Source organism: Diprion similis, chromosome 4 (genome assembly GCF_021155765.1).
Source record: "Diprion similis isolate iyDipSimi1 chromosome 4, iyDipSimi1.1, whole genome shotgun sequence".
NCBI classification, from domain to species: Eukaryota; Metazoa; Arthropoda; class Insecta; order Hymenoptera; family Diprionidae; genus Diprion; species Diprion similis.
Window position 1 is genome coordinate 13,925,980 of NC_060108.1, and position 119,533 is coordinate 14,045,512.

Below are 119,533 nucleotides of genomic sequence, written 5' to 3' on the forward strand. Positions count from 1 at the left end.
ACCTATATCTTCCAGTGTCTCGATTTTTACAGACATTCCAGTAGTTTATGAGCACGCTGGTTTTACACTTTACTCAATTTATTTTCCCTTATTCTTATCCTCAATAGCAATCGGTACAAGAGCAGGATACATGCATACAGGGAGTGAAGACGTGGAGATATATATACAAGTGATATGCATGTACGCGTGTACACATACAACAAAGATTGAGGTACTATCGACATGATACGATTTATTTTTCCATGAGTTGCAAAAAGTTATTATTATAACCATGCGATACAAAACTGGTCAAGTTTAATTATCAATGTAATTGAATACCTAGATTTAGAAATTTCGATACGGTCAGGTTTCCAAACTTATGAATATAATGAATCAACTGTTTATAATTAGGCGTTGCTTAGGTGGGCCTCTTTCACGTATTACATTAAGACTGCCGACCTTGCAGCGTCCAATAATCGACATTGCCATTCGAGGTGCGCCGTGTTAGGTACTTAAAAACAAGTAACTTAACATACTGCAGCCTCGTCACGAATGTCGATAGAACAACAATAGTTGAAATGGTTCAAGCTGCATGTTCAGTGCTAAACACACGCTAGAGCATCTCAATAACACTTATACCGATGCATCCTCGCAGCTCTAGCTCACAGCTCCAGACCATCGTATCGCAGCAGTCGTCGGGGTCAAGATGATTACCAAACGCTGACCGCGGGGTGAGCGTAAGCCGAGTAAGCCAGTGCCGGGGCTGCGGCCAAGGTGTGGACGACCGGAGCTGCGTGGTGGACGACGCTGTGTCCGTAGCTGGAGACGGACTTCTCAGAAATGAGGGCCGAGTGTGGGGCGACGGGAACGGCGGCGGCGTATCTGACTGCGGGGACAGCGGCGGCGTACGAAAGGACAGGTGCTGTTCCATGGACCACCGAGTTTCCGTGGGACTCGATCGTCTTTTCGGAGACGAGGTGAGCCTGGGGCACGGCGTGGACGGCGTGGACGGCGTGGACGGCGGGGACGGCGGGGACGGCGGCTACCAAGGGGGCGGCTGCGGCGTATGCGACGGCAGGTACCGCGGCATGAACCACCGGTGCGGAGCTGTGCACCACCGTGTTTCCATGAGACTCCACCGTCTTCTCGGAGACGAGACTACCGACGACTGCCGGACTGACGACCAGCGCGTGGTGAGCACTCGGCCTGGCGAAGGCGACGGCTACGAAAGCGGACAAGACGACCTGCGAGGAAGGGAGAAGTGAATTAGAGATTAGAGGTACGGAGGGGAGGCTTTAGGTGCAACTTGGAGTATTAAATGTGAGAAATTCACCGAGCAGAGTGAGCTCTAGTTTCTCTGTATAATGTGTGATAAATGAGGATGCGGGAAAAAGAGGGGACGAACACTTACCAGCTTGAACATGTTGATTTGGATTTGTTTGGGCGTTTGGTTTAAGTTTAACCTGAGACTGATCTGCTCCGTAGAGCTCTCGCGACGTTTATATAGGAGCGCGTCGTCGTCCGGGACCGAGACCTTCGACGACGAGTTCGCCAACTCGGGCTGGGTTTACACGCCGTACATTATCGCTTGCCGCCTTCTAACCGCGGGCACCTCTTTCTTCCTAGGTGATATAAGGCACCTAGGAAGCAGTCGCCGATTATCTATGATTCTTGGTATTCGGCGTGCACCTGTGACGTCAAATATTTATTTATACCACAGTCCCTCCGGCTGTCGCTGAAAGCATATAAGAATTAATTAATAGACGGTAACTTGTAACGAATTGATTAATTCGTAGCGTCGAAGATTGTTGATTGAAGCAAAAATTTTATTAAGGCATGTGTAGTAGAATAATTTACAAATAATCGTATCATGAATCTTCTTTAATTCGAAATATTCAATGTCCTTTGGAATTGAATAATTCTGCCCCGTTTCTGCCGCAATGATGCAGCTTATCGAGTTTCTACATATAATTGCATCCGAAGGTATTCCGCGAGTCAATGCACCTGTACTAAATTTAAAATTTACCTGTGATAAAATTTGAAAAATTAAATTCAATGATGCTGTTTCGAGTACGATACAGTTTTTTAATAGCTATCAAGAAATTGCTAGACACTGATTCAAGCGTGACGTTGACCCGCATGTTGTATTGTTCGTTTATAGGTATGTAGAGGCTGCGATCCCTCGCGTTGATAAAATCTCAACAGAGATTATTGTACGTGAGATAGCAGATTGGTTCAGACAATCAGCTGTTTGCTCACGATCGGGCGTAATTCGAGCTCCGCGTTGTAGCGTCAGGATCGTGATTTTTTTTCTTATGTATAACAGTATCCTTTACAATATATTATTGAAATTTTTATCCGCATCGTTGCGCGTTCGACGAAAGTACGAGTTACGTAAAATACAGTCACTGTTACGCCAGCTATATTTCTAAAATTCTCCAACTACCCACAGTGCATTGGGCAATGCGGATGAAAGCTGGTCACATTTCCTCGAACGTTACGATTAAATCGTCGCTTTAACTCGGCCCTACGACCTGTCAGGTTCTTAAGGTTCACGTAGTTAGGAATTTAGATCGGTATACTCACTTCCGTACATGAATACGGATGTGCTTTGTAAATATATAAACAAACCATAAAGTATTAGACTTTAGTCATTCAAAAAATAAGTTCTAAACTTTTATTTATCATTTTCGGTTGGCTAAGATCCAAAGAAATACAATTTAGGAAAACGAGCGCACTTTGTAAGCTTGTAATTTCACACCTCCGTTGAACTGAACCTCAGATATTATCTCACCTTCCTAATTAATTAATGTATGGCATATTTATTATTAGCAAATTCGTGAGCATACGAATACGATACTTGTTGATTACGTTGCCATTCTCATTAAGCGATTTGCAGCTCAGATAAGGCACCTTTTCAAACACGCAGCGTGGAGGGGTGGTGAGGGGGGAGGGGGGGGGGGGTTAATGGTATAATATACGCACTGATACGCAATAATAATTTCCGTACGTTCGTAATTATTTGAATTCTTGCGTCATATGTGGCTCAAGGTGTTTACTAAAATCTAGCGTGCAACACATAAGACTTTCCTAAAATCGCGGAAAACTGGACACAAAAGTTGAAAGGCTTGATTAAAGTATTTCAAAGTTCTACAGGAACACGTAGAGAAGCGATTTTTCAGAAATTCAACCTTTTTACAAGATTTACGCGACGGTATGCTTGAGCACAAGTATTTGTGAACAATGAATTTCTGGACTATCATTTTAAGCGCCCGTTAAATTTGCATACGAGATAAAGTTTCCAACATCCGCATAATGAATCACGAATCACGGTCATTGATTTCATTTTATGCCGGTATATTAATAAAAACAGTAAATCACATTTCAATCGCATGAAATTAATTTCGATTGTCATTCAGCCCCATCAGCATGGGTGGAAGGTGTAAGATAATTGACAAGAAGAAACCCGTCTGCAAAAGTGAAATAGTCGGAATGATTGAACAAACTGGTGCTCTTGGTATGGTGGCAGTAAATCGACACACCAGACTGTCCTTGAAGTGCGATCTAAGGTCCGGGAGCAAGTCAAGGTCTTCGAAGAATGTGTTTCTTTTTGTTTACTGGATACGTTTTTATTTCCTGGTCATCGAATTTTCATAATGTTGTAAAATTCCGGCTAGTGTAAAAATAGTGAGGGCTTAACGTGTACTTCAATTTTTGATCAGTTTTATTAAAGGGATCTCCAACCTCCATTTCTAGCTATATGAAGTATCAGTGTCACATATTTGAAAGAAACTATCAAAAATCAGTTTGATCGGGGCTGACTTTTTTAAAAATTATGTATGCTTTTCATCACAATGTTCAACTCTGGCGATAGCGTCAAATTGTGTGTATAGTGAATGTCACGTACATTTTAGATTTGTAATCTTCCCCTGAAAAAAGATATTTTAGAGTGAAAAGTTTTTTTTCCCTTTTTTGTAAAACATACATCAAACATGCTAAAAATCGATATAAAAATCTGAACAATTTCTACGTGTTCTAAATTTTATTTCAAATAAACAGTCGTATGGCTTTAAGATATTTCGTTTTATTCGTTGCAAATAGAATTAAAAAGGGTTGAGACAATTGTGCAATTTCTAATTTTTTGATAGTTCAATTCTATGCAAAAAATATCACCTAGATCAAATCTTTCAAATATGTGACCCTCTTACTTCATATAGCTTTAACTGAAGGTTGGGGACTGCCTTAATCAAACTGATCGAAAATTGGCGTACACATTAAGCCCTCATTATTTTTACACGAACCGAAATTGTACAACATTATGAACATTCGACAATCGAGAAATAATATAAAGCAGCAAAGTGTACAAGATGGGTAAAAAGTAAAAAAATAAATAAGTATACCATCTGTGAAGTTGGCTCAGCGATCAATCGTGGTATATTCTTAACTGTTGACATATAGCTTATCTATGATCTATGAGCAAAGTGTTTGTCTTTCAAGAATAAGCACCAGCTTTAGAACAGATATTAGAACTCTCAGCATCTTCGACCGACGACAGCCAGACCCAAACGTGACTTTTGTCTCTGGATAGAGAAAGTCCCTCAAAGTACGTTCCAAATCCAGCTGAACAACATTAGAATAACATTGTGCGTCGCAGCTTAGAAAATTTGTCTTAGTCTCTAAGTCGTATGCTGAATAACCTCAGAGAGTAATTTTGCATCTCCGAGTGAGGAGAATAACAAAACAAATCCCCAAGAACGAACCTGGGTCTAAGGAAAGATTCTTATTATACGAAACAGGTGAAATAAGGTAACCCATATACACAAGGATATTGTTCATATTGCTCATTCGTTTTTGCAAAAATGTATTTATTGATCATCAGATGATTTGGCTACATCGCCGATTGGTCTTTCCACTCGTACAAATTACATTCTCACTTTCGTCCAGGTCTTCAATGGATGTAGGCTGCTCCGTACCCGGCGTAGGCCAGGGGGGCGGATTGGACGTAGGCGGGGGCGGCGTAGGCTGCGACCGGAGAGTGAGCGTAGCCGATGGGGGCGGCCTTCACGTAAGCGGCTGGAGCAGCGGCCACGATGGGGTGAGAATAGGCAATGGGGGCTGGGGCGGCGGCGATGATCGGGCTCTTCACGGATACCTTATAGGTGTTGGCGTAGCTGGTGGCGACGGGTACTGAGTGAGGGATGGCGTAGGGGGCGGCCAGAAGGCCTCCAGGAGCGGCAGAAGCGACGGCCACGAGGGCGGCGAGGACGACGAACTTGAACATCTTGGCGAAGAGAGTGGATGTCGGTTTCGACTTGGAGTATTTAGTATCGACGCTGTGGATCGAGTGCCTTCTCGTTCAAATTCACGGAGCTTTTATACCGGCGAGAGAAGGCTTTTCGCCGCCCCTCCTGCGCCTCTTGGTCTTCGCTCGATTGGTGCTGAACGCACCCGAGGTGAACCTTTAAGTCCTGGAACAGCTTTGAACTCGATGTACGTACCTACGCAGCAGAGCCAAGGCTTTTCAGCCCGGTTTCATTGTTCGACCGCGCCACGAATGGCAATAAGGAAGTCAAAGAACGCGAACTTACGAGCGAAAAGGGACGAGAGGGAGAGGCAGGGCTCGTCGACGATGCAATTAGCAGTGTGACTCCCTGCGTCGACGCATCTGACCTTTGTTAAGGGTGTATGAATAGGTATAAAAGTGAGCCTGAAGCATCGGTTGAAATATAGCTATGAACATGGCTTGTGACAATTAATTGACGCATTTTTGATTATCGCCTAATTTCGTTCGGCGAATCAGCCTCAAAGAGAGCGTTTGCCGATGTGCCTGCATCGGTTGAGTGATCTTCGTTCACCTTCGGTAGGTAAATTCCCAAATAAAAGATCACTCTGTTTAGTAGACTGATTTTGGAACTTGCAAAAGCAGCAATTTATCTTCTACACACAGAACGCCAAATTCTGTTGCATCACTGAAATCCGTGGATATCTGGGCATTGAAACGCGTTCACCTATACGAGCCGACGAGGAGCATGGTTGAGTAACTTGGGCTGCGTAATCGGGTTGTTAATTTCTGGTTGAAGCGTTCGGAACAATAACTCGTCCGTAACGGTGTTGACTACTATCTTTGAGCTTATACACTGTACACTGTACGAGGCTGTCAATTGGGGGTCGACGTGGCTCAATCTTGGGAAAGCGCATGTCGTACAATGCAGGATTATGTAGAGTATATGCCTATGTAACGCATGTGTATCGTTAATCAGCTGCCGTGCGTGAGGTGAGACTGCGCTCTCTATTTTCTCCTTGATGTTTCAGCCATCCTTGAATTTTTGTGAAAACTGATTTTTGCTTCTACTTTTTTGTCTATTTTATTTTTTTACGTAAGGACGTCGCTGGCATGCATCGCAACTTGATTCTACATGATGTACAACAACAATTGATGACACGTATAATTCGGTGACGGGATTTGTTTCTTGTACTCTATGTGTTACTGTGCGTTGAGAGTGTCGTTGCGCGTTGTCACTCCGCACGTGCGATGAATTATATGCTCAAAGATTGCGCGATTTCAATGTGAACGATTTCAACGATTATCGGAAGACAGGGAATGTGCTAATGGCACATTTTATGCGATTACCTGACCGGGAGTAAAGAAATTTCTCCTTTATATATTATTATTCACTTCGCGATCATCGAGGTACCTGATCATATTTTGAATAATGAACTTTTTCATATTACCGAATGAAATTAGGAAAAAAATTCGTTTGACAAGTGGTTCCCGGCATCATCATTTTTTTTAGAATGATGACAGTAAATGAAAAATAATTTTTCATTCTGAAAATTCTATCGATTATATTTCGTGGTAAAAACTTACTTTGGTAACAATTGATTACGAATCATAACTGTAGTTTTTCATCATCATCAAAATCTGTGGATTCGATATCACTGATTATAAAGAATAGATTGTAATGAATAAAAATTTTAAAATGCGATTGACGACGGGCTTACCGGAAATGCGACCGATACACTGAGACTGATAAGGTAAAGACTATACTCTGGACGAAGGTCATACCTACTTCGACTATCTCAAAGTGAATGTGAAGCCCTCCACGGTACATGTATACCTACTACATCAACGGCAACACCTGCTTGCATGTAAATCAGCGAACAGTTCTGTTTTTGAATCGTTACAGTGGTTGATGATAATTTATTGAAAGTGGGTAAACACATCAGAGCAAAAAAATACAAAAAAAAACAAATTGATAAATAAGAAACATAAATATAATGACAATCTCCTATCTGGCGAACGATGTATGTAATGTTTTGAAGCCCCAATCGCCTTGAGTAAACGCGTCGTATAATTGACTCGGTGATTCTGTATGTATGTATATATATATTTATATATAAGCACTGTACATACCCGCATTAACTTTACGCAGACCGTGTAGATCAAGAAACGAGATCAAAACTTGGCCACCTTGGCTTTGCCCGCGAGTCAATGTGCCAATTCACGCAGGCACACACGCCCAGTCTGCACTTAAGTCTACCGTAAATACAGAGCGGTAAGCAGACTCGGACCTCGTCTATGGTTGGATAATTAGAATTTCAACACGGCTCATCTGCTTTTCCTTTTTGCGTCCTTTATCGTTAGACCTCAAACCATGAAGCAACGATTTGATGTCTTCGGTTGAATTGATATGAGAATCCAAGTTCTGTAAACTTAGAAAGAAGTTTAATAATTGTTTCTTTTCACTCGTTGATATTCATGCTACGAATTTTTCTGACCGTTACCTTTGTATTATTGTAACGTTTTTTTAGTAACGCGGAACTTTTTGAGGTCAGATAAATACGCAACTCATTTCTGGTACCACGATTTTTATCATCGTATACAAGACTCGAATTTGCACGTTCATACGACAGCTTGACACACTGAATGTCCATTATCGGTATGTATCTCATTTCTCTTACTCCTGTAGCTAATAAAAGTATGTCTCCAAAATACCTATCCGAAGTTACAGATCCAAGCAACTTGTAAATGTGATTTTACGATCATGGCTAGTAGCCAAAATTTCTACTGAAAAATTAGATTAATATTCAAGGAAGGGAATAAGTTAAATATTTTTCGACTAAAAACTTAGGTTTGGGTTAAAAAATTACCAAACAAGGCTATCGAAAAATGATTCCGCTTTTGGTTATTTCTTCATTACTTTTGATCTTAAAAAATCACATGATTTCTCATCTTTGGTGATAATTTGGACTCAAGGTGTTGATGCCGAAGAGTGAATACAGAGGATTTTGTTTTATCTTGGTTGAGGTTTTCTTTGCTCGTTAATCTATTCCACATGTTTTTCGGTGTTCGTGTCAAGTCTTATTATAGTAAGTATAGTAACCGTACAGTAATCAAACTTATATCTCACTCGTGTTTATAATGTTTATTTCAGTACCATGTATCAGAGTTATACAAGATAATGAGTATTATTATACATATAGATGAAAACAATGTAATTCGTCTAAAAATTTACCTAGATAAGACAAGAGACAGTTTCTCGTGCATTAATGTCTGTGAAAGACAAGACAATCCTTATTTTCATCTACATAAAATAGAAGTTAATAAAAATAAGATATTCTTAATATGATGAGAAACACAGAATCTTAGATTCCACAAAATAGTAAAAAATTTTTGCTGCTGCAAATAACGTAAGACTTGGTGGAATCAACTAAATAACGCACGTATTTTGTAGTCAAGTCTAGTCCGAGCAACAAAATACTCCGATCATTTTTCTCAAGATTACGAAAAGTTTCTTCAAGAAAGAATTTTTTTTATTGAATTATGTATTTCTACAAAATTATATCTGAGTCCTAATTCAGCATAAGTAATTAAACTCATTTTTATCGTACAAAAGATGATGATCAACAACAGATTTATCTTGATAAAGATGAAGGATGAAATTTACTCGCACGTTATCTTTAAATGGTAGAAGATCACGTTAATTCACATGAGATTATTGACTTGGATGACATTATCTAGATAATTTCCAACATTGCACATCTATTGTATTATATGTACACGGAGTAGGTAGTATTCACAATAATAAACATATTGTTTCAAATAGACGGATATATGGATCGTGGGCTACAGCTGTCACCGGGTAGGCGTGAAATTGACTGATCATTGTAAAGAAACGTTGTATAAATTTCATAAGTGTGAATGTGCACGTCCGTGTAATAGCGAGATGATGTAAAAAACTGAATGATTCGCGGTAAACAGGATCGAACGCCGTCCAGCTGTCCCTTGATTACTATTATCCGGTTCACCTCTTTCGCGAAAATGTCCTTGAGTGTCGAATCCAGGTGGAGCCAAAGCCTTATAGGTATAACTTTTAATCGTCTATAGATCAGCAGATAAAAACGGAAACAGAACCGATCGCAAGTCGAAGCGTAAGTTTTTCCTTCTTTTTTTCCATTACCGCTGGTCTGGCATCAATGCCATGAATCACAGCCCAGGTGAGTGGCCATTGCATGATATGCATGTATGGCACCGATTCGAACTAATAACCTATCGACTTATCTTCTCAGAGATTGCCGTATTCTCGCTCACCTCCACAATAAACACGAACGGGTTACTCTGAGTGCAGGTCGGAGATAGCCACACCTTTGGTACTTGGCTCTTATATGCATACACATGCTCAACTTTTGCCAACGCGAACTGGCTCTGATCGAAAACGAGATTTACGAGGGCCTGCAACGCATGCAGTCTTTTGACAGCATGCAGTCCAATCGTCCGATCTGTAATGCTAAAGGCTTACCAATTCACTTTCGTAATTATCGCGAGCTTAACAGTGCTCTTAAACCGACAGTCTGACCCTCGTATCTGTCATCAGTTCCGGTAAATCAAGATCACCGATCCGGCGCAGACTCTAAGAAGCCTAACTTAATTTTTAATTGAATTTTTAATATTCCGCAGAAGACATGGATCAATCAGGCCCAAACATCTGATATTTGTTCACTTCCGGTGGGGTACTTAAGATAACTAATGAATCATTGAGAAATCAGAGACAGCCTATTACGTTAAAGAAATTTGCATTTTATTTCACATTACATCGGATGGTCATTAATTTCGTTTACTTTGGATTTCATCGCGGTTGTCGCAGGTGTCATGTCGTTCTGTTAATTACACGTATGTGCAGGACGACTAGCGTATATAACTATATACAATTCATGCATAGGTTGAGCGATCCGTTATTAATGACTTAGTGGACGTATCCGCCGTGGCCGTATCCGTATCCACCGTATCCGTAACCAAGACCGTGTCCGTACCCTGCGGAATATCCGTATCCCAGTCCGTGTCCATAGGCGAGGGCGGGGGCGGCGACGACCTTAGCTAAGGGGGCTGCGCCGTAAGAGACCTGCGGAAAAGGAATGAAAAGTGACGAGTAAGAAATTGAAGTCTCTATATAATCCTCCACTCGAAATTTCACGCCCAATCAATCACCTTGTAGGTATTCGCGTAGCTGGTGGCCACTGGGGCGTGAGCAGCTACGGCAACCGGGACGGAGTGAGCGGCGTAGCTTACGACGGGGGCGGCATGAGCAGCGTAGCTCACTGCTGGAGCGGCGTAGCTCACGGCTGGGGCTGCGACGGCGACGCCGTGACCGAGAGAGCCGTATCCATAGCCTGCGTAGGAGGGGATGATTCCGGCGGAAGCGCAGGCCAGAGTGGCGACGAGGAGTACCTGCGCGGCAAGTTCGGGGGATGAAATTTTTGCAGAATTTTACACTTACAATTAGATCATTTTATTTCTATCTCGATAGGGAAAAATTATTCGATAACATAGGTGTCGTTGAGATAACTGGTTGAATATGCTTGAATGTCCTTAGAATTTATACAAGACGATTTGGTACGAGTAATTATTTAGTGTAATTATAGTTGGCGATACGGAATTTTTTCTTATCATTGCAACATTAGATCTGTTTGTTTTTTTTTTTACTGTACTTTTTTCGGTTAATTGAGAACTTTTAATGTCAATTAGATCTTGAACTAACATGAAATTATTCGAAGATTTGAAAGTAAATGTGGCACTAATAGCACGAGTCATCATGATCACGAAGAATAGTAAGGTGTACTGGATATTCTGTTTTAGGCTACAAAATTTATTTCATTTTGTACTCGTTACTATATTTTTCGCTTATGGTGACGAACGAAAATAGTTAAGGTACATTAATCAGAACAATAGAAATTTCCGTCAGTGTATCTGGGCGATTCAGTCTTTTCCATGTGGATTGGAAATTTGGAGTTTTTTATGGACTGACGCGTGGAATATTTGAAAATCAGTCTAATGTCGATTAAAAATTATAGTAGACTGTAAATGCGAATGAAAAATTATGAGACACTTATTTCCGTCAATGTCGTGCGTATTGCCTCACTTGGTGACTTCAAGTTTGTCGATAACTTTCGCGTAAATGAAAATATATTTATTGTTTTTGAGAGACGCTTCATTGTTAACATGAGATTCAAAATTATTCCCGCTACAGAGAGATAAATTGCGAAATTACATATCTGATTGCAAATCTTGAAAAGGAATCATTGACTATAAGTTTTTTCTTTACATCTTGCAATTCAGACGTGCGATTTGAAATTCCGCACATGGATTTGAGTTGAAATGTATAATTTGCAAAGTTACTCACTGTCCTGAATTCATAACTTCGGACGATTTATGATTATAAAAAAAACCTTCAATTTATTTATATACGAAGTGATAAACTGTTTCCCGGATATCGCGGTGCAGGATCAAAAATGCAAAATCGTTGGATGGACGAGGTGGCAGGTTTAAGCGTGAAACTTACCAGCTTGAACATGTTGTGGTAGTGTGTGTTGACTTGGTCTTGTGCTGCGGCTAGAAGAGTGCTGCTGACTGTGTGGATGTAGGCAAAACGCGCCCTCTTATATAGCTGAATAACTCTTACCCACGGCAGGAGAATGGTCAGGAGAGTTGGCGAAGAATGGAGTTGGGAAAAAATTACCCCCAGAACTAATTCGGAGGGGAATAGGCTTGGCGGGATGAGGCCGGGGCCGCGGGTGAGGGGTGGACGAGAACGGAGGCCAGGGCGTGTAGCCTGAATCACCAACGGTATCGCCTCCTGAAGCCTGTGTACGTCAAGGAAGGTCCTTGAAGGTCGACTCTCCTATTATCGTTTGTAAACGATGGGAACCGCGCGCTAACACTCGGACCGTTCGCCTGGCTTCGCAGGCGCGTGCAGAGGAAGCAAAAAGGGTAAAAAAGAATCAAACAGAGAAGTGAATAAAAATAAGGACAAGTGTAAAAAATCGACAACGACGAAACGCCTTGAAATAATGACCATAACTTTAACGAGATCGCTCGACTACCGGCAATTATTAACGCCCTGCATGATCTTGCGAGCGCACAGATCCGAGCCTCTCTCTCTCTCTCTCTCTTCCGAGCCTCATGTATCCAGACTCTGTTCTCTCCTCTCCGGCTGACTTCTCAACCGTGAAGAGAGGTCTTGGGAGGCTTTGTATCTAGGTCGCTGTCATTCGGAATCTCCCTGCATCGAGTGACATAATACATGTAACACGTTTGGATAACTCCAACTTTTATGTTACGCTTCGATTCGTAAGGACCAGATGGGTCGCAACGTTACTGGTATAACGCCTTAAAGAGGTATATCTTCATGTCCCGAAGGCAGGACTACGGAAAATATCTTCATGACGAAAACCGGCATTTCTTTCGACCTGTTATACTCGACACAATCATACGAGTGATTCGAAAGATAGGGAATTCCGTTTCATCCCGAGAACTTATAAAATTATACATGTTCGAAAAGTTATCATCACTTTTTTCTGAATGGAATGAGACAACAGCCAGGACCAACGACCTGCCGCTTTTCTCGTGGCTACAGAGCAAGACGAAGCTACAAGTCCACCCGAAGTAAAACGATGTGAGATTAGCAATAAAAAAATGACTTCCACCTGTTGTTCGTAGTGCAATAGACTGTGTGAAAATAACCAATGAGTTTTAATGTTAATGATGTTTGAACTGTAACGGTAAGAGAAACGAGTGACTCACTGTGTCTGCAGGCGACGCACGAGATGCAAGCCAAAGCAATACAGGCTCATAGACCACCGCGTGGAATGCGTGTGGTACAAATTTTTACACACATGTCTAATAGAGATAGTGATAATAAATGTGTGATACTTGCATCTCGGCGGTGTAATAAATTTCATGCCAACTCCCCGGTCGGATTACGTGTACACATCGAATCGATACACGACTGCAAGGATTATCTCGAGGATAAGAGACATGCATATAACTGTGACTAAAAAACTGGCAGATCTTTGTTACTATTTCATTAACGTAACACTTCGTAGTGAATTTATTATTCCCACGTCCTTCCAATGCCCGCAATCGAGCCTTCGGAATTGCAGTATAAACTGCCTGGTACGATTCTTATAGGATAGAATCTTTTCATTTCTATGCTAATGCGATTCAGTAATAGAAATTAACCGTTTCACAATCGGACCGAAACTGCTGTATGGCTGATATGTTATGTATAAGTAGATATTCGACAAAGAATGACCCATAAAGTAGATACCTAGTAATAGAAATTAAACTGTGTTGAGCAATGAGTAGTATGAATGGTTACCATTAACGTTCAATGTCAATGGAATAAGAAAATTCTAAGGGCAATGCGATTTCTACTCACGTTCAATGATAGACTGATGGAAAATTCTCATAATCGCGATATTCTAACGGGGTGAGGCAATATAAAAGAGACAGCGGAGCGTCAATGGCAAATGGTGCCACGAGCTCTCAGTAATAACTCAATGGTTTTATTCCCTACATAATTCGCAACAGGAAAAGCTTGCCCTTACCTTCACGCAACTCAACTTTCATTGGCAATGGATACCAACAAAAGTGCAGTCACGTAATGCTCATTAACGCCATGTTCGATTCGGGCGTAAGGGAATATAGCGTTGACGATAATGCTCGATTATACTTTTAATTGTGAATAAAATGTTACTAAATCGTTGAACAATTATCCCATATGTGTGTAAATGTGTAGTGAGTACATGAGCGATACTTCTGAAGGAATTATCTTTATGAGGTATTTATCCGTAACTCATTGTCGACTATGCAGCGACGCGTGAACAGAACTACGGAATAGTTTATTCATCGGGATGCTTGGCTGGATCTATACAATAATCGATATTGATCGGTGAACGTCGAATGCGAAAACAGAAATGAAATGGACCAAGAATTGGGTGAATTGAATTGTGATTGATCACGATGACTAACTATAATTATCTCCTAAGCCATTACTAATAAGTGATGAGAATTATGCGTGGTACACTAATGTAAGCTTATCTGATTCATCCTGTAAGCTGATCCAATACACATGCGAATAAATATACCGCGCACGGGTTGTGCCAACTTCTTGTTATATAGTTATAGGTGGGTAGTTACTTATCAGCGGATTGACCGGTGCAGTTTGTATGTACATGACGTGTATGATAATTATTTCTAAATACGGCATTGAATTGGTTATATAGTGAATGGTAATCAACACTGGTCCTATAGTGATCAAATGTAAATTTAGACGTATTAATACGCATTTCTGTTTTGACCCGCAACGCAAAACGTTTATGACCTTCGCAATTTTTAATGGTCAGATTAGTTAGTGCTATTAGTATAATTATTACGTTATCCAATAATTAGCTTCAATGATTGCGACATACAAAGCTTTCTCCAGAGTTTGAAATGAAATACCTTAAATTAGGTGTATAATTATATACAAAAATCAGTTCGAGATATATTCTTTCAATCGTTTTTTTTTTCGTCGAGAGTGTTAGCAAACATTATATCGTTATCTCGATCATTATGGTAACGAATAGCAGCGATAGATTCTTATCGCATGTGATACGAAAGTGCAGAATACTGCCAGGTCAGTTATACTGTGGCGAGCGATCAGTTGCAGCCTACATTCGCACGCAATATTGCCGACAGCTAAATCCGCTCCGAAACGCCTCTGGGGCAGGCGATTACACGCTTATGCAACTGAAATGTACAATTTCATATAATGAGTATATAACCGCGGTCAATCGGGTGACAACGGGGTTGAAAAACGTGTCAATTACTTGTAATTGCCGGCATATATGGCTATATGGTAGGATTGTTGGAGTCCAAAGTAGAAAGAACAGAAAACGGAAAAAATTAAATGGGATATGAAAACAGGAACAAATTTTTCAAGTTTGCTGAAGACGATAAAGAGTCTTACGTATAGAGATCGATGTTTATTTCTTGACTGATTGAGTGTTTTCAATTTATTCAGCATCGAATGTAGGTATGATATCGTGAATTTTTTATACACCGATATTTAAAAGTTTTAGATCAAGAGTGGAATTGTTGAAATAAAATTTCCGTCGACCCAACCTCCATCTTTTCACACTCGAATCTTTTACATTTCGATTATTGTTTTATGAATTTATTCAATCCTCAAACATGAGATTTTTGACACATGGACAACAATATGAACAGCAACAATGACACTTACAACTTATTCTTATCGAATTTTTACTAATACTAAAATGTCATGATCGAAATCGTAAAATATTTATGGGGAAAGAAAGTACAGATATTGTGTTCATCAGGTGGAGAGAAAGGAACCGCGACAAGTACCAAGGTGTGAGGGTACAGTCGCCAGGGTATGTTTGTCGGTCTATAGTTTTTCTAAATAGTTTTATCAATTTTCCGATCATCCGTTCAGCCGTCGTGTGGATTCTGAAATCCCGTAGTCACTTGTCCTCGCCTTCGCCTTCCTCCTCTTCGTCGAACTCCCCGTCCTCTTCGGCGGTGGCGTCCTGGTACTGCTGGTACTCGGAGACCAAGTCGTTCATGTTGCTCTCGGCCTCTGTGAACTCCATCTCGTCCATGCCCTCGCCGGTGTACCAATGAAGGAAAGCCTTGCGCCTAAACATCGCAGTGAACTGTTCTGAAACGCGTTTGAAAAGCTCCTGTATCGCGGTTGAGTTTCCGATGAACGTGGCGGACATCTTAAGACCGCGAGGCGGGATATCGCAGACCGCGGTTTTCACGTTGCTTGGTATCCACTCGACGAAGTAACTGCTATTCTTGTTCTGAATGTTGAGCATTTGCTCATCGACCTCCTTCATAGACATCCGACCCCTGAAGACCGCGGCCACAGTAAGGTACCTGCCGTGCCGGGGGTCGCAGGCCGCCATCATGTTCTTCGCGTCGAACATCTGCTGGGTGAGTTCAGGGACCGTTAGAGCTCGGTACTGTTGCGAACCGCGGGAAGTGAGGGGTGCGAACCCGGGGATGAAGAAGTGGAGCCGAGGGAAGGGCACCATGTTAACAGCGAGTTTCCTCAGGTCGGCGTTCAACTGTCCGGGGAATCTGAGACAGGTCGTAACGCCGCTTAGCGTGGCGCTGACGAGGTGGTTAAGGTCCCCGTATGTCGGGGTGGTCAGCTTCAAGGTCCTGAAGCAGATGTCGTAGAGGGCCTCGTTATCGATGCAATATGACTCGTCAGTGTTCTCCACCAACTGGTGGACCGACAGGGTACAGTTGTAAGGCTCGACTACGGTGTCGGACACCTTCGGCGAGGGCACCACGCTGAAGGTCATCATTATACGGTCGGGATACTCCTCGCGGATCTTCGATATCAGTAGAGTTCCCATTCCTGCGCCGGTTCCACCGCCCAGTGAATGTGTCAGTTGAAAGCCCTGCAGGCAGTCGCAGCTCTCCGCCTCCTTCCTCACGACATCCAGGACCGAGTCCACCAGCTCCGCACCCTCCGTGTAGTGGCCCTTCGCCCAGTTGTTCCCGGCGCCGCTCTGCCCGAAGACGAAATTGTCGGGCCGAAATATCTGCCCGAACGGACCTGAGCGCACCGCGTCCATGGTCCCCGGCTCAAGGTCCACCAGGATGGCCCTCGGCACGTATTTCCCACCAGTCGCCTCGTTGTAGTAGACATTAATCCGCTCAAGCTGCAGATCCGAGTCACCGTGGTACGTGCCGGTCGGATCGATGCCGTGCTCGTCGGAAATCACCTCCCAGAACTAGTCGAAGAGAAAATTTCGATGAATTGATAATGAATTTTGTTACGCTGGGGGGATTTGCGAATTCTGTATTTTGTGGCATGATGTCGGTGCTGGATTTAACACGCTGACAATCAGGGCTTTTCAGACGTGTGATGGGGACGGATGTCGAGTCTTACCTTGGCTCCAATTTGGTTGCCGCATTGCCCAGCTTGAAGATGTACGATTTCACGCATGATTGATTCACTATCGCGTACTAGAACGCGTCTACTGGTATATAATAAAACTAATTAACTACCCCCGCAGTTCGCGGATCCTTTTAGACTCCAGTTTCCTGATGCCAATTTATTCGGTGGAAAACAAAGCAGTCGAACTACCTAAACAGACCTTCAAATGTTCCTCTCCCAGGCAACCCGTGCGCAACTACCCAGTTTTACTCGCATGGCAGGGATGATTGGGTGAGTTGTTCACAAGGTTCGTTATCGTTGCCTATACTATTAATTTAATCGAAACGAGAAGAACGCGCTAAAACACAGACCAGTGTGAGAAAGTGCAAAAATTCACGTCAACTGTCGGAGTGGGAGAAAATTAGACCGTTCGAAAAGTCACGTCTACGATGTCATTGCACAATTTGAACGCTGTCACTTCTTTTGCGTGTCCCATTATAGCCGCTATATGTATTCCACTTATTTGGGAGAGTGTGTAGCATTTTTATTGCAAGGTCGCCGATGCCTTGATACGTGTATTCACGAATTCGAATAATTATTGTTATTACTTTATTGCGGAAACTCCGAGCTGCTAGTAATTTAAATTTAATAAAGCACTGCAATGTACCAACTACGCATGAACGTGCAGAGAACGATGCAGGAACTGGACCATTGCGCAAAGACAAACTGTAAATTTGGAGCAAGTAATTTCTCACGCATGACTGCCGGACAAACGGCTTCTTTTCTGTTATTTTTATCAGATTTGCATTCAAGATTATCCCAGGGCGCTGTGTTTGTATAACGCCTCCGGCCTCATATGGAACTGTGTGTAATATGAAACCCGGTGATTGTGTCGCATAACCGCGAGTTGACTAGTGATCTGCGATTTCTCAGTGACTGATAATATATACGTGACACAATATTGTGTGAATTTATACAATGCGGTAACGAGTCACGAAAGTTTTTACAAAAGTGTGGGATAAGGATTTATGGTGTTTAAATAAATAATTTGATCTCATAGATGTTATTTATTGAAAATAATATCTCCCAAAAATTGAGTTGCGAAGACATGAACTATATATGTATTTATAAAGTATGCATAATGTAATGATCACAGGATTTCCGCTGATGGATAAAGAGACCAAGTGCTCGATGAGGACATCTCTGCTCCGGCTGTTGTACCTGCCGTCTGTGGTAGCAGAATAAATACTTAGAGGTGTGGCACCGGTTTACCGACACTGTATATCCCTGTACACGGATAAAGTTGTACACTTTTTCCAGGATAAGAAAGTCCAAGTCGTTGAAATCCGGTCGGTATTTTATCAACACTAACGCCGTTTAGAAGTGGGATAATACGAAGTGCTTGGGTGTAAGGTGTTCCGGAAATTCCGTGGATTCACTCCATCCTCCTCTGTTCTTCAGAATTTATAATGAAATTTATAATCAAACGAATAAATTGGGTGGTTGAGCTGCCTTATTTTCGATCATTTATCAGCATCTCCGCGCAGTGAATGGTAACTCTGCACAACTCTTGCTTTTCTTCTTATTTGGGAGCTGAGTTCGGAGTTTGGAGAAGCTTAACGACGTCCGGCGATCAGGGGAGCGGAGTAGGCGCCAAAGGCTGGGTAAGCCGAGTAGGCGAAGGGGTGTGCGGCTACGGCTGGGGCGGCTATGTAAGGTGAGGCTGCGACCGGGGCGGCTACGTAAGGTGAGGCTGCGACCGGGGCGGCTACGTAAGGTGCGGCAATGGCGTGGTTGACGGCATGAGCGTTGTAGCTGCTCGCGTAAGTGCCGACAGTCAGAGCCGAAAGTGGTGCTGGTACCGCCACAGGAACGTTACCGCCGGAGCAAACGGCCACGAGGGCGGCGACGAGGATCTGCGAAATACAAATTTGATGATGAAAATAGGAACGGATTGTTAGAACGAGTGACTGCGATCTCTTTCACTACGATCGTGGTAATAATGGACGAGAACAAAGCTGGTATAACACTTCCTTTGCCACTTCTTTCAAAACAGTGTAATGACTTACGAGGCACTTGGTCATCATTTTGAGAGTTGGTTTGGTTTGTTGGATCCGCTGCGAAGACTGCGATGTACTCGACTTACGGACCCTGGCTTTTATACTCGGTTTTTAAACGGTGGCAGGGGATCCCTCACCACTGCTGCAGTGGGTACAACCGATGTCGAAGAAATGGATTCGCACCTCTCTTGCATACCAGATGACCTTTGGTCAGATGTCTATAGGTATTACGGGCAAGCCACACCCGGTAGCAGCTAGTGGGTTCCCTCTTTTCCCCGTTAATTCCACGCACATTGTTCCCCTCCAGGATATTTGGTATCGGTTTGGTAACGGATATTGCAGGGAGCCGGACTCTCGAATGCGCGTGGCGCGTGAGGTGAACACGGAATCGCTTCTGTTCTAGAGTCTCTCTAATCTATGAGGTTGACTTCCAGTCGGAGCGCCCAAACGCCCGACTTCCATTAACTTAACACGGTTTTTTATATCGCAGGATCTAGAACGCTGTTCAATAGATCAGCGCTATAATCCTTCAGCCGGTTTATCAACTGTAGGTATCATCGGCTGCTCGTCATCAGCGATGCGGATTGCCAAATTAAAGGGTGGATTTTCTTGAATTTCGACATCGAATTAACCTCGACGTGAATTTTTTTCCGAAATAAATTAGAATCAATTTCTCAGATCGAGTTTCTGAGGCTCCTAGTGAGAAAAGTTTTGGGTAGTGCGAGGGTAGAAATTGCGCAGAAAACATTTTTCAATTTTCGGATAAACACTGTGGAGTGTCCCAGTACGGTTTCGAACGCGATACGCTTCCCGCTTGCAAATCTGTTCGACAATTACGTACGACATGGGTATCAGGCTCAAAGTAGGCACTGGCGATATCTAGGCAAGGCACGTTTCGGTACGTGGCGAAACGGCGGACGGTGAACGGTAGGGAAGACGTTCAGGAAAACGGGAGTTTCACTTTTAAATGACGCGCAATGATGCAGGCGGAGTCGCGTTGGGTAACCGAGTGCCCTGGATCCGATTAAAAGTTGCAGCAATGCTTTGAGGCTAGGTCGGAAATCCTGTAGCTTATGCGATTACCTCAAGAAGCCCCGAGTTGAGGGATGTTGGCTGAGTGGTGCAACTGGCACAAACAAATGGAAGGAATTTGAGAAAATATCACGAAGGAAAGACGTTGGGTACTGGTAAACTGTGTTACGTTTGCTGGTTTTTAAAACTCTGGAAAGTTCGTTTCCCGATCACGTTTTAACTTCAGATACTTCACTGATCACGTGGAAAAAGTCCTTGCGCTTTGCGGAGTTTCAAAGCTTTATCCTTATTGTGCAACACTGACCTTGTCAACAGCGTGCCTGGGAAGAATGAAAGAACGCTACTGAACTGTTAGAGAGCATTCAGCAGACGGTGTAAAAGAAGCCAGAGAAATGCATTCCATTCGATGAGGGAAACTCTTGGTTGAATAGAACCCTCTCAAGCCGTAAGCTTTGCTTGCTTGCCTTTCAAAGTCACGGTTGAATCTTATTTTTCCATGTCCTATTATATCAAGTGGTGAAACGCAATTTGTAGACAGCGTCGCTTCTATGGAATAATATGCAGCCATATGCTCATTGTGAAGGCACGAGTGCAGTAGAAAAACAAAAAGGGAAAAAGAGGAGCGTGAATTTATCGACGCGTCATTACTGAATTGTATTAAATTGAGATCCGCATCTTTTTTGTCGGCTGAATAACTTGTTCAAGACTGTAAGAATGTATGAACGTGGATTCTGATTGGTCCTTATAACTTGTAGCATTTTATAGCCAGCGATGAATAACTTTCAATTATTTTAATCCTCTTGCGATCACGATTCTACTTCTGCCGCTCAGCTGCACCAATTTTTTTTTCTCAACCTCTCACAACAGGATGCGGTTCAAGGCTCTCGCGATGCAACGCCGAACCTGCTTGGACCTTGATGATCGCCTTTACGTCGAACGTTTGTCTGGCTTCCGGCATATACCGCACCCACCTTGCCTTGTCTCCTTAACCTATCAAGTACACAAGATTCCCTGAACAAAAGGAAAAAAAAATGATTCCACTCCTTTGTTTGATATAGGAAGCAGACAATGCGTGGTATTTTTATACCAATATACGAGTCCAACCCCCGAGTTCATCTACGTCCGTTAACCGTAAGCTGGCTATTTACGTCCGAGTTCAACACTCTATGTAGGTATTGTCTTTCTCTCGACAAAGTTGATTAGAAAAGTGAAAACAAAAAGGGTTTTTTAGATTTTTGCGAAATCGATGGATAATTAGTTTTACCTAAAATTTAGCGTTATTTATCTGTGGGTGAAAATATGGCAAGGACGGAGCTGATTTTTTGGGAGGAAATAAATTTGGAAACCTCGCTGGTTTTATCTGTGACGTAACGATGCTTTTGGTTCAATACCGCTGGTAATCATAACAGGGTGATTAACCCCTTCGCATCTGTCGACGCTCACGTGGATGTAGTCTGGCTGTCCAACATTTCTCTTTTTCACCAACGCCAAAGTGATAAGTTACGATAGCAGGATTCTTTCAATTTCTAAGCTTAAAACTGCTTCCGCTAAATGGAATTCGTTCGGTATAAACTCTAATTATTTTAGAAAATAAAATCGGGAAATACAGACGTGCTTTTAAATTCCTTCCTTCTTTGTACGCGTAACATACGCATAAAGCAGGTATTGCTTTATTCAGCGGAAAAATTTCCGTTTCATCGTCTCTTACAAGCTTGTCCTTGATGTAGAAGACATCTTGCTATTTACAGCAATCACATGAAATCTGGCGTCATTGAAGCCGCGGTGAAATTGGGCACTTGGGAAAACTGGGACAGTGTATTTTCTCCTAAGTACGTAGCTAGCTAGATATAACTCTCTTACGCCGGGTAATAAGTCCAGAGACGAATGACTTACAACTGTCTTATTTATCACAGTTATTGCCTGCACAGTTGGATGGTTTACAAGTGTCCCATTGGAGCTATAGTCCATAACATGAGTGGCGTGTATAACTATTAAAAGAAATAAACTGTTCGAAATGGTAATTTACGTGATCCGTACATGAAATTTCGAGTCTTTGATTCATCGAACTCTTCCCACAATTCTAAGACTCTGTTACGTTCGGAATTATAGAAACTATAAACAACAGCGTAAGTGAGATCGGGAAAAGGTTTACTATCCGGTGTTTAAGAGGATTGGTCATTTACTCACTGAACAAGTAAGAATTCTTTTTTCAATTAACATTTTATTTACGCCAAAGAAGATAATAAAAATCGTTCAGTGCAGAGTTCTTGGCAAGCGGTCGTTGATCCGAAGCTTTTGTGATCCACGGATCTTCACCCTAGGATCGCGGCGCTCTGAGCTGCGTAGGCGTGAGCCAGTGGGGCGGCCAGACTTCCGGCGTAGGCCGAGGGGATAACGCCCGGTGCAGCGACGAGTGGAGCCGACGGAAGGGCCGCGTACGGAAGTGCGGGGGCTGCGACGTAGGGGGCGGCGACGACCGGAGCTGCTGCGACGTAGGGTGCGGCCAGGTTCCTGGTGCTTATGTCGACCCTCGAGGCGTACGGCGGGATGTTGTAAGGCACTGCCCTTGCGTACCCGATTGCAGGTGATGCCGCAACCAGCGGAGCCGAAATAGCCGGAGTTATCACACCGGCGATACCGCTGCCGAGGACGGCCAGGAGAACGAAGCTGGTCATCTACGGAAATTTGAAAGTATTAGAAGAAGATTGAGTTTTGACGGGGTAATGTGTACCGACAGTGCGAATACTTTCTGTGGAGCTTTCAATGGAATATTCGAAGACGGATGTATTATGAGAATGATGTGAAATTGTTCTGCCGCTTATCAATAATCCTCTTTTCTCTTGGTGCACTTTTGGTACTGTGCTGTAATGAGTAATGATAATTGAGCCAACCCACCATTACGAAGGAGTTCATGTTGCTTGATTGGTTACACTGAAACTCACTGAGCTCTGTGATCTTTGATGGAGTTACGGTACCTTTTATATGCGACGTTACCACCTCCATGATTCTATTAGACTTATTGGACTTTCTTCGAAAACGTGAGAAGCTTCCAGACGATGCAAACGTTGCGTAAAGTCCGGTGGAAGGGAGTCCGTCTGCCATCACACATGAATCGGTGGTCGAAAATTCGTCATCGAGTTGCTATTGGAATTGACGAGCATATTTACAGTCAAAGTATCTTTGCACATGGAACGGTTAGCGCATGCTAAAGAAAAACGGTTTGATGGTCGATTAACCTGACAAATGAATTAATCTAGTTCCCAATTCTGCAACCAGATTCCCGACCACGTATAGTAGAAAGTGTGAAATATGATTATTGACCACAATGTACTAATTGTTGTAAGATTGTTTGGAAAAATTATTTATTCAATTTATTACTGCAAACTTTGTATGATCTTATCAGATAATTGTCGGAATGAGCTGCAGTTTGACATGCAAGTTGTGAATTACCAATACATGTGATGAAAAGTTCAATGAGGTTAGGTAAAGAGTGCATGAGTTTAGAAAGTAGATTGCACCCTCTGTCGAATATGGCGACACGATAGTTCAACGCTAACTATTTATTTTTTTAAACAAGATCTGATTAGGCGTTGACCGCTTTTGTTATTCAAATTCCTACGTCAGGTCCGTGACATGTAGGCCGAGACACGTAAGTCATACGAAATTTCGTTCCTAGTTTCCTTTTTCTTGACGAAGGTGGGTTGATATCGAGTTTTAATTGGTTTCCTTCTTCAAATTGTTTTATTGCTGCATTTTGACATTCCTCTCCGACGTCTTTGCACCGAAAAAATGACTGTTACTACCTTTCCGTCAAAACTACGGATTGGGGTAGTTTTTTGTTGAAATTATTATAGTTTTCCGTTAAAGTTATTGCAGAAATACTCTGAGCTGCTAGATCAACAGTCCAGTTTACGACGGAGAAAAGTTGTAGTTAGAAAAGTTGTACTAACGTCAAGAAAAACAGGCCAGTCTTCAAAGTAGTACTTATTAAGTGCAACATTAATTTTTCTTCCCATTCAACGATCGTCCGAATTAAATTGTTCCAAGAAAAAGACACACGACCCAAACGTATAGTATTTAAACAATGAAAAAATAAGGAATTATTTTAATACTTTACACTTTTTTCAAGGAAAAGAAATTATACAACCTTAAAAAATGTCAAGATATGTACGGATAAATATACTTATGGTTACTCGGCGATGAATTGGCTCATGGAATTTGATCCGCTGCAATTGAAGTTATAAAACAAAGTTAATTGCGATGTAAGGTTTGCGGCGCTTTTAAAAATCTCATTTCGATAATCATCGTCGTCAATTTTTGACAGATCGCATCGTAGAGAACAGTATTATATTTACTGTTATCTTTTATCTATTAGACATATGTATATTTTATTTCTCACAATTAAATGAAAGTAACTCGCTTTTTTCGTCGTTTACACATCCCTTCTTCATCTCTTTTCAGCCAATATCGACCAACAAATCACGACTTTGCAATCACGCTTCGTTATTGTGAACAAATAGAAATACGTCTGTGCATCTCACCACATAAAGATAGATTCATGAAAAATGAATCTATAGCTAGTTCTCTTTGATTCCTAAGTTTACCACTAGATAGATCCTCCAGCATGAAAATCAGATCGCAAAATGAGGCTTTCACTTCTTTACCACCAAGTCTTTGGCATTTCGCCCTTCTCGTGGATCGCGCGTATGAGTTCCAGTCACTAAAAAGCGTATACATAATCAATTGGTTGCGTACGCCGGTATCAGTTGATCTTCTGTATAATACTTGGCAGCCACTGTAGGAGCCTTGAAAACTTCGGGCAGCTATACCGTCGGTGCAGAATCCAAATGAGGGAAATGCGATAAGAAAGTATTTCGCCAAGCGACAGCTGTAATATACCTGATAATTTAAGTGCCTACTCGCCGCAATATGATGACATACCAATCAATCGACCGTGCACCGGTTTTAGATCGGATTAAAACAACGACATATATGCATCAGTAGTTTTTTGTGAAACTTACCGCTTGACGCCGCAGACAGGCAACTAATCGATACAAGATGTTGCTTCGGTTGTCTATCTGCAGGCGTGGAGCGGTTAATTTCACAGAAAACTCCTGTTCATGAGTAAGGGTAAATGACTCTCAGACACTGTTCAATTATTTTTTCGATACCAATAATTCTTTATTCATCATCAAATGAGCAAATAAGTGTTCGCTGTCACGTTCCAGCCTATTTCTTCAGGATCAGAGGGGCAGCGGCGGCGTAGGGCGACACGTGAGCAACTGGGGCGGTGTAGGCCAGAGGAGCTGCCACAGCTGCAGGGGCGGCGTAAGTCAGGGGGGCAGCGAAGCCCGGAGCAGCGTAGGCGAACTTGGCAGGAAAGGCTGCTGCGGGGGCGGCGGCGTAGGTCAGGGGGGCAGCCACGGCTGCAGTGGCTGTGTAGGTCAGGGGGGCGGAAACCAGGGTGTTGTAGTTCCTCGCTATGCTCTGGCTGCTACGGGCCGTCACGATCGGCGCCGGAACTGCCGCAGCTACGACTGGAGCTACCGCAAGATTGCCAGCTGACACGGCGGCCACGAAGGCGAACAGACACTGTGGAAAATGCGGTAATTATTACTTTTTATACGGAAATCAGATGATCGAGTCGGTTGACATAAAAGTGTTCTGATTTTATCTGATCGATCATTCTCAAAAATTCTAGGGCATGGTGTCGATTTTTCTCTACTTTCTACACACGGATGGAGCGAAGCAAGAGATTGACGAGCACGACTTACCGCGAGCTTGAACATGGTGGTTTTTGGTGAGTTTTCTTGCCGGTTTGACGACTTGAAAAGAACTGAGGATAACTTCGGTGTGCACCGAGTTCTGTATTTATACTGTCACCGATCGGCTGTACGCGTATCTAGGTGTGTGTTTAAGTCTTGCCTCGGTTCGGGGTAGACGAGACTTGACGATGCGATCGCGTTGATGGGCTTGCAATCAGCAGGCGTGTAGTATAAGCATTGCAGTAGAAATACAAATGCTAATTGCGAAATGCCCGAATCACGATTATAATGCGTCTACTCGGCGCCCGTTGGTAAACGATCGACGGCTTGGCACCGGCGAAGAATCGGCAATCGCCAAGTGGTTTTACGCCTGCATTTCAATGATCCAATTTCGCCGGCACTGATCCATGGATACACCAACGACTTCTGAGGTTTTATATAATTTATGTTCTTGTCACCTACTTACGCGTAGGTATATGCATTATGCCGAACCCAGCAGGAACTTAGGCTCGATTGTCTTGTCGGGATAAATCACACCCGTCTACCTCGGTCATCCGTTTTTGGCCACGAACTCAGTCTGTTCACTGATTTACAGATTTACCTTTGCGAACAATCTTGTAAACAAAATTGCATCGCGCAACTTTCGAGAGCGTTTAATTATTCGCTTACCGAATCATTGCTGGGCAATGTGACTCATCGATCGAGACTTAAATAAAATATATGCAAATAAAAAACCTTAAGGTCATGATGTTTTTTTTTTTTTAAATATTGTTACGAGTCAAATCGGTACGCAATTTACCTGTACGAAAGAGCCCGTCTTTTACTTCAACAAGGAATAACTGTCCCGATATTTCAGAGAACGCTACTAAAAGTGTATTTACTGAAATACCTACTTGTCAGTAATCAAAAATTTTGTACAAAACATGAATATAAAAGTGTTGAACTAACGAGGTGTACAATCCAGGAAATCCGGAAATATTTTGTATTGACCATTGTATTATAACAAGGGGATTAACCGTGAACGATATTCGCGAGTGTCTAGTGCTAATAAGCGTAGTTTTTTTTATTTCACTCTCTGCTCAGCGTGATAACTGTCAAATTTAAATGTCACTTTGATGGCTATAAGTATAATGGTCGAATGGATGTGGATGAGAATTAATTAGCTGCGAGCAGGTTCGTGGTATAAAAGCGTTATAAGATCAGTATAATAGGCGTAATGATAAATACAATACAGTCGATTTCCGCAGCAGTTTGCCTTGGGCGAAAACTTTTCACCCGACAATGCAGATGGTGGGCATAATCTGTACGCGGAAAAGGCGGTACTGGTACACCGAAAAAGAAGTAACATATTAGATCTGCATAAATATCGTTGGAGATTAAGTGTGGCCTTGAAAATCTGGTATGACGATACAATAATCAGACATGCATGCTCGACTTCACGCGTAGGTAATCGCGACGCGCTTAATAAGGCTAGGAAAGCTGACCCTTGCATAACAGGAGCAACCTCAGCCAAGTTACGTCGTAGATTATGGTGTCACATGGAGGATAGCGTCTAACCGAGAATACAAACGCCCGTCGCAACTCGTAGAAAGCGATAAGGGGACATTTGAATGCCGGACTCGTCTTGTTCGGCATCGCACGCGTGTCTGACGGACAGAGGCGTGGCGCAAGACAATTACCGTAACTCCAGACACGACGCGTCGCTCCGGTACAGTAGCACTCGGTGATTTTGGAGGGGTGGATCACCCGGCAAGCTGCTATAAAAGCTTTTCGTTACACCGAGTTATGCACAGTCAGCTCATTGCTTGCAAAGACTAGCTCCAACCCCAAACAAACAATCATGTTCAAGTTGGTGAGTTTCTCATTGTCAGCTATTTTCCACCGTTATCGATTTCAAAAATATTCAGTTATCGATAACTCTTGTGAGACCGGTATCTTCGTCATATTTGAAATTAAAAAAACTCGATAATAATTGGCCGAACGATACCGCTTCGATTTCTGCAAGGGTTTTGCAATTATTCAAACTCTTCCGAGGTGTAAATGACCGGGTTTTTTGTCGATAATAATCCGTGGTTTGACCTGTTCCTCAGCCTTAAGGGGTATCGTTTCATTTATATTCAAGTCAAACAACTTTAAACTCGCAACTTTCAAACGATCCATTCCACGATATTTTTCGAACCCAGATCGTACGGCCGATGCATCCTTGAATGGGAGATTCGATTGTTCGTTCTTAGTTTTCCAAATTTATTCCGAGAATTTGGAAGCCGGCGTGACTTGAATATCCTTTAATCACTTGGTTTCTTTTCATCTTTCAGTGTATTCTTCTCGCCGTTGTGGCCAGCGCACTCGCCGCACCCGCACCAGCACCCGGCGTCTTCGCCGCACCATTAGCCGCAGTTCCGGCTCCGATTGTAACCGCCGCAAGCAGCCAGGTCATTGCCAGGAACTACAACACCTTGGCCGCCGCTCCTCTCACCGCTTACACCGCACCCTTCGCCTACTCTGCACCCCTGGCTGCACCCCTGGCTTACAGCACCCACGCCGTGGCTCCAGCATATTCGGCTTACGCGGCCGCCCCCGTGTTCTACTGAGTGCTGAATATCAGTACCGGTCGGCTACGAACGGCGAGGAATCCAACCTCGATCCGTGATATTGACTTTTCGGATAAAGTCGAATAATAAAATGTTTACGTAAAACTGAAATTTCTCTTTTCCATCATCATTTACCGTTCTCTAATTTGCCACCATCACTCTTTCTCTCTCTGGTTTCCCATGCGAACGATTTTGACTCCTGGAGGGTGAAAGAAATCATAATTCAGTGATGACTATCCATGAACAATTTCTATAAGTTGTAAGACGAAGTAAACCAATTTTGATGACACTAGGGTGTTGATTCGTTGCTTAATGAACAGTGCTACACAAGTTGTCTGTTTGAGGAGAGGATTCTGATTTATTGAAATGTCGTGAAAATATCTGTGATCACGTTTCCGCGGTGCCGCGGTAGAAGACAACTTCGGTTGAGCCTAGGATATAATAATAGTTGATATAATAATACAATGTAACACAATAACACAATGAGAGAAAATATTAGGCATGTGAGAAAACACAAACGCGGAGGGATTTTGGATTGGTATCTGTGAGACCGTGAGAGGAAGGTAAATTCAAAATAGGAGATGTGATCAATAAATATAGAATGTAATGAACAAAGAGAGAATAAAACCGTGATATGATGAAGAAAGACTTTCAGCACAAGATTGAATAAAATAATCGGACATTATACAAGATAAAAAATCTTCGATCACAAAATATATATACGTCAGCGAATCAGCTGCATGTCTTTGATTAAATCCTAAAATTCTACGGCGTAGTCTCTAGAATAAAAGTTGTAATGCTTTCAAAAAACCTTTGATGAATAGTGGGATGGACAGATTCCTCAAACATGACAAACAATTGTATGTTGTAAGGGATTGAGAATAAAGGTGGGAACGTATTGTTATAACTAAGGCGAAGAGTGATGAAATTGTTCGAAACAACGTTAGACTACAAACAATCGCTTTCCTGGCAAAATTGAGTCGATGTGGCGTGTACACAAGTTTCTAAATAGTTAGTTAGTAAGTTAGTTAGTAGGTTAGTGAGTAACTAAGTTAGTATAATTGATAGAAATCTTGGAGAATAAATTGAACAAAAGCAATGAAAAATATGAGAGATTAAATGTTGTACAATAATCTTATACATTTTACCCATGAATTAAGAGTTGAATCTAAGAATGAGACTGAAACTACTAGGTAGAGACGGAGCGAAAGGGTAAAAATACAAAAAACAGCCGGAAAAAGACGCCACGATACAGAATGAGCAGAGGTTGAGTCCACGCTTAGAGACGGCAGAACTCAAATCCGAACTGGGTTTAGCCTTGCTTTCATTGCGCCTGTCCGGGCAGAAATTTTTGACGTTCAAAACCGGTTGAAGAGCCCTTATCAGAATATTTGGACCCTGGAAAAGCCATATCAGGCATCTGAAACTTCATGTGATCCACAGTTGATGCAATAGCGAGGACATACGCGGATTTTTTTTTGTTAATCGTGTGACATTCTTCATCAGTTGCTCGCAACGACCGGAGACTTTGAGTGATCCATTCCTCTCGCAAAATGACGTAAATATAGTGTATCAATGAGTTGATGCCAAAATTGGTAACAATCGTCGAAATTTTGACCAAATTCCGAAAGGGTTAGCCTTACTTTGGTTTCTGGCCGGATAATCTTTTGTCTGGAAATCGATTCGTGTCGTCCTGTCTTGGCTACATGAACCCCTGAGTTTGAAGATCATTTCAAAAAATGCGTAAGTCGAACTGCAGAAGGATGACTAAGAAGGGACCAGCAGCGGCAAAACTAACAAGACCAAAATTTCGTTTTTTGGCTGTAAATTTCGTTGCATTGCTCGCAGCGTATTGAGACTACGCTCGATAGATTTCTCTTGCAAACTTACGTCACAATAGTGCAAGAAAGAATTGTTTGCCGCACTTTTCAAAATCTACGAATTTTTCCCCGAAAATGCAGAGGGGTTAGGCCTCACTTTTTTGCCACTTTTTGAGGGCAAAATTTACAGTCTTGGAGTCGATTTGTATGACCCTTTCTAGATTAATTCAACGCCCAGGAACTCAGAAAACAAACAAAAAAAGCGTAGAACCAACAGTAGAGAAATAACGATGAAAATCATAAGTTTTTCGGCTGTAACTTTTCAGGTTTCACTCGCAGCGTATCGGGACTGCGCTTAATCGATTTCTCACGCAAAATTACTTCGGAAAAGTACATCAAAGAATTATTTACAGCATTTATCAAAGTCGTCAAAATTTTCACCAAAAATCCATACGGGTTGTCTCACTTTTTTTTGGGTTATAAATCTTTTTTCTCAGAATTGATTTAATTCATCTATTTCAGACTGATTAGACCCATAGGAACTTAGAAAAGACATAGCAAACTGCCTTGGATCAACAGCAGAGAACGTATGTAGGAAATATCACGTTTTCTGGCTGTAACTCTCGATACATTGCTCGCAGCGTATTTGTACTGCGTGCAATCAATTTATCGCTCAAAATTACGTCGATATAGTGTATCAAAGAATTGCTTCTAGCATGTTTCAAGGTCGGCAAAATTTTCGCCGAGAATTTAAAGGGGTAGGAATTTAATTTTAGAGATAGGAGGCTGAGCTATTGCCTCACTCAATTCCTTACCTGTAATGCTGAAGCGTTTCAACTTAGTATTAACAATTTCATTGGATGTATCAAACTTAACTCTATATTCGCCAGAGATATAGTTGCAGATATTTTGTTTTTTTATTTTTGTAATAAATCTTCTTCTCATTATTTTCATATGAATTTGAATAGAAAATAAGAATCCTACGCCCATAGAACTAATTGTTGATAACATGTCTGTGAAGCCTCAATAAAAATATGAATAAAGAATTTATGACTTATGACTTACCTGTCCCCACTGCATGTTATCAGAAATTTCCACAAAATTATGTCTAAGTAACACAGTGATGATAGCGTAATCAACGAGGGCCGTTTTGGTTCATTTTCAAGCCGCCTAATTAGAGGCAACTGATCTTCATACGGTAAGTGTGCCTAATTATAGGCAACCAATCCTACGTCTCGTAAAAGTGCCCAATTGAAGGCAAACCTGACCGTTCTTCAAAGTCCTTCTCGGCCCTGATGTCCTCCTGATACCAGGAGCAATTTTCAGCTGAGATTTCTTCGTTTTTCAGCGCCTTGTCATAGGCAACCAATCTTACGTGATGTATGAGTGCCTAATTATAGGCATCCCATCTTACGTACCGTCAGAGTGCCTAATTATAGGCAACCAATCTTGTGTTTTATTGGAGTGCCTAATTTAAGGCAACTAGTCTTGTATATCATTGAAGTGCCTAATTATAGGCAACCGATCATGTGATATATTGGAGTGCCTAATTATAGGCAACTAATCTTGTGGGGAATTGGAGTGCCTAATTATAGGCAACCAATCTTACGTCACGTAAAAGTGCCTTATTATAGGCAACCAATCCCGTTACTTAGAAGACCTCCTCGGCTCAGATGTTCTCCTGATACCAGGAGTAATTTTTCGCTGAAATTTCTCCGATTTGCTTAATTCTAAGCGGATGTAGCATGTAAGCAAGCGATCACAAGCCTTCTCAAGCAAGCAGGCATGCATCAAAGCACACAGTATCAACGTCGCAAGCAGTCAATCAATCAATCCCTGTTTTTGGAAGAGCTCCTCGGCTCAGATGTTCTCCTGATACCAGGAGTAATTTTTCGCTAAAATTTCTCCGATTTGACTAATTCTAAGCGGATGTAGCACGTAAGCAAGCGATCACATGCCTTCTCAAGCAAGCAGGCATGCATCAAAGCACACAGTATCAACGTCGCAAGCAGTCAATCAATCAGTCCCTGTTTTTGGAAGACCTCCTCGGCTCAGATGTTCTCCTGATACCAGGAGTAATTTTTCGCTGAAATTTCTCCGATTTGCTTAATTCTAAGCGGATGTAGCATGTAAGCAAGCGATCACAAGCCTTCTCAAGCAAGCAGGCATGCATCTAAGCACACAGTATCAACGTCGCAAGCAGTCAATCAAGCAGTCCCTGTTTTTGGAAGACCTCCTCGGCTCAGATGTTCTCCTGATACCAGGAGTAATTTTTCGCTGAAATTTCTCCGATTTGCTTAATTCTAAGCGGATGTAGCATGTAAGCAAGCAATCACATGCCTTCTCAAGCAAGCAGGCATGCATCAAAGCACACAGTATCAACGTCGCAAGCAGTCAATCAAGCAGTCCCTGTTTTTGGAAGAGCTCCTCGGCTCAGATGTTCTCCTGATACCAGGAGTAATTTTTCGCTGAAATTTCTCCGATTTGACTAATTCTAAGCGGATGTAGCACGTAAGCAAGCGATCACATGCCTTCTCAAGCAAGCAGGCATGCATCAAAGCACACAGTATCAACGTCGCAAGCAGTCAATCAATCAATCCCTGTTTTTGGAAGAGCTCCTCGGCTCAGATGTTCTCCTGATACCAGGAGTAATTTTTCGCTGAAATTTCTCCGATTTGACTAATTCTAAGCGGATGTAGCACGTAAGCAAGCGATCACATGCCTTCTCAAGCAAGCAGGCATGCATCAAAGCACACAGTATCAACGTCGCAAGCAGTCAATCAATCAGTCCCTGTTTTTGGAAGACCTCCTCGGCTCAGATGTTCTCCTGATACCAGGAGTAATTTTTCGCTGAAATTTCTCCGATTTGCTTAATTCTAAGCGGATGTAGCATGTAAGCAAGCGATCACAAGCCTTCTCAAGCAAGCAGGCATGCATCTAAGCACACAGTATCAACGTCGCAAGCAGTCAATCAAGCAGTCCCTGTTTTTGGAAGACCTCCTCGGCTCAGATGTTCTCCTGATACCAGGAGTAATTTTTCGCTGAAATTTCTCTGATTTGCTTAATTCTAAGCGGATGTAGCATGTAAGCAAGCAATCACATGCCTTCTCAAGCAAGCAGGCATGCATCAAAGCACACAGTATCAACGTCGCAAGCAGTCAATCAAGCAGTCCCTGTTTTTGGAAGAGCTCCTCGGCTCAGATGTTCTCCTGATACCAGGAGTAATTTTTCGCTGAAATTTCTCCGATTTGACTAATTCTAAGCGGATGTAGCACGTAAGCAAGCGATCACATGCCTTCTCAAGCAAGCAGGCATGCATCAAAGCACACAGTATCAACGTCGCAAGCAGTCAATCAATCAATCCCTGTTTTTGGAAGAGCTCCTCGGCTCAGATGTTCTCCTGATACCAGGAGTAATTTTTCGCTGAAATTTCTCCGATTTGACTAATTCTAAGCGGATGTAGCATTGCCTAATTATAGGCATATAGTATAGGATGTATGAGTGCCTAATTATAGGCATCCCATCTTACGTACCGTCAGAGTGCCTAATTATAGGCAACCAATCTTGTGACTTATTGGAGTGCCTAATTTTAGGCAACTAGTCTTGTGTATAATTGAAGTGCCTAATTATAGGCAACCGATCATGTAATTTATTGGAGTGCCTAATTATAGGCAACTAATCTTGTGTAAAATTGGAGTGCCTAATTATAGGCAACCAATCTTACGTCACGTAAAAGTGCCTTATTATAGGCAACCAATCTTACGTCACGTAAGAGTGCCTTATTATAGGCAACCAATCTTACGTCACGTAAAAGTGCCTTATTATAGGCAACCAATCCCGTTACTCAGAAGACCTCCTCGGCTCAGATGTTCTCCTGATACCAGGAGTAATTTTTCGCTGAAATTTCGCCGATTTGACTAATTCTAAGCGGATGTAGCACGTAAGCAAGCGATCACATGCCTTCTCAAGCAAGCAGGCATGCATCAAAGCACACAGTATCAACGTCGCAAGCAGTCAATCAATCAATCCCTGTTTTTGGAAGAGCTCCTCGGCTCAGATGTTCTCCTGATACCAGGAGTAATTTTTCGCTAAAATTTCTCCGATTTGACTAATTCTAAGCGGATGTAGCACGTAAGCAAGCGATCACATGCCTTCTCAAGCAAGCAGGCATGCATCAAAGCACACAGTATCAACGTCGCAAGCAGTCAATCAATCAGTCCCTGTTTTTGAAAGACCTCCTCGGCTTAGATGTTCTCCTGATACCAGGAGTAATTTTTCGCTGAAATTTCTCCGATTTGCTTAATTCTAAGCGGATGTAGCATGTAAGCAAGCGATCACAAGCCTGCTCAAGCAAGCAGGCATGCATCTAAGCACACAGTATCAACGTCGCAAGCAGTCAATCAAGCAGTCCCTGTTTTTGGAAGACCTCCTCGGCTCAGATGTTCTCCTGATACCAGGAGTAATTTTTCGCTGAAATTTCTCCGATTTGCTTAATTCTAAGCGGATGTAGCATGTAAGCAAGCAATCACATGCGTTCTCAAGCAAGCAGGCATGCATCAAAGCACACAGTATCAACGTCGCAAGTAGTCAATCAAGCAGTCCCTGTTTTTGGAAGAGCTCCTCGGCTCAGATGTTCTCCTGATACCAGGAGTAATTTTTCGCTGAAATTTCTCCGATTTGACTAATTCTAAGCGGATGTAGCACGTAAGCAAGCGATCACATGCCTTCTCAAGCAAGCAGGCATGCATCAAAGCACACATTATCAACGTCGCAAGCAGTCAATCAATCAATCCCTGTTTTTGGAAGAGCTCCTCGGCTCAGATGTTCTCCTGATACCAGGAGTAATTTTTCGCTGAAATTTCTCCGATTTGACTAATTCTAAGCGGATGTAGCACGTAAGCAAGCGATCACATGCCCTCTCAAGCAAGCAGGCATGCATCAAAGCACACAGTATCAACGTCGCAAGCAGTCAATCAATCAATCCCTGTTTTTGGAAGAGCTCCTCGGCTCAGATGTTCTCCTGATACCAGGAGTAATTTTTCGCTGAAATTTCTCCGATTTGACTAATTCTAAGCGGATGTAGCACGTAAGCAAGCGATCACATGCCTTCTCAAGCAAGCAGGCATGCATCAAGGCACACAGTATCAACGTCGCAAGCAGTCAATCAAGCAGTCCCTGTTTTTGGAAGAGCTCCTCGGCTCAGATGTTCTCCTGATACCAGGAGTAATTTTTCGCTGAAATTTCTCCGATTTGACTAATTCTAAGCGGATGTAGCACGTAAGCAAGCGATCACATGCCTTCTCAAGCAAGCAGGCATGCATCAAAGCACACAGTATCAACGTCGCAAGCAGTCAATCAAGCAGTCCCTGTTTTTGGAAGACCTCCTCGGCTCAGATGTTCTCCTGATACCAGGAGTAATTTTTCGCTGGAATTTCTCCGATTTGCTTAATTCTAAGTGGCTGTAGCATGTAAGCAAGCGATCACATGCCTTCTCAAGCAAGCAGGCATGCATCAAAGCACACAGTATCAACGTCGCAAGCAGTCAATCAATCAATCCCTGTTTTTGGAAGAGCTCCTCGGCTCAGATGTTCTCCTGATACCAGGAGTAATTTTTCGCTAAAATTTCTCCGATTTGACTAATTCTAAGCGGATGTAGCACGTAAGCAAGCGATCACATGCCTTCTCAAGCAAGCAGGCATGCATCAAAGCACACAGTATCAACGTCGCAAGCAGTCAATCAATCAATCCCTGTTTTTGGAAGAGCTCCTCGGCTCAGATGTTTTCCTGATACCAGGAGTAATTTTTCGCTGAAATTTCTCCGATTTGACTAATTCTAAGCGGATGTAGCATTGCCTAATTATAGGCATATAGTATAGGATGTATGAGTGCCTAATTATAGGCATCCCATCTTACGTACCGTCAGAGTGCCTAATTATAGGCAACCAATCTTGTGTCTTATTGGAGTGCCTAATTTTAGGCAACTAGTCTTGTGTTTAATTGAAGTGCCTAATTATAGGCAACCGATCATGTAATTTATTGGAGTGCCTAATTATAGGCAACTAATCTTGTGTAAAATTGGAGTGCCTAATTATAGGCAACCAATCTTACGTCACGTAAAAGTGCCTTATTATAGGCAACCAATCTTACGTCACGTAAAAGTGCCTTATTATAGGCAACCAATCCCGTTACTTAGAAGACCTCCTCGGCTCAGATGTTCTCCTGATACCAGGAGTAATTTTTCGCTGAAATTTCTCCGATTTGCTTAATTCTAAGCGGATGTAGCATGTAAGCAAGCGATCACAAGCCTTCTCAAGCAAGCAGGCATGCATCTAAGCACACAGTATCAACGTCGCAAGCAGTCAATCAAGCAGTCCCTGTTTTTGGAAGAGCTCCTCGGCTCAGATGTTCTCCTGATACCAGGAGTAATTTTTCGCTGGAATTTCTCCGATTTGCTCAATTCTAAGTGGCTGTAGCATGTAAGCAAGCGATCGAATGCCTTCTCAAGCAAGCAGGCATGCATCAAAGCACACAGTATCAACGTCGCAAGCAGTCAATCAATCAATCCCTGTTTTTGGAAGAGCTCCTCGGCTCAGATGTTCTCCTGATACCAGGAGTAATTTTTCGCTAAAATTTCACCGATTTGACTAATTCTAAGCGGATGTAGCACGTAAGCAAGCGATCACATGCCTTCTCAAGCAAGCAGGCATGCATCAAAGCACACAGTATCAACGTCGCAAGCAGTCAATCAATCAGTCCCTGTTTTTGGAAGACCTCCTCGGCTCAGATGTTCTCCTGATACCAGGAGTAATTTTTCGCTGAAATTTCTCCGATTTGACTAATTCTAAGCGGATGTAGCACGTAAGCAAGCGATCACATGCCTTCTCAAGCAAGCAGGCATGCATCAAAGCACACAGTATCAACGTCGCAAGCAGTCAATCAATCAGTCCCTGTTTTTGGAAGACCTCCTCGGCTCAGATGTTCTCCTGATACCAGGAGTAATTTTTCGCTGAAATTTCTCCGATTTGACTAATTCTAAGCGGATGTAGCACGTAAGCAAGCAATCACATGCCTTCTCAAGCAAGCAGGCATGCATCAAAGCACACAGTATCAACGTCGCAAGCAGTCAATCAATCAATCCCTGTTTTTGGAAGAGCTCCTCGGCTCAGATGTTCTCCTGATACCAGGAGTAATTTTTCGCTGAAATTTCTCCGATTTGACTAATTCTAAGCGGATGTAGCACGTAAGCAAGCGATCACATGCCTTCTCAAGCAAGCAGGCATGCATCAAAGCACACAGTGTCAACGTCGCAAGCAGTCAATCGATCAGTCCCTGTTTTTGAAAGACCTCCTCGGCTCAGATGTTCTCCTGATACCAGGAGTAATTTTTCGCTGAAATTTCTCCGATTTGACTTATTCTAAGCGGATGTAGCACGTAAGCAAGCGATCACATGCCTTCTCAAGCAAGCAGGCATGCATCAAAGCACACAGTATCAACGTCGCAAGCAGTCAATCAAGCAGTCCCTGTTTTTGGAAGAGCTCCTCGGCTCAGATGTTCTCCTGATACCAGGAGTAATTTTTCGCTGAAATTTCTCCGATTTGACTAATTCTAAGCGGATGTAGCACGTAAGCAAGCGATCACATGCCTTCTCAAGCAAGCAGGCATGCATCAAAGCACACAGTATCAACGTCGCAAGCAGTCAATCAAGCAGTCCCTGTTTTTGGAAGAGCTCCTCGGCTCAGATGTTCTCCTGATACCAGGAGTAATTTTTCGCTGAAATTTCTCCGATTTGACTAATTCTAAGCGGATGTAGCACGTAAGCAAGCGATCACATGCCTTCTCAAGCAAGCAGGCATGCATCAAAGCACACAGTATCAACGTCGCAAGCAGTCAATCAATCAGTCCCTGTTTTTGGAAGACCTCCTCGGCTCAGATGTTCTCCTGATACCAGGAGTAATTTTTCGCTGAAATTTCTCCGATTTGACTAATTCTAAGCGGATGTAGCACGTAAGCAAGCGATCACATGCCTTCTCAAGCAAGCAGGCATGCATCAAAGCACACAGTATCAACGTCGCAAGCAGTCAATCAATCAGTCCCTGTTTTTGGAAGACCTCCTCGGCTCAGATGTTCTCCTGATACCAGGAGTAATTTTTCGCTGAAATTTCTCCGATTTGACTAATTTTAAGCGGATGTAGCACGTAAGCAAGCGATCACATGCCTTCTCAAGCAAGCAGGCATGCATCAAAGCACACAGTATCAACGTCGCAAGCAGTCAATCAATCAGTCCCTGTTTTTGGAAGACCTCCTCGGCTCAGATGTTCTCCTGATACCAGGAGTAATTTTTCGCTGAAATTTCTCCGATTTGACTAATTCTAAGCGGATGTAGCACGTAAGCAAGCGATCACATGCCTTCTCAAGCAAGCAGGCATGCATCAAAGCACACAGTGTCAACGTCGCAAGCAGTCAATCGATCAGTCCCTGTTTTTGAAAGACCTCCTCGGCTCAGATGTTCTCCTGATACCAGGAGTAATTTTTCGCTGAAATTTCTCCGATTTGACTAATTCTAAGCGGATGTAGCACGTAAGCAAGCGATCACATGCCTTCTCAAGCAAGCAGGCATGCATCAAAGCACACAGTATCAACGTCGCAAGCAGTCAATCAAGCAGTCCCTGTTTTTGGAAGAGCTCCTCGGCTCAGATGTTCTCCTGATACCAGGAGTAATTTTTCGCTGAAATTTCTCCGATTTGACTAATTCTAAGCGGATGTAGCACGTAAGCAAGCGATCACATGCCTTCTCAAGCAAGCAGGCATGCATCAAAGCACACAGTATCAACGTCGCAAGCAGTCAATCAAGCAGTCCCTGTTTTTGGAAGAGCTCCTCGGCTCAGATGTTCTCCTGATACCAGGAGTAATTTTTCGCTGAAATTTCTCCGATTTGACTAATTCTAAGCGGATGTAGCACGTAAGCAAGCGATCACATGCCTTCTCAAGCAAGCAGGCATGCATCAAAGCACACAGTATCAACGTCGCAAGCAGTCAATCAATCAATCCCTGTTTTTGGAAGAGCTCCTCGGCTCAGATGTTCTCCTGATACCAGGAGTAATTTTTCGCTGAAATTTCTCCGATTTGACTAATTCTAAGCGGATGTAGCATTGCCCAATTATAGGCATATAGTATAGGATGTATGAGTGCCTAATTATAGGCATCCCATCTTACGTACCGTCAGAGTGCCTAATTATAGGCAACCAATCTTGTGTCTTATTGGAGTGCCTAATTTTAGGCAACTAGTCTTGTGTATAATTGAAGTGCCTAATTATAGGCAACCGTCATGTGATTTATTGGAGTGCCTAATTATAGGCAACTAATCTTGTGTAACATTGGAGTGCCTAATTATAGGCAACCAATCTTACGTCACGTAAAAGTGCCTTATTATAGGCAACCAATCTTACGTCACGTAAAAGTGCCTTATTATAGGCAACCAATCCCGTTACTTAGAAGACCTCCTCGGCTCAGATGTTCTCCTGATACCAGGAGTAATTTTTCGCTGAAATTTCTCCGATTTGACTAATTCTAAGCGGATGTAGCATTGCCTAATTATAGGCATATAGTATAGGATGTATGAGTGCCTAATTATAGGCATCCCATCTTACGTACCGTCAGAGTGCCTAATTATAGGCAACCAATCTTGTGTCTTATTGGAGTGCCTAATTTCAGGCAACTAGTCTTGTGTATTATTGAAGTGCCTAATTATAGGCAACCGATCATGTGATTTATTGGAGTGCCTAATTATAGGCAACTAATCTTGTGTAAAATTGGAGTGCCTAATTATAGGCAACCAATCTTACGTCACGTAAAAGTGCCTTATTATAGGCAACCAATCTTACGTCACGTAAAAGTGCCTTATTATAGGCAACCAATCCCATTACTTAGAAGACCTCTTCGGCTCAGATGTTCTCCTGATACCAGGAGTAATTTTTCGCTGAAATTTCTCCGATTTGCTTAATTCTAAGCGGATGTAGCATGTAAGCAAGCGATCACAAGCCTTCTCAAGCAAGCAGGCATGCATCTAAGCACACAGTATCAACGTCGCAAGCAGTCAATCAAGCAGTCCCTGTTTTTGGAAGACCTCCTCGGCTCAGATGTTCTCCTGATACCAGGAGTAATTTTTCGCTGAAATTTCTCCGATTTGACTAATTCTAAGCGGATGTAGCACGTAAGCAAGCGATCACATGCCTTCTCAAGCAAGCAGGCATGCATCAAAGCACACAGTATCAACGTCGCAAGCAGTCAATCAAGCAGTCCCTGTTTTTGGAAGAGCTCCTCGGCTCAGATGTTCTCCTGATACCAGGAGTAATTTTTCGCTGAAATTTCTCCGATTTGACTAATTCTAAGCGGATGTAGCACGTAAGCAAGCGATCACATGCCTTCTCAAGCAAGCAGGCATGCATCAAAGCACACAGTATCAACGTCGCAAGCAGTCAATCAATCAATCCCTGTTTTTGGAAGAGCTCCTCGGCTCAGATGTTCTCCTGATACCAGGAGTAATTTTTCGCTGAAATTTCTCCGATTTGCCTAATTTTACGTGAAATCAGCATTCAGGCAGCATTATTCAAATTCGACAAAATTTAGACCTAAACTCCGAAGACGTCAGTCAGCCATACTTCCTTTGAAGTAAGCATAGTTTCGTCGGAGAACTGATTTGTATGATCCTCGCTGGAAGTATTGGACGTTCAGCAACCAGAAAAAGACAGCAAAGAAAACATGGGACGGACAGTTGAGGAAATATGAAGAAAACACACAGAAGTTCATTTTGACATTTATTTTAATTCAGGTTACATAAAAGATTACAGTGATATACATATCATATCATATGGAGGTGCAGTGCACCTGTGCGTACTGCGGTTCTCAATATAAACTTAGGAACTACAATGATAACAATTCCATATACTACTTCTTACATTCAGTTTAGCGTATTTCACTCTTAAACCGTATTGTCATCGTCAGCATTGTTATGAAATAATAAATTATATTTGTGTACATTTTCTCTATCCGATTCCACAATATTCGGTAATTTTATGACATACTATATACTTTTATCTGAATGCTTGTGTTAGGATAAGGACGTATCGAGCAAACTCAAACTTACAATAAACAAAACCTAACGTTGTAGTGGTTGTTATTTTCCTGACGCATCTTTTTGACAACCTGTTGCGAATTCCGTGTTTTGCTGCGGTTCTTTTCAATTCGTTGTTTGCTGCCGGAAATTTCTGGTCTCCGAATTAATTTGTATAACTGTTTCTTGGCTAATTGGAACCCCAGGTACTCAAAAAACACATTAAAAACAGCGTAGAACCAACAGCAGAGAATCGACGATGAAAATCTGCAGTTTTTTGGCTGTAACTTTTGATCCGTCGCTCGCAGCGCATTGGAACTGCGCTCAATCGATTTCTCTCGCAAAATTACGTCGGAATAGTGCCCTAAAGAATTAATTGCAGCACTTTCCAAAGTCGTCGAAATTTTCGCCAAAAATACAAAGGGGTTAGCCTTACTTTTTTTACGATTTTTGGAGCCGAAAATTTCTGGTCTCCGAATTAATTTGTATGACCGTTTCTAGGCTAATTGGAACCCCAGGAACTCAAAAAACACATTAAAAACAGCGTAGGACCAACAGCAGAGAATCGACGATAAAAATCTGCCGTTTTTTGGCTGTAACTTTTGATCCGTTGCTCGCAGCGCATTGGGACTGCGCTCAATCGATTTCTCTCGCAAAATTACGTCGGAATAGTGCCCTAAAGAATTAATTGCAGCACTTTCCAAAGTCGTCGAAATTTTCGCCAAAAATACAAAGGGGTTAGCCTTACTTTTTTTACGATTTTTGGAGCCGAAAATTTCTGGTCTCCGAATTAATTTGTATGACTGTTTCTCGGCTAATTGGAACCCCAGGAACTCAAAAAACACATTAAAAACAGCGTAGGACCAACAGCAGAGAATCGACGATGAAAATCTGCCGTTTTTTGGCTGTAACTTTTGATCCGTTGCTCGCAGCGCATTGGGACTGCGCTCAATCGATTTCTCTCGCAAAATTACGTCGGAATAGTGCCCTAAAGAATTAATTGCAGCACTTTCCAAAGTCGTCGAAATTTTCGCCAAAAATACAAAGGGGTTAGCCTTACTTTTTTTACGATTTTTGGAGCCGAAAATTTCTGGTCTCCGAATTAATTTGTATGACTGTTTCTCGGCTGATTGGAACCCCAGGAACTCAAAAAACACATTAAAAACAGCGTAGGACCAACAGCAGAGAATCGACGATGAAAATCTGCCGTTTTTTGGCTGTAACTTTTGATCCGTTGCTCGCAGCGCATTGGGACTGCGCTCAATCGATTTCTCTCGCAAAATTACGTCGGAATAGTGCCCTAAAGAATTAATTGCAGCACTTTCCAAAGTCGTCGAAATTTTCGCCAAAAATACAAAGGGGTTAGCCTTACTTTTTTTACGATTTTTGGAGCCGAAAATTTCTGGTCTCCGAATTAATTTGTATGACCGTTTCTAGGCTAATTGGAACCCCAGGAACTCAAAAAACACATTAAAAACAGCGTAGGACCAACAGCAGAGAATCGACGATGAAAATATGCCGTTTTTTGGCTGTAACTTTTGATCCGTTGCTCGCAGCGCATTGGGACTGCGCTCAATCGATTTCTCTCGCAAAATTACGTCGGAATAGTGCCCTAAAGAATTAATTGCAGCACTTTCCAAAGTCGTCGAAATTTTCGCCAAAAATACAAAGGGGTTAGCCTTACTTTTTTTACGATTTTTGGAGCCGAAAATTTCTGGTCTCCGAATTAATTTGTATGACTGTTTCTCGGCTAATTGGAACCCCAGGAACTCAAAAAACACATTAAAAACAGCGTAGGACCAACAGCAGAGAATCGACGATAAAAATCTGCCGTTTTTTGGCTGTAACTTTTGATCCGTTGCTCGCAGCGCATTGGGACTGCGCTCAATCGATTTCTCTCGCAAAATTACGTCGGAATAGTGCCCTAAAGAATTAATTGCAGCACTTTCCAAAGTCATCGAAATTTTCGCCAAAAATACAAAGGGGTTAGCCTTACTTTTTTTACGATTTTTGGAGCCGAAAATTTCTGGTCTCCGAATTAATTTGTATGACCGTTTCTAGGCTAATTGGAACCCCAGGAACTCAAAAAACACATTAAAAACAGCGTAGGACCAACAGCAGAGAATCGACGATGAAAATATGCCGTTTTTTGGCTGTAACTTTTGATCCGTTGCTCGCAGCGCATTGGGACTGCGCTCAATCGATTTCTCTCGCAAAATTACGTCGGAATAGTGAACTCAAGAATTAATTGCAGCACTTTTCAAAGTCGTTGAAATTTTCGACAAAAATTCAAAGGTAACGCCCCACTATTTTCCGACGAATAATTTTTTGTTCCGGAATGGATCCGTATCGCCCTTTTTCAGCTATTTGAACCCCCAGACACTCAGAAAACAGTTTGAAAAGCGCGTCGGACAAACGCTCGAGATATCACGGAGGCCAGCGGCAGAGAAATTACGGAACGAGGTCTGTCGTCATTTGGCTTTTGCATTTCATCCGTTGCTCGCAGTTTATCCGGACTGCTTGCAACTGGTTCCTTCCGCAAAATTCCGTTGATTCAGCGCATCAAAGAATCAATTCCGCCCGTACAAGTAGACACTTTTCAGACTTTTCATGTACCTCTAACTTTCAAACACTTATAAGTAAGACTCACGATGCCTGAAAGACATTTGTGTCCCCTGGTGATGAAATGTAACTAATTTGATTTTTCTGTCCAACTGACCTTTCCATCAAATTCTCGTCAAATGAAGACAACTTTGTGCTCGTTAACATTGTCTCGAAATACCCAGATACTTTGTTTGTCATATTTCCTACGTTTTATAAGTTTGATTGAAATAGTATTTGTTAATCCTCTGGTAAATAAAACATGCTATACCGGAGCTGAATCAGCATATTCCGAAAGTTTCCTTTCCACACTTTTACGACTTTTAATACACCTATATTTTCCCTTCAAAAGCATCAAATAATAACCCAATGGTTCGTGATTTCGTTTCGATATCAAATAATTAGCCGAGAAACTTTGTTCTATTCTAAATTTTCACCCGGCCCATAGAGATAGCAGTTCAGATAAATTAGGAAACGCGCATTTGCAGCTCCGGAGGGTAAGAAATCATAGATTCAAACAAATACACTAACTGTTCTAAGTGATATCTTTTTTTTACATTTTATTTGCCGTTGTTACTTAAATGCGTTACATATTTCCAAATTTTCGTAAAGCGTTACTCGCAGTTTAGCCGTGCTTGTTTCGTCAACAATTTTTCACACTCCGTCCCGTGTCCTCTTACTGGTAGTACGCGTAAGGGTTAGCGTAAGCGCTAGCGTAGGGGCTGATGACGGCGGGATTGTAGGCATACGGGGAGACAGCCGAGTAGCTCAGAGGAGATGCGTAGCGGCCATAGGCGGGCACTGCGGAATAGGCGCCACTCACAGGAACGGAGCCAACGACCGCGGGAACGGAATAGGTCGACACGACTGGAGATGTCAGAAGTCCTGGAGCTGGGGCAGCGACGGTGACGGCCACGAGGGCGGCGAGGACGAACTGAAAAAGAGCGAAACGTTAGATATGTTAGACACAACAATGATACTAACATCTCTACTTTGCGTTGTCGTGAATGCGCATCAGCGGACTCCTGATTATAGGCAACTCAGAGTATCTGACCACTCTGGGATGCTCACAATCAGAGTGGACCGCAGAGTGGTGCGCATTCATGAAAACGCGCGATAATTATAATCGTTGGAAGTACGACACTAGGAAAGAAACTTTCCTTCGGTCGCTGACTAGAGTTTGCCGAGGACGATCCCTTCAATTAACATTGCAATTCCCGTAAGCGAATCGGCAAGTCTAGGGCACTGCTATTATCTCCGCACCCTCGGTGCCCTTTATCTTGCGCAAAAAGACCACTCTCGGCAATCTTCAGTCAAAGCAAATCGGGTTACAGTGTTGACCAATGTATCGTGTATCACTCACCAGCTTGAACATGTTGAAGTGTGTGGTGTGGTAGTCTACCGGTTGCGATTGAACGAGTATGCTTTGCTAGCGATGAACCACCGCTTTTATAGTCCTCTGGAGCAGCGGCGAAACCAGCGACAAGCACCCGGCAATTGGCAAACGCCAAACCACGCCTCGTCCGTGTCCTTGAAAAAACATCGTACTCGTCCACCTCCGCCTCCATCACGCACGATCGCACGCACTTGAACGAGCAAACCTACAGGGGGGGTTCCAGACACGTCCAACTCGTTATAAATAACCAGCTCCAGTTTATTTCAACGAGACATATTCGCCTTGCAAAACAGCAGAGTTTTATTTTTCGGAGATGGAACACCGTGCTGCAGAAAAAAACACATCCGATCAAAGGCCTCGGAGACCTAGGTATTCTACAAAAAAAACAACACCCTAAACTGTCGGAGAAGGACGGGGCTTGGGATGAACGTTTTCGCAAAAAAATTTACCCGCGAGGTTTTATATACGGGGAGAAAATAGAAAAGCAGATTTTACTCAAAATTGCAGGAAAAAAGGGACACATCAGGTTTTTTTAGTAAAACCTTCTTCGTAAGATGCAGACTTTACTCTAGAAACAGTGAAACCACACTAATTTGTTAAATTTATAGTCCAGAAATATATTTTACCAAGAACCTTGATGTGTCCCTCTTTTCCTGCAATTTTGATTCAATTCTGCGCTCTTCTCTCCGTGTATGTACCGTGTACGTACCGTACCTATACTAGTTTTGGAAATACACGGAAGATGACCAGAAATGAAAGAAAAGATTTTTATCGAGACATACTTTTCACTAATGCGAAGTGTTTCTCCGTCCTTCTAAATTAATGAAACGTAAGCGTCTCGTTGTACATATTAATATTACCTTTGGAAAATAATATTTGACAAGCTCGCTGCGCGGTTTCTTTAACCTTTCACGGAACGCTGAGAGAAATATGAATAAGTAAGATTCTCAAAACGAAAATAGCTCTCAATTTTCCTTGAACAACTTCAGAATCATCATGCGCCCTTTGATGAAAATGCGGCATAAATCGCATTTAACCGAATAAATATGCCAGAAGTTCTATTCATTGTTAGCAGTTCATCTCAAACAATTCACACGCCATTTTCAACATTTTACGTACGTTCATTCAAAATGACGTACGTTCCCGGGAGCGAATGACATACCTACCGTCAGAATTGCAATCGAAAGTTAAAAAGCGTATTATGCTTCCCACTCACGTGCATGCCTCGATCTGCAATTGCTCACTCGGTGGCAAGTTGACGGGACAACAACGGCGAATTTCTTACTGACTTAATTATCGTTTTTTTCTTTTTTTCGTTCAATAATTTTGTCTCTATCTTTGAGTCCGCGACAAACATAGCAGAAATATAAGTCTGAACTGGATTCTTGTGAATGCCAGTCCAGCGGAAAGGAATGCATAGTAGTTGCCTCGGTGCGACTGCTCGATTGAATGAAATCATACCATTACCCACAGTACACAAGGAAGCTACCATTATCGCAAAGTTTCCAGAATTGTTTAACTTCTATACGAGAACGCAGTTGGCTGTATGGAATTGATAGTCGACAGAGGATGAAACTACGGGGGCGAGCGGAAGCGCTCAGTGACTACATGACGTACACTTGGTATGATAATCAAAAGTTTTCTCATCACCCCGGTCAATGAAAACCATCATAGGACATAACACAAATGAACTCAAAGGTCAACTTTAATCGTGACATTTGGAAAGGAATCGTGCTAATCAACTCCGACAACTTCATTCGCGTACTTAACTTCGGCACAAGACAATTATTTTGATTGAGCCATCTTCCTTGCTGCAGAGTGCATACCTGTGTGATTTTGTCGTACAAGTCTGCGCCTGCAACATATGTCGACTCACAAATAATCCATCACACATTGGAAATGATATTTGCGTTGTGTAGATATCTACATCGCTTTTTCAGGCCCCCGCGACGTGGGTGTAAATGGAAAAGTACGTGGCGGAACCGACTCAAGACAATATTGGACAAACCGCTTTTAGGATCCAGTTGTTTGACAGTTATAAAACAGGATGCGAACTAGGATCGGACCCGTCTTGTCATTTAATAATGATTATGTTCGCTTACTTATACGTCTACGTATTTTTTCAGAACCTGTCTCTCATCTCCCATATTTATTCCAGTACCAGGATCTCTCAATTGGATGACATATGTAAGTATGGCACGAATCAACATATGTAGTTATTTATTTTCTCAAAACTATGTTTTCAAAGTTGATGAGCAAGTTTTTCGGATACGACTGAATCAATCAGTCTAAAATTTTTACACACGCTTTCTGAATATATTTCTCAGTTCTTGACCGAAGGTTTTTTTCGTCGATAAATATTTTCCACTTTGTAAACAAATTAAGGCGAAAACTTTTATGGGGAATGGAATTTTTTTTTCTTTTTTTTTGGGAAGCCGCTGTTTTGTTAAAAATTTATATTTTGCTCATTCCTTCAATTATTGACCAGATGATACCGTGTATTAACTGAATCTTTTTTGTTTTTCATTCCGGATGATCCAGTCCAGAGATGTCTTGCTCACCGCGAGACGCCTTTTTTTTAGAGGTGCTCCCGGAGATTAGCTATAGCAGCTTTAAAGATCATTATTTTTACAAATGAAAAATATAAGAATGAAGTTCAATGTTACCCCAATATGTATATAAATTTTTATATCAATAAATTAATATGAAAAATCCTTGAAAAATCGCTTGATTCGGCCTCCTGCCTAGGTATACCCCATAAATTGATGCCCACGGATGATTTGTTCCGTCATACATTATAAAGCTGCAGTGAATAAGATAATCTGCATAGTAGTGCGGAACATTACTTGCACACTATGACAGAGTAAGACGATTCGATGATACACCATATTTACGCCTACGAGCTCTGCAGAGCTTCTATAGATATTTATCGATGTAGACTGTCAAATGCAGTAGATTATTGACGAGTACATTTGGCTTACGTAAGACATGCAATTATACGTATCGACGTTGATTTATTATCTCAGTATAAAGAGCTATGTCCGAAGAGGGGGCTCACCGAGCAAAATTTCATTTGTGTACTTAAAATAATCGAGGACAAGCTGCGTCCCTTTGCAGACTCGTCTGTAGTCTGTGTCGTATTGTGTGGTTTTCTGTACAGCCCAGTACGATCGACTATTAAGCAGGCCCCAGTCGAAATTTAACGCCTGCTTAGAACCTCCAAGTTCCACCGTTGGAAGGTTTTTGAGGATCAGGAGACGTTTATTTTTATGGGAATTGAAACCCTCTTTAGTGCCTAAAACTCGTATTTAGAGGAAAAATGTAGCATTTTAGGGTCAAATGAGGTTCTCCTGAGATCTCGTGACTCGAGGGTATATCTGCTAACTTGTCTGCTAATGTTAAAGAACAGATTTCTACTCTTGCGGATCGAGACCTCGCAGGGGAAAGAAATTCAAATACGCGTTCAAACTCAGTACGGTGATGAGGTCGTTATTTTGGGATTAATCATATTAATACCATTACATGTAGGTATATACATGCAGTGCAGTCGCGTTGCGCAATTGTGAAAACAACTACTATAGGTGATACCTGTACACCCACAATCGGTTACGGCGATAAGAGCCCGCCGAAATAGGATCCAGCCACCCCGCTGGATAACCGGTGAAGAGACAAAGTTCAGTCCCATTGTGCGATTTATTCTCAGATACGTCGTAATGACGGTTGAGGAATGCAGTCGAAGTCAATTGCAACGGTTCACCTTAATTTTATTTGTTCAATTCCAATAGTACCTATGTTCATTTGTATTGTTCACCCGATTTTAACGAATTGCTATTGATTTCGTTCGCCACCGAAATAATAATCCATGATGGATTTTTGTTAGCAGTAGGTATTCAAATATTTTTCACGGAGGTAAACATTTTTTGTTCATAACTAGGAAGAATTCCCGCAAGCACTATGTTACTTTTCATCGATTAAGAGGGTATTCTGGTCTAGAAATTTAGAAAAATCAAACAATCATTTTATTTTTATTTTACGTATTATTATAGCTATATCTTTTAAGAATATTTTAGCCCAAAATCGATGTGAAATTTACGCAAATTAGTTAGAAACAATCGAAAAAAATATGGGAAATAATCATTTTTGCCTTCAAACAGTCACCGTTTTCGTATTTTTTTTTCTCTTCTTGATACAGGCTATAGCAACATTCTTACACATCAAAAAAGCTCCTTATTTTTCTCTTCCGGATGAATGGGAGCACTGGAATCGTGTCACCACCTAAACAACCGATTTTTTTTTGTCATAGCCATATTTGTTTTTCACAAAAATTTAACAGCAAGTTCTTTAAACATCAATAAAACTTCTGCGAAAAAATGGATAGTGACCATGTGTATGTGTGTTTTTTTCTTCTTTTGTTTGTATCGACGTTCTGTGATTTGACCGCAGACTCGATACATCCCTAATAACCAACGTAATATGAGCATTACGTATTCGCAATACATGTACTAGGATTACGAGGTTCCTAGCATTCCTCCCTCTCCAATTCACAGCTCCGGATCCGGCTTTGCAATGTATTAACACATTTCATTCTTAGACTAGCTATTATTTTTCTACCGAGTAGTCACTACCAATTTTTATATTTTCTTTTCCATCGAATACACAGATTGTAATTCAAAGTCGATGCACGTTAATCTCGCGTATGTAAACGTTGCGTGATATTTTGACGTAAAAATTACACAACAAATTTTAATTATTCCGGATTATTATTACAACCATAAGATTTTTCCCTATTGTTCACCCCGGAAACAATAACCGTCGTTCAAATCGTCAATTATTCATTTTGATCAGTCGACGACTTTACGTAATCGTCATTATGAACACCGGAACAATGTACTGGCAGTCTTTACAGTGTGTGAAATTGAAATGCTAATTGTCTGAACAACAGTGTGCCTGCGCGTTGAGCTTTTCATATTCGAACTGGGGCAAGCTGATTACTTGTCCGGGAAAATGCACATATTTGTTAGAGATATAATGTTAATTAATTAAGCCAGGGAGACAATGTTGGTTAAACCCATTTACTGCTCACTTTATCGAGGACGACGATTATTTGAATGGTAACTAAAGATCTTTAGAAAACTTAGTATTATCGTGATTAATATACTTAATCGTACGGCGCCGTATTGAAACGAGTATAAATTGCGACAGCAAGCTAAACGGTCGAGACAACAACCTTTGAGGTTGGAGAAATGTCTCGCGCGAGCAGTCCGTGGTGAAATTCATTATATTAACAATCACCATGTGAATCCAATACGTAACAATATTTTCATCCATCCATCTATTAACTCACCAATACATGAATAATCGAATCTAATACGTAACAGTCTTTTCATCCATCCATCTATTAACCCGATTGAGCTGCTGGTCCGTGGTGAAATTCATTATATTAACAATCACCGTATGAATCGAATACGTAACAGTATTCTCATGTGTGTGTCAACAATTCCCGTAATCGTGCAATGCATTTGTAGAATCAGTGTTACGTAGTTGCTTCGACAAACCTGCCCCTTAAGCCTACATCTTCTTTGGTTGACGGTAACAGAATAAAAGACCTCTTTATAGTGGCTAAACAAGAATTTGGGAAGTATTGTTGACAATGATTACATCATCCATCTATTCTTCCTATTCTTCCCTTGTCAGTTGCTGTAAGTGGTATAGGCGTTAAAATAAAACGTGCAAGACATTTTTGATAGGATGATACGATTCCGCAATTCCCGCAGTGTTTCGAAAAATCACTGTCAAAAACGCTCCGCAATCCGATACAAAATCGCGCACGGAATCCTAAACGATTGAAATTTCCAGGGTGCACTGTTCGTTCTGCATAGCAAGCGATCGCGACAACGTCTCGTAACCTCAACCACTGCTTTCGTCCTCGCTTTTAAATCATGGCCAGAATAATGCGACATTTGCATCAATTCGGTTATTCAATTCGGTGATGTTCAATCATAAAAAAAAAACGAAAGTGATTCTCAAACTTACATGCTTTGAACATAATTCAGCAAGATTTTTTTAAATCATTCTCTGCACGAACAGTTTAATAAACCTTCATCTGAACACGTGTAAAAAAATATCCCCACTGTATAAAATAAAATAATAAAAATGATTCTACATAGAAATGCAGTCGTCTCATTAATGTTCACTATCGTTGGCTACACAACTAATACTAAGAAATTTTTTTTTCAATTTTACGCTGCGGCCCATTCATTCTTAATTAGAATGTGAACACGAGGTGATAAACGCGGGCTCCTGTTGCGGCTCCGGCAAATTATAACTAATCACTCAGATTGTAGCTGACATTAACAAGCGTCTTGTCAACTGTATTACGAGGAAGAACCGGATCCTGACATTGTTATGCGACTGCATATTACAGTTGAGAAGGGGATGAATTTTGGTCTATTATAAAAGCCTATAGGTGTATATTACAATAATTATAACCTGTCCTATTATTATCACCCTAATCATCTAACCCAGTTACTATTCCTGGTACACTGCAGCCGTGTAGTGTGGATGCATGTATCATATAAACCAACGTGAATAACCGGCATATATGTCTTTCCGCACCTGCTGCTGCACGTTGTCAACCTCGTCACTTGAACGCACGAGCATCGCGCTGTATGCACGTGTGATAAGATTATTCTGGCTTTGGTAAACCAACTCGTGCAGTGTGATGAATATTTTTATCTGTCATCAGCACACCTGTATAAAGTTAAAAAAAATTGCCATTTATTCAGCATTAATTTATCGTATAGATATCTGAAAGCTTGAAAGAGGTGTTCATTGAATTTTTCATTTTATCTTGCGATACCTTTCAACGTTTCAAAAAGATCCAGCCTATATGCCTAACGCTCGCTTTCTAATGAATTTTCGATAACGCGCGTCGTGAAGTATTACGTCGAATCACACAAGGTTATACAAACTCTATATTCACTCGAGAAAATGGTTTTCTCCGAAGTCTAAGATACATCAGGCTGATGAAGGCGAGTAAGATTTTGTTTGATTATCTCGGCTCGTTAATGACCGCCTGCCGGGTAATACGATAACCAAGGATCAACGAGATTCTCGCGAAACGAGGTATACAACCATCGAGAGCAAAAATATCACCGAGAAAATAGGCAGATCGCTCTAGAAAACAGCTCCATCTTTGCTTCTCCAATTTCAACCTGATAATTAAGCCTCTCAGTAGAAGAGAATATTTTAAGCTTAATTTCAAGTTTATATGAATTTCGTCGGTGATTGTAGTGTTATTTACAAAATCTAATACCTTGTCGTAAATTTTTTTAACCTTGATAAACGATAAGAATATATGGCCATTTTCACTTTATTGAATAGTTCACAAACATGTTATTCAGTCGGTCTGAGATATTTCCAGTCCGAGTTACTCAACCATGCCCAAACATTTATCTTATATTTAAAAAAAAAAAAAAAAAACAGCTACTTCATGTTCGAAAATTAATCTTTCGTAATTCACTCGTTGCGTTAAGCGTTTTCAACTTATACTTTCAATCATATGGTTCTGTGTCTCATTTCATATCAAGTCTGATAACCCCCCCCCCCCCCCCCCCCCAAACTTAATCCTGCGGAATAACGAGTTTGACCAATAGGCAAATCGCGAGGCCGCCTTTAAGTGCAGGTAAAGGTTAATCCGGTGTGATAATATCGTTAAATGAATTAGAAATACCCTTACATCTGGAATAGTGCTAAGACTAGAACGCTGCTCCCATAGATGTTATTCCTCTCTGAAGTAATAATAATGTTTGATATAATAATAATCGAAGCTGCGGTCGTTACTCGTTGCGGTGACAAAAAGCAACGAGGTCCGATTTGGGCAGTCCGCGAGTCGTGAATAAATCGTTGGCGACTTGTCAGATGCAAATTAGTCCTGATAGGTATGATATTATAGTACGAGTATAATAATGGATCCGGATCTGCTCCCGCGCTTTGGATCCAGTTCTTCGAGGCAGCCGTGGTTCGAGCCTTAAACAACTAACGGTGAGCAACAACGTCGTCGCTGCGTTCGATGGGGGAAGAAGCCGAAAGACGATTTTGGGGACGTTAGTAAAATAAGAATAAACCCATTATACATGCCTTTGTATTGTACAGAAATGCTGGCACGAAAAAGAAAAGAATGAAAACGGCAATCCACTGAATGAGGCAAAAAATTTTATAAAAAGAGGACTCAACAAATAAATAAAGCGAGAAAGAAATAGAGCAGCCAAGGCCGAGGCGTGGCCGGTCGTTCAGCCTCTAGAAAGACTCGGAATAATTACTCTTCCTATATTTTGTTTGAGGCAGACTGTACTTACTTGGAAAGCGACATAAGCTCGGCTCTGGGATCATGAAATATAAATGGAAGACGTGCGGTGAAATTACTACAGAGTAGGGAAATAATATACGATAATGTACATGGTAATATACATTACACGTATTACATGTACATTGTACCTAGTAATAGAGACCCAAGGAGAGTGGAGGATGGATTACATACCGAAAACAAAGCAATTTACCCGCTTTCTTCCACTGATACTCTGAGCGCGTTAGACTCCGCATCCCCAGATAGCAGAACAAATGTAACGAAATCCAACCATGATTACACAGATTCATATAAAATTTAGGTTGCTGTTTTAGGCCTACTGATATAAGCTCCGTGAATTCGTCGGCAAATTGAGGATCTGACAGGAATACTGAATACCATGCCGAATCGAATTGAGCCATTTTTTCGGAGATCTACAGCTGTGTAAATTGTTGACGCGAAGATGGAAAATTCTTATTATATTGTTACACGGTAAAAAATATGCCAGTTCGCTAATTGCGGAGGCTGCTTAAAAAGGGCGTATGAGGATCGGTGTCAGGAGATAAAAATACTTCGCCACGTCCTATCGTCTGTGTCTCATATTTTCACCTGCAATCTGAACTACAAGCATGCAATTTGCATACCAGACCGGGCACCGTGATTAAGGCAGGATACAGGTTCAACCATTTTTCATTAGTCACTCAAGATTCAAGGTCTCATTATCGCGACGGTTGTTGGTAAATATCGTGTGGCGGAGAAGAAGAAAAAGAAAAAATGTTGTACAATTTAAAAGCATCGATACCGAGAGTAAGAGGTAAGAGGTAAGAGGGAGAGAGTAGAAGCAACGCGACGATCGAAGGAGCATGAAACTCTTGTTTTTGCTGTACGCGTTTGTCGCTCGGTGTAGGCGCGAGTATGAAATGCACAGCGTAGCAAGCACACGCACAAGATAAACCAGATCGAAAAACGAAGCCAGATCAAGGCGAAGGTCAGGTGGTACTTTCAAACCGCAACCTTCACGGGCTATCGTCTGAAATACTTTTTACTCGTTCTGCGCGGAAAAAACTAAGGCAATAACCCCATGAGAAATCTCTCGCGCTCTCGTTGTATATAATATGTGTGTATATAGGATAGGTACATGGAAATCTCTTCTCGTAAGTATTTGAATCAAGGTGGAAGTTATCGGGGTGTGTTTTGCGCTGGAGCTTAACCCTGATAGATCCTTGATCCGCTGGAGCAATCGATTAGTCTGTAGGATTGGTGTGCTGTGATCACCTAGTCAGTGTGGCAACGAATCGGCTGCAGCAGCTCTCCAAGGAGCAATCGCACTGGATTTATTATCTTCCAAAGCCTTCTGGTATTATATGATATCTATTTGAATCCCGGAAAGTTGACTGTTGACTGATATTCATTGATCAATAGCGATGCTTCGCGGTCCGGCCAAAGCACGATTAAATAATCGACAAATCGTCGAAGAGATGATTTCTGGCAATCTGGGCAGTCCGTGTAATATATATACCTATATATATATATATATATATACAAAAAAATTTCCATTACTCATCGTAGAATTTATACCGCAGAGGTGGTTAGAAATTAATTCGATAAATCAATGGGAATTTCGTCATGCGATTTGTATGTGCGATATCGAGTCTGGTAAAACGTGCATGTAAAATGAGCTCACGATTATCCTTCAGGATTTTCGCATCAATTGAGAATCGGCGAGTGTCGATGATGTGACACGTGCAGATATTACACAATCGTCACGCGCCGAGCTGCCGTTGCAGCCTCGAAATCTCCCGTCGCAAATAGAGCGAAGAATTCCTATCTTTGTTCACGCTCCTATCTGATTGGATTGACGAAAACTGTACGGAAGGAACTATAGAGAAGTAATCGCGACGTGAAATAGTTAGGCGACCCTTTTTACCGATAATTCGTACGATAATTAATCTATTTTCAAAGGTGGCCGGTACGTGCAAACTTCCAATTCACCTTCAGGTGGAGCGTGAACGTTAACCACCCGCGAAAATAGAGTTTAACCGTGCGATCGCTAATGGGATTGGCACGGCGCGACGGTTGCCCCACGTTTTCATTACGTGTCATAGAAACATCCGAAGGGATGGGTAATAACCAGGCAAAAGCCAAGTCTTCTTTTGGGTATGGAAATGAAGAACAAAGAGAGAGAGAAAGAGAGGAAAACAGTGTCTTATGCAATCCGAAAGATTCTTAAGACTTTTCGGATATGTGGGAAACAAAGAATTATAATTGACGTGATTTTACGATTTATGAAAAAATTTACAAAGTTAACGTTAAAACAATGACAAAAATTCGCCGCAATTAGGTATTTGAATGAAAAATTTCTACACATTCCATTAGGTCCGTCAGATAGAATGTAAAATGAAAAAATAATTGACACGTATTTTTTCTTTTTACAATTCAATGTTTATTAACAAAGATATAGCGAATCGAATTTCGCGTGACGTCATAATGTTACACATTTTTCACATTGTAGTATATCTATATCTATGCACATTGTGACGTCACGCGTCAATTTCAAACCGCTATATCTTTGTTAGGGAACGTTAAATTGAAAAAAGAAAAAATACGGGTCAATTATTTTTCGACATTCTATCTGACGAACCTGATGAAATTTTTCATTCAAATACCTAATTGCGAAGCCGTGAAAATTTTATGACCACCTACAGCTTATCGTTCACAAGTGAATCAGTTTCAAAACTCGCCAAGCCGAGTCAAATGTTTATTTTTTCTTTTGTCTTTTATTAAGGTTTAAATAAATATTCTTAAATTTCCCCAAATCGATGTTGACTCTTGTATAAAAAACTATCTTACCCATAAGTTATACGAGGAAATGTGTATGCTGTTATCTTATTCGATGGACGTTTTACGGGTACTTAAGCTCTACGCCTATGGTCCGAAACTAGCATTTTGTTTCGGACAGAAAATGGGTAGCCGGAAGTGGGCAGGCATAGAATATGAATATTCTTATCTATCCCCAGTTGCCTACAATTGGGAGTACTTATGTTCGACAAGTTCGTCATACGTGAGCAGCAGAATTTATGTACCTTTGGTTACCTGGCGCAAAACCCGTGTCGAAACACGTGGCGCAGAATTTTGCAACGTGCATGATACTACAGTCAGACTTCCCCTTTTCTCTTTAGCTTCCCCATCTACCCACTCACAGGGAAACTCAACACCACCATAAACAACGGTCTGAAGTGTTTCTGCGATAACTGTTACCTGTAACTTTGTACAGCGACCAAGAGTTTCCAATAGCCCTGCGTCACGGGCACGTTTTCATTCCGCGCACTCTAACAGCCCACTTATTCTCATCAGGGTTGACAAAATATCGATTATTTTCCCTCAAATTAATAGTTGTCAATTCAACCGTTGTTAGTTGTAGTTACTCAAATTTTAAATGTGTATTTTTTCAGTCAAAATAAACCTTCCGTCCAAATTTTCAACAAATTGCAACCATTAATGACTTGAAAAAGGTGCGCAGTTAATAAGTTCATCGCCGAAATACCGCAGACTATTGTATTACGCTGTAGGCGGAGAGTAATCCACGTCAGCAACTCGCACGGGGAGCTTTTCACCCTCGCTCCTATAATTCAAAGAAGATGTTGCAGAAAGTACTCGACCCGAGGACAAAAAGCTTGACCCTTGAGTTCATCGCCTTGATGTACAATCCATACGAACCCGAAGTGTCGACGCGTTATTACTGTATCCATGCATGTTCTTGACACCTGAGCTTTGTGTTCTGGTGTAGTCTCGAACGATGAAGACTATCGATTGCAAGAATAACTTTCGAGGTCGATTCTTGCGACATTTTTCGCTATCTCTGTTTGAAATGAAATCTTTAATTACGCTGTATTTCGGATGATTTTTTACAGCAATTGACAACCGTCAATTTTTTAATAAATTTATATTCGTTGGGTTGAAATTTGGCAATTCGGGTTCCAAATTTTTTTCCGCAAGTTACAGACATTGTGTGAAATTTGTATTTTGAATTACTAGACTAGGTTCCCTTGAGAAAATAAAAAATCGGAAACGATTTACCAATGTCATATTTAAGAAATTACTTAAGTTGGAAAATAGTTTGCAGTTTTGTATACGTGTAAAGCTTTGTTCATTCTTTGTTTTTTTTTTTAACCAGTTGCAGAGCATACTGAATTCTATTGGTTCCTTGCTCAGCATACCAATTCGCATCGCGATGAAACGACTTTCGATATTTTGTCATTCGATCGAAGTCTACCACGAGAAACTTATATCCGCATGTAAATCGAAAACTACCAAGTTTATTTCGCCGTATAATTCTTACTTAAGTATTTCGAGCCTCGCCCCGAACAAAGTCAGAAAGTACTGGCCATGCGCTATTCGAAATCAAACTATCGTCACCATAGTTACCATTGCAACTATTAACACTGTTCCATTTTAACATTGAGTGACAAAAAATAAAAGAAATTATACCGTCGCCAATTACGCTCCATTTCTCAGACTCACGGTCTCAAATTTGTTATTCTTTATTTTGTATCTGAAAGCAAAGCATCAACGAGTTACAGAGTAAGAATCCGAGTCGCTCAAAAGAAGCTTTATCATGTTTCGCGAGATTTAAATGTCATACAATCAGATAAAATCGTCGTCAATCGATAATAAACGTATTACAGCGATGAAAGGTCCTTTTTACAAACGTTGGAAGAAATGACAACATTTAAATTTAACGGTAAGTCGAGCTCTAAGGACTGCGTGTGAAAGAAGACAAGTGTCCCCCAGAAAGGGGTGAATTACCAATAGCAATTAAACCTAGGTACCTTATCTCTTGCCTCTTTGTACCTACATCTAAGCGAGGCCTGCATGCCTCTTATTAAAAATAACCTAGAGTCAGGTAAACACCAATTATCCGCAGGAAACACATCACGAATTATATGCTTTATGTACTTTCCACTGTAATTTACTTCAAATATATTCACATGCGGGGTCTTTAAGCTCATTGTCACCAAACGCGCATTTCCATGAATTATCATTGCCTTATCGAGGCGACAGAGTTCAAAGGAGGCAAAAGTTTGCGCTCTTCCGCAAACTCCATAATTTATGACGAATTTCATCATTACCCCCCCCCCCCCCCTTCCTCCCCTTCCGCGGAGATATTCCAACCTTCTGTCCAAGATCAGTTTTACTCTCACGACTTTAAACTTTTTATCATAAGAAATGAGTAGCTTTGAAATGTTTCTTGTTTTATTCCTGCGAACAGAGAACTCTTAAATTTTAATGAAAAGGTATTAAGGACAGCTTATCCCGGATTACGAATGTTCGATTTCTCACCGTCATTGGACGCTTTAGCTGACCAATTAAGACGTCTAGAACTCACATTTCAAGCACTCTTTACCAAAAACACAAGAGAGATCCCCCTTTTAAATAAAACGGTGACTAATAAGTGTCCCATTCGCCGGGAGGTGAGGGATCTCAGCCAAGACAACACAAGGGTCTCGTTTCACTGTTTGGATACCGGAGCTTTAGCGATTTATTAAAAAAAAAAAACTATTTTTGCGCTCCTTTTAGGTAATTCTCATTTCGCGAAATTGAACAGCTGATATTTTCGTCGTCGTTGGTATGGTATCGACAACTTGGCCGGGCAGCATCCCCTGAGGTTGTACAACCCGTGGAGAGGATATTACTCGGTCATTTCCAGGTACTGAACAAGCAAAGATGATCGGTCATGACCCTAGTAAGATTGGTTCGGGACCCAACCTGTGAATTGATATGCTTCCAGTCCCGCCAAGCTTCATCGAACCATGTGAATCTCGGTAGCGTCTAATCGATTTTGAATTCGCAATCCAGACGCTCGTGCACCTTCCTAGAATCTGAGGGTTGATAACCAATCTGAACATCAAACGTCCGATCTCCCGGAATTTGCTAACTAACTAAGCTTTTATATGTGGTTTAGACATAGATTCCAAAGAATTTCATAATTACCGGATAGATTGTGTCATAAAAATGTTAGAACGCCGCAAGAAACGGTGACTTCTCGGCTACGTGTAAAATAAAATTGGTCACAGTGTAATCACCTTCATTTTATAACTATTACCAACTGGCCAATTGTATAATTTCTACATAGCTGTTTATCGAGAAGTTCTAAGAAAATGAAATTTGGAATGAAAGGAAACTTGAGTAACCGAAATGTTCTCTACAATAACAATTATGAATAAATTGAGATAATTTAAATCATGGAAATCCTAGCGATCACTTAAAATCGCTAAAAAAAAAGGGTGATGAAATCACGAAGCAAACTTTGGAGATCATGAAAATTCGGATTGTAATTAAGTCATTAATTACGATTTCTTGTGGTTCTATAAATCTGAAAATCAACGCCAATAAATTGGAATCACTAATTTGATTTCCGAGTAAGAAGCCCTTGACGATTTCCGTTGCGCAGCAATAAATTTTTTAAAGGACCCGAATCGAGCCCCATCGATAGTTTTATATTCCTTCCTTCTTACATCGTCCAGTGCAATTCGATATTCGGATATGTATTAATAATTCATCGGGCAAAAGCTTCACGTGGGTAAGAGCTTACGACCGCCCGGATATTCATAACCGCCTTGTCTATGGAGCAGCATCATCGAGCACGGGGGAACGACGAGGCCATCGTCGGCGTCGGCATCAGCGTCGGTTCCGTTCCTCACGTGGACGGTGACGCTTGCGCATGGGGTTCGCGAACGAAAGGTATAAGTAGCGCCCAGCATCCCTCAAAATCTCAGTCTACCGCACTCGGTGCTACGCAGCTACAAGGCCGATAGCATCGACGCAAATTGTGCAGACATCTCGAGTCACATAGTCGTCGTAAATATAATAAATATGCAAAAAACTATGCTCATCAAGTAATAAGCAATCGATCTTCCGGCCGAGTGTTTACGGTGTTACTGATTACACATAAGTAGCCTACAACAGCGTGGAGTGATCGACAAGGGAGAGAAAAATAAATCCCAAGAAGCGTTGAACTCTACTCCGTGAAACAGTGCAGGGTGGAAGAAGACTTCGAAACAGCGTAAATCCGAACTTGCGGAAACGGAACGACGAGACACCAGCCGGATACCCACTCGCCCACCTGGATATCCAAAGGAAACGCGTTCTTTGGCTAGACCCGGGATTATCCGATTGGCACAAATCGCTGCCAACGATTGTAGTTCATCCGGCATCCTCGCCAACGGCAATGGAGGAATCGACAAGGTTGACGAACGCGAGAAGTCGTATTTCCCGGACGCACAACCGGCGTTCGGAATTCGTCGACGAGTGCAGCACGGACAGCGGATGCAGCAGCGGCGGGAGCATCGGAAGTGGTGAGCGTCTTTGCGGCGGCGGAAGATCACCGCGGAATCACTGTTACCTGGACCGGCTTTGCGGCCATTCCGCAACATCCTGCTCGCGAGAGCGGTTGCCCCGCGGTTTCCGGAGTTCAGACCGGAACAGACATGGCGGTAAATCATCGAGATCCTGGAGCCCGAGTGACGGACGGATTTCCGGTGACCGCGACCAGTCGCCACTGCACTCCCCGAGTTCCTCCGACGCTCACAGCAGCGACAGCGACTCGACGACGAAGAGGTCCTCGACTACCGACACCCTCCGCAGGGCCTTCCAGATCCTTAAGATATCGCGGCGTGAAACGGAGGAAAAAAAACACGCGAAAAAGTCACCAAAGAGCATACTGAGGAGCCCAGTTTCCTACACCTACGTACGGGGCCTTTCCGGACTCCCGACTCATCGTGTGCCCAGAAATTCAACGCCCAAGACAACACTGCCGTGCGTATGTCAAGAGATCATCGGATTGCACCGATAGAAGAAACTTTGGTAGAAATTAGGAAAATTTTAGATTTAATACGCAGGCATCAGTGGCTTTGAAAATGAGATTCTTTCCAATCCGGTACGTCGTGTACATAATACATACGTGTATGTGCATCACTAGAGTAACGAAATTCTGAGTATAATAAGGACTATTTTATTACTTCGTCGAAAAGTAAATTAGGGGAAAAAAACAATAAATATCAAGAGTAAAAGAAAAAAGAAGAATCGTGAAAAACACGTAAAAATGTTTGCGAGATGTGGGTGGCGATTAGGTAGGCTAACAGCTAAGACCCTGTTTCTCTGGGATCAAAATATCACTCGATATAAGTATACGAGTATAGGCATATTAACGCGAGCAAATTGCGAGGGTATATATACATTAGATAATATCGTATACGAATTATAGTTGCATTAGGTGAAGGAGGAGCCGTTTTACCCGTAGGGTAATTAATTTGGCAGTATGTATACCTAACTGATTAATAGAGCTATCGATTTAGGTAGGAATTTTCGGAAGGATCCATATTAATGGCATTCAACCGTTCTATTATGATCATCGCCGTAAATTGGTCGTAAATTAATTGCGATAGCTGGTACAAAATTCAACATTCACACACATTACACATAGGTATTATACAATTGAGGACAGAAAATGGTTTCTCTTGCCCGCGTGTAAGAGAGGCTATTCAATGGTATTTCCGAATATCGAAATTGATGGTTGACATTAACGGGAAAACGGAATTATACAGCGGACACGAGGAATCCACATCTATATCTACTATTAATATATATATCCTGCAGTATTAAAAAATGTATATCAACATTTAATACGTTACACATACATATGTATACATGCGTAGATTGCAGCAGCTGCAACTACGTTTACTTATATCGATTCGAATTTTAAACTCTAGATAATACATTTGTATAAACGGGTAGGTACAAGTGTATGACAGATGCCCGTGTTGATCTAACGTCATTCTTTGAATAGATTCTGTATTAGTCTGAATGAAATACGTGCCAAAGAAGTCGTGGAATAAGGAAATAGCAAGCATACGTATAGGTATATACACAATACATATAGGCAGAGGTATTCAAAGAGGAAGCGAGGAACAAATGGAATGCATGAAGTTTCAAAATCTAACAAATTGAGTCTGCGGTAAACGTCAATTAATACATGTACATATAATACGAATAAATGAGTCTCTTAGAAGTTATACAAACAAAGGGGGCAAAAGTGAGAGAGATGAGAAGTATAAAACATACAAAAATATATCATTGTATAAGCATGAGTGGTGATAATCGTGAAGATATCTAAATATAACGTGTTGCTTGATTAACTATATGTATAACGGGGCTATAAAGCTCGAACCTCAACGTTCGTTAAATTTTAATCTTAATATCTTAATATTAATTTAGTCGAGTCGACTTGTAGATGTTATAATTATCGATAGGTACGTAGAGGTATATGGTATATATGCATATATTCATAATGCTGATCTCGATGTACGCCAATCGCACCACATGTATTATCATTTAAACGTAACGACACTCAATTCTTCATGAATGTTCAAATAACTGAAGAATGCTCTCTCGATTATGCAATACACAAACATACGTAGACACACTATACATGCGGCGTATACATGTTCCAAATTTGTGTCAATTGAGTAAATCATCATTACATATACTTAAATATAAATGCATATAGCATAAATAGATATTTAATACACTTGTACGATGTGGACGTTGGCCAAATAACATAACGAATTTAACCACAGACTTTGCGTGTGACCCGCCTAGTGCCTTGTAGAGAATTTCCCTGTGTGGCTGGCCTAAAACCGCAAATCAGTCCTGATTGTGGGTTTGAATGAATGGCGCAAACAAAAATGATGCTAATGAAACTAATGATGACTGGCTGAAATAGTAGAAATTCTCACGTTTGCGTGTTTTATATATTACGTTTATATGTAAAAATGTTGTACTTTTCGAATAAACGTTTTCCATGCCAAATACAAAAGGACTTTTAAACATTTGTATCATCATTATTCATCCCTCTGCCGCGGTCTACTTAAGAACGTTGGTTCTCTCAAAATTCTCTTCTATTTCTCGTTTGCATTTTTATTTTAACACATTTCGTTCGAAAGTTATTACCTACTGCAAAAAAACTCAGTTCAAAAACTGAGCAGAAAGTAATTACTGAATAAAGTGACTTATCGTAGTAAAGTGAAACTGTAAAAACTTACTATATTTTTAACCGTTTTGTAGCTATTTGAATCGATGCATTTGAAGTGATGATATTTTTCTTTATAATTTCATCATTTTACTTTATTGTATTATTACGAGATTTCCGTAGCTAACAAATACAATAATTTGACAAATACTTGACGTGCGACTACATCACAATAAAATTGATAGGAAAAAAAAAAAAAAAAAAAAAAAAACCCACTAATATAGAGTTTTGGCAAACCAATCTCATCGACTCCACAATTCCATTTTATTAAAACACTTGGCACAAAAAAAATTGATTGGATTGAGGCGGTGAATCGAATGAAATGCAAAACATCCAAATCTCGATATAAGCAAAGTGAATTGGTTAACGAGATTATTAACGACGATAGAATCTCCTCCATATGCATAAGGCTATTCTTGGTATGACGTACGAGTATGCAGAGTGTCTGCCGCCTTCCGCGCAGGCCAATCACTCACCAAGAGTGCAGTTACATCAGATCCCTGACACTCACCCTCTTCAGCTTCTCGACTCGTCCCCGCGCTCTATTTTGTCTACCTGTGTTCCGTTTTTAGTGCCGCACTGCAGTCTGGGACCACTCGACACCCACACGAAGAAGGTTTCCTATTTCTGGCTAGAGAAGCCGGTCTAACACCAAGGGGTGGCTTTCTAACGAGGTCAGGGGTTGTCTCGAGTTCGACGACTCCGAAGAGCCTGAACCAGGCCATGATGCCGCATTTGCAGAAGGTGAAAAGGGACATCATCCAAGAGGTCATCTTTTCATCTGGTGAATATTTCACCCGACTAATGAATATGAATATTTTTCATTTCGTAGCCAGAAATAAATTTTGCGGTTATGGTAATGGATGAAATAGTCAGGGACTGCGTATTAACTATGACGAGAAATTTCTCACAGTGTGATATGAACTTTAAGAAATAAGGTAAAATTGATATAGCAACATTATTGAGAGACCAATGAAATGTTTAGTATTAAAAACGCTGCGACATTTCTGGAAAATATTTGACATTTTTTCAAGTATAATTTACATGAAAACCTACATTTAAGTTTTTATACTTGTCTAGACGTTTTTCATGTGTAATCAGCTTTTTGAATACACGTATCACTTGCAGACTTGATCAGTCCGGGCGCTGATACAGTTAATGTCACAAAGCGACGGTTTTTGTCACTTTTAATTCGCTGTACTACATACTCACTAAACTCAAATACACGAGGTGATATCCCAAGTATTCCATAGAGCACAGAAAATTAATTTTAGTCGTGCTAATATTCAGCATTCTGTTAAATTTTACCCTCCGTGTTTTCTAGATTTAAATCAGTGAATTTTCATTGATTATAAGTATATTATTGAAAAAATCAGTGCATTCTACACTGATCTTACACCGATTTCCAGGGTATGTACACTGATTTTTCCAGTGGTATACATGTAACTAATGCATAAACGATGTAAACAAATCAGACGCAATACAATAAACATGAATTGTTCGATATAAAATACGCCAGATAAATGTAAATGAAACGAATTAACTATCACATGGACAATTAGAACCAACCAACGAAAAAGTGTTTTCCCATTATATTTATAACCCTCTGCGGTCTGTGATAATTTCTAAAAATTTTCACTTAGCTTCCCAATTTGTCCACAGTATCCCGAAACAGTCTATAAATCGAAATCTGCATTTTATTTCCCTTTTTTCATCACGCAATGGGTTACGTAAGGCTCCTGGTATGATCCCGAGCCATCTTCACGGTACAACTGTGAACATCGTATAATTCTGGAGTTGACAGATTCACAATATTTTCCCCATCACGTCAATACCGTCCCTAAGATTGACTCTAGCAGCGTCAGTAGAATTATAAATACATTGCTGGTCATAACGTCCAGCGAAATTTTTATTGTACCAGGGTGTCCAAAGCCTCGCCTATGAGCTAAGTTGCACAAATCCGGCTCATACAAGGGTATAAACAAAGAGTCACACCGCAAATGAGCGCCTCGTGATTAGGTGAAAAGCGAAGCTCTGAGACGCGGCGAGGTAAGGGGAGGGACTAAAGCTCGGGGATGATGATCAGGGAAGGACGTGAGATGCGGGAGTGCGTGTCGAGGTCACGGATCCCAAAAATAACCCAGCGTTCCAGATTCGTGTCATGACCTAGTTTTCCCGCACCCGGGATGACAGACGGCGGTCCCGCTCCCATTCATGCCGTTTCACCCTCCGGACACAAACGCAACCCCAGCTCCTATTCAATTAGTACGTACCTATTCGCTCTTAATGCCCAGCACATGGGGATTCCCCGAGCTGTTGTTGCTACCTCGGTACCCGCAATAATTGTCCCTCTTCTTCCTCTTCTACTATTCCGAAATTAGTGGTACAGGTGGACCCCTGGGAATCAAGGGCGTGTCGTCAGCTACGAATCGTCTTCGCGGCACGCTGACCATCCATCTCGTATTTTATTCATTCCCTTTACCTGTGCAACGTTCGTCTATTTTTATCCGGCCTCTGCAGCCCTGGGGGATGCTGGGAACCCCCCCCCCCCCTTGCCTTGTACCTCGGCCGAAAGGACGCGACCCAGTTTCCGGGTGTTGCCCCGCGCTACGTCATACCTTCAGCAACCCCATTCACGACCCTTCGCTCACCCAGATTCTGCCCGCGTATACATACCATGAAGTATCACTGTTCATTGAGACCCCGGGCGCACCCGCTGTATCTACTCTCGACCGTTTTATTGCTTACACCATAGCCACCAATCAGCCAGGGGTGTCGAAGGTGGGATTATTTTACGGATTTTGCCAGAGGTCGAAGTGATAAAACCCTGACGAGATTATTTTTATCGTTAGATTACAGAAATAATGATGCCGCAGATTTTCTTTGGGAAAAGGGTCGCAGGATTAATGTCTCAGGATTTTAACCGATGTTTAAGTAGAGAAATTGGAGAAAAACAGGGACTTAAATAGATATAAAAACATATTTCGCGCAGGACACTGTACTTCGAATTTCTTAACCATCACACGGCTCGTGCCAGCTGAACACATGCCAGGGATGGAAAATATGGTTGGTAGCATTTTAAATCTATTAGATGATACTACACAAGCCAATTGTAAATTTTTTTACATCAATGGACCAGGTGGGTCTGGTAAGACTGGAACTCGAAGTGAAATCATTCAGAAAATTGTAAAGACCAGAATATTTGAACAGCTTATCTCCATCATCTTTGTTTCCACACGAATTAAAGTTACAGGTAAACAGTATTATTAATTGAATAAGAAATTTAAAATATGAACTTCGCCCCTGATATATATTGATTACATAATCGTAAAATGGCAATGCTAAATTGACAACTGAAAAAAAAATCTGCGTCATTGACACGAAATAAAATAGACTTCTAAATAAAATTAGCCATCGTAACGTGAAATCGATCGAATCTGTCAGCTTCTTATAAATTGACAAGCGATTTGAAATGAAGCATAGATATCTTATGGTTTATTTATAATTCTAGTCATTTTTATTTAAGCATTTTTCAAGAAATTCTCGCAGCTTCTGAATACAATATCTTGACAAATACACAACGTACGATTGTCTGGAAACAAATTTATTAAAAAGTACAGATTCTTGGCTCATCAACTTCCTGGCCACGTCCTCCACTGCAAAAAAGCGTAGAATTACTAAAAAAATTCCAACCCAAGTATACTCGTATACATTGCGAATGCATACAAGCATTAGATTTACGTGTACAATTTATAATCCACGGATGGTCGGTGGCTCACTTCCCTTTTCCCCGCCGGCATTGGGTCCCTTTCATCCCTTAGCGATACAGTTTGACCCAGTTTGGTTCCAGCGCAATGACGTCACACTCGTCATTGAGTAGACCGTCCGACAAGATGCCCTACTTACGAGGGCGTAGTTATAGTAACAGGAAACCCGCCCAGCCAACCTCCCTGGGATTCCCGGGGGTTGCAGCAGGTATCAGGACAACTTCCATGGTCACAGGTCCCGTCAGCAGACCTGCAAGCACTGCATCGTAGCGTCACCCAAATTTTCCGAGGTCCTTGAAATGTTAAATCCGCACCTTCTTTTATATCCTCAGATTATTTATTCAACTTTGCGCACTTCCATTGATATTATTTTGACTTGTTTTCACTTACAATTCACTTTTCTATCCCTGATGACAAACTTATTATATTATTAGATCCCGAGTTCTGTCCGCACCTTAGGAATAGATACTTCAATCGTCTATCCAAACTACGATAACTACGCTAAAAATATTCCCGCGCTACGAATGACGCGAATAGATAACCACGATTTCTTACATAACCGAGGATTATAATGGGATTGTCTTGTTTTATGAACGATTAAACCGTCTGACGCAAATCGAACAATAACTGTAACAGTTATTTTCAGAATCGATTAAGGGGGTTCGAGAGTGAAAATTTCGAATACGGTTTTAGGTAATTTGCGCCAACGTCAGCTGGCCATTGAATGGAGAGCATTATCTCCATTGACGTAGTGAGATTCTCCTGGAAGAATCTTCAGATTGCCTGGAAGCTTTATACCGTCAGCAATTATTGTCTTGCAAATGAAAATCTTTCATTGTGACGCTCGTCGGCAACTCGCTTTACCGTAGATCCTCCAACACGTAACATGACACTATAAAACGGATGTACGTATAGCCGTTCCGATTCTGAATAATTTTAGATTCATTTTCAGCCCCGTAACTGCAACGTAAAAAAAAACATCCCGTGTTTAGAGGGTGAGGATGTGAGAACGTGCTCGAACAACTATGTATGCAGGTTACGTACGATTGGCCCGGGGAATTTCCGGTCGAGGCCACATCCCTGCTTTGAGTCCCTCCGGTGAAGGTTTTTCCCTCAAGGATTTCGTTTGATTGTTGCAGACTCTGCATCCACTTGCATAACTTTACTGCAGTTAATTAGACTCCGACCGTGACAATTGATCCATGACACTGCGTAATACAGTGATGGAGGAATAATTGCTTTGCACGTAACAGTTACAAGAGAAAACAAACAGGAAAAATCGTCTGGCCTGAACGAATAGGCCTTATACAAATTGCCGCGATTCTCGTTATTTTCACTATTAACTTAGAAATTGCTGGGCTGATTTTGGCGAAACTGATGAATTCTAAGTTAGGAATTCAAAACGCATCGATTGAGATCAAAATCATCCAAAACCGTTCGTTCGTTCTCGCGAAATGCAGTCAGGAAGTACTTTTATACGGTCCCTATTTTCTGAAAAATATATAATTCTGCATCGTACGAAATGAAAATAAGTTTTTCAGTGTATCGAGAAAGTCTGATCAAATTACCTGCACGAGAAAATGTAGAACCATCAACTATAATTACACTAAATAGTTTCTTGGACGATTTTTTTGTTCAACACCAAAAATATTGTGACCTTTTCCGTAGTAAAGATACACAAATTATTGGAATGTTTTAGCGACCACAAAAAATGGAATTTTTCACGTTAGGTAGCCGTTCCATTCAATGAGCCCCCCTTCCCCTCCTCTCCCCGCGTAGAGGGTGCAAGTCGTTGCACTATGAAGGTGTGACGTCGCGATGACGTCACGTTTCCATGGCAGCCAGCCTCGACGTCGATGTGCCTCCGGATGCTGCAGGGCGCCAAGCCATCCCGATCCTGGAGTAACGGGAACGCTGACCTCGAAGTAGGTCAGTTCCTCTTCACCCCGCGCTCACCCCGTGTCCTGTACGGCACTCAACGAAGCTGGTTCCAAACCCATCCCCCCAAGTTTGGCAACCCTCGGTTAATGGCTGTGAAGTGGAAATTTACAACGTTCGACGATTCGAAAATGTCAGCATAGATAATACTTCTAGTAATATTGGGCAATAATCGATTAATCGGCAGCTTCGATTAATTTATTATTCGATCAATTGAATTCGTCGATTAATCGTTTTTCAAATTGATCGGTTGATCGACGGTTGCGATTCATGTATCGATTGAACTGGAGAATTATTACGAGATAATCTTGATTAATCGATTAATCGAAAAAGTGATCGATCGAAATGGAGTCGAAACTGTCGATTAATTGGAATGGTTTAATTGGAAAAACGATTAACCGAAATCGTCGATTTATAGATTTATCGAAATAACGATTAATGGAAGCTGCCGATTAATCGCACTGCACTAATTTCGACTGAAAATACACAGCAAAGTCGTTTGTGCTCAATTATACATAATTTAAACAAAGAGTAGTATCATTGAAACTGAATATTCAGTGAATTATTCTATCACAGTAAAGACTTGCCAACTTGCTGCTGTTGAAACTTTCGAAAAGCTTTTATAAAATTCGCATATAATTCCGATAAACTTGATGGCAGGTTATTAAAATTCTTTATATTGCAAATGCGGTTGTAGTTGAAATAAATAAATGTTTTATTCTCTTAGTTACTGTCTTACGGCATGAGTTGAAAATGAACTTCTTCGAACTTTTCAACCGTGCAAATGCATCAATTGATCTATGGTATATCCAGTATACGTATATATACATATATAGTACCCATTTGAAAAGCGTGCCCAGCAATCTAACCGAAATCTAACCCAGCACTGATTGTCGTGTTTTCCTCCACCGAACCTGACACGAAAATTAATGCCAACGTGATTAAGGGTTGTTATAGGCGAGAATATCACTTCGTGCTAATTGGAATCGCTATGCAAACGGCTGAAGACTGCTTCAGATGTGTTTTGTATTTAAGTATTCGATTGTGCAGCCGCAACCACAACTCGGAGTCCGTCTACCTGCTTTCTTGGGCAAAACCATCTTCTGCTCCAACTCAAAGGTTTATTTCGAACTGGGTTACACCCCATCCCCAGATATAACTCGTTACCTCGTCGGGTGACGTCACTATACGAGCGCACCTTTGATTGGTTTTTTTTTTTTTAAGGGAACTTTACGGCAACACGCGACGCGACAAAGTTGATGTAAGAGTAAGTTTTCTTCCCGGTTCTTCCCGCATGCCGATCGTACAAAGTGCTGAAGTTTGCTCTTTTTCACTCTGGCATCCAAAAGAAATAAATTCCTTAATCACTATCATCGGTGGCGTAAAAATTGAGAATGTATATTCGGATGTATGCAGTCAGGACTGGGATACGTTTAAATAAAAATATGGCGAAAAGAAGGTTTGAGAAGTTCAAAGAAAGTCCCCGTGAAATAATGGTAGATGTTATTGTAATAATGATTATGTTGTTAATAATAAGGCCTCAATAATAACGAGGGGGATGTTTCAAACTAGATGTAATTTAATCAATTGCGTTAGACGCAAGCATGGAAACGAAAATATTAATCAATCTACCTTTCTGTTGTCTCTTTGTTTTTTGGCATCGACGTCTTCACCGCAAACATCCGTCACACCGTGACGTTCGTGAATTGGGGAGGATCTTTGTCAGGTTAAAAGGTGCCGTCCCACGTACCTCTCGTAACTAAATTTGAGAAGAAAAACCCAAGACCGACGTACATACCAACATCAACCTACGTACACGAATAAAAAGAGGAGATACTCGAGATAAAACTTTGAATATAAATAAGTGCTTCTTCTCTAAATTCGTACGTCATTATTTTTTTTTTAATATTCCCATTACACTCCTTCTATCCTATATTAAACAATTTCGCGACGTTCACCGTCAAATCTAATCAGGCCGTATATTATGTTTCACGATCAGTCAAATTACGAGACAAAGGATCAATAACTGAGGATGATGTAAAAATAAAATCAAGACATTCTTAGGGGAGATTGAGCAGGAAGATTATTTTCGATTGGATCAGGCATTCCATTAAAAGTCTAACTGAAACAATTATCCGAATCAATGAACAATCGTTAACTAACGCAATAAGATACGTACTAAAGTTACTTCATGGAAACTTGTCAAGTATGTACAGTGCGAAAGGACTTCGAAATACGAGTCTCGTGAATAAGTATAATAACGTGACTGGCTGGCACGTGATTGTGAATCAGTTGTTCTGGCGAATCACGTCACCGTCGTCACGGGGTGTAATTTCAGCACGAGACTTGCTAAGGGCTGCTCTATTCACCTTTGACGTGAAATCATAGGACTCGTGCGTATTGGAACAGTTTCCTTCCAATTACCTAACGACTGGTATATATGTGAGTACATAAATATATATACAATATATGTATAAGGCATAAAAATTAATTGCCTGCGGGAGTATACCGCTAATTAGAGAAAGAATAATTCGCAAAAATGCGTCAACGAGTTCAATCGGAGGTTTGCCCCCTGTCTTATAATTAATCTTGATTACAAATTCTCATTAGCAAAATATTCATCTTCGCTTTCCATCGGATTACAAAAATCCAATTACGAACTACAAGTAATTATTGGCTTGTTGTGTAAAAACCAAGCTTGAAGAAAATATTACTTTCGCATTTCTTATCTTGCGGAGATTGAAAACATGCAACGCTGTTCTGCTTGAGCTCCGTTTATATTCCAACTGAAAATAATCAGCGAGGCGCGAACTGCCATGTTATCGCAGAAATTTTAATACTACAAATACCTGAATTATTCTCAAATTTTCATTTAATTTATAAAGACCAATTAGAAAAATGAAAATGAAAATGAACCTCCAACATATCTTTGAATTACCTTGTTTTTTTTTTTTACGTTTTCATACGCACCTTGTGCTGACGTAGATCAAGACCTTCCGCCTCCGTGATTTTATACCATCACACCCATCAGTTATATCAAAACGCATGAATTGCTTATCGTTATAATTAGGAATGAATTAAAGTCTAACGCTTAATCCACCAAGACGAAAAATCACAGATTATTTTTCTTGTTTATACTTGGTTTTAGTATCTTGATCGCAATGGGCGTACACGGAATAAAAAGTTATTGTTATACCTATATGCAGAAGTATATATTGAACATGCGTCAATATCAATTTCGCTGACTCGAAAGTCTCGAGAAACTTGGCCTTTGTGCTCTCATCGGGTTTACTTGGCCTGAGGACACATGTTTCTTCGGTTATGGATGTTCGTATCAATTTCGCAGCCAACTACCCGGGTTTATAATAATCGCGGAAGCTACTGTCGTAGCGAGAAAGTTCACCGCCTAGCGGCCGTTTGTAGTACTAGTATACTGATGCTTACGGTGAATATATTCTCTACATGTTTCAAAGCATGTGGTGTTTATTTTACCTCGTAAACGAATTATTGCAACTAATTCAACCTGTTACCCCAAACAAGCCGGTCGGTTAGATTAACAAAGTATGGCATTCGATTGACGTGAATTTTTTGATGACTAGATTCATGTGCTTATTGCAATTGAAGTACCTAATTTTTTTTTTGTCAAGGAACATGCGACCTGGAGGAACAATACATAAACTTCAAATGAAATGTCATTTAGTTGACTCAATTTGGGGAATATATGAAAATGTTCACTCGAATCAATACTTCACTCGATCGTGACAAGAAAAGCTATTGTTGAGTCAAGAAACTCGTTTAACTAAATCATTTTGACCAACTGACTAAATCGAAATTGTTAAATTGAAGTGATCGTTTTGGAACAAATAAGGGGTAACAGATCGAAGCGAATGGACTTCAACAAAATCTATTTCGTTGGTTCAAGAATTCCTTTCCCTCCGTGATATTCACGCACAAGTTTCGACTGATTAAGAAAATATCGGAGGTGTCAAAATAATTATTTTTTTCATGTACTTAATTGAAATTGAATTAAAAAAAAAAAAAAAAACTATTTCCTTATTTCAACTATATTGTGTGACCGACTTCACCTTCCATCGATGTTTTACACAATTTCGGTAAATGATTGATCCTGATGAAATGATGATTTACTGATAAACTAAAATGTAGGTAAAATTGTTCTTCGTATCATCGCGTGACTACGATCTCCTCAAAGCGAATAGTACTTATACGCTTTCACAGGTGAATTCACTCGGTCGCGTGTTAAATTAATTTATCGATAGTTGAGAACAATTTCTGAAGCAAAATAAAATACGGCGTCCTGACATGCCGAAGCCAATATAGCACGCAACACGTGCTCGCAGCTGCCTCCCACACCAGGCCATTAATTTATTTAATTAATCAGATCTTTGTTTGCCTTAATTAAAATCTTGCGATCTGTTTTTTTCCACGAAAATCCGAACCACTTCATTCCTCGTGACGCACTCCTTTCCCGTTTCTGCTCCCGTAAAGAAGATTTAATGTCGTTCTCCATTTGAATAACTCAGGAAATCTGAGCTTTAATCATTTAATCACAGAGTAAGCTGGGTAAAGCTTCGCTTACGGTATACCGAAAAGCATGAAATGTCCATCTGCAAGAGACTTAAAATATTCCCCAAATTTAAAAGCTGCGTAAAACCACGAGCGTGCGAGAAATATCAACTTGTCGAAAGCAATTGGTCGAGTTCAGGAACACGTGGTAAGCCTATAAGTGCGTCACGTTTTCCGTAATAGAAAAGTTTGTGTGGGCTTGCGTGTAAGTTTGCATGTAAAATCATTGACAAGTGTGGGGTACGATTATGTACAGTGTGTAATGCTTAGAAATGAATATCTCTATCGTTGTTGTAGTTATTATTATTATTATTATTATTACTGTATTTCTTAGGGAATGAGTCACGTTTTCAAGCACGATTGCACAGCTGAATGGTTTATAGATTTTACGTCGCTAAAAAACTCAGGGATAAAATTGTCACCACCAACTTTACGCAACTTTTATTTGATATATACGTATTAAACTTCGAACAAACACTTTACACCTTGCCTAAGATTCAAACTGAAAGTTCCGTGTTCGGTAGTAATGTTTTTAGACACTTTTCTCAAACCAAACGAGCATATTGAAAAATTAATCAAATTCACCAAAATTGTGATGTTACGAGCTTTTCCTTGATCGTAACCTACCGAATAGTATTGAGAGAAAAGAACTCTGAGAATTTTGAATACTTTTGAAAACTTACGTCCAACATCAACGAAAAACCTTATAGTTACTCTCGAATTACTCGGCCAGCTATATTTCTCATCACAGTCAATTATGCATTATGGCTAAAAAATTGTCCCAGAAATTACACCTGTGATTTATAACTTGCAAAAATAACAGGAATAATATCATTTTACCGTAGTAATCGACGTACCTTTTATTCCAATATTAATACTAATGGTAGTGATGATAATTTAATCTGTTGTCGTCGAATTGGCGAACATGTAAGTCTGCATAAACGAGGAATTCTTTCGTCCTGTAAAAGTAACCTGATAGTTGTATATCAGTGCGTCCAAGTCACTGCCGTTGGGAAAGGAGTGTGAATTTTTTCTCGCTGAAAATATTAAACGCATGAAAAGAAAAAAATCCATCTAAACTTAATTTTCTAGAAAAAAATGACATCTTTTACAAGTTCAAGACAGTTGAAATCATTTCGTTCACTTACCCTCGTTAACAAAGAAATTGGCAAAGTATTGACTTGCCAGTGAAGCCTCTGGACTGTGCGTGATATTCTTGTTGGCTACCCATTCGTACAAATTTTTCTCAGGGTGAAATTGTATCCCGTAAAACGGCAGCTCGACGTGCTCAATACTGGATATGAACTCAAGCCCGTTCCAATCATGATTAACCGACATTACCCTGAACACCGAAGTAAGATTGACTTTCTTCAAGTCCTGCAGAACGTATTCCAAGAATTGTAGAAGTTATTTGCCAATAAGATACCAGTTGTAAAAGAACATTGCATACTAACATCTTGAGTGACGCAATACTGGTGGAAGTTTGCAGTTACGGCGTAAGTTGATAAAATATCAATTACTTTTTCCGAAGCATTCTCGAACATCCGGCTCGACTTGTAACCTGTTGAGAGAATACGACAATAAACTTTCTATGTATACCAAAACTGGTATCACAAGAATCACGCCCAATACCAGATTAAAATCAGCCTCTTGTATCACGATCGATAACAACTTAACATTAATTCCTAAAACTTGTACTGTGATTGATGATTTCGCAATAATCGTGAACAAACATTATTAGTTAGAGAACACTTATCAGAAAAATCACAGTTTACTCTAATGGCCAAACCAGATTTTCACGGGTAATTAGGTGCTAAAGGATTTCACTCACCCGATATGAACTCCAGAGGCAAGGCCTGTTTGTTACTTGAACAATCGGATCTGTGCTCGATACCACCAGCCGCTACGTAAGTCATCAATTCAAAGCCCAAACACGTACCCCAAATTGGAAAATAGTCGCCTTGATTGTTGAGTTTTGTAGCGATACTGCATGGCGTGAGAAAATAAATCAACAAATAATCATTTTACTCCTACACATGACTCTTACGTCAGATGATGGCTGTGTGGTAGCATAATTACTTGTAAATAATCTCTCCAGCTTCAGCATATCCATCGCTCACGTTAAAATATGAGCTACCACCTGGCCAAAGAACGCTGAAAATCAAACAAGATTTACGTCAATGAATCCACGTGACGTGGACAGGTAGCGTTAAATAACGTTCCGCTTCTCACCCATTTACTTTGCTGAGAACGTCTTCGTAGTAAGCCTCGTCTTTCCCGATCCTGCCGAACAGAAAATTAATGTAAGCTTTAAATAGGCATTCGGCTGCTAATTGAATCTCCGCTGTGCGGGTAAAATTTCGCAAGAAGATCGACCATATTTTAATTGACTTTCGTCCAATCGGTTTTCGCACTTCACGATCGTGAATCTACGATCCAGCTATGTACGTCATTACGTTACGAAATAACTCCTACCATATTGGCACGGCTAAAGCTCCGGCACCTTCCACAAACTTCACGTAGGATGCAGCAATATAACTGTCGTACTGGTTCGGATACTTCAGGTTAAGCGAGTAACTGATTTCCTGCGTCAAAATCCCTTGAAAAACGATGCAACGTGATTAGAAATACATAAGTAGTTGATAAATAGACAGCATTATACACAACGATTGAGTAATACACTACGAGTCTCTGATATCATATTTTGCCATTACTTTCTTTTCCCACTATTACTGGTCATACTCACCGATGATCGGTCGATCGTTCAAATAATCTGTCCGTTCAACTACAGAGAGAGATATAACATCAGAAATATGCAAAGACAGAGCCGATAGGCCAAGCAATAAGCAGAGTGCTGATTTCATTGTGTCAGGTCAACTACTACACTCGACAACGGTACTTTACCGATATTTGTAGAATCTGGTTAGAACCGTTCAAGCAAACTCGGTAGTTAATAACTGCTCTCTAGCGCCATCACGGGTAATCAACACACGCATAAGACGTTTTGCAAGTAAGATTAGATTCCAAACAACGAAGTCTTGTCGCTGGCACCGATAACGTTCGCCTAGCTTCAGCGGACGGTGAACGTTCTTAATTCATACAACTTATTATCAATTTAAATCCATTACTCACACACGTGAACAAACTGCAGTCTATCACTGATTCGTGACAATCATGTGCAAACAGCTTTAACATCATCGACATGTAACTGCATGTACAATATAATGCATTTCTCATCACAAAGGAAAACGAACAGCGCTGTAACTATGTGTATATACATAGATAGTAATACGTATAGGAAATTCCTCAGATACAGTTTATCAGAGCTATTCGTAGAAAACACTCGGGCATAGAAACGTGAAACTACAGTTGTTCAAGCTGAGCACACTGAATTGTTGTCAATGATTTCATTAAAACAGATGTAATAGCAGCTCAATTTTGACAAAGAATAGCGGGATTACGTTTGACTTCAACACACAATATCGTACAAATTCATTTTTTAGGAATAATTCAAGAATGGGAAAGAATAATTTTTTGCAGTAAGCGACGTAGGTAGAAATACATTACTAGATCCTTAGTTTGTATAACTATAATGTGTAATTCAATCTTAATAAAGTTCTAAAGTATAATTTTCACCCCCGTTTTATCTCTCGTTCAATTGTCCATCAGCCGAAGGCGTTTATCATCCGTTATCGTAACGTTCAAAGAAAAGAAGAACGATTAAACGCCATGGAGAAATCCGTTGACAGAAAGGGAGTAATAAATCGAAAAAATGTAGTTCGGTGTGATGATACGAATAATCGCGCTCTGCAAAAACGTGTGAAAATCATGGAGCCCGAAAAAGATAAATATCGACTAGCAAAGACACTGCTACAGGATCATTCGCAAGCTATAAAAACCCTGTTCCATCGGGAAAACCTGCATCAGCTTATATAATCATGCCAGTGGCCGACCATTCGTCTCGGAAAATTGTTACTGCGAAGAAAGATGCTGCTCGGATGGAGATCATTCGTGCCGGCGCCAATTATCCGAACGCTGTACCGAGCACGTACCGTGAAAACCCGTCACATCCAGCATCCCTCCATTCACAATTAGCCCCAAGAAAGCAGTGCGTAACGAGAACCTGCACCGCTTTAACGTCTCGGCTAAACACTCGCCCTATGCCAGCCTTCGGGGCGACGAGAGACGAGGGCGCCGTCGGACCCGTCGCTGGTTTGTCTATTTACGCCGACGTCGCTCGTCTCCAGTGTCGACAACGGCCGATGAAACCTTCCCCTTCGATACCAAGGGTGAGTTTAACGCCGAGGATTTATGCGGCTTGACTGAGGGTGGAAGTGCATTAGTTGGAATTCTTGGGAGAAGAATCTTCTTCTCTTTTATCGTCGTTATTCATTAAGCAGACTGGACGATAGTCTTCAACTCCAGAAATTTGGATAAACAGTTTCTTCGGTTTTTCGTTCACTTTGTTCTCATATCCTTCCAGATGAGAAGGGATAAAGAACTCGAGTGTCGGCTGAGTCTGTTACGTTGGTAACGCAGATTCAGACTAGAGGCTGACCGTGAGTTACACTGGAGGCTAAATCTGCTTTACTGACGTAATTTACTCGTACAAAGCTTTTCCTGTCCACGGTCTTACATACTAATTGGTTATACAGATAGATCTTGTGAATGATTATATAGGTATAGAGGAAAATGCAATATCGAGACTCATACGTGAAAAACCTAAAGAATTTTTTTACAATTATTTTGAGTACCATTGGATCAAAGCAAATTTCGGCTCAAAAATATAAAGATTTATATCGACCCGATTAACAAATCAATATTTTTTAGTCGGTGAGAATGTTTTAGAAACGTCCAAATACAAATCCTCTTTACTGAAATAAAGAAATCTCACAAAATAATTATGCCACACCTATTCGTAAACTGTGTAATAAATTTATCAGCGCGAACTTTCGTTTCAAAGACAAATTTAAACTACGACAGGTACAAATTTTTTTTGCCTAAATACTGCTACGTACTATTTGAATATTATTACTGCGCGTTATGAAATATCAGATACGTTTCAGCCACCGCGTGCAGAGCCAATACAAACGATGGCAAAAGGTCCAACGGCTGATACGATAATATCAATGATCGCCGATGGCAAAAAGCCGCCCGTACCAGAGGAATGGGAAATTGATGAGCATAAAAAGTGGCTGTCAAAAATCTCTATATCTATGGCCACTGCGGTATCGGCTCACCGGCAGAATCTACAGAACAATTTAATAAAGAAATTAGCGTTCGAATCAGGCCCCTTCGAAATTGGTCGCAACAGCATGATCCTACCAGACGTAATACCCGGGCATTATCAAACCTGGAACGAGGCGTTCTCCGAGGGTGAATTTAGCTGTTTTCCCCATCCCTCGGGACCCGATGGAGCCCGATACCCAGAAAATTATCCACCGGGGATAATTGAATCTCTGAACGAACATGCATACGATTATAGTGGTTCGGAAACCGAAACGACATCCTTTCTCCAGTTCAAAACACCCCCGATGGTAGCCGCAGAAATACAAACTGAGAGTATGCCATTGAAATGAATTTCACACGCAGACCTTTCTTACTGTCGCGTATATTTTGATGTTTTAAACACGCCTTTTATGCGATAAGGTCACACCCTGGTCAGTCCGGAAACGATAGATCACAAAGATCCGTCATCGAGTTTTAAAACCTCCGACCTCTCGCTCGGCATCCTGGGTATACCTATGACAGAGTCTCAAGCGTACGTTTTGGAGCGAGTATTCGAGCCGAAACCCCTGCCGTAAGTTTGAAAGTGTTTTTTATTCAAGTTTCTTGGAGTTAGGTAACTTGGAGTCAATGATTTCGTTTCACTCATTTTAGAACCGCCTATAGCGTTGCAGCTAAATTGCAGGAAGCTAAGCTTCGAGATGTACCGACGGACGTAGCGGAAAGAGAGACTTTCCGCACACCAAAAAGCACATGTGATCCTTGCTCGAAGAGGAAGACTCATATATAGACAAAGAAAGGATGCGTCAATCGAGAAAGCTTTGGAAAGAACTGATGTCGATTCAAGAAGTTTAGCAATATTTAGTTTACTTCGGAATTTACACAATACTGTCGCGGAATCCTAATTGTCCAAATTGTAGGTCAATACATAAAATTGATTCAAAAATTGGTGCAGATAAAAATAGTTCATATTTGCTGTGGAAAAAAGCGGTGGAGTTTCACAGAAAAGAAATTACACCACCCTACGGGTTATTTGAATCTACAACCACGTCATTTTTTACCTTGAACCACAGAGAACCAGACGCATGTTGTCCATACGTACATTTAGAGTTCAATGATATAAGAAGCTCGACGAATGGTCGGAGTAAAGTTCATTCATAGACGATAGAAAAATATTATACATACAGTGAACTAAGGTCAAAGCTTCTCGAGGATGACGTCCTTGTACACATTTCACATTGGGTCAGTCAAGTCATCAGCATAGAATTAGTTTGAAAATAATCTCTTTCTGTATTTTACCGTTATTGTTTTACGAAATAATCAGCTTTGAAGGAGATCAAAATCAATAAGGAATATCTATTTTCCGTGTAAAATTAATCAATATTCATGGTCCGAGGTAGGAATCTTTTTCCATTATACAGTTGTGAAAAATTTCGAGCATCTTATGAGTTTCTAGTAAAATAGTAACATGTATATACGTATATATTTTTTCATACTTACAGAGAAGTTTCAGGAGAGAATTTTTCACACTTATTCAATCTTCTTCTATCGGTTTCTCAAATCTCAATGCCGTGCAAATTTGTTAGAAATATTATCACTCAAACGTTGACGCGCACATTTTTTTCATGCATCTGATGGAATTAAGTGTTGTTTTACATGTTGTTCACACACTCCAAAAGTCTCTAAGGTCGTTCCAATTTTGATAATACTAAAACATTTTTCATAAATTTCATGAAATGAAAGTAGCACAAAAGATAATTAACTATGTCTCCATTTACTATTGCATTATTTACCATAACTTTTTGCAAATTTCAGAAGTTATCATGCGGCAGATGAGTGCACTGCGTAGTTTCAGTTCAGACATGAGAACATGCTATTGAATCAGTGGCGCCATCTTTTAAGAATTAGTGCAACACATTACAGACTTATACTGTATGCTTTTCAATATTTCCTGTGGTTCGTGTGCATAGTTCAGTCAGCGACGCATATACGTAATAGCAACGCGGCAACCAACGTTCGGCAAAGTTCCAGGTTCCTCAGTGAAGCGATTTCTCCAATTTATCGCCGAGAGGTTATAACCGGGTATTTCGATACCTCTTTTCATTCCACAGTAACAAATACACTTAAAAAATGGTAAGTCTTAGTCACGTGTTACCGAATTAACTACATCAGGAACAAATCACACAGTCAACACGCTACCGATAAGAGGTTATGTCGTTCAGCACGTGGACGCATGGTAGACCGTACTAAGAGCTGTACACGAACGGATAAAATTGACCATACTCGCGTTTAATTTATTAACTGAATATTTCACAGACCGATCAAGTGAATCCGAAAGCATACCCGCTGGCCGATGCTACTCTGACAGCAAAGATCTTGAATTTGGTTCAACAAGCAATGAACTACAAGCAGCTTCGCAAAGGAGCAAACGAGGCTACAAAGACGCTTAATCGAGGTCTATCAGAGTTCATCGTGATGGCTGCAGATGCAGAGCCTCTAGAAATCTTACTCCATCTTCCGCTGCTCTGTGAAGACAAGAATGTTCCCTACGTCTTTGTTCGAAGCAAGCAGGCGCTTGGGCGAGCTTGCGGAGTTTCCAGACCTGTAGTCGCTTGCTCGGTAACAGTAAATGAAGGATCTCAGCTTAAGCCACAGATTTTAGCTATCCAACAGGAAATCGAACGGCTATTAGTGTAAAGGCTGTAATAAAGGTACCTCTTTAGGAGTACCTGATTCTAAAAATTAACACACTGTGGAATAAATTCCCATATTTTTCTACACAATCCTGTTTTGCTCTTTCGTTCGAGCAAGTATACCAGAAATTATTTCAAGGAACACGAAACTGATTTAAATATACATGCGTGTATATATATATATATATATTGTAGAACTACAAATAATTGTATTATTGTCAATATTTGAATTTCATACCTACTTCTCTCATTACCATCTGCCGCAACCATTTACTAAATATTTTTGTTTAATTTGGAAGACCAGTAAATAAATGAAACTTTGTAAAAAAAAAAGTCATCGTTTTACTACGTTTCTTTTTGTAATGTTGCCCTCCCTCTCATGTAATCAGTACCTCTGCTCATGGCTCGGCCTTTTGTGAATTTGACTTTTGAAAGTTGGAATAATTCATGCATTTCACTATAGAGGAACAAAAACATCTAGAATTAGTGGCAACTATTATTCGCAATCGAATATGAAAAAAACGAAGGTTGATTGTAATTTCAAAATAAACATCGTATTGTTTCAAATATAAGATGATTTCGGATTTTAAGACTAATTATAAGAAATCATATTCTAATAATACCTAAATAAGAGACATCTGAATATAAGTCAATGTCTTCCAGTCATATGCAGCACTAAAAACCTGGACTCATATTTGAAACAAGCCGATGATACTGTTCACGTTCGCTCACCTATACACGTATATATTACTGTGTATTCCAATGGATACTATTTATTGTATAGGGAGAAAAAAAATGGATAAAGCGCTCTAAATACAACATAAAACGTAACATATAGTTGATTTGAAATTAATAATTAATAAGGACTGGAGCAAAGTTAGGTAAATGAGATTATACTCTGTCAAACAAAACAATGATTGAAGCAATCACGATTAAGTCGACAAAGAAAAATTTCGTCCCCACATCTCTTAAATATTAGTAAATACTCCACGGCACTGAGATACTATTTTGTATATATCGTTAGAAAAATCACAGGTATGTAGTACACTATAATTTTTGTCGAATAGCTCCATTTCTAATAAATAGAACCTCTACGACATAATCATAATGTTAATTCAGTTATTAATCGTAAAGTAATCATATTATTTCATACAAAACACACCAACCTTGAGTGATAATTAGTTACTTGAACAATTGCAATAAATTGGGCGTTAATCGTACTGTTTCCGTTTTTTTTTGCTTTGCTGTAAATAATTTCCTTCAATTGCAAAAGAAACTAGCACCTTCAGCGTTATTGTAATCAAAGTAATGTTTGCTGATAAAATGAAGAGTAGATAACTCAATTATTTGAAAAGAGGTGCTGCATTTTTCAACCAATGATTATGCCAGTGTTCTTCTTGATAATTCTGTAATTGCTCACGGAATTTTTTATCCTTGTACTGCTGTTCTTCATTGTCAGGGAAATTTTGAAACCATTTTATCAACAACTGCGCCAGATCGTTGCTATCAGAAAAAACCATGCCATTGCGATCGTGTACCAATAACTCGTTCAAACTATAAAACATGATTCATAAATAAAATAATAAGTAACTGAAAATTCTCGTTATACTCATCATATTGGGAAGCTAAAACTCACCCCTTATAGTTATATGCAAATGCAGGAAGCCCACTGCCAAACATGTCAACTAATTTCATTGGCAGATCTAATCCACTGGAAGAAATGTGAAGGCAGATCCCCAGATCAGCACTAGCTAAATATACGAAATGTTTTGTATAGGGGTTGACGTCTTATCAGAATAAACTGCTGAAGATTTTTATTCTCTAAATATTTACCTAAGAGATTGGGGTAGTCTGTATTTTCCAGCCAGGGTGTGATGACCGTAACGTGGAGCCAATTCTTGCGATCTATGATAGCCCTATAGAATTCTTTTAGAGGTCCTTTCCCTGTTATAAAACAGATGATATCTGGTAAACCATGAACCTGGTTCAAACAGTTGGTTTCATATTCTGAAAAACAAACAATTCAACCATTACATGCAATAATTATCATCCAATGCAAATATTACACATTTTATTTGACGTGTATCATGTTTCAGAAAATTTTATCGAATCGAAGGAACTCCGAACACCTGGATTAAATAATACCTTGCAGAGCAGATATCAATATTTCAAAATCTTCGTCCGGTGTCCAGCTAGTGCTGGAGACGATCAAAGCAGGCCTCTCTTTCCTAAGGGCAATCTCTCCATTTTCCAAAGTTTCTGTAAACGCTGTTGACTTTTGGTCTTGGCCACACAGCTGTTTATACAATTTGCTCAACTTCAATAGAAACAGATGTTTCTCAGCCAGAGTAATGGTATGAAACTTATCAGACGGACGATCATACAACACTTTGGCTCTGTAACAGTAATTTTTTTAAATTAGAAAAGTACAAGACTAGTTGGTCAATAATCAACTACAAATAAGAATATACCTTATGTTCCATCTATTTTGAAGATCCGCTCTCATTGCTTCACTGACGCAGAGATTACTTTTTGCTTGTCGTCCAAATGAGAATTCAACACGTCTTGTTACTTTAACGAATATGTCATCGGACCCCGAATTCAGAGCTTGTATAGTATGAGCATAATTGTGCCAATCTATAGTGAACTGAACACCGGTCAAGGTGCAGAAAGCCCAGCATATTGGAATGGTCGGTATGCCAGGTGGATTTTGCAATATCAAATAACTCGAACGTCTTTTAGAAAAAAAAGTTGCCAGAAGTGTTACGCATTGCCAGATCACCTTTATTCCATACGATAACAAACGAGGTAGACCTACAGCAGAACAAAATCGAGTAACAATTTTGAACATCAAATCTGTGTAAAAGCAACAAAAATGGTAAAAAATCTGTACCCTCTGGTAGGTTCGGAACAGGCCTCATATACCATATTTTGACGTTAGGATGTTCCTGAAGTTCAGTGAACGGGTCAGAACCGGCATAGCCTACCACGTCGACCTCGTAACCTTCCTTTGCAAAGGACAATGCATGGTTTTGCATTCGAGGACTTCTGCCAACGTCTCCAAGCACGACAACGCATACATTTTTAGTCTTTTTTCTAGTTGATAGCCAAAGTATTAAAATAATCAAGGCTGACACTAAGACCGTACAAAATTTGTAGTAGTAATAATAATACGACTCTAACAAATATTCCATAGAAAACATTCTTAACTTGTTTATGGTACTTCGTCGTGCCTATGAGACTCTGATAGCAGCTGTGATCCAGTCACGATACTGTATAATTGTATATGCTCTAAGGTCACGTGGTCACGATGTAGCTGGTGAATCTGTAACCTAGGGAAAAAAAATTGGCCAACCTGTTAGGCTAACAACTCCGTGTTTCGAACATAGTGCTCTTAAGTTGGTCATGCCTATGGCCAAAGTACGTAAATTCAAATCTTGTTTGAAGTTTACTGTAACGATAGGTTATGTTTAACCAGCGTATGTTTTATTTACTGTCGAATGATCATTGAAAATAATATAAATGGAAGTCGCAGGGGAAAATCCAGATTTAGTGATAAACTTGCTGCGCCGTCACCGAGAGCTAGAGAATGACAATGACTTGAATCGCGAGACTATGATCAAGATTGAACAAAACGTAAAACTAAAGGAACTGCAAAGTTTACACGGTGATTATCCCGAAAGAATGTGCCGAAAATAATACATTTCAACTTGCAATAAATGAATAACGTTTCATATATTACAGACAAACAGCTGCAAATCAAAGAGAATATTAATAAGAATTTAAAAAGTATTGTCATGCAGAAGCATGGGTTGCAGAAAGTCATTGATGGCTCGAAAGACAATGCACCTAAGTTGCCAGTTACGTACAAATCTAAACAGTCAGTAAATATACTATATTTTATATTTATACTGTATTGATAATTATTAAATTACCCTAAACCTCTCACAATACACCTTCTACTTACTTGCTCAATTTTTTCAGGGAAGCTATCAACTTGGTATCAAACGCCATTAATTTTGTGAACAAATTTTCTGAAGTTCAAAAATCCATTGAGCCAGAAAATGAGGTTGATGTTAACCAACTGTGTAAAAAAATTGTAAGTCATATATCCTTGTTTATGTCTAATGAAAAAGCATTCCTCCTTGGCAAAATAATATTTTGCATGCAAAATTGACTTCGTGTTAAATCTGTATTTTCACTTAGAACACATATGGTGAGTCTGTGAATCAAGAATTGAGCCGGTGTAAAATTCTCGTTGATCAAGTGGGAACATTTAGGGAGAACACGGAAATAATAAAAAACCACTGCTTTCTTCCATGCGGTGAGTGTCATTCCTACGATGCTTTAGAGATGCCCTGAAGGGTTCATAAAGCTTATAATCAGATCCGACACAAACATAATATTTTAATATGTTTCAGATGAGGATCCAGGCTTGTAGATGAAGAAAGGCGTGATGCTACCTATAGATTTACATCATTTTACAAAAGTTTTTTTATACATTTGTAACAACTTGGCCAACTGTAATGAATGGATAATACATGATTATATCGTATTGAAATGTCGACTTCTCAAAGCAAAAAACTATAATTATTTAGGATTCTTCTAGATTTTGTATTTATCCAGTTACTGACCGATATTTTACACAGTTCCTAGGCAGTCATCGGTTACATCTAGCTCGTTATCCAAGCCTAACTTTAATAGCACCAAACGTGGATCTACGATGTCCTGAAACGAGATGTACCATACATGTGTAATTATTGCTACATATACAAAAATGAAGACAAAAACTAATTGCCTTTTTTGTATGTTACCTTAAAATGCGTTGTAAATATTTGTGAATCATGAAAATTATTGAATTGCAAGGGATATTGGGAGTGCTGTTCAGTATGGAACTCTGACCCGCCTGTATCTTTCTCAGGTTTCTCTGTCTGATTCATCCTCAATGCCAATCTTTCTCTAATAAAAAAACAATACAAAGTTTTTACCAATTGTACATATAAATTTTTTCTGCCCCAAAATCCGTATTTACCTTGCCAAAGCTAATTTTTCAGCTGCCAGCTTGTTTTCTCTTTGCGCCAATGCTTCTGATTGCATTTGTAGCTGACCAAAGTATACCTTGTACTGTTCATCGAGATGATGAGCTTCTTTCAATGCCCTAAGACCTTCTTCTCTTTTCCCCAAGGCAGACTGTTAAGCAAAAGTAGAATACATTACTATACCATTTAGTGACCAAGCGATTCTACAGAAAAATTAAGTATAGTCCAGTTTTCACCTGTGTCAGATCCTCGAGTTCTCTGGCACGTAGCGTCAAAGCATTTTCTTTTTCTTTGATTTTCTGTTTTTCTATCTGAAGTTCGTTTAGCCTCTCTCTCCATTTCTGCCTTTCTCGGTTGGCCAAATTAGTGGCATCACGTGCTGTGCAAAGAGCAGCCTCAAGCTGCCAGAGTTGAGGAAAATTTCTCCATAGTTATACGACTTGAATATGTAATAATTAATAAATATCGATACCTACCTCAGCTTTGGTTGCATCATCATCGTCAAATTTTAATCTCTGAATTGTTTCTAGTCTTGCTCTCTCTGTTGCAATGCTATTCCGTTCTTCAGAGAGTTGCTTAATCTGGCGCTCCTGTTCTTTGATCCACGTTTCTTTCATTACCTTTGAATTGATAAAAATGTTATCACCACATTGGAACCAATGCATGTAGATATATTTTCTTGATACATTTGGATGTCTTACTTGTATATGATTGCGTTCCCATTGAATATGCTGGTCCAGCAACTCTCTGTCTCTAATAAGTGTTTCTTCTCTATTTTTAAGTCTTTTTTCAGCCTCTAAATTCTCCTTAGTATATCTATCAAATTCAGAGATCAAACGCACAGCTCCATCATCCAAATGTCGCAATGCTTCAGCTAAGTCCTTGCGATCTACTTCTAGTACTTCGTGCTGTTTCTTTAAATGATCTTTTAAATCTAAAATATTAATAATCGAGGTCAATATTAGCGATACATTAAAGTGTGTAAGTCACTCGATTTGTACCTTTTATTTCGTCAATGTGCTGTTTTAGAATATATTCCTTTGCTTTGTTACTTTCATCCATATTATTTTGGAGTTTAATTTTCAACTCCTCGATTTCGCCAATTGTGTTTTTCATGACTTGCAGTGTGTCACTAAGAGCTGCAGTCTGGGTGGTGGCACTATTTATAGTTTGTTGTTCAATCTCCTTAGCCTTACTGATGTTTTGAATAGTTTCTACATACTCATTTTGTATGAGCTGTATATTATGATGTTGCCTGTTTCTCATTTCTTGTATTTGTTTTATGTGTTCCATCTGTAAAAATTCACATAATTCCTTAAGATTTTCCGGAAAGCACAATTACATAAGTAACAACAAGTGGTTAAAAAAATATTAGTCATAAATCTAAAATGCTATGTGAGATTAGTATTGTACCTTAAGGTTTTCTAATTCCTCACCATGTGCTATTTTTAGACTTTCTTGCTCTTCTTTCACCTTCTGTATTCTAGCCTCATAATCAGCTTCTGCTAATTCTACATCCTGTCGCAAGCGCTTCTCTAATCTCACTGACCCTTGATTCATTATTTCTATTTGCCGCCTAGAATTATGAACAACCAAAGTTATAACTGTATGGTTGATTTAAATTATGTCTTACAGCATTATCAGCTTGCAAAAATTATTTGAGAAAATTTAGTGTTGATGAAATTACTTACATGTAAGACTCTTCAATTATTGCGATTTCTTTGGAATGCTGATCTTTTAGTTTGTCAATAATATTTTCAAAGTCAAGTTTCTCGGTTTCTAATTTGCGAATAATTACTTCTAATGTACCCTGATCCTTTTTGTTTTCATCACTGCCCTCAGCTAAATCGTTATTCTGAATCGTTGGTGGCATGAAGGGGAGAGAAGTAGGTTGAGCTAACAATGCCTGAAATAAAAATAAGTATGATATGTATAACATCATACTAAACGTAAATGTAAATATAAATAAACTTTATAAAATAAAATTAAAGCAATTATTTGGCTGCAAAAAGTAATAGATAAAATTCCATGATTTTTGCGAAATTCATTTCTCCAAAAAACGGTCACGATGTTTTCATTCATTTCTTGTTTTGTGAAATAGTGATATTTTGAAATTCAAAATAGACAGAGAATACAAGGAAATAATAATAATATATACCTGAAGGTGGCTGTTTATACGATCCTGCTGTGCCTTCATTTGTGCCTCAAGCAATTCTTGCCGATCAATTTGACGTTTTATGAGTAGACTAAACTGTTTTTCTTGATCATTAAGTCTTCCTCTTTGGCTGTCAATCATCTTATTTAACTGCTCACTTTGTCGAGACAACGTCGCTGCTGTCCTCAACTCATGCTCCTGTTGTTGCAGAGATAACATTGTTGCCTGCTGATCGAATTGAATGCCAGTCATCAACGACAAATGTTCAGGATAATTTTGTGAACGATCCAAGCTTGATTGAGCTGGAAGATACTCAGAATTCTCCACTCCTTGATCTCTTGATGTGTCTAATGCATGAGCAGCATTCAAAGGTTTATCCCCAGACTTAGTTATCTCCGGCGTGACGTTTTTTTTAGGAAATTTTTCTTCTAAAACGTTTTTATCCAACTTTTTCGGACCACCTAGCCACTCAGGCAAATCTTCAGATGGTAACTCTGGATTGCTCTTAACAGATGCACCAACTGCCATTCTAGCATCCTTTAGTCCAGAAGATGATGAGTAATCCAATTTAGATGCGGTTACCTGACGTAGCGATGAATGAATGAAATTGTAATTCATTCCACAATGCAGATCTGACTAATACATACTGTACCTACCTCGGAATTCTGTGCTGTAGATGTCTCAAATGGCAGAGTTGGGGAAGAAAACATCCCAAGAGGATCTATAATCCCGCCAGAGCTTCTCCTACTTCTGCGAGATTCTCTGGGGGCAGAGAGGGTAGGCGCATATCCTACAGAATTTGGTTTCGACAACTGCTCTGACTTTTTCTGAATCTCTGACATATCTATTCCAGCCACAGTCGGATCTTTAACTGGAACCTTATCCTTCGCTCTGTTACCAAACAGATCCTCCATCAGGTATGACTTTTTGGACTTGTCCCCAGCTTTGCCAGTTCTATCAGTAGTGCTGGTCGCTACTGCATTTTTGCTAAGTATATTACTTCGTAGAGGGGTGGTAGGTCTGCATATTTCCTCAGTAATTTCAGTTGGAGGAGCGATTGATAGTCCACTCTGGTCACCTGACTTGGCTGATAATTTGTCAGCTACTGCTGCGACCTTTTCGACTGATGAAATTAACTTTGACTGAGATTTGTTTTGGTGAGTGTTTGCTTCTAAAGAATCAGATCCTTTTATACCAAATAAATCTGACATGATACTTCCTTTTATATTGGCACCGGTGTTGGGCTGGGAGTCTTCCTCCTCTGAGAGAAGATCCCCCAATGGATCATCTTCATTAAAATCTGTAAATAGAATATACTCACAAAATATTTTGTATTATGTCACATGTGTTGCTATTTTTTTTTTTTCCACAATACATATCTCGAATAAAATAATAATAATGAACTCAAGACATTATTAGCAACATAATCAAACTAAGCTATCTTTAATTCAAGTTTATCACGGGGATGAGAGGTGTGTACTTAGCTCAATTATGCATCAGGAAGTGTTGTTTGTTTAGATATAATTAAATTAAATTATGAAAGGTTGCGTGTCTTCATTTGTCCAATATATACTAATTAAACTACATAGGTTGATTGAAATGTGTTCTGTTCATTGTGTAAATTACATCTGTGAAAAATTAATTGTGATGGATGAACAACTGGAAGACAAATAATTTTTCAACATGAAAATAATACGTAAAATAAAAGCTAAAAGCGAACCATGAAACACAACTTTCTTCTTTATACCAGAAGTGGCTTGTGTGTTAGATTTCGGAATTTCTGGTCCAGGATAAGAATTTTTCCTCCTCACAATCGTCCCAAATAAATCGTCCTCCAGATCGTCCAGGTCATCCATATCCGCTGAGACGTCAACGTCTAATGCAGACACACGTCTGATCGGCCGTTTCAAATTCAACTTATCTCAGAACTCTGGGCCCGGCAAGTCCGGCGTCTGACAGTTCAATGATCAATCGCAATGTATGTCTTATTGTCTTGACGTGTTGTGTTGTACTCAGCGTCTCTCACGGGTTTCCATGACAACCGTAATATTGCCCTTTCCCCACACCCATTGCTATTTTAACGCCCATCAGCTGGTATCAGGCATACGGCAATCGGCGTTGCGGTTGGTACCATGCGTGTGTGTGTGTATGTGTGCATTTGTGTGTGAATTTGGCTACCCCCTCTGATTGAATGAATCGTTAGCTATACCTGATTCAATTGTTTACATCCAAATCCAATAGAGTGTCGCGATGGGATTGTCGGCTTGAACCTTACATACGTAAAACCTAAACAATGCAGATCCCGTTTTCGAGGTTAGACCATTCTATCTGACGTCTTGGTCCTCCAAGAATAGGTTACAATACAAATCACCGCTGCAATGGCGAATAACGGAGTTACGAAAGAGAATTACTTTACACGCACAAAAAAACAGTAAATATTACATCCAAAGACATTTAATATCGAATTTAAATACGTGTCAAGTTACCGGCTGGACCTCGAAGAAATTTCACATCAACTAAACATACGTATAATCGAAGTGAAGAAATATAAATAGACAAGTGAACGATAAATAAGTAGTAAAGGAAAAACCCAGTTAAGATGGATGTAATTAGCATTGAAAGTGGTGACAGTGGAGTAAGAACGTTTAAAAACTCGAACAGTAATACGATTCGTTGCAATTGCTTGAACTCGAATTCTCTGTGCTACATACTAATCACAGTTGCGACGCTGGCTTTCCTTGGAGCAATAGTCTTCATATGTCGTGACTACATAAAAATACTGCTTTATTGGATAGAGCACCAAAACCCTTGGCTTGTCACGATTATTTTCATTGGCCTGTTTACTATTGTCTCGTTTCCCATAGTCATCGGTTACTTGTTTCTGATAGTCGCCAGTGGCTACTTGTTCGGCATTATAAAAGGCATAACTATGGTTATACTGGCAGCAAATTTAGGCATAGCCATCGCCCATGGCACACTAGGTGCGTTGTCTTCAAGACTCCCGATCGGAGCTCTTCTCCAGAGCGACACAGCGAGAGCAATTCTCAGAGTAATATCCGGTCCTCAGGCATTTAAAGTTGTCCTTTTTGCCCGGCTCACGCCGATTCCATTTGGCCTTCAAAACACTATATTCGCGGTAAGTCCAGATCCGATAAAGGTAAAGCCTTATAAATTGCTTAGATCATCACAACTCACATTTCGTTTAATCAAGATAACCACTGACATGTTAAATCTATGCCAGCTTGAATGATCGACCAAGAATATCAATCCATTTGAACATGCAGCAATTTTAATAAAATTCAGATTAAATTATGATTCTCTTCTGAAATTATTTATATTTAGCGGTTTAGTTTAACGAATGGTGACTCAACTTTTTTGCAGGTAAGCAACATTACCGGGTTTCAATATCACCTGGCAAGTGCGCTTGGTCTACTTCCTGCTCAGTTGATAAATGTTTATTTGGGAAGTAGTTTAAGATCTATGCAGGATGTGCTTGAGGACAGATCCACTGCAGCCACAGGATACACAGTATTTTGCTTTCAGGTAATGACCATGTTTTCATTTGTGTATGAAAATGCAGCATTAATAGGACCCAACTGAGATTTGCTGTATTGAAATTCTTGTACAAAGCAATATTGGCAATATTTGGCAACTTTGAACTTTTTTAATATAACTGATACGAAGTTTGATTTTATACGACTAAAAACTAAAATTAGAAATAAAATTGTTAATCCATTACATATTTCTTAGATCCTCATTGGTGTTTCGCTGATGGTTTACATAGTACAGAAGGCACGCCGAGAATTACAATTAGCATTGCTGGAAGCTGACCTAGCTTCAATGGCTGATACTCCGCATTTTCTTCTTGAAACTCTTCCAGATTCAAAAATGGTACTGTCCAATTTCATCGCTTAACCATAAAGTCGAGTATTATTTTGAGGTAATTTTATATCTACCAAGTCCTCATAATTTACAGATTGCATTACTTTATAAATAGGCAATCTCTTCCCATTTTAGATAAATATTTGAAATCTTATAATATGTATGCCACATACATACTGTCATAAGATATTATAGTAAGGGAACTTCTTTTTTTATGTACAAATGTCTTACGATTTTTTTCAAAAACATTATGTACATATTGTTACTGCATAAGCATTTAGCTCGTAACAAAGTCGGTACGAGAAAGTCATGTAACTTGCACTGTTCTTAAAAATGAGAATGAGTAGAAATATCATAAAGTGATATTTGTATTATACAGAACAAAGATTTTACACAATTAATATAGTGACAGTGGTTAGGTTGGTAATGGTGAATATTTAGAATGGAAACACAAGTCATTAACAATGATAACAATGTAAGATTCTGACCAAACGAGATTCTAACGCAATGGCAAAAGCTTTCAGGATTTTCAGTTCATTCGATATTCAGATACCGATCCTTGAACAACAAAAGCCATGTCATCGCAGTCGATAAATATGGTAACAATCAATTTTTACAAACAATATTTAGGTACAATATCCAATACAATATAAAAACGTAACTGAATTTTTTGGCAACATAATATCCAAATTCTCAAACTATGTTTTACAATATTTCTAAAATATGTGCCAAACTTTACTGATGGTGTAGATGGGCGTTTTTTAATCACTAATTTTCTACACACCGACTGATGAAATAACTAAACTCTTAATTTACGTTACATAGGTGTAACATAAATTTATTGATTTATGGTTTTTTTGTTTTCATGTTTTACATATTTGTCCAAAAGAAATGAATTTGCATTTACTGACACTTTTTGTTCATTTATAAACTCCTTATTTCGATCTCTTCACCATTCACTTTAAATACTATGTAAATATTATTTATTCAAATGCTTATGATTCTGTGAAAAGACACAGATTTTAGTCACATTGAAGTGATTCAAATAATTCAACAGTAATTAAGTAATTACTGGAACCAGTATCAAAATAAACAGTGATATATCATAGCCCAGCAATATTTGCAGGATTGGATCTCTCTTGAGCATATACTATGACTAATTCGAAGTTTTATGACAGATATTAATATAATTTACAGGATACATTTAGACTATTAAGGAAAAATCTGATATTATACCTGTTACATTATCGTTTAATATACATCATGAGCGATACTGTGAAAATATATTTGGTATACTACTTGGACCTGCAATAGTTTTCCCTCACTAGCTACAACCTTTCCCTATTATGTGCAGTATTCTATCCTGCCAGCGTTACTTTCTCAGACACGCATATTTGAAATTATTTTATAATAAAAAATATGTATTTGCTTGGTTACACATGATTAAGTACTCTTATACATACAATTCAAGCAATAAATCAGCGAATCAAAAACTGATCACTGTTTATACTTTTCGATCGTGGAATCTATTATATTTTGGTTACGAAACAACTTCGTCTCGAAAAACAATTTCGTTGAAGAAGAATCGAAACCTTTGAAGAAAAATAAGATCCGTTAGCAATAATTATTTTTCAATGAATTTGATGCAACCATACGTCGGTCAAATTTAGAGGGTAATCTAGAGACCTAAATTACGGGTGTTCTTTTGGGTTCGTTGGGAAAAAAAAATATATATTTTTACCATCCATTTTTTACAATTTTATTGATGTCCCATAACTTATAAAAAAAACAAATATTAAAAAAGTTATGGGCCTCTAAATATAGCCATGAAAGGAAAATGGGCTGTAGAAGCTGACATGATTCCAATGCTCCCATTCATCCCAAACAGAAATAAAAATAGTTTTCTTGATCAACAAGAATTTCATTATGAATGGGAGCAAAGGAAAAAAAAATTAAAGAAATGCTGATGGTGTGAAAAGTTTTGTATTCTTTAAAAATAGTAATAACAATAATTTCATGATTCCTGAGGTCCGAGCTATAGAGGGATATATACTGAAGGTCCATGCCAAATTTGAAATCGATGGATTGAATAGAACTCAAGGTTTTGTGACAACCAGGTTGAAAAATGTTATTTCGGAATAAACCTGTTTAAAGTTTTAACTTTGATTGCCACGTTGCTTTCTGTATGAAATAAAATGGGAATTTTTCTTACCCTTAATCGGCGGTTGTTGGGGCATCTAGGAGGCCTTCTGCTGCATTTGCAACTTTTACATAGGCTGATCTTTCTAGCCTTGAACTCGGCTCTATTGAAGTGTATACGATGCATTACACTGGGATGCTCATGACCTTCTCAATTTTTGGAACTTCGACATTGGTTTTGGGGCAAATATTCATAAAAGATGTAGCTATAATAATATGCAAAAACAATTAATTTTTGTCAAATTTCTAGACCAGACAACCCTATAAAGTTTTATGCTTCTTATTATAACCATATTGTTTTATAAAATGATGATTTTATGCATTTTCAAAACTTGTGATATCTGTGAATTTACGCATACTTATTCCAACATTTTGGGCTTCCGAAAAATCTTTTGTTTATACTCAACGTTCAGTTTTTGGGATTAGAAGTTGACGTGACATGATAAAATGGTAAAAATTTTCCGATATTCAAATTTAGTTTCGTAATTTTTAGTTTAGTAATTTTCTGAGTCAATAAAAAACAAAAAGAAAATCCGATATACAATTGTATGATCACAGTAAATAGAATACGCATTAATGTATTAATAAGATTTAAATAATTGCTTGTATGTAATTCATGTGTTGGCAATATGCAATACACATTTATGATCTACACATTTTCACATCTGCAAACGTGTAGTTTTTCTCACTAAAAAAAAGAAAAGAAAAAATCATTAGTATAGATATACCTACATATTATGTAGGTCTATCCGCTTTTGTAGTATCACTTTTGAATCCTACTAATGAAATATGTACATTATTTAAATTGCAACGCTCCAGCAGTAACTATGCAAAGCAATTGGAATATACAATGGATTTTATGTATACACAATAATATACCTATCACATGTAGCGGATTTGTTAACTGTCAGATTTAGTATGAGTAAAATATTTTTACCATTGTAGATATTCGAAACAAAACGTTCACTCACAATTGAATTCGATAAAGTATTTATCTATTTAAAAAAAGTTTTAAAACGCCTTTGTCGGCATAATAATTGATAATTAAACTGTGGATTGTGTTTTCACTGTTTTCCAAATTATATGTATATGTGCTTATGAAATAATAAAATATTTTGTTACTAATCTTATGTTTTACTGTCTTTTTCAATGTTAATCTAAATATCGAGCTGGTAAAATTTTTCAAAAATGATACAGTAAAAAAATAAAAACATGACAAATTAGTTTCTAAAATGAATAATTATTAAAAAAAATTAAATAATCACACAAACCCCATTAAGTTAATTTTGCATAAACAGTGTGATTATCATATACCGCTGCAAAATACAGATTCCTTATTTTGCCAATGTTGAAGTTTAGATTTCTCGATTGCTCGATTTATGACCTCAACTGTGAAATCTGCGTCCGCTTTAGTGATGCACATTGGGGGTTTTATTCTCAATACCTATAAAAATCCATATCATTCGCACAACTTTCACCATAAAATTCATTTTCTTTTTTACGAAAGTAAAATGTGAATGGAAATAAATAATATAACTCACATTCGCATAAAGTCCACCTTTCCCAACAAGCACACCCATATCTTTGATATTTTCAAATAACTCGAGCATCTGTGGCACTGGTAGCGGCTTTCTGGTTTCTGGATTGCAAATCAATTCAACCCCAATCATTAAACCTTTTCCCCTTACATCTCCAATTATTGAGGGATGATCCAATTGTAAGGCCCCCAATCTTTCAATTAGATAAGTCCCCACTTGCAGCGCGTTTTCTTGGAGTTTTTCTTCCGCAATGACCTACAACATGCAGAAACAAACAAACGCTGAGCTTATCTTGAGTAGACGATATTTACTTTGGATCCTTTTAAAATAGGCTTAAACTTTGTTCGGATTGAATAAACAAATGCATCAATGATCTTGGAGGTCAAGTGAAATCACGAAAACTCCATTTTCTTCGCTTCCATTCAAAGCCTGCATAGTCCGGATACGGAATTTCAGACCTCGTGAACTCTGATCTGAATAATACATCCAAATAGGCCTCAACTGCTTAAACTTGTCATTAACATTAATTCCTTATGCTTCGAGCAAGCCGATTACTAACACATCATATCACAATGGAATGCAGTTGTGAATTCATACTAACATCTAATACTGCAGATCCTATGGCGCAGGCAACTGGATTACCACCAAAAGTGTTGAAATGAAGAGCTTTCTTCAGACTGTTGGCAATTTCTGGTTTAGTAACAACTGCGCCCATAGGAAAACCATTTCCTATACCCTTTCCCATGGTTACAATATCGGGTTGAACCCCATGACCTTCGAATCCCCAAAAGTTTCCTCCTGTGCGACCAAATCCAGTCTGCACTTCATCAGCAATGCAGATACCGCCGTGGTGATGAATGAGATCGTAAGCTTTGCGCAAGTATGATCTGGGATATTGCACAGTACCACCAATACCCTTCAACGTACAATGCAATTAGGTTTATAGCGGGAATAGTGCTGCATATATGTGTATCTCTACATTATTACCATAATACTGACCTGTATACTCTCTGCTATGAAAGCAGCAACTCGCCCGTTGTTTGGAAGACTGAATTTGAAAGTATCTTCTAACTGTTCAAGGTATTTATCAGAGGCAGTGCAATGTTCATTCGCACATTCGCATTTTCTCCGACCAGGTGCAACTGGGCTGTCCCGACACTTTGATCCACCCCAAGGACCACGATAGACATCAGGGTTTGTGACCTATAACAAAAAGATAGCACACACATTATGAAAGTGATTTGCTATTCACATGAATAATTATCAAATAATACTGTGCTGCAGAAGAGTGGAGCTTTAATTGGAATAGGTAAATGGAGAGGCTGCCTGCTTATTGAACAATTGAAAGTAGGTTGATTATATCAATCAAAGCAAAAGGCAGACCAACATTAGGATTCGTAACACTCCCAATGTGCCCCATGTTAACTGTAACTAACTTACCGCTCACAGTATTTTGATATGCAGCAAAGAAATCGCGATTATTCTCAATATAATATAGAGTCCAAACAGCGATCTGAATCCAAACTGGAAAAGGTACCAACATGAATGTATCCAGCAGGTGAAGGCACGGGATATCTCCAGGTTGACATCGCAGTAGAGGCTGCTGCCGCTTGGCTACCACCATGATAGCAATTTTTCAAGGAAATGATTTCATGAGCACCGGTGTGAAGACGCGCCATCAGAAAGGCCAGCTCCGTTGCTTCAGAGCCGCTGTTGACTAAGTAAACAACTGACAAGTCTTCCGGGAGTTTTGCCACCAATTTTCTCACGTACTCATGTAAGCGAGGCTGCATATAAATGGGTGTCGTGTGTCCAAGGCATCTCATTTGATGCGACGCAGCAGATACCACTTTTCTGTTTCCAAAAGCTGACCCATTAACTCTCAATGTGATAAGTGATTTTAGTACTTAAGTAGGAATCAGTGAGGGTAACTTACGGGTGACAATGTCCGATAGACACTGTAGCTACACCAGCAAACATATCAAGATATCTCTTCCCTTCGTGGTCCCAGAGCCACTGACCAAATCCTTCGTACATCATGAGTGGTTTTTTGTAGAAAGGAACCTGACAGGGTGCAACGTGGGAGGAATTTACCTTTTTCACAACATCATAGTCTTCACCCTACGGAATAAAATAGTAACTAATTAACATCACGTTCGTGCCTGCAAGCAACTCTCTAAATTTGATAAGCTAATTCGAAGGTTTAGGTGACTTTACATGATACACAGAAGGTTGATGATCACATGCTGGCATTTCTGGTATTCGTGAAGAGCTCAGTCTACGAATGTGACTCCATTGCGATGTACGCCAATCTATAAAAATTCTTCTAGCAATCATAATTACTAATGTTCCGTGGCTTTGCAACAACTTATGACACCAAAGATTTTCTTCCCGTAATTATGTAAGGTCCTTCTTAGCTGAAAGCCACTTTGAAACTGAAAAGTAGTTGTTGACAAGTCAAGCAGTTGGGTCATTACCCATAATCTGTATGCACATACTGCAGACTGGCATTAAGCTTGAAGCCGGCTTGGAAAGGTCATTAATGTTAACTGCTGCATAACTGTGTATCAGACCATTTACGTATGAAAGTATCAAGACCTTTTATCGTACTACAAGCGCAAGTGTAAAATAGATATACCTTGCAAGGTAAAATGCGACGTAAACGAGTTCGTATATATACTGATCATCTGTATCTGCAATAGATAAATAATAACGTGTTCAAAAATTGAGACTAGAATCAGTGACGCACTGAACATTAATAGTTAGCAGTTTATTATTTTCTTTTTGAGAATAAATATTTTACTTTTTTGATTACCAAACTTACATTCGAACATGTTCAAAAATTGTTTCGATTCTTTTTGCATGTAAATTGAAAATTAAATCTGTACAAAAATATGTTAGATTCGTGATTGTTAGATTACAATAAATTATCTGTCAATAATATGTCATAAGTTAATCAGTGAACAATTCGACGAGTAGGTCAAATTTATGTTTGCTGCAGATACTCTCCAGAGGTTCAATTTTTTGATAGCTTATTTCTCGCAAGTATGGTATTTATATTTTTTCCATCCTTATAATTTTTTTTAAGTAGAGTATTAATCAATGTTTTTACTAATTACAGAATAAAAACCGTACGTCAAAAAATTTCATTGAGGCAACCACAAAAAACCAAGGTGATGAGACGCTTGATAAAATGATCAATGATATTAGACGCGTTCTCTTACTGAACTTTCATTGAATATCGTTAAAAAAACAAGCGGTAGTTTAGGCTTTTATGAAATACCCCATCTCTCTCATCTTAATCAAGCTGATGATTTCATAATAATAAAATACTATTATTGGGAGAGAATAAGATTTTTTTCTGTTTAATCATCATAATGTACGTTCTATCAGTATTTTCTTTTGTATATGTCTTAAAATTATCGATCCTGATATAAATATATCCTGTGCCACACTTTGTACTCATAAACATTATTCATTTGAGTGTTTTTTTTGTATTTGTGTTTTCTTCTAGAATTAATACCTTAAATTTTGACTCTTTAATTAATCTAATGTTATATGCACAATATACAGAATACAATTGATTAAATAAGATTCACATACTGCTATTAGATAAATTAACAAATAAATAATATCACACTTGAGAGAATTCATGGAGTTATCCTTAAGGTAATAGACGTCTAGGTATACTAAAAGTATATCCATAACATTATTATAAAATCACAAAATCATATCACAATAGTATAGGTAGGTATGTTTAGTAAAATACTAATGGTTATATACAAAACAATGAAAAATAAGATTTAACAATTTCCAATACTCGTTCTGACAATCATAAAATAACAGAATATTTTTAAACAAAGAGTATAAGGGTGATATTTTCACACTGATTCTGAAAATTACAGAATAACTCCATTGGTAATTAAGAAATATAGTAATAATATAACAGATGCCTTGCAATATAATTTGGCACACACGTTACACTATTTTAAATCTTTGGTGTTGACAGATAAGACTAAATGGGTAATGAGACGAAGACAATTTGCTTCAATAAATATCATTGCTAGAAATAAGTACGATTACGCTGGCAGAAAAGTAGATTCTTGAACTCTTATATAAACTGGATCCTAACTGCGAATGATTGCAACAAATGTAATATTTAGAATAAGTAGTAATAGTTCTAATTTTGACTAATAAAACTAGTAGCTCAACCCCAAAGTATAAATCCTACCATATCGCAAATTTTAAAAGAGAGCCTTGAAGATTTGAGTAAGAGAATGAAGGAATATAATATTTACTTACTCAGATACCATTTCTATCAATGGTAAATAATTTAAATAGTGATTAACTATAATTGACGGTAATTTGATACTTTTATGTACTTCCATTGAGTGAGTTATATTAATTATTGATGGGGCAGTGATCAGGGCTAAATGGAATACTTAATAAAATTTACACAAGTTCTCCTGATATGAAAAATTTTCTGATTCTTTCCAGAGTGTAAACAAATTAGTGGCACTCGTCAATTATATCGATAAATTATGTTCTTTGGTACTAAGCAGAAAATGTGAAAAATAGAAACCTCACTGTTAATTTTTTATATGGGGCTTTTCAAAGGGTTTGAATTTCAGTTAAAACCATGCAAATATTTGTATGAACCTTAGACCTATTTTACCCAGTAATTAACGTACTGTTATACATTAAAAGTTACCTACACACTGCTGTAAACCATTCTGAATGTTTATAATATTATACAAATTACTCAACTTCAAAACTCCTGTGTCAAGTATTGAAAAATTGCATCAATTATAACTTTGACTAGAAGAAATTTCAACATGGAATTTATAACCATGGAAAAATTATGAATAGATTAGACGCGTAATCTAATAGAATTTACGTGTGTACTTGTTTTTAACTCCAGACAGTTGTGTATATCAAGATTATATATTCTAAATAGAAGAATATATGCTAAAAGCTAGATAACAACTTTTTTTAACTGGTTATCAAGTGTATCAATCTAAATGTATCACTGACCGTATCATACTTCACAAATTGTGAGGCGCAGTTACTGCAAACTACTATTTGCACGACGTTTACAATTTTTGAAGTAGAGATTCAATATAGATTTACTGTAACTAATATTGAAGACCAAAAGTCTACACAGGTGCTTCAAACATTGATCTGGGGTCAAAATCGGATCGGAATAAGATTCTGTTGCCTCATTTCATATGTAGCGAAACTAATTTTGTAAATTCGAAAAGATCCTAATGATCTTAATAGAAATTATCACAATGTCTTTTGAAATGGTCTTCATTTTGTATTAATTCAGTAATCGTCGCAATTTCTTAAATACTGATTTTTTACCTTCAAAAATAACTACTCGGTTTTGAAAGCGTAATAAAAAAGTTTAAAAATCAGTAATAGCCAGAGTAATGATGATATCCAGGTCTTGGTGGATGATACGGGGCTGGACTGACAGGGTAAGTTGGATTGTATCCAGGGGGTGGAGGTGGTGGAGACATAATTCGGCCATCTATCGTATCAGGCACAACATGCGAGTTCGAAACACTCGGTGGTTGAGGACTAGTGAGCAATCTTGTTCCAGTCCCATGCAAGTGATGAGACCTAGATAGACTCAAGTCTACACTATGTCGTCCACCTGGAGTTAAATCTAGACTAACTACTCTGAGAACATCATTATGTGGATAAGATGGTGGCGGAGGCGGTGGGGACATCGAGTAGCCTCCCGTTCTACTGAGATCAACACTCTGTCTTTCAGTAATTTCGTAAAGATGATGGTGGTAACGAACGTTTTGTACCTGAGCACCAAAACTGTGGTGAAATCCTCGAGCCGACATGTCCAGCCCCTGCAGTTCACTGCTATTTAATACAAGGGGCTCAAAATTCGTTCTCTCCCTTCCGAAGTCTGATTCTATTGTGTCATATTTATAAGAAGTGGATAGATCCAATTGTAAAGGATCTTTCTCTTTGACGGATAGACTTAAATTTTGGGCTACAGAATCACCTTCATCGCTCGATAAATTATCTGTGGGAACTTGGTGATGATGCACATCCTGGTATCTTGGATTTGGTGTTGCAGCTGGTGATACTAAGTCTTGGACATGAATATAATTGTTTGGAGACGTAACTCGGGGCAAATCTTCGTGGTGTAAGTACTGTTCCATATTGTGGGTCCTTGCGTTCATATAATCCACAGGTCTGTGCAAGTGATAATCCATGTGTAAATGGCTCGGTGGTGTATGACGATTGTCTGGAGTTGCGGTAGGGGACATGAGCTCTTGTTGCTGAATGTAAGAATCCAAATGAGTATCTGGAGATCTCTGAGGCATAGGCGAATGTAAGTGTGTTGAAATTGAATATAGATTGGTATCTCTGTCATTGTCTTCTAATATTGGACTAGAAACAGCTCCGATATCCCTTTCTGCTGCATCAAGGGCTGCTTCTACCAGCAAGCTAGCATTCGAGCTTTCCGTTCGCCTATACACATTTAATCCTAGCTTAGACTCATCAATCAGGGTTTGTGTTATTTTCCCCTCCTCCTTCCTGTCCTCAAATTCGTAAACGTCTTGTGGGGCAGACGAAGACTGAAGCTGCGTTGGTATTTCTGAAGTCGTCGGCGTGTTGAATTCACCCATCCACTTTTTACTCCCTTTACTTTGCAGCCTTGCGGTTGTGTACAAATCCGTTTCAGGACGAATATTCTCAACATTTGATTCTATGCTGTCTACTATTTGTAGTGTACTAGACTGGGGTGAGGATGGCTGATGATTTTCATGTTCAAACTCATCCTTTGCTAGTGGATCGTCTTCGTTGTTTTCATATTCAACAGATTCAGGTTGAGTAAGTTTTATTGGTATTTCTGCTTTCGAACTACTTTCTGAGCTGCATTCATCTAATGACGGCAAACTGTTGCTGTTATCCTAAATGAAAACATACAAACATTTTTGTTGCTTGCTCTGAAAGTCTCTTGACCGGTGATCTGATATGAATATTCAGAGCATCTAAGTAACTTTACCTGGGAACTTTGTCGGCTTAGTCTGGGCGTTTTCCCTCGTCCAGTATCTTCTATAAGACCTCCACTGTATGCGTCAAATGTATATGCGACAGAGCGTTCAATCTTGGGCATCATTTCTTCAGTCAGCCCATGTACTTTCTTGTAATGAAATTGTAAACACTGTTTAGTAGTGAAAGCAGCTTTACAACTATTTTCTTTGCACCTGAAAATTGAAAGGAAAATAGAAGTCGTTTTACCGGACTAAAATGTATGGTATATTGATTGTGAAAACGGTAAAAACTTTGATAAAGCAAATAATCGATATAGCATTGTAGTTGATAAATCAACATACTTGAAAGGCTTGACTCCACTGTGGGTCAGCATGTGGATCTTAAGATTACTCTTGTTCTGAAACATCTTTCCGCAACGATCACAAGTAGCTGCACCAATAACATCTTTGTGATGGACCTCTTTCATATGACGCTGCAGAGCTGCTCGCGATCCAAGTAGTTTTAGACACAATTTGCACTGAAATTCTCTGAGCACTTCCGACATATCTGTACAAAGCAGAAAATGAATGAGATTTAGAGGCAATACAAAATAAAACTTCATTATACAGGTTAATAAGAAAATAATCCTACCACTGTGCATCCTTTTGATGTGTACTTTCAATTTCTGAGGCTGACAGAATTTCCGGCCACAAAAATCGCAAAGTGGCCTTGCTCTTTGTGGATTTTGGGAACACCCATATGTTCGATGCATTTCTAAGTAATTGAGTCTCAAGAAAAATTTTTTACAATATTGGCATTGGTAAGCTCCACGACCTGCATGTAGCTCGGCGGCATGTTTCATTATGTTGTCTTTTCCCAAAACAGCAGCTCCACAAACCTGATTAAAATATGATTTTGTGAGTGTCACTACTGAGCAAAATTTTCAACACAATAGACAGTTCTTTTTTTCTTTTACCTTGCAGTGATATTTTCTTATCGTAAGACTGTAATTGGTATCATGAAAGATGCAGCAATGCAGCCGATAGTAAATAGGATGAGCAAAGTTCAGATTACAACCGCCACAGTCTGCATATAGAAATTTATACATTATTTGTGAAAATTATTCCAAGTATAGTAAGTCACAGTGGGGGTAGAGCTTACTGGTTTTGTCCATTTTATTTTTCCGTGTCCAAGTAGACGATTGGGAATCAGCCCAGTAGGTCAATTCCATTCCGGGAGTAATATTCTGCGTAGTGACCAAATGAAGCTCTCCTTCTTTGCTCATAACAATAACACTTCTTTCTTCCTTGGTATCTGCTGGCCTCATATATCGCACCCAATTACTCCTCAATGGGTCTGTGGTACTGATATACGAGGTCTTACCATTGTGCTCCATCTGCACGAAAATGAAACAATTCAGTGAGCAATAAGCTGAGAAAACTAACCGTGTGGATAAAAAGAAAGTTAAAATTTTTTTAACCTCCCAAATATGTCTCATTGAGAAGTCGTCAGGTATGTCCATTTCTTTAACCGGTATACCAACAAGAGGTCCAAGTCTGGAATACATTGGCAGTCGACTCTTAGCGTAAACCCCAAGCCCATGGTCGTGACTCGTTACTTTCAGTTCTAAACACTCTGGCAGAGAGTCTCTGGCATAAATCGGTCTATCTTTGTCAAAGATCAGCTGCTTTTCTTCACTTTCTACTTTGATCCTTTGTTTGGATTGTTCTGAGTTTGTTTGGTCGTCATCAGATTCAAAACCATCATCAGGTGGTTTGTCGTAGCCTTCAGACATAGGATCTTTGCAGCAAACTGTCTTCTGAACTTCAGGATTATCCACGTGCTTATTCAACCAATTAGCATATGTGGTAGAATCTAAAATGGTATACTGAGGCTTGAGCAATGGGCAGGCGTCTTGTAAATGCCGACTGTTACACTCTTGACAAAGCTTTATTTTTATTGCTACTCTCTGTGGTTCAGTCAAAGAGTTTTCCGAGTTTTTTTCTATCAGTACACTTTCAGAGATGACTGGAGCTGCATCTTCTATAACAGATACAGATATGACGCTTTCATCAGGAACAATAATCCCATTTTGAGGGGCCTTGCGAACATCGTGGTGTTTCTTATTCTTATGCTCGCCTGTATGCTTGTGTTTTCTTTTCCGATGCTTATGCACATGGTCATCTGTGACATCATCCGATGCACTTTTCATATCTTTACAATCTCGATCAGCTTCATACCTAATTCGTTTTCTTTTCTTTCTCAACTTTCGCTCATCTGGAATATTATCCACCTTTGGTTGTTGAGATGTGGTATCCTCACCGACTTTGTCGACAGTCACATCTGTATCCGAATTATTCAATTCTTCGGGCTTTTTCTCCCTGCTGAAATCTTGTATGGCTTCTTTGACTCCAATCACAGTTTTTCTTTTACTTGTGCTTACAGCTGGTAGCTTTTCACCTTCATCATTTGCCATTTGACTACTCTCATTCTTTTCAAATTTTAAAACCGGAGCATTAGCAACTCTGGTCTCTTTGGATAAAATTTCCTTGTCTATAGGAGCATTATCAAAACCGTTTGCAGTTCTTTGTACACCTTCAGCAAGTCTAACTTTATCTACATCTTCAGTCTTTGGCTTGTCTACATCTACCTGCAATTCATGCTCTTCAGCTTTTCCAGAGTTTCCGTCGTGACTAGCGGAGCTATCTGTGTCATTGTCACTGATTCTTTTCTCTCTTTTTTCGATGGAATCTTCGCGACTCTTATGATGCGACACTAGCTCAGGTGCCACGCATCCTTCTTCTAATTCTACCGCAGTGTTATCCAATACTTTCAAATGTTTTCTTTTCCTACGCTTGACTTTATGATGTTTGGTTTTACTTTTGTGGTGTTTATTCCTGGAGCTCCTTCTAACATGCCCTTTGCTCAGGCTTTCCAACGTTTCCGATTCTGCTTCAACCTCCAGTACCTCGTCAGTTTTTGGTGCAGATGACTGTGCCTCTGGCACTGGAAGCGGTAACTGCTTACGAGGACTTCGACGCAGCGGCTCTTCACTTTCATCAGCCCCATTTGCCACAGCGACAGGTTTAGGTCTGTTTCCTTCATCTTCACAATCTGCTTTGCAGTCTAATCCGTTCTGAGATCTTTTATTCAGCCTTAAAAAAGTGAAGATTGATGTCAGTAGTATATAGATAAAATTTTAATGGATAAATAAAACAGATTCATACTTTTCATTCCATCATTTCAGTCCATGTAAACAGTAAACATATCGTTTGGCACAACACAATGGGCACTGATTCTGAGTCGATTGAGATATTGGGATAAACGTGCCAATAGATAATACCGATTTTTATTCAACGGGAGAAAATAGTGTTCAGCAGTAGATGGCAAGTAATAGTTAGATTCGGGGAAGCCCCGTTTGACGTTTCGCCGCCAGCCATTGCGTTCGCATTGAAAGCAACGGCCGGAGTGACAGCTATCGCCGTAACGCAACGAGGGTTAGATGCCGTGAAGAATTGACATGAAAGAGCACTGGGATAGTGATAATTTTCTACGTACCTCTGCGACGATTCACCTAAATCCAACAAATGTCTGGCTAGGTCCTCGTCGGTGCCAAGTCCGAGACGTTTTTTTAGTTGGATCCATCGTTTCCCGTTGACAACACCGATGTGTATACTTCGATAATGTTTATTCTCGGCCGGAGGCGCCCGCACCGTTGGTCGAACGTGAGAACGTTTTGTCCCTGATTCTATCGCATGCCTCGTACTGTTTTTGGGCATAACTACATCCTAGTCCATAAGGATTAAAGCCAAAAAAGTTAAGGACGCGCACCGATATCACCCTATCCTCTTTATGTCATGGGGATGTCCTACACCACCACCACAACCACCTTCATCACCGACGCCCACTGTCTTGCCTTGCCACCGTCCACGCGTTCTGATGTATCGATCGGGCACGGGACACGAGCAATAGCAAGCAATAGCAAAGGCTGCAAGGCGACCCTTGTGCATCACGCTCTCTGGCGGCAAGCGAAGCGCCTTCGATATCCATCAATATCTATGTTTATTTTTATTATTTTTTTTTTTCTCATTGCCACGGTATTGCGTATTGTGTACAATTCTGTACAATGCGGCGCATCAAGTGCAGACGATATTTCGTTTTCAGGGAAGACTGGAATCCATTCTGAGAAAAAAGCTATCGATGATCCCATGTTAAACATGTTCCAGCGGCTCTGGTGTTTTCTTGGGCGCCATATTTAATTCGAACACTGAAATACGAGGATTTCAGAAACGTTATTCACTCAAATCACAGCACCTTAGGCTCACAAGCTTTCCTACTTTTCCCAGTATATGACTCGACTGTATTTAGAATAAATCAAGGTGTAAAAATAATTGAAACATTAACTAAAACATGAGCTTTCATTGAGTTTGGCGAAAAATATTTTACACATATTTGTTATCCCATTTTAGTATAATTATAAAGCATTCTAAACTAATTGAGCAATAGAGTCTCATTCGACAATTGCTTTTATCTGCGTTAAGAAGAAGAGATTAGTACCTCGATATAAAATGTATAAACGGAAAAAGCGTGCTTCTAAAAAATATGTATAGTCCGTATCTTGACCAGACCTCAGATCAAGTTCCGTCGAAGATTTAAATATATTGACGCACAACTTCGTTTCAAAAGAATTCGCGTGGACTTTGACGAAAAATAACCGGGCTTTACAATTGATTTGCCGAAATATTATAGATTTCCAAACAATAAATCCGCTTAATGGTTTTAAAAAATACTACGTCGAAATATCCCATCGGAAGTCCGGTTTCGGGCCCCCCTTCGGAGCTGGTAGACGGCAAACTTTATGGTAGACAGTAGGCGTGTGGAGGTGGATATTCGCAGATGCTACATCCGCTAAACCTGGCCGGTAGCAACGCAGAACGACTTTAAGAGGAATAGTGTGGACCAAAATGAAACATTTTTTGTATTTCCTTTTTTCGAAAGCAATTCTATAAACAGCCCCATCACAATTTGAATTTATGAGTGGGTGACGAAAGCTCACTATCAAACAAACTGAAGTTTTCAATTCAACATTTTTACACTTGCGTTTAATCGTGCGGATGATAGCGTTTTAGTCAATCCATGTTCCGTCTAGGTTAAATAAAGATCGAAGGATCATATTCTGATAAGTTTAACTCCAAAAACAGCACGATGGAAAAATAATAACTGGCCGTTCAATAAAAAATTGCTCGCAATATCTAAATGCATTTTTCACTGTACCGTTAACCAAGGATTTATTCGATCCCAACAAATCCTCTGTTCGCTGACTTTTGATTGAACTAACCAAATCATTAATTGATACAAATTGGTGTACTATATTCCCACAAATGATTTGGTTCATTAAATATGGTGATTTAATAGAATCCACGAAATGTTTGGTTGTATGGCGATTCATTGTGTTGACAAACATTCGCGCAGCGGCTAATGCTGCAAAAAGTTATGCGAAATTGGAGACTATAAATAATTGTGGTCACGTTGCACATACCACGTTTGCAATCTTTCTTCTTTTTTTGCAAAATCCAGAACCGACAGCCACATTTCTTATACCGCATCACATGCGTTGATTATTCTGAGTATATAATAGGTTTGATCGCTACAAAATTGTTCAAAGAATCGCGGTGGGTGTTATTTCGTGATATGTAGCAAAACCCCAGCTTCCCCCATCCCTCCCAAAGATGTGTTGTGATGGTCGTAGCACGTGGGACGGAGGCTTGCGCACGCCCGCGTTATTTGTCGCATCAGGGGTTCGCCGCGCGACGCAACGCTTGCGCATTTTTGGCGAACGATCAGCTGGCCTGGGGTAGAGTTATATATCAGTAACGACGCACTCCCCTGCGAATAATATCGAACGGACGTATTGGAATAAAAGATGGAAACAGGAGGAATGGTTGTCGGTGGAAATTCATCTACCTTATACCGATAAAATGAAATATTCTTCAAAATATTGAGGGGGGTAACAGCAAGGAAACAACTTAACATTAAAATGTATAAATAGTATTAAACGTACGTGAAAATCGGATCAAAAGAGGAGAAGAAAAAGAAGTGATTATATGAAAAATGTTAGCCTCAACGATAGATTATAAATAATACCTATACATTATATCGCAACCAATACTCAATTATGGCAAAGTTTAACTCGCCCATAAACATCGTTTATGTTATGTGTTTCGTATGTCAAATTAACAAAATATTCGATATTAAATTAGTCGACGCGTCTAGTTACGGTATTAAAAATTCACCGCCGGGTGAAGAAGCATCGACGGCAAAGTATTTTGGAACAAAAAATTTGGAAGATAAACATGTGCCGGATGATCTGCGAAGTCCTTTTCCCGGTATGGAGTTTGGTCCGATGGGTCCAGTCAAGAGACACGATTTCAAAGGGAATGTGGAAAAGTCTACGCGTCAGTACGATATTGTAACCGTTGAATTTCACAGGGTAGAAACCCCGTTTGTTATAGGTATATGGATATTCTTTGCCAGCATCGCTAAGATAGGTAAGTACACAGCTATATATACTCGTATAATACCCAGTTAACTCTTATGTAAAGCGGAGATTTCCACTCGCCATGTGACATGCTGACAATAATTCCAACCCCTGTATAGGTTTTCACATGGCACCAAAATTAAGCAGAATGTTTCCCGAATCGTGTCTCCTCATCGTCGTCGGGGTCGTAGTCGGAGTATTGCTATTCCACGCCGGTAGCGTCCACGTATCCCCGCTAACTCCAGACACATTTTTTCTCTACATGCTACCACCCATAATATTGGACGCTGGATACTTTATGCCGAATAGATTATTCTTTGACCATTTGGGAACTATATTGCTATTTGCCGTCCTTGGAACCATATTCAACACCTTGTCCATTGGTAAGAGTAAGATTAAATATTCTATCGGTTCTATAATTCCAAGCGCAACCTGCATTGCGGTGACGATTCGTATTGCGAAGCTAGTTCACGTCTAGAGTTATTTAAAGTCTGGAAAGCACAGGGATGCACAATTACTGTATTGTTCTTACATTTTCCTTATTATTCATTTTTTAATTATACCGCCACCTAAATATTTTAGTACAACACTTATCGTGTACGCGACTTTTTCTCGAATTTTACTTTTTATCTAATATAAAGCTCAATAAAAACAGTAAACATTTGACGCGGGGAAGCCGGAAACAGCGAGGTTGATTCGGAATGTTAAAATGTGTAGACCCTGGCTGGTTAAACCACGGATATAGAACGTTTTGATCAAATAAAACGTAATATTTTCAGGTGGATCACTGTGGATATTAGGACAAAGCGGTTTATTCGGGTGTAAGCCACCGCTGCTTCACATGTTCCTGTTCTCAGCCTTGATAAGTGCCGTAGATCCTGTAGCCGTGTTAGCTGTTTTTGAGGAAATTCACGTTAATGAAATACTGTACATAGTTGTGTTTGGGGAGAGTTTGTTGAACGATGCAGTTACCGTGGTAAATATTCCTGCGTTCAAGGTGTGGAGCCGTGCTCGTGAAAGATTAATTAACAGGCCTATCACTTTGTTTTTCTTTTTCTTAACAATATATACAGGTACTTTACAACATGTTTGAAGCTTACAGTGAAATGGGTGAGGCCCAGATAGTCTATACCGACATAATGTCGGGATTTGCCTCATTTTTAGTCGTTGCCATTGGTGGCACAATAATTGGTATTGCCTGGGGATTTGCTACTGGATTCGTAACTAGGTTTACGGATCAAGTACGGGTCATTGAGCCGATATTTATATTCGTTATGGCCTATTTGGCCTACCTTAACGCAGAGATCTTCCACATGTCGGGAATATTAGCGTGAGTTACCGTCAGTTTTATTTTTTCCGCCATAACGTCGATAATCTAGCTGATAAATATATGGAGAATTTTTTAGCAAAATTAATGTACATCTTGCCAAAGATAACACACGACGTTTCTCTCATCTGTGATGTAAAATCTACATCCAGTAGCGTTGATTTTCGCGTCAAATTATTGATATTTTCTTTTCAGAATAACATTTTGTGGTATAACAATGAAGAATTACGTGGAAGCAAACATATCGCACAAATCGCATACCACTGTTAAATATACAATGAAAATGCTCTCCAGTAGCTCCGAAACAATAATATTTATGTTCCTTGGGGTAGCAACTGTTAACAACAAACACCATTGGAACACATGGTTCGTTGTAATGACCATAGTATTTTGTTCCGTGTATCGTATTATCGGTGAGTAGTCGTTTCTTTTTCAATTACGGACACTATTACGTAATTCTCAAGATTGCAGCCAAAGCGCGTACACAGGCTAATCCTTTTCCCTCACCAGGTGTGGTGCTCTTGGCTGCTGTAGCGAATCAATTCCGCTTACACAAATTGGATAAAGTTGAGAAGTTCGTAATGTCTTACGGCGGTTTACGGGGTGCTGTGGCTTTCGCATTGGTCTTGTTGATTGATCCCGCTCACGTTCCGCTTCAACCGATGTTCGTCACAACGACTATCGCTGTTATTTACTTCACCGTCTTTATTCAGGTATAAGGAAGTAATAGTATGTTAGTACAGTAGTTACAGGATCTCCGTTAGTACTCCTATGATTCTTGTATTGGTTTTGTAACTCCGAGTAACAACTATACATTCGCTTGCGATTAGCTTGAATATTTAAATACAGATGCATAAATTATAATTCGGTCATTATTTCAGGGAATTACTATCAAGCCTCTCGTCAGAATATTGAACGTAAAAAGAGCTGAGAAACGGAAGCCCACTATGAATGAAAGGATTCACGAACGAGTAAGCATCGCAGCAGTTTTTTACAATTAACGCAATGTTTAGTAAATATATCAGAACTTGACGTGATTTTCATTTTCGGCACATGCCAACAGATCATGGATCACACGATGACTGGAATTGAAGACATATTGGGCAAACATGGGAATTACCACGTCAGGGATAAGTAAGTACAGATTTGTTTGATTGTAGGAATATTTTCGACACTTACACATGTGTGACATGGGAAAATATTGTACTATTCGTTTTTGTTCCTCCCTCTCTCTCTCCCTCGTTCTCTCAGATTTAAGCGATTTGACAACAAGTTCATTCGTCCGTATCTCTTGAGAAACCATCAAGGGGCTGAGCCAAAAATTTTAGAAACTTATTCGAAACTGACAATGAAAGATGCAATGGAATACATAAGAAGAAATGCATCGACTATAGGAAATATTAGCGGCACAGAGAGCATGTCTGCAATATTTCGCAACTATAGTAACACTGGTCAATTCAACGGCAGGTTAGTTGAAAAAAATATTTCACAAGATTATTTATGCATGGACGAATAATTGTACCGTCATTATTCAATAATTGCGATTTTGAATTTTTCGGGGGTATAATTTTTCAAAAATTTTCAATTCTACACATCAATTACAGCCCAAGTTTTAGTCAACTAGAATCTAGCTGGAACATTGATCTTCAAGAGTTGGAGTATAATCCGTCAAAGAAAGACTTGACAGATGCCAAGATACATCACTTGCTTGCGGAAGAATTGTGCAAGCCGTATAAACGCGTAAGTTGTGTTAAACTCATGGATACACGTATCCATCGATTACTTATGGTTGAAGGCAATGTGAACACGTATTTTTATGATTATTACAGCATCGTCGCCTTAGTTATAGTCGTCACGCAGTCAACGATCGTGACTTGTCAACGCAAGTAAATTATAAAATGCACATGAACATAAGACGTATGATGGGAGAGCATAAGCATCGAAACAAACGCAGCAAGAAATTGCCAAAAGTAAGATTAACTTTTCAATAGATTTACAGTTTCAAATTTCCCTTAGGTTCCACGTAAATCAGAGGTAAGCAAGTTTTCTTTCCTTTGTAGGAAGGAAAGCAGAACCACGTCAGTTTCCCAGAATTTCAACAGAATGGATCTACTAAATTATTTTCACAAGGTATTGATATAATTTCCATAATTCATAAATGTCCATCAACTGTGGGCAATTTATTTTATTACGGGGCTAATTCTCAAAAGGTAAAATCATAAAACAATTAATATAAACGTCAATTCTATGACATGAACGATTATCTACACAAGAGTATTCATGAACGCGTAGATAAAAACAAAAGTAAAAAACACGGAAGTGACATTATGAAAGTAAGCCGAATATGATTCAGTGGATTTTCGTTAATTTTAACAATTTCTTAGATTACATCAACGAAGTACTTTATGAATCCGAATGTAAGGATGGATATAAACCAAGTAATAAAGATGATTGGGAGTCCGGGATTACATTTACAGCACGTTCATCAGGTAAACTAAAATCAAGACTGTGATAATATTGTATTGTATCAATTAATAATTGACATCTCGACGATAAGGGTGTACATTATTTCACCTTTAATTTAAGCGGAAGCATTATAAGTAATTAAAACGCCTATCAGATTTTTCGGGCCCATACGGGGCCTTGAGTTTTAGTGTGAAACCAGAATTGGACTTGAAAGTAAAAAGTTAAAAATACCCAAATGAAAAACATTTCTATATCTGTATGTTTTCTGTTACAGAACCCCCGAACGCTCTGGATTTGCAATTGGATTTAGTAGGATTGCCACGTGACATGGAAGGTACAAATATCTAAGTTTGCACAAAGCCTACAAACGTTGGACAATTCGTTTTTAGCGTTTTTTAAAATCATTAAGTTGCTCATTTCTTGAACGTGAAGTAAAATCAACAATCTTCATTAAACGTAAATGTAGATGAAAAAAGTATACTTATTTGTTTCAAGTAGTTTGTCCATAATAAATTTCCAGGAGACTGCCAACGAGCCACAACTCCAACGGCAACGGAAACAATGCTGCCTTGGAAAAGGGAAGATGATTATGATTCCACACGTCCAGTGAAGCAAAATGAATTCCCTGCTTGGTGTTCCAATAAGGAATATTTGGCTTACAATTCGCCATCAGCAACATTTCTGGGTGAGTAGCTATAAGCCTGCGTAATACATGCGATTATTATTCATCCAAATCTCATATATGTTTCTAGGAGGAATTGAACAGCCAAAAGTGCAATCAGTCATTGGGCTTTTCGCTCAGGAGAGTATTTGCTCGATAAACTCAACGGGATCACAAGATGGTATCGAAAGCACACCTTCCGTGGCGCAATTAGAATATTGCTATTCTCCATTGAGAATAACAGGTACAAGTACAAGTGCGAGATAAAACTCGATGTGATTTTTCCGTAGATAATTAATCATGACAGGAATCAAGGAGACTATGACTAAAGAGTTGTTAGTTGTTAGAATGATTGAAATTACAGATGGTGCTAAACGATCGTCTCGTCGCGGATCAATGATGGAATTGAGATCAGTTGAGCCAATATCACAAGAAAAACCTACAAACGGATCACATTCTTTACCTGAATGTTGGAATCCACAAAAATTACGTTTATCACAATTTCCATACACAGCAAAAACGCCTAGCTTATCAACGGCACTTATAACTTCGTCTTCTGATTCGTCAGATTATGAAGAAGAAAATATATGAAAATAATCTTTCCAGAGTACTGAAAATGAGATTAGCTGTAATATAAATTGAACAAATTTTATCTAGCCTTAGGTTAATCAACTAATTGTTGTCTATTGCAGCACGCCACCAACTTCATTGAGTCATTGGCATTATTCTACTTTACTTTGGGCGATAAAAATTCACAAAGACTCATATTTTTTCATCTGACACTGCATTGTCACAGACCTATGTGTAAGTTGTTGATTCTGAAACTATCGTGATCGCAATAAGAAAACGTCTGAAATAGATTTGGCGCAGACTGTAGAAACTAGTGTTGTAAAAAGTTGATAATAAAGAAATTCGGAACACCAAATATTGATATCAATTATACTTATGATAAATCCTCTGTTATTACTTGCTATACATGAGATCTTAATACGCTTGAACATGATTAGAATACTGATAAATAAGAAATTTTGTTATGACCTCTTTTACAAAGATCCAGAAATATCCAATTATTCAATAATTAGATAGCTGGGATTTGTTATTTGTAAACAGCTTTATTATTAATTTAATAATAATTATTTGGTTTTTATAGAATATTGACTTGAGGTGAGACTTTTGAGAGAAACAGGATTACACATGACAGTCAAGTCAATGAAAGCCACAGCAATAATTAGGGCCTGACTTAATCCTTCTTTTTTAAGATTTTTGCTCTCATTATATAAGCTTGCTACAAAAGGATCAATAATTACTGGTAAAATATGTGATAAAGATTCGCTAACATTATTGTCTATAAATGTTTGTACTATGGAACTTGCTGCCACAGTTTCACTACCAATAATTAATTGAAATAATTTTGGTGGTATATTCGGCCGTATAAAATAGTAGTTATCAATCTGCGTGTAACTTGATCCCTCATTTCCTGAAAACAAATATATCATTAGGATGCCGTCATAGGTATGATTTACTGAAACCCAACAGTTTTCCTTACCGTCGGACTGATTCAATTTTGTACTGGTTAGTAATTGTAACGTGATAGCCAACTGAAAGCGTTGTATATTTCTAAGTAGGGTTTTGCTTTCAATTTTATTTTGAAAATTCTTCAGGGAAGTTACATCTTCTGTTACGTAGGCATCTGACACAGGTAGTTTGCTCCACACTTCCAGTGCCTATAATTGAAACAGAATGTCGCTAATGTTTTTTTTTATCAGGATTGTTAGAGAGTTTTAGTGTAGTGCCATTGGAGAGAATATGATTTCTGCTCCTTACGTCTATTAGACTATTTTTGCTCTACCATTCTTCTTGGTGGGTAGACAATTATGTCCATTTATTAAACCCAATCTATTTTCTTCCAAAGGCTAATTGCCAGAGTTATCAAGCCATACATATATTCACACTTCATTATGATTAAATAATTTTTTATTTTAATATAACAAATACTAATTGTTTCATTGAAGGAAATTTATGATAGCAATCATGGATTTTCTGACAAATGCTTACAGAGTTCACACTACCTCTGTATTGTTTGCACCTACTTATTCGGATTCATTATGATGATTTCGTATCATTCGCCTTTCGCAATTCTGACAATAAATTGAGCAATTTTGCAGTGTGTAACACAAGGTGTACACGGAATCAGACGTATTCAGTCCAGCAGATACATAATGCTCTAAAAATTTACTTAAGAATATAAAAGCCAATCATTTTAGTAACAATAAAAATTCCGTAAAAGTTCAAGTTGTGCTGGAGAGTTGACAATGATTTTCTTGCACAGTTAGGCTATTTATCTGGCATCTCAATAGTAAATCATAAGAACTGAAGCCTGTGCACGTAACTCAATCAACCTTGGTCTTAGATTTTACGCTTTTCTAGAGTCCAAGTATATCATACACCTACTAAAGTTCGAGTGATGCATATTTTTATCTTACCACAGTGTGAAACAATTTGGTATTGAATGGTTTAGACCACTCCGGAAATTCACAAGCATCCCATACCAACAAATGGCCGTCGATATCCATTTTTGCCCAACTCACATGTGTCAAACCTATATGAATACTTGTTACAGTTTTAATCTTCTGAAAATAATTACACAAAACGTAGTCATTGTCGTCATTACGTCTCCAAGTATTAATTGACATTACTAACTTTGATACATCACCTAATATTTTTATATCGTGATAATGAATTAGTAAACAGTCAACAGATAATGACTCGACATACTCACAGATCTTTTCTCTTTCGGTAAAGCATTCACGGTGACATTCTGTAATATTTTCTTCAATTGCTTATCCAATGTTGCAGTTGGGTCTATGGGCTCTTCCACTATTGAGCAAACAAGTTTTTCTAGATACTTTTTGTCAAAATTCTCAATTTCAAGTAATTGTTTTACAGTTGTAAATGGCCCTTTCGTGGTCCAGTATTTTTTAATTTGTTCGGAGCATCCTTTAGAAACTTTGTACCTGCATAGTTATTCATTATTCAAATAATACCTACGATACAATTTTGATGCTTTGAACAACAACAAGTCATCAAAAATAAAGAATATCGATGTTTCAATGGAAGCTCATATTATTTTGTAATAGAAGATGACATCATGATCGAATAGAAGTTTGATATCAAATTTCTCGCAAAAAATTGAATTGCATTCACCTAGTCAAACTGCTGGAACATGTAGAATTCAGCACAGTGAGTATTCGGTCTAATGCTTTGTCGTCGTACTTCGACATGAATTCCAAACCAGGTACCACTTCGGACGATTCTTTGGTTGGAGTGCTCGGTGTTTTCAAATGACAATAGCAATTTGCTACCTGAAATTCATCGTTTTGAACAAATCAATGACTACGTAATTTTCTAATCCCTAAATCAAACGTTAACAATACTGATTAAACATTTGAAACTAAAAATCTCACCCTCAGAACACTGGCCCATTTCACGGTGATGCACCTAACCCCGACCTTAATCAACATAATTTATACTGTAAACTTAATATCATAGATTCGAAGCTTTTCCCTAATTATTGCAATGATTGGTTTGCATTTTGCAAAGAAATAAGTAATAATTTAAGTCATGCATGCACACTCGCAGAGGTAGGTGTTACGTATATAGGTTATGTACAACTCACCGGTGCCCTGACATCTGTTCTGTGCCGCCATCTTGAATCACAGCTGACGACCGCGAACTTTGAATATGCCTTGAACAAGCTATCCGTATGTATTTTGTTAAAAGCTGGCTAGACGACCCGTATGCTCAATGTTTGTTACTATTAATTGCAAGGAATTATATTGTTCGTACTGTATTATTTCAGACGGTGTACAAGCTTCATTTTTCTTGGTCCCAATATTTCGCTATCGTTGACTGATAAATTCCAACATATGTGTATTCCAGTAATGCAATAAAAATGACTAATAATGAATGTTAGATCGTTGAACGTGAGTCGAGGCAAGCTGGAAAATTTTGTATACTTACATGTAAGAGAAAACGTTTACATCTAAACTCTGAGTAAGAAACTCGGAGACTTGTAGCATGAAAATGATGTCGAATTGATCAAATGTGATACGATGTGACTTTTCCAGATTTTCATGAAGCAACATATTTAGCTTTGTGTCCCTAAAGTCGAACTGCCAAAATTCCAAATGAGCCATGAAATAAATTTTTCTTATCTTCACATATCTTTTTCTACACATATTTTTTATCGTACGGTTTGACCCCACAAATTCCTTGCCATTTTCAAGTTTTTCAAAGTTTTACCATTGTTGGTACTCATCCCATCCTAAATGGAAAGTTGTAGTAGATACAGCATAATGCGTACGGATAAAATATAACGAGAACAACTGACAAGGGTGTATAAATAATAATAACATGAGAATAATATTCCTTGTAACTAGATGCTTCTGTATAAATATATGCCTTGGGAAGGATTAATTCTGAAAAAAATGAGT

General features: G+C 39.6%; 18 protein-coding genes across 21 annotated transcripts; 6 read left to right on the forward strand and 12 right to left on the reverse strand.

The window, feature by feature from the left end:
• Positions 1–206: 206 nt before the first annotated feature.
• LOC124405906 lies at positions 207–5,342 on the reverse strand. Its single transcript, XM_046881176.1, has 13 exons — positions 5,045–5,342; positions 4,914–5,001; positions 4,740–4,745; positions 4,486–4,599; positions 4,380–4,423; positions 3,686–3,735; positions 3,486–3,585; positions 3,179–3,235; positions 2,718–2,777; positions 1,837–2,005; positions 1,592–1,619; positions 1,391–1,547; positions 207–1,223 (listed from the first exon to the last, which is right to left on the reverse strand). Exons 1-13 carry the CDS (start codon positions 5,258–5,260, stop codon positions 690–692), a joined length of 1,623 nt encoding a protein of 540 aa, XP_046737132.1. The 5' UTR covers positions 5,261–5,342; the 3' UTR covers positions 207–689.
• A 4,694-nt stretch (positions 5,343–10,036) lies between these two features.
• On the reverse strand, positions 10,037–11,929 carry LOC124405164 (cuticle protein 16.5-like). Its single transcript, XM_046879837.1, has 3 exons — positions 11,817–11,929; positions 10,466–10,705; positions 10,037–10,379 (listed from the first exon to the last, which is right to left on the reverse strand). Exons 1-3 carry the CDS (start codon positions 11,826–11,828, stop codon positions 10,224–10,226), a joined length of 408 nt encoding a protein of 135 aa, XP_046735793.1. The 5' UTR covers positions 11,829–11,929; the 3' UTR covers positions 10,037–10,223.
• A 3,614-nt stretch (positions 11,930–15,543) lies between these two features.
• LOC124405160 (tubulin beta chain) lies at positions 15,544–17,285 on the reverse strand. Its single transcript, XM_046879830.1, has 2 exons — positions 17,229–17,285; positions 15,544–17,070 (listed from the first exon to the last, which is right to left on the reverse strand). Exons 1-2 carry the CDS (start codon positions 17,283–17,285, stop codon positions 15,784–15,786), a joined length of 1,344 nt encoding a protein of 447 aa, XP_046735786.1. The 3' UTR covers positions 15,544–15,783.
• Positions 17,286–18,268: 983 nt separating this feature from the next.
• LOC124405168 (cuticle protein 19.8-like) lies at positions 18,269–19,440 on the reverse strand. Of its 2 annotated transcripts, none has more exons than XM_046879841.1 (3): positions 19,286–19,440; positions 18,986–19,132; positions 18,269–18,922 (listed from the first exon to the last, which is right to left on the reverse strand). In XM_046879841.1, the coding sequence occupies exons 1-3, from the start codon at positions 19,301–19,303 to the stop codon at positions 18,833–18,835; spliced, it is 255 nt and encodes an 84-aa protein (XP_046735797.1). In that variant the 5' UTR covers positions 19,304–19,440; the 3' UTR covers positions 18,269–18,832. The 2 variants fall into 2 exon arrangements, with proteins under 2 accessions (XP_046735797.1, XP_046735796.1); XM_046879840.1 differs by having other exon boundaries at positions 18,956–19,132.
• A 3,061-nt stretch (positions 19,441–22,501) lies between these two features.
• LOC124405166 (cuticle protein 38-like) lies at positions 22,502–23,250 on the reverse strand. Its single transcript, XM_046879838.1, has 2 exons — positions 23,204–23,250; positions 22,502–22,983 (listed from the first exon to the last, which is right to left on the reverse strand). Exons 1-2 carry the CDS (start codon positions 23,219–23,221, stop codon positions 22,621–22,623), a joined length of 381 nt encoding a protein of 126 aa, XP_046735794.1. The 5' UTR covers positions 23,222–23,250; the 3' UTR covers positions 22,502–22,620.
• A 2,225-nt stretch (positions 23,251–25,475) lies between these two features.
• LOC124405167 (cuticle protein 12.5-like) lies at positions 25,476–26,416 on the reverse strand. Its single transcript, XM_046879839.1, has 2 exons — positions 26,083–26,416; positions 25,476–25,900 (listed from the first exon to the last, which is right to left on the reverse strand). The coding sequence occupies exons 1-2, from the start codon at positions 26,095–26,097 to the stop codon at positions 25,538–25,540; spliced, it is 378 nt and encodes a 125-aa protein (XP_046735795.1). The 5' UTR covers positions 26,098–26,416; the 3' UTR covers positions 25,476–25,537.
• A 1,356-nt stretch (positions 26,417–27,772) lies between these two features.
• LOC124405213 lies at positions 27,773–28,757 on the forward strand. Its single transcript, XM_046879916.1, has 2 exons — positions 27,773–27,925; positions 28,389–28,757. The coding sequence occupies exons 1-2, from the start codon at positions 27,914–27,916 to the stop codon at positions 28,662–28,664; spliced, it is 288 nt and encodes a 95-aa protein (XP_046735872.1). The 5' UTR covers positions 27,773–27,913; the 3' UTR covers positions 28,665–28,757.
• Positions 28,758–44,731: 15,974 nt separating this feature from the next.
• Positions 44,732–45,709, reverse strand: LOC124405232. Its single transcript, XM_046879949.1, has 2 exons — positions 45,559–45,709; positions 44,732–45,129 (listed from the first exon to the last, which is right to left on the reverse strand). Exons 1-2 carry the CDS (start codon positions 45,568–45,570, stop codon positions 44,872–44,874), a joined length of 270 nt encoding a protein of 89 aa, XP_046735905.1. The 5' UTR covers positions 45,571–45,709; the 3' UTR covers positions 44,732–44,871.
• A 15,324-nt stretch (positions 45,710–61,033) lies between these two features.
• LOC124405308 lies at positions 61,034–62,007 on the forward strand. Its single transcript, XM_046880110.1, has one exon. The coding sequence runs from the start codon at positions 61,164–61,166 to the stop codon at positions 61,785–61,787; it is 624 nt and encodes a 207-aa protein (XP_046736066.1). The 5' UTR covers positions 61,034–61,163; the 3' UTR covers positions 61,788–62,007.
• A 13,171-nt stretch (positions 62,008–75,178) lies between these two features.
• LOC124405173 (chitobiosyldiphosphodolichol beta-mannosyltransferase-like) lies at positions 75,179–85,477 on the reverse strand. Its single transcript, XM_046879846.1, has 14 exons — positions 85,124–85,477; positions 84,702–85,044; positions 84,376–84,626; positions 84,064–84,237; positions 83,867–83,981; positions 83,610–83,784; positions 77,058–77,097; positions 76,787–76,910; positions 76,544–76,594; positions 76,391–76,465; positions 76,143–76,297; positions 75,766–75,872; positions 75,460–75,688; positions 75,179–75,348 (listed from the first exon to the last, which is right to left on the reverse strand). Exons 1-14 carry the CDS (start codon positions 85,431–85,433, stop codon positions 75,209–75,211), a joined length of 2,289 nt encoding a protein of 762 aa, XP_046735802.1. The 5' UTR covers positions 85,434–85,477; the 3' UTR covers positions 75,179–75,208.
• Positions 81,493–82,695, forward strand: LOC124405172 (NHP2-like protein 1 homolog). Its single transcript, XM_046879845.1, has 2 exons — positions 81,493–81,670; positions 81,854–82,695. Exons 1-2 carry the CDS (start codon positions 81,668–81,670, stop codon positions 82,232–82,234), a joined length of 384 nt encoding a protein of 127 aa, XP_046735801.1. The 5' UTR covers positions 81,493–81,667; the 3' UTR covers positions 82,235–82,695.
• Positions 85,478–85,657: 180 nt separating the features above from the next.
• Positions 85,658–86,791, forward strand: LOC124405170. Its single transcript, XM_046879844.1, has 5 exons — positions 85,658–85,897; positions 85,975–86,110; positions 86,215–86,329; positions 86,437–86,554; positions 86,652–86,791. Exons 1-5 carry the CDS (start codon positions 85,753–85,755, stop codon positions 86,669–86,671), a joined length of 534 nt encoding a protein of 177 aa, XP_046735800.1. The 5' UTR covers positions 85,658–85,752; the 3' UTR covers positions 86,672–86,791.
• LOC124405169 (WEB family protein At4g27595, chloroplastic) lies at positions 86,669–91,383 on the reverse strand. Of its 2 annotated transcripts, XM_046879843.1 has the most exons (13): positions 91,145–91,383; positions 90,081–90,724; positions 89,428–90,006; positions 88,961–89,175; positions 88,683–88,845; positions 88,271–88,562; positions 87,971–88,203; positions 87,746–87,889; positions 87,506–87,670; positions 87,263–87,420; positions 87,045–87,189; positions 86,861–86,958; positions 86,669–86,755 (listed from the first exon to the last, which is right to left on the reverse strand). In XM_046879843.1, the coding sequence occupies exons 1-12, from the start codon at positions 91,278–91,280 to the stop codon at positions 86,872–86,874; spliced, it is 2,961 nt and encodes a 986-aa protein (XP_046735799.1). In that variant the 5' UTR covers positions 91,281–91,383; the 3' UTR covers positions 86,669–86,755; positions 86,861–86,871. The 2 variants fall into 2 exon arrangements, with proteins under 2 accessions (XP_046735799.1, XP_046735798.1); XM_046879842.1 differs by lacking the exon at positions 86,669–86,755 and having other exon boundaries at positions 86,824–86,958.
• Positions 91,384–91,580: 197 nt separating this feature from the next.
• On the forward strand, positions 91,581–93,922 carry LOC124405586 (transmembrane protein 64). The gene is made up of 3 exons (XM_046880613.1): positions 91,581–92,560; positions 92,806–92,967; positions 93,175–93,922. The coding sequence occupies exons 1-3, from the start codon at positions 92,024–92,026 to the stop codon at positions 93,337–93,339; spliced, it is 864 nt and encodes a 287-aa protein (XP_046736569.1). The 5' UTR covers positions 91,581–92,023; the 3' UTR covers positions 93,340–93,922.
• Positions 93,923–96,234: 2,312 nt separating this feature from the next.
• On the reverse strand, positions 96,235–99,692 carry LOC124405667 (alanine--glyoxylate aminotransferase 2, mitochondrial). The gene is made up of 7 exons (XM_046880757.1): positions 99,261–99,692; positions 98,980–99,164; positions 98,585–98,897; positions 98,043–98,246; positions 97,645–97,959; positions 97,047–97,298; positions 96,235–96,949 (listed from the first exon to the last, which is right to left on the reverse strand). The coding sequence occupies exons 1-7, from the start codon at positions 99,378–99,380 to the stop codon at positions 96,812–96,814; spliced, it is 1,527 nt and encodes a 508-aa protein (XP_046736713.1). The 5' UTR covers positions 99,381–99,692; the 3' UTR covers positions 96,235–96,811.
• Positions 99,693–100,498: 806 nt separating this feature from the next.
• On the reverse strand, positions 100,499–108,033 carry LOC124405175. Its single transcript, XM_046879855.1, has 8 exons — positions 107,607–108,033; positions 105,529–107,203; positions 105,210–105,444; positions 105,025–105,134; positions 104,700–104,946; positions 104,411–104,615; positions 104,080–104,281; positions 100,499–103,984 (listed from the first exon to the last, which is right to left on the reverse strand). Exons 1-8 carry the CDS (start codon positions 107,825–107,827, stop codon positions 102,458–102,460), a joined length of 4,422 nt encoding a protein of 1,473 aa, XP_046735811.1. The 5' UTR covers positions 107,828–108,033; the 3' UTR covers positions 100,499–102,457.
• A 1,831-nt stretch (positions 108,034–109,864) lies between these two features.
• On the forward strand, positions 109,865–115,965 carry LOC124405177 (probable Na(+)/H(+) antiporter nhx-9). Of its 2 annotated transcripts, none has more exons than XM_046879859.1 (17): positions 109,865–110,596; positions 110,706–110,969; positions 111,366–111,562; positions 111,660–111,916; positions 112,109–112,326; positions 112,424–112,626; positions 112,795–112,884; positions 112,977–113,047; positions 113,165–113,380; positions 113,530–113,653; positions 113,743–113,883; positions 113,974–114,043; positions 114,298–114,402; positions 114,654–114,713; positions 114,900–115,064; positions 115,132–115,284; positions 115,405–115,965. In XM_046879859.1, exons 1-17 carry the CDS (start codon positions 110,224–110,226, stop codon positions 115,629–115,631), a joined length of 2,934 nt encoding a protein of 977 aa, XP_046735815.1. In that variant the 5' UTR covers positions 109,865–110,223; the 3' UTR covers positions 115,632–115,965. The 2 variants fall into 2 exon arrangements, with proteins under 2 accessions (XP_046735815.1, XP_046735814.1); XM_046879858.1 differs by having other exon boundaries at positions 109,867–110,596; positions 113,518–113,653.
• LOC124405181 lies at positions 115,823–118,687 on the reverse strand. The gene is made up of 6 exons (XM_046879865.1): positions 118,505–118,687; positions 118,245–118,402; positions 117,820–118,054; positions 117,524–117,670; positions 116,587–116,764; positions 115,823–116,517 (listed from the first exon to the last, which is right to left on the reverse strand). The coding sequence occupies exons 1-6, from the start codon at positions 118,559–118,561 to the stop codon at positions 116,174–116,176; spliced, it is 1,119 nt and encodes a 372-aa protein (XP_046735821.1). The 5' UTR covers positions 118,562–118,687; the 3' UTR covers positions 115,823–116,173.
• Between the last annotated feature and the right edge of the window lie 846 nt (positions 118,688–119,533).

Coding starts and splice junctions, on each gene's coding strand:
- LOC124405160 (XM_046879830.1), bottom strand. CDS start 17,285: ATGCGTGAAATCGTACATCTTCAAGCTGGGCAATGCGGCAACCAAATT. Junction 17,071..17,228: donor GCAACCAAATTGGAGCCAAG/GTAAGACTCGAC, acceptor CTCTTCGACTAG/TTCTGGGAGGTGATTTCCGA.
- LOC124405175 (XM_046879855.1), bottom strand. CDS start 107,827: ATGCCCAAAAACAGTACGAGGCATGCGATAGAATCAGGGACAAAACGT. Junction 107,204..107,606: donor TTAGGTGAATCGTCGCAGAG/GTACGTAGAAAA, acceptor CACTTTTTTAAG/GCTGAATAAAAGATCTCAGA. Junction 104,282..104,410: donor AGTGGAGTCAAGCCTTTCAA/GTATGTTGATTT, acceptor TTCAATTTTCAG/GTGCAAAGAAAATAGTTGTA.
- LOC124405667 (XM_046880757.1), bottom strand. CDS start 99,380: ATGATTGCTAGAAGAATTTTTATAGATTGGCGTACATCGCAATGGAGT. Junction 98,247..98,584: donor CACCTGCTGGATACATTCAT/GTTGGTACCTTT, acceptor TTTTTGTTATAG/GTCACAAACCCTGATGTCTA. Junction 97,299..97,644: donor TAGGATCTGCAGTATTAGAT/GTTAGTATGAAT, acceptor TGCATGTTGTAG/GTCATTGCGGAAGAAAAACT.
- LOC124405168 (XM_046879840.1), bottom strand. Junction 18,923..18,955: donor TCGCAGCCTCACCTTACGTA/GCCGCCCCGGTC, acceptor CCTTACATAGCC/GCCCCAGCCGTAGCCGCACA.
- LOC124405170 (XM_046879844.1), top strand. CDS start 85,753: ATGGAAGTCGCAGGGGAAAATCCAGATTTAGTGATAAACTTGCTGCGC. Junction 85,898..85,974: donor GGAACTGCAAAGTTTACACG/GTGATTATCCCG, acceptor CATATATTACAG/ACAAACAGCTGCAAATCAAA. Junction 86,555..86,651: donor CCACTGCTTTCTTCCATGCG/GTGAGTGTCATT, acceptor AATATGTTTCAG/ATGAGGATCCAGGCTTGTAG.
- LOC124405169 (XM_046879843.1), bottom strand. CDS start 91,280: ATGGATGACCTGGACGATCTGGAGGACGATTTATTTGGGACGATTGTG. Junction 88,846..88,960: donor ATAATTGAAGAGTCTTACAT/GTAAGTAATTTC, acceptor TCATAATTCTAG/GCGGCAAATAGAAATAATGA. Junction 87,421..87,505: donor AACTCGAGGATCTGACACAG/GTGAAAACTGGA, acceptor TTTGCTTAACAG/TCTGCCTTGGGGAAAAGAGA.
- LOC124405177 (XM_046879858.1), top strand. CDS start 110,224: ATGGCAAAGTTTAACTCGCCCATAAACATCGTTTATGTTATGTGTTTC. Junction 114,714..114,899: donor ATTGCCACGTGACATGGAAG/GTACAAATATCT, acceptor ATAAATTTCCAG/GAGACTGCCAACGAGCCACA. Junction 115,285..115,404: donor TTCTCCATTGAGAATAACAG/GTACAAGTACAA, acceptor TTGAAATTACAG/ATGGTGCTAAACGATCGTCT.
- LOC124405164 (XM_046879837.1), bottom strand. Junction 10,380..10,465: donor GCTACGCGAATACCTACAAG/GTGATTGATTGG, acceptor CCTTTTCCGCAG/GTCTCTTACGGCGCAGCCCC.
- LOC124405181 (XM_046879865.1), bottom strand. CDS start 118,561: ATGTTGATTAAGGTCGGGGTTAGGTGCATCACCGTGAAATGGGCCAGT. Junction 118,055..118,244: donor TGTTCCAGCAGTTTGACTAG/GTGAATGCAATT, acceptor ATAACTATGCAG/GTACAAAGTTTCTAAAGGAT. Junction 116,518..116,586: donor AAAATTGAATCAGTCCGACG/GTAAGGAAAACT, acceptor ATTTGTTTTCAG/GAAATGAGGGATCAAGTTAC.
- LOC124405173 (XM_046879846.1), bottom strand. CDS start 85,433: ATGTTTTCTATGGAATATTTGTTAGAGTCGTATTATTATTACTACTAC. Junction 84,627..84,701: donor CAAAATAGATGGAACATAAG/GTATATTCTTAT, acceptor TTACTGTTACAG/AGCCAAAGTGTTGTATGATC. Junction 76,911..77,057: donor GAACGATCGACCGATCATCG/GTGAGTATGACC, acceptor TCGTTTTTCAAG/GGATTTTGACGCAGGAAATC.
- LOC124405906 (XM_046881176.1), bottom strand. CDS start 5,260: ATGTTCAAGTTCGTCGTCCTCGCCGCCCTCGTGGCCGTCGCTTCTGCC. Junction 4,424..4,485: donor TAATATCTGTTCTAAAGCTG/GTGCTTATTCTT, acceptor ATATGTCAACAG/TTAAGAATATACCACGATTG. Junction 3,236..3,485: donor CCACCATACCAAGAGCACCA/GTTTGTTCAATC, acceptor TTAAAATGATAG/TCCAGAAATTCATTGTTCAC.
- LOC124405586 (XM_046880613.1), top strand. CDS start 92,024: ATGGATGTAATTAGCATTGAAAGTGGTGACAGTGGAGTAAGAACGTTT. Junction 92,561..92,805: donor TTCAAAACACTATATTCGCG/GTAAGTCCAGAT, acceptor ACTTTTTTGCAG/GTAAGCAACATTACCGGGTT. Junction 92,968..93,174: donor ACACAGTATTTTGCTTTCAG/GTAATGACCATG, acceptor CATATTTCTTAG/ATCCTCATTGGTGTTTCGCT.
- LOC124405308 (XM_046880110.1), top strand. CDS start 61,164: ATGGAGGAATCGACAAGGTTGACGAACGCGAGAAGTCGTATTTCCCGG.